This window comes from Acomys russatus, chromosome 28 (assembly GCF_903995435.1).
Source record: "Acomys russatus chromosome 28, mAcoRus1.1, whole genome shotgun sequence".
Lineage (NCBI taxonomy): Eukaryota > Metazoa > Chordata > Mammalia > Rodentia > Muridae > Acomys > Acomys russatus.
In genome coordinates, this window is record NC_067164.1 from 19,232,370 (window position 1) to 19,376,548 (window position 144,179).

Below are 144,179 nucleotides of genomic sequence, written 5' to 3' on the forward strand. Positions count from 1 at the left end.
TGTTTTTTTTTTTTTAACTATAGCTATATAGTATAATTTTATATTAGAGAGTGTGATGCCTCCAGCACTTCTTTTATTATCATTTAGTGGTGCTTTAGTTATCCTGGGATTTTGTGTTTCTATATGAAACTGAAAAATTGTCCTCTCACTTTCAAAGAATTGTTAGAATTTCTATATGTATTGCATTGGATCTGTAGGTTTCATTTTTCAATATATTAATTTTACTAACCCATGAGCATGGGCGATCTTTACATTTTCTGTAACTTTTTAAATTTATTTCTTCAATGTATTAAACATTTATTATTATTATTATTATTATTATTATTATTATTATTATTATATAAATCTTCACTTGTTTGGTTAGAGTTACTCCAAGACATTTTTTGAGGCTATTGTGAATGTTATTCTTTCCCAGTTTGTCATTTGTATATAAAAGGCTACTGAATTTTGTGTATTAATTTTATATCCTGCTACTTTGCTGAAAGTGTTTATTAGCTCAGTAAGTTTCACTATGGAATTTTTAGGGTAATTTATGTATTCAACCTTATCATCTGCAAATTAAAATGCATTGGCTTTTTCCTTTTCTATTTGCATTCCGTTGATCTCCTTCAGTCGTCATATTGCTTTAGCTAAGTACTATATTGTATGCTAATAGAGAGAGTGGATAGCCTTGTCTTGTGCCTCGGTTTTGTGAAAATGCTTCAAGTTTCTCTCCATTAGGTTGGTGTTGACTGTAATCTTACTGTAAATCATCCTTATTATGTTTAGGTCTGCCTCTTGTATCCCTTGACTCTGCAGGACTTTTATCACAAAAGCTGTGGGATTTTACCAAGGCCTTTTCTGCATCTAATGAGACAGTCATGTGGTTTTTATTTTGTCTTTAAGTTTGCTTATATGGTATATTACATTTATTGATTTATGCATGTTGAACCATCCCTGCATCTCCGGGATGAAGCAAATTTGATCATGGTGGATGAACTTTTTATGTGTTCTCAGATTTGGTTTGCCAGTATTTTATTGAAAAATTTTGCATCTATGTTCAGAAGGGAAATTGGTCTGTAATTCTCTTTCTTTGTGGGTTTTTATTAGGTTTATTTATCAAGGTAACCATGGTCTCATAGATAGAATAATCTTCTGTTTCTATTTTGCAGAATAATTTGAGGAGCATTACCATTAATTCTTCTTTGAAAGTCTGGTAGAATTCTGCACTAAAACCAGTTGGCCCTGGGCTTTTCTCTTGGTTGGGAGGCTACATTGCTACTTTAATTTCACTAGGGTTATGTTTTATGTTACAATTTGATTAAATTGCTGATTTAACTTTGGTAGGTGGTATATATCAAAAAAGGTATCCATTTGTTTTAGGTTTTCTAATTTGGTAAAGTTCAGATTTTTAAAAGTCTATCCTTATGATTCTCTGCATTTCCTCAGTGTCAGTTGTTATGTGCCCCTTCTTTCATCTCTAATTTTATTAATTTGGACTTTCTTTCTCTTTCTTTTTGTTGATTTAACTAAAGATTTATCAATCTTACTGATTTTCTCAAATAATCAATTCTTTGTAACATTGAGTTTTTGGTATGGTTTGTTTGTTTTTATATTTATGCTTATATTTTGTTTGTTTTTTATCTATTTTATTGATCTTGTCCATGAGTTATACTATTTCCTGCCATCTACCCCTTTTGGATGCTATTTCTTTTTCTCCTCCTTGGGCTTTCAGGTGTGCCATTATGTTACTAATATGAGACCTCCCCATTTTTAAAATGTAGTTACCTACATTAAACACTTAGTGTTATGAACTGGCCTTTTAGAGATGCTTTCATTATGTCCTGTAAGCTTGAATATGTTTTAATTTTCATATGTTTCAATTCTAGAAAGACTTTAATTTCTTTCTTGACCATTTTTCATTCAGTTGTGAGTCATTCAGTCTCTGTGAGTTTATAAGCTTTCTGCTGTTTCTTTTGTTAATATTCAGCTTTGGTCCATGGTGTCAGATAGGATGCAGGTTGTTATTCCAAAAATTTTTTTATACCTTTTAAGAGTTGCTTGTTCAAGTATGTGGTCCATTTTGGAGAAAGTTCCATGAGAGGTGCTGAGAAGAAGGTATATTCTGTTGTGTTTGGGAGATGCTCTGTAAATATCGGTTAGGACCATTTGGTTTATGAAGCTGTTTATCTTGAGCATTTCTTGTTTAGTTTTTGTCTGGATGACCTCTCTATTGGCAAGAGTAGGGTGTTGAAGTCACCCATTCTCACTGTGTGGGGCCAATATATGATTTTTAGCTACAATAGGATTTCTATTATGAACTTGCAAGCCATTGTGTTTGGTGCATAAATGTTTTTAATTGCAATATCCTCTTTGCGGTATGTAGTATCTGAATGAAAAAAAAATGAAATAAAAGGAAGAGTACATGACCATTCCCAAAGTATGCAGATTTTTTTTTGTAGCTATAAGGGGAGGGGAAAAGCAGGAAGAGGAACGAGTCCAGGCTGAACATGGCTGGAGACTAAACTGGATGATGAGAGGAGAGAGAGGAAGAAGAGAGAAGCCCTGGACCAAGAGTAGCGGCCTGGGCCAAGATACCTGTGTAGCCAGAATGGCTGAGTCAAACAAGGATCAGGCTAAAGGAAGGAAAGGGAAAGCCCAGGCCCTGAGAGGGAGGGGTTTAGGGCAGGGGGTGGGGCGAGGAGTTCAGGAACTGAGGGATGATGGAAGGAGCAGGGGTACCAGTGTAAGACTTGTCCCAGTTTGAGTCCTAACAGTATCTGCCCCTATCTCTTCTGATAAGTTTTGGTTTGAAGTCTATTTTGTCCCATGTGAAAATGGCTACACCCGCTTGATTCTTGGATCCATTTGCTTGGAATATCTGTTTCCATTCTTTTACCCTGAGATGGTATTTGCCCTAGTGTGTTTCTTGAATGCAACAGAATGTTCTAGTGTGTTTCTTGAATGCAGAAGGATAGATCTTGCTTTTGTATCTGGTCTGTTAGTCTGTCTTTTTTTACTGAGGAATTGAGACCACTGACGTTGAGAATCATCAATGAGCAGAGCTAGCTGTTCTTATGTGTTTTCTTTCTCCCTCTTACTATTTGTCAGTCTATTATTTAGTCCTTGTCTTTTCTTGGTTGTGGTTAACCTCTTCAGACTGAAGTTTTCCTTGTAGTGCTTTCTGTAGACCTAGATTTGTAAGTCTACCGAAGGTGCTTGAAGGTCTAATGTTTACATTTGTTCTTAGCGTAGAATATTTTTCTTTCTTCATGTATTGATTCATGTGATTGAAAATTTTGCTGGACATAGTAGTTTGGGCTGACATCTGTAGTTTCTTAGAATATATGGAACATCTGTCCAAGCCCTTCTGGTTTTTAATGTCTCCACTGAGAGGCCAGGTATAATTCTATGGGTTTGCCTTTATATGTTATTTGGTCTTTTTCCCTTGCCATTTTAAACATTCTTTCTTTGTTCTGTATATTTAGTGTTTTAGTATGTGTCGTGGGGAATTTATTTTCTGGTCCAGTCAATTTGCTATTCTTGTATGGTTCTTGTACCTTTATAGGCACCTTCATCTTTAGGTTAAGGAAAATTTCTTCTATGATTTTGTTAGGACTATTTTTCTATGTCTTTGATCTGAGTTTCTTTTATTTTCTCTAATCCTACTATTCATAGATTTGGTTTTTTAATAATGTACTAGATTTCTTGGATGTTTGGTGCCTGAAAATAAATTTTTAGATTTGACATTTTCTCTGACTGAGGTATCCATTCCTTCTATTTTGTCTCCATTGCCTGATATTTGCTCTTCCATCTCTTATATTCTGTTGGTGAGCCTTACTTCTCGGGTTTTTGTTTGACGTCTAAATTTTTTATTTCCAGTTTCATTTCAGTTTGGCTTCTTTAATGACTCAATTTTCACTTCCATGTTTTGAACTGTTTGCTTCATTCAATTCCACTGGTTGTTTGTGTTTTGTGGTATTTATTAATGGATTTATTTATATCCTCTATAAGGTCACTGAACGTTCACAATGGCTATTTTGAAGTCCTGGGCTTGTGCTTCAGCTATATTGCATTTCTCAGGGTCTATGGTAGTAGAGTTGCTGGGCTCTGGTGGAGACATACTGTCCTGCTGTTGTGTGGTTATGCTGGTGTCTAGCCATGTGGGGTTGGGATGATTGTGGTTGTAGGTGTTGGTATCTCGTTTTGTCTTTGTTGAGTGGGTGATCCATCCCTTGTTTTCTGTTGTCATCTCTGCATCTTAGGAGAGTGTGGTGCCTGTGGGTTGCCTATGGGTAATGCTTCTGAGTCCCTGCCAGGTGTGGCCACTGAGGGGCCCCAGGTAGAACAAGTTATTAGGTATTTTGGGCTGACAGGAAGGAGTGAGGTAGGCTAGGGGGAGGCAGGATAAGGGTGTCCATGGGAAGAAGGAAATAGCAGATTCTGCAGGGAGACCAGTCAGAGACAGGGAGGGGAAAGAGGGAGAGAGGGAGGGGAAGGAGGGAGAGAGGGGAAGAAGGTAGGGAGGGAGGGGGAGGAAGGGAGACAGACGGAGACAGAGAGACAGAGAGAGAGAGCAGGCCTCTAACAGGTGATCAGCTACAAGGCACAGGATGAGACTGAGGATTTGCAATGGAGGACAGGAAGGGAGTGAGGGAGTGCGGACTGCTTAAAGGATTCTCAGGCTGGCTGTTAAATAGGTTCGCAGATAGAGAGTGCCTCAGGGTATTGTTGGTTGACACAAAGGCCTAATAGTCGATTCTTAATTGCTCACTTGGCTCCTAATTACAAAGTGGATCAATTTGTAAAGAAGCTTTCAGTATGCAGAACAAAATGTTTACTACACTAAGCCATCACATCAGCTGTGCTTTCCCTCACCTTACAGACGCCATAAGTGGGCTAACACCATCTCCAATACGAAAGTGGAACCACTGTAACTTTCACCTCAGTTACTTCCTAAACTTTAGAATGGAAAACCAGGTTTTGATCAGAATGTGTTACAAACTAAATAAGATAATAGTACAACCCTGCAAATGATTGCCCTCAGAAAGAGTTTGATTATTACTAGTATTGTGTGCAATTCTTTTTTTCCCCAGTGGGATACAAAACTGTAGTAAACAAGGAAAATGCATCATTCGTGCTATGAGGTGACAGCTCTGAGCAAGCATGTACTTAGTATGTCTCCAGCCCTATGCTGAGCACAGCAGATGTGAGCTCCGCCCTCCTGGTGCAGAACATCATTGATCAAGGAAGTTTGTGTCAGATTGTGTAGCCACTTGACTGAGCAGTCTCAATGACTTGAGTATAAACACAACCGTTTTATCATTTTTTTTTTCCAGTAAGTGTTTCTGAGCCTGCTCTGTGGATCTTTCTTGTTACTGGCTTGCAGGATGCTTCATGCGATCTTAGTCCCAAGCCATAATTTGCTGTCCTTTAAAGGTATTAAAAGAAAAAATATTTTTGCTTATTACTCAGTTCCATTTATTCCATAGACGTCAATCACGTACCTCGATCAAGGTTCCCATCTCATCTCATCCCATGGAAGAAGATTTACAGTTTGGGGAAGTAGAGATGAAGTGTTGGACCTTTCACACCTCACTCACTGTCTGTAGATTTACTCCTTCCAGCTCTGGCCCAAGGCAAAGACGTCTGGTTGTGAGGCATCCCAGGAGATGCTGATATTTCTTTTCTCTTGTAAGCCACAGCAGACACCATGCTGGACATGCTGTGGGGAGCCAGTGCCCCCGCATGATTTTATTGATGGGGAATTCATCCCAAGTAGCCTCCCCGGCTTTGGTGGTCTCAAAAGAACTCAGACACACCTCCTACCCAGCGTCCTTTGCCATATCTTCTAGACATCCATGCCCCTTAGTCCCATACTAGAACAGCAAGCATGCCATCCCCAAATCCCAATATGATCCATGGTCCCAACCACGGATCTATGGGTATAAGCCATATCTATCTTCTACTCTTGTCAGGAAACAGGCATTTCCTACCAAGCCTGACACCACCCCTGATGTCTCTTCTGGCCTTTCCCCTTCAGAAGCCAGTCAACAAGCCCAGTGGCAGAGAGCACACCCTACTGGGTTAAAAGTTGGCAGACACATTCTATACCAACCATTTGTCCAGTGCGCCTTTCTTCTTGGGCTTCAGGGAGAATAAAACAAGCATATTCCAACTCTACAGAGAAAAGAGAGGTGCTTCCGGCCGCTGCCCTCAGGCGGCCATGCACTTTGTCGGATAATTAGGCCGAGGCCCCAGAGCCTGAGAGAAGCCTGAGGTGCTGGAGGGATGACTCAGCAGGTAAGAGCCTGTACCAGTCCTGCAGAGGATCTGAGTTCAGTCCCCAGGGCTGACTTTGGGCAATTGACAACTGCTCCAGGGCATCCGGTGACTTCTGGCTGCTGAGGGACACCTGTGTTCATATGTGCATTCCTTCCCACAGATACACTCTAAAACACGTAGTCTGACTTTAAAAGTAAAGTTAAAAAAAAAAAAAGAAAGAAAGAAAAGAAAGAAAGAGAATACAAGAAGAGAAAGATGACTGAAGCAGACAGTGTCTAGAAAGGAAGAAAATGACAGATAAAGTACACAAGTGTATGGGAGCAGAGTCAGAGCAATCTAGAAACAGAGTGTGCATTTTGGAATAACCATTAAAGCTGAACTCATGACTATCCCATGAGCCAACAACTCTAGGTATGTAACACACACATGCATGCATGCACACATGCACGCACTTGCAGTGAGAGTGTTCATTATGGCCCAAAGCTGGAAGGAAACAGTAGAAACACAGTAGGGTGACTGAATTAGCCATGGCATCACAAAGGAACACTTTGCTGCCAAGAGAGAAGCCCCTGCTTCATGCAGCATGGCTGACTGTCACAGTGGAAAGACACCCAAATCGAGAACGAATGCGTAATATATGATGCTATGTCTAGGAAGCTGAAGACAGGTAATGCTGAAAGATGGCGCCCTGCTGAGCAGCACAGCAGGGATGGCTGTGGGGGAGGGGTGCTGCCAATTGAGCGAATGGGCCCCAGAGTGATTCATTGAACTGTCATGTGTAACCTACACAGTTTCTATAAGGTCGATGGTTTATACTCCAATAAAATGTTTACTAAAAACCAAAAGATAAGGTGTTCCTAACGTCAAAAGGTGGGAAGCTGTTACAGAGACTCTGCTCACAAACTAGCCAGGGAAGCGTAGCTCACAGAGTAAACTGCCAAGCTTTTTCGCTGTTTTCATTCCTCACATTTAGGAAGTTTATTCATTTTATAGTTCTCAATTTTTTAAAATATATTTTATAAATTTGTTCATATTACATCTCAATGGTTATCCCATCCCTTTTATCCTCCCATTCCTCCCTCCCTCCCATTTTCCCCTTACTCCCCTCCCCTATGACTGTGACTGAGGGGGACCACCTCCCCCTGTATATGCTCATAGAGTATCAAGTCTCTTCTTGGTAGCCTGCTATCCTTCCTCTGAGTGCCACCAGGTCTCCCCATCCAGGGGACGTGGTCAAATATGGGGCACCAGAGTTCATGCGAAAGTCAGATCCCACTCTCCACTCAACTGTGGGGAATGTCCTGTCCATTGGCTAGATCTGGGTAGGGGTTCAAAGTTTACTGCATGTATTGTCCTTGGCTGGTGCCATAGTTTGAGCAGGACCCCTGGGCCCAGATCTGCCCATAATAATGCTCTTCTTGTAGGTTTCTAGGACCCTCTGGATCCTTCTATTTCCCCATTCTCCCATGCTTCTCTCACCTGGAGTCCCAATAGGATGTCCCCCTCTCTGTCCTGGTTTCCTGGTAAGTGAAGACTTTCATGGGACATGCCCCTTGGGCTAGTGTGAAGATGTAAGTGAGTATATACCATTTGACTCTTTCTGCTTCTGGGTTAACTCATTTGCTCAACCATGTTCATAGCAGCCTTATTCATAATAGCCAGATTATGGAAACAGCCTAAGTGTCCCTCAGTAGAAGAATGGATAAAGAAACCGTGGTACATTTACACTATAGAATACTACTCAGCTATTAAAAACAAGGAATTCCCAAAATTTGTGGACAAATGGATTGAACTAGAAATGATCATAATGAGTGAGTCAAATGGTATATACTCACTTATATCTGCACACTAGCCCAAAGGGCATGTCCCATGAAAGCCTTTACTTACTAGTTCTCAATTTTAATTTACAAAAATTTTAATTTCTGAGCATATATTGTAGATCAATTTTAAAGTTAGCATGTAAAGTGATGGGTTCATTATGATATTTTCATATACATGTTGTGATTTCCCCTGCCGCCCCCCGCCCCGATTTCTTTTGCAGAATGTTTCTTTTTTGTTTGTTTTTTTGTTTTTAATTTCAGTGTGGGGGTTACACATGTGTATGGTTACCCAGGGAAACCTGAAGAGGGCATTAGAGCCCCTGGATCTGTAGTTACAAGCATTTGTGAACCGTCCAAGGTGGATGCTTAGAACCAAACGCAGGTCCTCTCAAAAAGGAGCAAGTGCTGTCTTGTCAGTCCAAACAGACCTCTCTCTCTCTCTCTCTCTCTCTCTCTCTCTCTCTCTCTCTCTCTCTCTCTCTCTCTCTCTCTCTCTCTCTCTCGTGTGTGTGTGTGTGTGTGTGTGTGTGTGTGTGTGTGTGATTGTGCATGTGTGCTGCTTTCTCAGCAAGGTTATTATCGGATATGGAGAAGCTTCTGATTTTTGTGTATTGGTTTTGTATTCTGCTACTTTTCTGAACATGAGTATCAGGTTTAAAAGTTTTCTGGTAGAGTCTTTAGGGTGTTTTAAGCACAGGATCATGTTGCCTGGGTATGTGAATATTTCGACTTCTTCTCTTTACCCCCATGTTTTTCCTCTTGTCTTATGTCCTAGCTGCAATTTTAGTATCATTTCTGATTTTAGAGGAATTTCTTTCATTGCCCGCCTGCCCCCCACCACAGTTTTGCATAATGTTAGCTACAGATTTGTCATGTGTAACTTGTGCTGCTTGAGATGCATTCCCTTTTTTAGGGCTTTTATTTTGAAAAGATGCTGAACTTTGTCCAAGGCCTCTGTTGAGATGACCATCTGATTTCTATCCTTGAGTCTATTTATGTATCATATTACATTTATTGCTCAAAGCAGGAACTTTCGATGTGCCAGCTCAGTTAGCAGAAGAATGTCTCAGTGTGCTAAATGACAGCAACTGTGTACGAAGGTTTTCAGATGCTTCAAAGAGAAAGCCAGGCTAAGTCCAATAATGGCTCCTGTGCTCATCTGCAGGGAATCAGGGTTGGAAGTTCACTCTGACAAAAGCAAGACAGCTCTCATTATTATGAATCCTATTGAAATTCAGTTTAATTCCCACACTGGGGATAAATTTACTTGGCTTTTGTAGTTATACCACCTTTTGTTTCATGTATCTAATTCTACAATATTTGGTTTAAAATAGACTCTATTAAATTCGTGGTAGCATAACAAGTAACAGGTTTCCTTGGGGGTGTTTTTACTTTCATACGTATATCCTTCTATTTTGCTCTGTCTTGCCTCCTCCACTGCCATCCCCTGACACCCTTACAAATAGTTCAGGACTGCCAACAAAATAAAACAAATGCTAGTTAATAAATAAAGCCATGTATACATATATATAATTTTTTAAATGATGCCAGCTACTTTTATGCAAACAGTTTCAAGCCTTGATTAGGTGAACTAAGCTAGAAACTGCACAAGTAATAATAGTCAGTAAGCCCAACAGGGGCCCACAGGCTATATTAACTGTATTTATGACAATTTCTCTGAAAAGTGTAGGATACTGTTAGAATTTGATAAGACTGCACACACTGGGGCTTGTCACAGACGTATTATGATGAACTGGAAACATTTTGCAATAAGGAAATGTCAATCAATCCTTCACCCTCATTCACTGAAAGTGCTGTGCATGGTTGAACTACATCCTCAGCCTGAGTGATTTGAGGCAGGAGCCTCCTTGGTGCACTGGGCAGAGAGTTCTTCAGAGCAAATGCTTGTTTTGGCCTCAAACTTATTTTTTAAAGATTAAGAAAAAATTATGTGCATGCATGCATGCTTTGCCTACATGTGTATCTGTGCATCATGTGTGTGTGTGTGTGTGTGTGTGTGTGTGTGTGTGTGCTGCATCCATGAAGGCAAAAGAAGACATGGCATCTCACTAAAACTGGAGTGAACCATTGTGTGGTTGCTGGGAACTGAACCCAGGACCTCTGGAAGAGCAGCCAATGCTCTTAACCATTGAACCATCTCACTAGCCCCCTTGAACTTGTTCTTGTAATCTTGAATAGATTATTTTATTATAGGTTTCAATTCTTCCACCTGCAGAGAACCAATCAATACAGCTGAGACAACAGCCTGGATCTTAGAGACCATCTCAGAAATGGTAACAAATCTCAGACTGTGGCTGGCAGCGCACCAGAATTTCTCACAACTGTGGGTGGCAGTGCACCAGAGCTTCTGGGAAGCAAGCATTGTAATCTCAAAGGGCACACAGGACAACACAATGATTTTGTTACTATTTCTAATCTATAGATCCAGAAACGGAGGGTGAAAGAGGGCAAGTGGATCTGGGATTTGAACTCACACTTTCTGATGACTAAGCCCACATGTGGTTTTTACAAGAGCCAAGAACTTCTACTAGGCCAGGTTTTCTGTCAGCCTTTTGTTTAATCCTCTCACTCATTCATCACATACAAAAAGTCAGAAAACCTCAGTGTGTGTGTGTGTGTGTGTGTGTGTGTGTGTGTGTGTGTCTTCATCGTTTGAGAACCATTCCTAAAGAACTCCATTTATTTCTCCTCCCTCTTGGACCCTTCATTCTCTGCAAGACCTGGCTGCTAGCAGGCTGGCAGCTCAGAGATGCTCACTAAGGTCACCCTGCTTGCAGAAAGAAGGGCAGTGGATGTCTTAGCCCCACTTACTCAGCCTGCCAGTCCCCACGTTTCCTTGAAAGAGCCCAGTGGGGACCAGATCCCAGGAAGCAGAGGGAAGGCCCAGACCAGTGGCTGGTACGAACTGTGTTCAGACTGGAGAACCACAGCATGGTCCCTGAGAGGGTATCCATCCATCCCGACACGCTGAGCAAAACATATCCTGCAACTCAAGGCATTCTAAGACTGAAAAGATGCTATTAGTAGTCACTCTAAGGCCACAGGACAAACCCTGGGCGGTCTCTGGCAAGGTGAGGCTCCACACAGCAAAGGCAAGCAGCATATTTCAGAGTTGGCCTCCCAGGCCAGGGACTTTTGTTAAGATTCTCAGTGACGTTCTATGTTCTAGCAGCACCAACGGCCTCCCTGACCTCGTCAGCAAAGAAAGATTGCTAAAATGGGACATACACACACACACACACATACACACACACACACACACACACACACACACACACAGCTGTTGCCCACAGCAGGACACGACAGCTGTTCCCAGCTTCTCCCAGGGTTTGTCTCTTACTGCCCTCTTTACCTTCTGGAATGCAGAGTTCCTATTCCCTCCCTTACTCAAGTATTTCTAAAACTCCTGTCTGTAAGAAACAGGACCCATTCTAGGAAACCTTGGGTAGAACAGGGCGACGATGCCCTCTGCTGTTACCCAGAAAGCAATGAGCATCCACATAGCTGGTCAGGACAAGGGTGAAGACAGGAAAAGCAGAAAACAGCAGCGTGCAAGTCTGCTAAAGTGTCTTCCTACTTAACTCTTACAGTTTTGGAGAGCACTCTTAAATTCCTCACTCGGAGAACCCGCGTAGCTTATTACAGACTCTTAACAAGGAAGTAGGTAGAAATTTTAACCTAATTCCTTTTTTGTTTTCATTCCATTTAGTGTGTGTGTGTGTGTGTGTGTGTGTATGTGTGTGTGTGTGTGTGTGTGTGTGTGTGTGTGAGAGAGAGAGAGAGAGAGAGAGAGAGAGAGAGAGAGAGAGAGAGAGAGAGAGAGAGAGAGAACAACTTAAACCAGCCTGCAGGCAACGTTACTTGATGAACCATCTTGTCTGCTTCAAACTAAATTCTACATCTACCTAGTGTTAAAAGTCTGTGGTTTGTTTTTGTTTTTGTACTGTTCTGTAGAATTTCTGTAGGTTAAAAGTTTTCAAATATCCAAAACATAGTTATTGGACATAGATTTAAAGCAGAAATTGAACACAAAGGTAGATATAATTATTCTAGAGGCCTCAGCATTTTTATGTGGTATGTGTGCACTGGGGTGGGAGAGGCAGGCCTTGGTACATATGTTCATGTGATTTCTTTCATAGTAATGACCTCACGCACCCTTGACAACCTTTTCCTAAACCTTTTACTAAAAAATAAATCTTCTTCATTGGTCTTTGTCTCGCTGTTGATCCTCCTGACAGTTTCATTGGGACAGTTTTCTTGGTTATCTTGCCTTACAATGATGGGTTCATCTGTCTGTTTCCTGTCATTTTCCTTGCATAACATATTACCTGTGAGCTGAAGTTGTCTTGATATATATATCACCAGCTAGTTTCCTTTATGGACAGAGCTTAACCACAGAGGGCTTGCCTAGAACGCATGAGGTTCCAGGCTTGGCTGCCAGCACTGAGAAAACAACAAGCAAGAGGGAGCTAGAGGGCCATACGAACCGTAGATAAATCAGGCGTTTGGATAAGGATGGTTATTAGATGTTGTAATGTCAGGAAGTTAGTATTTTCTAACTGTATCCTTATATGGTGTAAACCATATGGTAGGATAGGAGCTCTCCAATTCATAGCCACACATGAGACTCCAAACCATGTTTCTGGGAAGCAGGAGGTACAATCCACTTCTGGGCCGGGGGAATACTTCTGTCTCTTTTACTTCCCCATCTCCCTTTCCATGTTTGGCATTCACTAGCCTAGCACCATCCAGCCTCCTTCATAGCCCCTTTCTGCGGTTTCCTTCTCCTGCATGGCTTCCACTGATCTGAACTCCGGCATGTAGTCTGTTTTTAGGGAGTTATGACTAACCTCTTCACCTCTAATTCTGTCCCAGCTCAGCTGTCTTCCCACAGGCCAGGTCTTAATCCTGTTTAGGAACTCTAAATTCCTGGCATGCTCAGTTAGCAGCAACAGCCAAGGCTACACCACCTGCAGGGAGCTGAAGCCCTGGCTTACAGGGCAGTCACGGAAGAAGCACGTTAGAAACTAACACAGACAGTTGTTATATTTTAAAATAGCCTCAGTTAACCTGGGGCAGGGCAGATACCAATCTTCTAAACTACCTCCCATAGTGGGGCAGGCATGGGATCCCTGTCTCAATCCCATGCCATCTGTTTCTAATAACTTCTATCAAGTTACCTCCCATCCATAATCCCAAATACTTGTTAATGTTTTTTTATCTGGGCTGGATTCTCCATCCACGCCACTGGCCATGCGCTTCTCCTCCATCTAACCCATGGCGGCCTTCCTTTCTTCACTTTAAGTCTCTTTCCTTTTTCCTCGTGGTGGTCTCCTTCTTTCCAGAATTTCTCTCTCCTAGCCCCACCTATCTCCTTTGCCCTGCCCAGGTGAAATGGCTTTTTATTAAGCAAAAGGTGGGTCACACAGACAGCAAGCAGTAATTAGCTTCAAAATACATCAGATCATCCCCCAACACACACACACACACACACACACACACACACAAACACACACACACACCTTTTGCTTCCCGTTCTTAGCACCTCTTTGGCCAAGACCTGATGATAACTTGTCTCTGTTCATCAAGACTTTTCCTCTAAGGAAAAGAAAAACCACAAAAGACACAGGACACTGGTGTCTGTGAGAACGTGCTTCCCCGAGAATCACAGCTGCACTGCTGTAGCTCTGAAAACTTTGCATAGGGGTTGCACAGTTCTGAAAAATGGGCAAAATCTTGTGGTTGCTTTTAAAAACCACAATTCAAGGCATTTTTGGTTCTTTGGTGCATACGCTGGAAGGATTCCTTATTTCTCTCTTTGGCATTTGTTTTCGGGATGTGGCCAAAGTCACTGAGAGCTCACATGGCACAGCATTTGTCTCTACAGACAGCTGAGTATTTCCTTGGCTAGGCCATGGCATCCACTTGGAAGAGCTTCTTTGGTGTGTGTTAGGCAGCAGGTGTTCAAAACACTCAATCCTGGCAGATGAAGAGTCATTCCTAGTCATCCCACTAGCATTTCAATTAAGAAACGCTCATAAGAACTGGAGAAAATGGGAGGGTCATCATAGGCTGTAGCTAAGCCCATCTGCTGTGACTGGGAATTTGAAAAGGAGGTATAAACTTAACTATAGATGCAAGGTAAGCATTTTGTTTTGCTTAGTGTTTGGTGTCAGGGAAGGAGTATTTGAGATGAGGGCTTGGTATGTAGACCTGGCTGGTCTGGAACTCACTGTATAAACCAAGCTGGCCTCAAATGTATGGCTGACCATTATGTTTCTCTGCCTCTTGAGCACTGAGACTACAGTCAGATACCACCATGCCCAGTTTCCTTGGTAAGTTTTCTAACTTTATGAGTTCTCACCCTTGATTATATATAACCCTCCTTAATCTATTATAACAAACACACATATGCTCCCCCTATCTTCCAAGTATGGATTAAACTCCTAAATATTCATAATATGGACAAAGTTGAATCTGAGAACCTGGTCAGAGCTTGAATCTAATACTAAACTTATAGAAGCTCCTTACAAACAATAATAGTGTAATCGGCCGACTAGCAATTGGCAACAGTGAGGAGAAAGGTTTTCAAGTCCTACTGCTCACTCATAAGTTCATATCTGAGCCTAATTTTCTGGCCATAAAGTAACAACTTCACATATTCAAAACACAAAGTCTTTCTCCCCCTGCCCCCCCCCCCCCCCCCCCGCCGCCCAAACCCAAACTTTGCAAATTTATCTTAGTTTTATATGTAAATCATTTTCACAAGTGATTACAGGAATAAGAAAAAAAACTTCAACAGGACTACATTTGGCTCAAATATGTGATACTTACATAGAGGTTCCCTTCACGTGCCCACAGAATATTTATAGATGTGGAAGTATTAAAAATTAAAAAAAACACGATTTGAACAGAAATAAGTTATTTCAAAGCAGGATTCACCAGCCTCTTTCCTCCCCATATGTTTAGCAACTCATTTCCACAATTGTCTCTAGTTTACTAAATGTGGAAAATCATCTTGAGTCTGTAGTTACACATTACTAATGAGAAGAGAGCTAATAGTAGGGAAAGTGTGCTGTGCTTTGGAACTCAGAATACAAGAGTACTTGGAGCTGATTTTATTTATAAGCTTGCTATTTTAACTTCGGGATTCATAAAAGGTTATCTATTGTGAATATGTATATACGGGTTACCAGAGACAAGCTAGCATTAGACTAGATCTAAAAATTCATATTACGGCTAATGGCCTACATGCATTTCATGAGTACAGACAGTAGATAGGATGGGCTCCCTTCTTGTGCTGGTCATCTTTCTACCTGCTGCATTTGATGCCATCGTATCCTTCCCTAGTTTGGATTCCATCTCAGCATCAACCTTCCCCAAGCTCCTTTGAGGAATGACTTGTGAGTTGATTTGGCAGATGTGAGGCCTTCCTTGGTTGCCTGGGGCCGGGGAGAGAGAAAAGGCCAGGGTCTTCTATGCTTTGGTGACATATGTGACATTCCTACTTCTTCTGCGACACCAGATCCCATAAGATCCTCCTGTGTGCTCTGCGTCTCACAAAATAATGGTCAATAAGCTTCTAGCTCCTACTAGACGACTGCGTTTTGGAACTCTGGGAACGCCACGTTCCCTTCGCCCAGCAGCTCAAACAATGGTGATTTCTTAGTTTTCCTAATTTCAGTCACCCCAGTATCTCCTTACATGGCCTCTCAGTGTTGCCTACATCATCAGCCCCCTGAACCAGAGATGTCTCCTGTCTGCTGTGGCTACAGTCACTTTTGCTTCTTGAAAGACTTCTTACTAACACAACTCTTGATACTAGGAATGATGGTCTCAACCTGAGCCCCTAAGATTGTGTTGTCACCCTTTTGAAGGTGGCAGGACCTTCTTAAGGGCAAGCGGTGTAACAGCCATGTCGTGCAGGGGTATCTTAGCTGTCGGAACTGTAAGCTGTGGTTCTCTGAGTCATGCCACATGCTCGAGAAGGGAAGGCTTTGGTGATGTCACCACTCCACTGACCATGATGACAGTAATTATGTTTGATGATCTCATAAGGTAACCACTTCCAAATGCCCAGAGTCTACACAAAGAAGAAGGTAAGGTCAAGGCCATGAGCTCTTTGAAGTGTTTTAATTAGCATACTTTAATTGTACATGTATACGACTGTATTTTTAATCATAATCAAAGACATCTTATGTATTTGTCCATGTGATCCAATGATTCTAGTTAGGTTTGCTTATGTGAACAAGGATTATTTACAGGAGGATGCCTAGCTTACCAGTGGCTATACCACTGAAGATGTTTGCCAATAGAATGTGTGGGACCTAGGAAGCCCCTCCCCTCCCCATGGTGGATGGTTCAGAGTCCTAATCTTACGGAGGTAATCACAGCTGCTTTGAGTTTAAGAAAAAATGTGATGACCATGCCATGCCCAGAGGACAACAGCGTATGGTACTTCTTTCCTCCCTCTGGTTCTCACACTCCACATACACAGCTCTTCTGTGGTGTTCCTGAGCCTCCAAGAGGATGATGCAGATGCCTTACTTAGGTCTGATCAGCATTTTGTTCTGTTATGAGTCTCGAAGGTAATCAATGACCACTGCAATGAGAAGTTTCTTGGAAATCAACAGCGGCGCTGATCTCCAGGCATAAACAGACCCCAGTCCTTTTTATGTGTTGGAAGTGTTATGTCCTTAGAGTCTTTTAAAAATACCTCAGATACTGTTTCAGCCAAATAGTTACCCTACTATAATACAGAGGGAGAAAAGCGGAACAAATTATGGTTTTGCTGTATTATACGTCCCCTTCTCACGGTTCTTCTAGCTTCTAGAAATCACTATTCCATCCCATGTTTTGTTTGTTTGTTTGTTTGTTTTTGGTTTTTTGAGACAGGGTTTCTGTGAAGCCTTGGCTGTCCTGGACTCACTTTGTAGACCAGGCTAGCCTCGAACTCACAGAGATCTGCCTGCCTTTGCTTCCCAAGTGCTGGGATTAAAGGCGTGCACCACCACGCCTGGTTCATCCCATGTTTTAAATGAAACTTATTTGCTAGTTTCCATAAATGAGTGTGAACATACACTTGTGTATTTCTGTCTTATTTTACTTAAAAGAATAACCTGTAGTTCCATTCACATTGCTGCAATGATAGGATTTCAATCATTTTTTTTATGGCTGAATAATGTTCTATTGTGAATGTATACTACAGTTTCTTTATCCACTCATCTGCCGATAGGCATCTAGGCAATTCTCTATTTTGCTATTGTGAATATGCTTTAATAAGTGTGAAAATACATCCCTGAAACGCAAGGATTGATCAACATATGCGAGTCAAAGAATGTTTAAACCACTAGAGATAAAGACAAAAAAATTACATGATCATCTCAATAGATGCAGAAAACCTTTGACAAAATCCAACATGCCTTCATAATAAAAAGTCTTAGAAAGTAAGAGTTAGAGGGAACACAACACAATAAAAAGTATATATAAGAAACCCATAGCTAACATCATCTTAAATGGAGGTAAGTTTGAAGCGACCCAACTGGTCAGATTCTAGAAAGAGTTGTCCACTATAATTTCCTTTTCAATGTTGTGCTTGAAATACTAGTTAGTGTTGGAGGTTGGTCTGATGTATTTTGATGCTAATTACTGCTTGCTGTCTTTTACTGTGCCCCAAGTATTATTAGGTAACTTTGCCTAAAATTTTATTCCTATTTCGCCAATAAAGAGCCTACATACCTGGGCAGGCAAATGAGAAAGGTGTGGCTAAAATTTGCGGGCTTTGAAGAGAGGATTTTGGGAGAAAGAGATGAGATGGAGGAAGGAGAATTGGTGTGGGATAGAGAAAGAGCCACGTAGGCCCAGAGGAGGATGAAGTTCCTCATGGAAAGAGAAGAACATTAGCAAGTATTTTGGGATTATGGATGGGAGGTAACCCAAATAGAAATTATTAGAAGCAGATGGAATGGGATGGAGACTGGGAGTTATTGGAGGAAAATTTTTGCCCTGGTTAAAGGCTTATTCTAAAAATACATCAGGCATCTGTGCTTTCATTGATTGTTAGTAGGTTAGAAAATACCGCTGTCGTAACTATAACCTAATAATAAATATTTATTAGGCCATACTTCTAAATTAACCACAACACTACAGCAATAAGGCAAGAGAAGAAAATGAAAGGATACAAATAATGAAAGAAAACTATCCATATTTATAAATTGTATAATGCTATACATTAGTGATCCTAAAAATTACCAAGAAACTTGTAGAAACGATGAACAAATTTAACAATGTGGCAGGATACAGAATCAATTTGCACAAATCAATAGCTTTACTATACACCAACATCAAACATACAGAGGGGGAGGTTATGGGCACCCATCCATTCACAATTGCCTCAAAGAAAATAAAATATCTAGGAATAAACCTAACCAAGGAAGTGACCTCTACAATAAAAACATTAAATCTCTCAAGAAAAGGAAAAAAAGACACTAGAAAATAAAAAGATATGCTCATAGATTGGTAGAATTAACATTGTGAAAAGGACAATTTGACCAAAAGTTATTTACAGATTCAATGCAATCCCAGTCAAAACTATTGTAAAATTCATATGAAAACAAAAAAGACCACAGAAATCCCGAGAAAACAAAGAAACAGAAAAGCTAAAACAATGCTAGAGGGATTACAATTCCAAATCTTAAGATATATTACAGAGCCATAATAAAAAAAAGCCATGTGATATTGGCACAACAACAGATGTAGACCAATAGAACAAGATTGAAAATCCAAATATGGGCACACATAAACTTCATCCACTTAATATTTGACAAAGATGCAAAAAGCATGCACTAGGAGGAAAAAGAAAAACCATCATCAACAAATGATGCTGAGAAAAACTAGATGCCCACATGCAGAAGACTGAAATTAGACCTGAATCTATCGCCTTGTACAAAAACTAACTCCAAATGGATCACAGACCTAACCCTGAAGCCTGAGACACTGAAACTAGTAGATGTGGACATAGGAAAGACCTTCCTGACTGGGACCCCATTTGCCCAAGAATTAAGGACAACATGAAACTGAAAAGTTTCTGTTTGGCAAAAGAAACAGTCAACTGGTGAAAAAGAAGTCTGTAAAATGGGAGAGAATCATTGCCACCTACACATTTGACAGAGGTTTAATATCCAGACTATACAAAGAACTAAAAAAATAAAAAGAAAAAAAGAATGGGGGGAGGAGGGGGGGGGAGACAGGGAGGGAGGGAGGGAGAGAGAGAGAGAGAGAAAGAGAGAGAGAGAGACAGAGAGAGAGAGAGACAGAGTGGGGGGAGGGAGGGAGGGAGAGGGAGAAACCCATTTGAAAAATGGGACTGGTGTTCTGTTCAGCAAGTTGTCTCCTGTGCTGTTGTGTTCCAGGCTCTTCCCCACTTTTTCTTCTAGCCGATTTAGTGTCTCTGGTTTTATGTTGAGATCTTTAATCCACTTGGATTTGAGTTTTGTGCATGGTGACAGATATGGGTCCAATTGAATTTTTCTACACATAGACATCCAGTTAGACGAGCACCATTTGTTGAATAAGCTATCCTTTTTCATTGAATAGATTTGGCTTCTTTGTCAAAAATCAAGTGCCTATATGTGTGTGGATTCATTTCTGGGTCTTCAATTCGATTCCATTGATCAACCAGCCTATTGCTGTTCCAGTACCATGCTGTTTTAATTACTGTTGCTCTATAGTACAGATTGAGATTCCTCCAGAGGATCTTTTATTGTATAGGATTGTTTTTGGCTATTCTGGGTTTTTTGTTTCTCCATATGAGGTTGAGAATTGATCTTTCAATGTCTTTAAAATATTTTTAAAGTATTTTGATAGGGATTTCATTGAATCTGTAGATTGCTTTTGGTAATATGGCCATTTTTACTATGTTAATTCTCCCGATCCATGAACAAAGGAGATCCCTCCATCTTCTCAAGTCACCTTCAATCTCTTTCTTCAGAGATTTAAAGTTTTTTTTTTCCAAACAAGTCCTTCACTTGCTTGGTTAGAGTTACTCCTAAGTATTTTATATTGTTTGTGGCTATCGTGAAGGGTGTAGTTTTCCTAATTTCTTCCTCTGCATGTTTGTCATTTATATATAGGAAAGCTACTGACTTTTTTGAGTTAATTTTGTATCCAGCCAATTTGTTGAAGGTGTTTATCAGCTGTAGGAGTTCTCTGGTAGAATTTTGGGGTTCACTTATATATACTATCATATCATTTGCAAATAGGGACAGTTTGACTTCCTCTTTTCTCATTTGAATCCCCTTGATCTCCTTGTGCTGTCTTATTGCTCTGGCTAGAACTTCAAGAACTATATTGAAGAGATATGGAGAAAGTGGGCAGCCTTGTCTGGTCCCCAATTTTAGAGGAATTTCTTTGAGTATCCCTCCACTTAATTTGATGTTGGCTATTGGCTTGTTGTATATAGCCTTTATTATGTTTAGGTATGTGCCTTGAATTTCCAATCTCTCTAGAACTTTAAACATGAATGGGAGTTGGATTTTGTCAAATGCTTTTTCTGCATCTAAGGAGATGATCATGTGGGTTTTTTTTTTTTTTTTTTTTTTTTTTTTTTTTTTGACCATGTCCCCTTGATGGGGAGGCCTGGTGGCACTCAGGGGAAGGATAACAGGCTACCAAGAAGGGACTTTATACCCTATGATCATATACAGGGGGAGGAGGTTCCCTTAGTCACAGTCATAGGGGAAGGGAATAGGGTGAAAGTGGGAGGGAGGGAGGAATGGGAGGATAGAAGGGATGGGATAACAATTGAGATGTAATATGAATGAATAAATAAATAAATAAAAAAGAGGCTGGAGAGATGGCTCAGAGGGTTAAGAGAACCATCTGCTCTTCTGAAGGTCCTGAGTTCAATTCCCAGCAACCACATGGTGGCTTACAATTACCTGTAATGAGATCTGGTGCCTTCTTGCCTTCTTGTGGTGGGCAGGCACATGTGTGGGCAGAATATTGTATAAATAATAAATAAATCTTAAAAAAAAAAAAAAAAGAAAGAAAAATGGGACTGGGACCTGAGTAGAGAGCTCTCAAAAGAAAAAAAAAAAAATGAGCACACAATATTTTAAAAATTAAAAAATATGTTTATCATCTCCAGCAATTAGGAAAATGCAAATCAAAACAACTTTGCAATTCCATCTTACTCTAGTCAGAATGACAAAAATCAGCAAAACAGCCAATGACAAATGCCCTTATTCACTGTTGGTGGGACTGCAAACTGGTGCAGGCACTATGGAAATCAACGGAAAGAATTATCAAAAAGCTAAAAATAAATCTACCGTATTACCCAGCTATAACCACTCCTAGCCATATGCCCTCAGGACTCATCATACTCCACAGAGATTTACTTGCTCAGCCATCTTCATTGCTAGGAAGTGGAAACAACCTAAATGTTCTTTAACTGATGAACGGATAATGAAAATGTTGTACATGCACATTATAGAATAGTGTCCAGTGGTAAAGAAAAGGAAATAATGAACGCTACAGGTGAATGGATGGTACTAGAAGAAATCATACTGAAAGATGTAACCCAGACCCAGAAAGAAATATATCACATGTTCACTCCTATTGGAGGCTCCTAGCTCCAAATCCTCACATATAAGTACATGGCCTGAGGTAACTACAGAAACCATGAAGGTAAAACAGGACCACTGTCAGGGCTGAGGGGTTGGGGAATGATAGAAAAAGGAATGGTAGGGTACAAGTAATTTGACAGAGAAATGAGAAAGGGGGACTCCTTGGGGAGAAGGATTGGAAGGTAAATATAGAAAGATTTGGATGAGAGTAAAAGGAATGACAGGACATACATAAGTGATTTGATAACTGTCAGCCCTGAAACACACAAACAAGTAACATTATATGAACTCAATAGGTTATATTTGGGAATATATATCTACATTCTAGTGTGTGTGTGTGTGTGTGTGTGTGTGTGTGTGGTGTATGCCTGCAGTTAATATATATATATATATATATATATATATATATATATATATATATATATATATATATATATATATATATATATAAAGAAAAAAGGGCCGTGAATTTGAAGGAGACCAGAGAGCTGTGGAGGACTTGGGGGAAGGAAAGGGAAGGACAAAATATTTTAATTAACAAAAAAATCTCAAAAATGAACAAAAACCATGAAAGTGCATTAATATTTCTGCCATAATTTCATCTCTTTTGGATTTATCCAGGAGTAAGATATAGTAGCTTTTAGTTTTAAAAAGGGACCTCAATACTGCTTTCCATAATTGTACTTACTTACATTACTACAGTGTACAAACTTTCTCTGCATCTCAGCCAGGCAGCATTTGTCTTTTCTTTGTGTGTGTGTACATGCCCACACATGTGCCTGTGGCAGTCAGAGGTTGATGTTGGGCATCTTTCCCAATTTCTTTCCACTTTCTATTTTAAGACAGGATCCCTTATTGGTGGACCAGAAACTCAAGTAGCTAGACTGACTGACTGTCCGTTGAGTGCCCCTCCCAATCCTGTTTCCACATCTCCAGGAATTGGGGATCTGATCTCGGGCCATGTTCATGCAAGCGTTTTACCCACTGAGCCGTCCGTCTCTCTAGCTCTATTTTCCTTTTGTTGGCAGCTACTGTGATGAAATAACTCATTGTGGTTTTGATTTGCATTTCCTTAGTACCCACATTTCCCAATGGCTTCACAATTGCTGAGACCTTGCATTTTCATGTGCTTTAAAAAAAAAAAATCAATTTGTACATCTTCTTTTGAGAACTATCTAGCTCACTAGCCCAATTTTAATTGGTTCTTGAGGGACTTTTTTGAGTTCTTATATATTCTGGATACTCACCTTGCCTGATAAATAACTTGCAAATAATTGTCTCATTTTTTAGTTGTTTAATTTTTAAAACAGTATTGTGGGTATGTATGGTGTATGTATGTGTGTACTTTATAAATTCAATTCTCTTTTTCCACTTTTATGAGGGTAGGATTCAGATTACCTTTATATTTCAAGTACCTTTACTGGTTGAGCTATCTGAGCTACCTTAACAGCCTGTTATACAGTTTTTCTGTAATTTCTTTCATTGTGAAAAGCTTCTTAGCTTGACAGAACTACACGTGTCTATTTTTACTTTTGTTGCCTGTGCCTTTGATGTACTAAAATCATCACAGCCTACATCGAAGTTTTTAAGTGTTTCCCCTGTCAGAAATTGTCAATTCAAGCACACAATTGCCATATAAGCCAGTGGAACTGTATTGGATTGCACAGCACAAAGAACTCTGGAGAATCTTAGATGTGACAGTTTACTGAGAAATCATCATCTATTTAGCTACTCCCAACTCCACCCTTACCTGAGAGGACTGGATAACACTCTTTTCAGTCAAGTAGTCATGCACTACAGAACAAGGTTTCAGCCAACTATAGGCATTCATACAATGGCCTTACAGGACAGTATTCCCTAGTGAGCTATGCTTGTGCAGCTACGCTATATAAAGCCACACAATAAGACACATTTCTCAGAAATTAACTCCATCATTAACTGACAGATGGCTCTATTAAGTGTATCAACAAAGCCATGTTCACAGAGAAGGTAGTTGTATCCTGTTACATAGCAGCATTGGATTCTGATGGAATTTACAAGGATTGGATTGTGAGGATGGATGTTAAGTAGTAAAAAGTCATATGTGCAATCATTTGCTTGCTTGCTGTCATATGCATGCCACACTCATCCTTTGTTCTCAAAGGATTAAAGTCACATTTTCAGGCTTCTTTACCAGTAAGTTCTGGTCAGCATCATCCACTGGAAAACATGGCAGAAAACAAAAAGGAGAAAACCTAGAGGGTTTTTCTTGCTCTTGTTTCCTTAGGTATCACTTCCAGTCAGCTCTGGGTCTTCACTAAGATCAAACACTACAGGCAGTTCTTTCCCTGAGCTACAGCCTACTCTGGGAATGTTTTCCCATAGTTCTAGGTAAATTCAGCTTCTCAGATCTGATAATTCTCTGCCTAATTTCAAGTTTACTGCTTTAAAAAAAAATGGTACTATCTTCTCAATGTTACTAGTCTGTTTCTCTCATCTGGAAATGTTTTCTTACCCACTTACGACTTTATGTATTATATTAATGTTGCCTCAAGGTAAACTTGTTTATTCAATGAATCTCAAATGATAACCTTTCACTGTAGACTACCTGGATGATGAGACCACAAATCCCTATAGTCTACATGGGCCTTTCAATAAGGTCAATGTTTTTACTGATGTATTTATGAACTATATATACACAGATGTAGTGGTTTTAATGAGAATGTCCCTAATAGGCTCATGTATTTGAATGCTCAGTCCATAGTTGATGGAACTATTTGGGAAGGATTAAGAGGTGTGACCTTGTCAGAGGTGAGCCTTGAGGTTTCAAAACCCATCTCCTTTCCTCTCCTCTCTTCTCTTTCTTGCTCCTCCTCTCTCCAGCATCATGCCTGCCTGCCTGCCTGCGCTATGCTTCCTGCCAGGATGGTAATAGACTCTAACCTTTTGGAACTGTGAGACCCCAAATTAAATGATTTTTAAAAATTGCCTTGATTATGCCATCTTATCACAGCACTTGACAACTAACTAAAACAGATTTTATCTTACATGCCAAGGATTAAATCTTTCTACAGAAAGATTTTTTTTTTTTTCTCATAATGCAAAGACTGAGGACCTGGTATATGAAACCTTTCTGCTTGACACAGGATGGGCTCTCCAGGAAACACACTTTTGAGATGGAGACAGATGTTCAGAAAGCTTTCGTTATAATTTTCAGAGTCAAATTTGTGGATGAAATGATACTGCCATAATAACAGCCTTAAATGTTTGCACAGGGAACTTTGGGGCATTCAAAAGTACCCAAACATTGACACAAGGGAGCTAATCCTTAACTCTTTTGCCAGTCACTGGTCTAAGGAATCACCCTACAGTACATCATGATCTTGATGAGTAAGACAAGCTCTCTTTCCTCAACTTCCTACACTCCCAGAGGGAAAAAAAAGTGTTTGAATTGTGAAAAGAATCGAGTCAGTACACTACAGAACTGTCCTGTACTACTCAAATCACTTAACTTGTGTACCTTTGGGTATCAAACACATTACAAAGCCTCCATTATATTAAAGCATTGGACCACTGTAGCTGAATCATTAATGCAAGAGCTCTGTAGATACCATGGCCCAATAACGCCTCATTGTTATAGTCTGCACTTGCCTCATAGCCCTATCATTCATTCACCTGTGCCTAAGATCAAAACTCAGTTTAGAGCCAGGTGTGGTGGTGCACGCCTTTAATCCCAGCACTCAGGGGGCAGAAGCAGGTGGACCACTGTGATTTCAAGGCCAGACTGGTCTACAAAGCAAGTTCAGGATAGCCAAAGCTACACAGAGAAACCCTATCTTGAAAACCAAAAAAGATTAGCTGCAGAAACGACACATAATAAATACTCACAAATACTGCTTTCACTTTCAAGATATTCCATGATCTCCTAAAATCTAGGATGGGGATGTCTGGTTCTGACAGGTGGAGAAGGTTGACTCTAACTATGTGTTTTGCCTTCATGTGTGCCTGAGCACCACACATGCTGGTGCTTGAGTAGGTGGTGAGTCTCCAGGAAGGTGGTGGGAATTGAACCTGGGTCCTTTGCAACACCATCAAGTGCTCTTAAACCCTCAGCCAGCTCTTCAGCCCCTTCAATGTCTTAAGAGCTTCTTAATGAGGCAGACACTTGCAAATCTGGACTTCAAGACCCCTTCACAAGAGCTTTCTTGCTGGGCGGTGGTGGCACACGCCTTTAATCCCAGCACTTGAGAGGCAGAGGCAGGTGGATCCCTGTGAGTTTGAGGCCAGCCTGGTCTACAATGTGAGTCAGAACAGCCAAGGCTACACAGAGAAACCCAGTCTTGCAAAAAAACAAAAAACCCCAAAACCAACCAACAAAACCAAAAAACTCCCCCAAAAAACAAACAACAAAAAACAGAAACAAAAACAAAAAAACCCACTACCACCAAAAAAACGGACTTCTTAGAGGCTGCCCAACATAATTGCTTCAGGGAAGAGCCTCAGGGCCAATTATAGGCTTGTAGAAAATCCTTAAATGCCAAGTAAATAAGCACTAAATTCTATAGCCTTAGGGATCTCTATAGATGCCAGCAATCTGTTCCAAGATAATCTAAAGTGTCCTTTGAGCACTAGGCTGGTTAGCCCAATTTCCTCTGAATGTGACTCATACACCTCAAAATCAATTTTCAGCTGAATTTATAAGTATTTTACTGTATGACCTCTCCTTGCCTTCTTTCCCAGATCCTAAGATTTAAAATTACCTTTATACTAACTAAAACATATTTGGGTATCTTGTGTGATATACAATATTTAAGAAATTACTTCTTGGAGGCTAAGAACCCTATCATCTTTATATCCTCAGGAGCAGCTTGTTCATCAGAGATATATAACCACTGAATGAATTTACTCTGGGCCTAGACAGGAACATCAAGCTTGTTCAGTAATATTTCACTCGGCTTATTTGTCTGATGAGAGTGTCCTGTAGGTCAGACTAATGACAGTAAGATCTTGCAGTTGCTTCGTATTCACAGTACATTTCCAAAGGTCAACAGGAGATGTCTGTTCACCAGCCACTCAGGGCTCCGGGATGAGAGGTTCCATCTCAGCATAAACTTCCGTGACTATCAAATGGCATACCATCTTACACATACTCAGAGTGACACAGGGCCTTTCGCTTGGATTTCCTTTGTTAAAGATGTCATATAACTTAAAGGTGTAGTCTTTATGAAACCTTTAAGTAATGTTCACCAAACAACAAAAAAGCAAAACAAAAATGAACTTGCAATTGTTTTATCTAAATCACCTTGTTTTCTAGTTTACTAAGAGAAGTACCAACCCCAAAGCAGGAACTTAACATTGCACAAATAATCAAAACCCAAGACAAAAGTATGCGGTTGCAAAATGGCCATTTATTGCCTACAGGGAAAGGAAAAGTAGGAGAGAAGGGGAGAGTACACAGGTGCGAGGAAACAAGCATATATTTAGCCCTATACATCGTGTGTGAGCAGTACCCAATCTCCAAAATGGAAAAAAAGTATTTTGTCATCTGACATATAATTAAGGTTCTTAAGCACCTCCCTTCTGAGCTGCCACAAGATTTCAAAGGCAGGACTGCTTTGTTTAGTCAATGTTCACATTAATGAAAAAGAATACCACCACCCAACTGTGTCCTTTTGCACGCATAGCTTCTACAGTGTCTACTATGAAAAACACCTCAGCTGAGCAGTTCGGTCAAGATCCCGACCTTATCAACTGTTTAATAAATAGAAAAATAAAGCAGCTGGTGATTTTATCAGAGAGAATAAGAGTAGAACCATCTCCAGAGATAACAAGAAAGAGTTAAATGTTTAGAGTATCACAGAACCAGTCTATCAAACATTAATTATTAGTAGCTACAATTACATGGCACTTCATTAAGTCCTCTAATGAAAAAAAAAAAAAGAAAGATTAAAAACTTAGATTGTAAATGATTAACAGAACATAAGTTAATTTAGTGCTTGGCTTTTCTTAGGGTAAAAATAAAAAAACACACAAATTAAAACAGTAGAATCTGCTTAGAATGGTATTAATAGAAATTACCAAGTATTCATGGGGAAAATTACTAAAACATCTTGCTTAGTTTTAAGATCATGTGCTTTACTTTTAGACCGTTGTAATAGTTACAAAAACACTGCATAGGCCACAGAATGACTAGTGTATGCAAAATAATAAATTAGTCAACTTAATGCCAGGAAATAATCCCTTTCCTAGTCAAATGGTAAAAAGTCCAGGGACAATTACTTGGCACTTATACAGTTGAAAATTAAATACAACTTAATCTCTGGTCAACATAATCAAACATCCTGGCCTTTCAAAGAGAAAAAGTATGTATTATTTCTCTTTAAAAAAGGGAGGAAAGGAAAAAAAAAGTGCTACTCCATTTCAGATACAACAGAGTTAATCATTTGCCTTCCTTGAAGTACTCCAAGGACTCCTATTGAACCCAACACCTCAGCTGCTTCTGGATGAGGGAACTGCTTGCATTTGGACAACTGTACGAATGCCCATGGTGCACTTTTCAGTGCTGCTGGTGTTTAAGAAATCTGCCGCTCAGGTGACACTCAACAATTCCAGATCCGATGTGCAGTAACAGCCATCCAATCCCCTCCTCTCTCAAAAGCCAGCAGAGCACCGCTCTAGACTTTCATAGGTAAGGGAATATACACTTTCAGCAAGTTGAGCACAGAGAAAGGACAGTAGTTTCTGAATAAAGAGCAACCCACACACTGCAACACTTACCGCATTATAACTGAAACAGTAGCAGGACACTTGGTCTATCTGGCAAGAAGCAAAGTCATTGTTTGGTACACCAACGCTGAGCCAATATTCGAGTTCAAGTAACTACACACAAACAAATGTGGTGCACTGAACAAGCGATAACTAAGAAAATATGTTAGTACTCTGACATAATAAGTAAGAAAGGATCGTTTTTCCAGAGGGCTGTTACCGTGACTCCTACGCTTTTTGAAGTGACAGATAGACAAGCAAAATTAAATAAATGCAGGAAACCTGCTGATGAAAATAACCAGCTAACAGGTGCCAAATTATACCTTCTAAATATTTTGAAAGGTGAATGCACCGTGCCACCATGTCAAATCATAGTTTCTGATGGCACACTTCTAATTTCAGTTGAAGGCTACTAATTTTATAGGCTGCACCATTAAAAAAAACAACATTTGATAGGCATGCCTTAATTTATATCCTTTGAAAGTCAGCTTACCTTACTAAAAAGTACTTCAGTTTCTCTTTTGGATCCAAGAATAAACCAAGTCTAGCGTAAACTAAGCTAACCAAACTTATACCAAAACTACTATGTTAATAAAAGTTCCCCTGGAATCTGTGTCTTCCTACAGGCCTTTTAACTAAGACACTTACATGAATGCATTTAGTCAAAACAAGTACACGTGCTCTTCCTTACCATGTTCCCGAACAGGTTCTGTTCCCTTCCCTTCCCCTCCCGTTTTCCTCTTTCTTTCTGTGGCTTTTGCTCAGAACACATGAGGGTTTTCTTTTATCTTTTTTAAGCATTTAGGTGACAATTATGAAAGATGCTTTTGGCATCCTTAAAGTTGTTCTTATACTTTGGTAAATAAGCAGGTTAAAGATGTACTAGCATTTATTTGTGTTTGAATTTAAATTCGGGGATTATGGTGCAATTACAGATTTAAAATCATCCAGAGCAGTCATAAACACAAATGTTCCCTTCTGTCTACAGATTCAAAACTTCAGTGAAGTTCCTGATTTAGGAAAATAACTCTAACTGCTCTACTTAATTTATCTACTTCTAATAGACAAAAGTCATACAAATATGATACAAACCAAACGGAAAGTTGGTAAACAAATCTTTAACACATTAGAAAGGTGTTACTTTGGGTTTTATGGGGGGACGGGGTAAGAAAAAAAAACCTTACAAAACATTACAGCTCACATTTCAGTCAAAAACATGTGTTACTTCGAACATGTGACAGAGTTTTTGTTTGCTACAGGACCACTACTGTAATACAATTTATGTTTTCTGTGACTGAAGCCACAAGCCAGTTAGTATACTTTGCGAAACTATTAAAATACTTCAGCAACTCAGAATATAAAGATGAAATTTTAAATCAGTATTAGGATGAAGTAAACTTTTAATACGAGGAAATCTAGCCTTGGACTGGAAATAAAGTTCTATGCTCCCGGCTCCTTCAAAGAACACACTCAGCCTGTTTTTCCTCTGTGCTTTCCCTTCCCTATGCTATTTGCTATTCGATATACAGGTGGTATTTGTGATTTTCATGAATTCTTGGAAATATAATTTGGACTTAGGATTTCACTTACTGACAAGATATACTCAGGAGTCAGAATTTTTAAATGAAGCACAATTTTGTCCACGTTCTAGCTTTAATCGCCACGCCCTCAATTTTAACATAATCTGCCACAGATTCAAGTGATATGAGTCTTGGATAGTTTTCAACTTTCTCCCTTCTCAGTGATTTATGACTTTAAGACGAAAAAAAAAAAAAAAGGGGGGGGGGATAAGTTTCATATTTCTACAAATTATAACACTAAAACATAGTGGCTTTTAAAATACATTCACACAGGATGCTTATTAATAAAATTAAATATCTGCCTATGGATACCAGAAACATAATTTGAAAAGAAAAAGATTGGAACAAGGCAAATGGGAGGGGGTGAGGAAGCTGGTCTCAGAACCCATTGTGCCATACCTGACTTTAACATGTGATATTCAAATGAATGTTCACACGCCTTACATCAAATAAATCAAACAAAAATATTCAGCTATGTTGTACAAAATTGTTTTTTACATAAAACATCATAAATCTTGAACAGATTTACTGTATCTGAATTCTAAAAAGTTGCCTATAGAATGGTGCTGGGATTCTGTTCTCTGCTTGCTTTTAGGCAGTGCTGTTGCTTAAAAGTTGACACCAGGCACAATATTGTAAAACAAAGTCAACAAGCAAGGAGCAGTAAGTGATTTGAGCCTTTTCCAGATGTCAGTCCTGAGGATGCTGCAATATTCCCCATCAAAGTGTGTAAAGCTATGAGGAGGATGCTGATGCTTGACAGTGGGTGATGTGACATGCACTTGTATGACTTACAATGGCAAACAGTGCAGTTTCCTCTTCTTCAAACAACACCATTTTAATAAACTTAACACTCCAGTTCTTAAGACAATTACTAGAAATCATATTTAACATTTAAAAAAATACATAGCACAATCTAAAATGCCCGTTTTCTTTTATCAGATAAAATATGCAGTAGCCCAGTGACATAAAGCTTATTAACTTATTCTGAGAGCTAGAACGTATATGAGCATATATATTTCACTTTCATTGAATATACCACGTCATTCACCTTGTCCTTTGGGCTTCTCACTGCCAAAGTTCCAAATGGCATGCATTTCACAAAACAATGCTGAGGAGAGCAGCATTTCTGATCATCTGAACTGGCAGCTCAAAACAAGATACCACTCCTTTTACAAAGGGAACAAAGGGGAAACAGTGTGTGAAATTTGGGCAAGAGGCTAAAGGGAAACCGTGCACATGAAATTTAAGATACCATGCCCTAGGTGTGTGCCACCCAAAACAAAACACAATCACCTACTTCAACAGAGCTACTACCAACATTTACGGAAACCACATTAAACTACACAGGACAAGGAGTGGTTTGGAAGAGTGCACTTGGAAGCAGAGAGACCCAACTGCACACCTTCCTGCAACAGAGTGCCTCGGCCATACACAAAATAAACTTAAGCTGTTTACAATGTTTCCCAATTTTTTTTATTTTCCCCTCTACATTTAACTATTAAAAAAGATTTGTATTAATAAATGGGCTCCTCTGTGGTTCATATACAATCATAAGTGAACTTTAAATTTCATTTTATACAAACATCTCAAAAAATATCGGGAGTGAAGTATGGTAGGAAATATTGCTCACATTGCTAATTAACATGCGTCTATGAAGAAGAAGAATGTTCTGTTAGTGCATATACCTCCAGAGCAGAAAACCCACCCGAAACAAAAGCTCTAAAACTAAACATACAATAGCTGATTACAGAAAAAGGTAATGTCCACAAAATTAAGTTTTTCATGCTATTCTACTTTCCAGTACTATGCTTCAGGTAATCAAATTGCATGGCTAGATGATGGATGCTTGAGGTATATAAGAAGGGATACCTGAACACTGAGGAAAATCTGTCATCAAGGGTTTCTTTTGCTTGCTTGTTTATTCAGGTAATTTAACTTTTTAAAATAATATTTTATTTACATCAAACTTTGCTGAACTACAGTGACATTCCAATTACAATAGATGACAACGCCTCTGTCACTAGGCACTTTTAAAGGGGAGTTTAAGCTTTACAGACCTCTTCTGGATGCAATCCTGTGTGGTATTACAATCATCCCACTACCCTCATCCCACTACAATTACCCTTGGGGGAAATATTATTTCATATAGCCTGATCAGTAAACTATCGAAGAAATTAGTATAAAATGACCACAGACAATGTATCATTTAAGACTAATAAAACAGCCTAAGATGTCAGGTTTGAAAGAGGAGACAATTTGTATATATTTAAAACTAATTAAATAATTTAAATTTGACTTGCACTTTTTATATATTAGTGAGACACAAATATAGGCTATTTTCTTTTAAAATTTCATCACATAATGGAAAATTTCTTGTTTATTAAAAATATCACATTTTGATACTAGAAACAGTAAAGTGCATGAAAAGTTTAAAATATAAATTTCAGAAAACTCTTATAGCAGCAAAAAGCAGAATAAAGAAAAACTTAAAAACACAGACACAACCTTTTCCAATGTTACTGTGCCATAATTATCATCAAGCAGCCAACTAATTTTTTCCCCCACAAAATGGTATTTATGCTCTCTGCCTCTTAAGTGAGACTTTTAAGTGGCCCCTCCTGGCCAACAACAATAAGGGGTGGTGGTGCTTCCAATACATCTAGAGGCATCAAACTTTGGGAATAAAACAGTAGCTTAATTCAAATCTAGACAGTATGGCAACAAAGATTAAAAGCATATGATGGCCATTTGGCAGCTAGAGTCAGAGAAAATGATTTAAGGTTTTGAACTACTTCCCCAAATCTGTCCTCTCCTCAAAATCTTCTCTACTATTACCTTAAAACAAAACAAAAAACAAACAGCCATTTTATTTTGGAAAACATGTGTAATATTATATGGCTTTCCCTTTTTTAAACTTTGACCAGGGGCTTTTCATTCAGCAATTTTCTTTAAACATTAAACTGTAGTAAAGATGATATAAATCATGTTTTTTTTTTTCCCCCAGTACAACCAGACAGAAAAGAAGAGCGAACAAGGAAAATGAAAAATACCAGACACTAAGTTTGTGGGCACCCTAAAAATACCAAATTCTAGTTTCAAGATGTATGGCAGTACTATCTGCTATTTCCTTACAAATGAACTGGAGAGACAGATTAGAGTTAATACTTCTAAAAATATTACAACTAAAAGCAGATTAAAAAAAAAAAAGTGATTCCTCAAAACAAACAAACAAACAAAAAAACCAACCAATATTTGGCCAACAAACTGTCACATATTATGCTTGATTTTTAAAGCATGTTGTGCAATTATCTTTCATTTCTCAAACTATCTTGTTATGACTAGTGGCTATATTATATTTAATGTACAAATCAAGCAAATTTAAGTGCTTTGTTAATGTGCAAATGACTTGGGAGCCAAAAATCAGCTTATTATGAAGGAAAACAGAAAACTCGAACGTTTTTCCTATAAGGCATGCCATCATTCAACTGAAAATCTTGTATTTGGAGTTTGTAAAAATCACCTTTTACAAAAATGATTGGCGTATTTGAAAACATTTAAAAGAATGTATTTGTTTTTAGAGAGCAACACTGGTGCTGGGCCTCAAATTAGTGATTTATCAGTTGTGAATGTTGGTTCCTAATATGATAGGAAAAGAAATCCAATTTTAAAGTATATTAAACTTTTGGATAGATAAGAGACAGACAGTAATACTTTGGTTCCAGCCCTAGTGCCAAATGATATCAGTATGCACAAAAATACACAAAGTCTTATAGCAAACACATAGTGAAAGGAACCTGAAGAAGCAGCTTAAGGACGGCCATACTTCACTCCTACATACTTTGATTTACAACTGTACAGGTCCATAGCGGCAGATCCCCGACTCTGCGGGGCTGTACTCCACTACCTCCGATTAGGCAAGTGAACACCATTGACAAGAGGCAGGAGTGGAGGGTGGAGTTCAAGTTGTGTTAACAGTGAGAAGTGGTCTGAAGGGATGTGAGGGTGTGGACACCCAGTGATGCTGTTCTCAACCAGCCATTGAGGATCTAAAGGCCCCAGGACACCAAGCACGTTCATATGAGTCTTGGAATAGAAAATGTAGTCAATCACACCCTGGGAAGAAATTAGGGACAACAGGGAGGGGAAAGAAAAACTATGTTTAGAAAAAGAGAAAAACTCCATAAAAAGAACAATCCTTAATTTAGAAAAGCTAAATAACGAAGAAACTTGTTATCCTGGTACCTTTTATCCTGACTGTAGATTCAACAAGGCTCTAATCTTTGATAAGTTATTACATGACTAAAGGTGGCTCAATGGAGAAACACAGCATCCTACCAAATCATAAAGCTTTACATTTGTACATAAATTATAAAGATATATATACATATATACATATATATATAAGGCTCTATCTATATCTATATAAATAAAGCTAAACACACAAGTTTATGTCTAGGCACCTATAGAACAGACTTTCTTGGTTTAGTAAAATATAAAATACAACCAAAATACTATACAGTTAACTGTCCTAATTTGCTTAGTTTAAAATACTCATTTCTACACATACATAAATATATGTGTAGAATAAGACATACAATTCATTCTGGAAATGACAGAAAGTCAAACAGAGGTAAAGAAAAGAGCTACAAATAGACAAACTGATCTTTTGCTTAATTAATATATTTGATGAAGTATGTACTATATTTGCAAGTCATTCCCTAGAAGGACTGTAATAAAAGTTACCCAAGTGTTCAGTAATTAGCTTTTATTGTTGCCTTGGTATCTGTGTAGGTTAAGAGAATTAATTAATATAGATTAACTATACTAATATATACCCAAGTGCTTTCAACAGTGCCTAACACATAGTAAAAAACTAGGAAATATTGGTTATTATCACTAACATCTGAAATGTGAACAAATAAAACTTAAAAAGAATGTAAATGACATCAATAACCACAAGCCTAACAAAATTCTTATTTAGTTTTTTGTATGTATGTGTGTGTGTATAATTTTTAAAATATTTATTTATTATTATGTATAGAGTACTCCATTTGCATGTCCACCTACATGCCAGAAGAGGACATCAGATCCCAGTATAGATGGATGTGAGCCACCATGTGGTTTCTGGAAATTGAACTCAGGACCTCAGGAAGAGCAGACAGTGCTCTTAGCCCTTAAGCCATCTTTCCAGCCCTCCTTTAGCTGTATATTTAAACCAGACATTTTGAGACTTGAATTTTTTGTTTGTTCTTTTATTTTATTTATATGTGTGTGTGTGTGTGTGTGTGTGTGTGTGTGTATTTTACTAGCATATATGTCAGTGGAACATTTGTGTGCCTAGTGCTGGCAGAGGCCAGAGCCCTGCAAACTCTTTCTTTGTTTTGAGAAGTCTCTCTGTGTAGCTTTGGCTGCCCTGGACTCTGTAGACCAGGCTAGCCTCTAACTCACAGAGATCTCTGTCTCTGCCTCCCTGAGTGCTGGGATTACAGGTGTGTGCCACCACACCTGGCTGACCTGCAAACTCCTAGTTATAAGGGTTTATTTTTGACATGCTTTTATTTGAAACAGTTCATATGCCAGTCCAAAGACTGCTACTTACTTTGAAATCAAAGGTGTAATTAGTATAAGGCATCAAGTTATTTTCATAGGCGCTCTTAAGTTGGAAGCCATGTGTGATTCTCCCTTCTGAGCTTCCATTCTTTCCACTACAGCTGAAGTTCATAAGACACTCATTGTACCTTAGTTCCTTGAAGTCTTTATGGTTGTCAGCTACTCCTCCATTGCTTAAATATTCCACAACACCTAGCACAATGAAGAAAGGAATACTACCTGTTATTATTTAGTGCAAAGCTGTATCACTAAACCTTACTGTACAGACACCCCAGGATTAGAGAGCTTTCGTTAAGTCCTAGAAAACCCTCAGCTGGGCTTGGTGGTACATGTCTTTAATCCTAGTACTCAAGAAGCAGAAATGTAAGCTCATTTCTCTGAGTTCCAAGCCAGCTTCGTCTATACAGGAAGATCCAGGCAAGCCAGGGCTGCATAATGAGGTTCTGTCTCAGAAACAAAACAAAACAAATTTTAAAAGTGTTTTTGTTGCTGGTGTTTCAGAACATAGTATCAGGATCACCTAGGAATACCGTCAATCTTAGTGGTTCTTTAGGTTCAGATGACTTAACTAGAAAGGTCTTTATTACCTTGGTAATATTACTCTAAACCACTATTTCTTTAGCAGTAGGCACAGTAGTCAATCAATAACATTAGGGTGTATATATATATAGAACACTTATAGCCAGGTGTGGTGGTACACGCCTTTAATCCTAGCACTTGGGAGGCAGAGGCAGGCCAACTGCTGTGAGTTCAAGGCCAGCCTGGTCTACAAAGCAAGTCCAGGGCAGCCAAGGCTACACAGAGAAACCCTCTGTCAATCCCTTCCCCAAAACACTTATAATAAAAAAAAATCACTTACAATAAAAACAAATTATTTTTATCAACAATTCAATGTCCAGGGTTAGCTTAGAAAAATCATTATTTTTAAAATTTTATTTATTTATTTATTCATTTTTGACAGGGTTTCTCTATGTAGCTGTGGCTGTCCTGGACTCACATGGTTGACCAGGCTGGCCTCGAACTCACAGCAATCTACCTGCCTCTGCCTCCCGGAGTGCTGGGATTAAAGATGTGTACCACCAAACCCAGCTTATTTATCATTATTATTATTTTACTATTTTACTTATATGAGTGTTTTGGTTGCAAGTCTGCATACCACACACATGCCTTGTACTTCTAGAGGTCAGAAGAGGGTGTCAGGTTCCCTGGAATTACTGCTGGTTGTAAGCCACCATGTGGGTGCTAGGCATCAAACCACAGACTTCTGGGAGAACTGACAGTGCACTGAGCTCTCTCTCTAGCCCCTCACATACTTTGAGTTAGTATGAGTCTCAGGTCTGACACCTATGAAGAACACTTTATATATAAGTAACATTATATGCCAGAGAACAAAAGTATTAGATGTGTCTAAAAAGTTGCAAAGGGTGGCAACTTAAAAAGTTTCCACTGGGGTTGGAGAGATGGCTCAGAGGTTAAGAGCACTAACTGCTCTTCCAGAGGTCCTGAGTTCAGTTCCCAGCAACCATATGGTGGCTCACAACCATCTGTAATGTGATCTGATGTTCTCTTCTGGCCTGCAGGTGTACATGCAGTTAGAGCATTCATATACATAAAAATAAACAAATAAATCTTAAAAAAAAGTTTCCATCAAATTAGCAGACACAAAAGTCTTTTTCCCGTTTATACTTAGTTACCAATTATATTAAGTTCATCTATTGGTGATTAAGAATGATACCAGAATATGATGATGTAAAATGATTGTCAGTGTTGTGACTAATTCAAATGAACTGACAATTATCTAGCATTTATGATATGCTAGGCTAACAAACAATTTTAATAAGGTCAATAAATGCTTATCTCCTTATTCATACTGAATACCATATATAGCTGCTAAGAAGCAGAATCAAGGTCCAACCCTTACAATCTGATTTGAGCCAGTGAACTATGTTATGATAACAATTATACTAATAGCTACTATAAATGATTTCAGGAAATCATATGAAATAACACAAGAAAAACTTGCACTTTTAAAGAAATTAAAATAACTATTTTTTGTAAAGGACTAAGAAACAAATGTGGGCTGGGGAGACAGCTCAGTCAGTAAAGTGCCTGCCATGCAAGCCTAGGAGAGGCTGAGTTCAAGCTTCAGAATCCATGAAAAAAAAGAGCTGAGTGTGGTAGGCAGCTCTTGTATACCAGCACTGGCAGGTCAACCTAACCTACTGGGTGATCCATTGGCCAACAGGGGCCCAGTCTCACAAACAAGGAGGATGGCACCTGAGGAACACCCAAGGTTGACTTATGGTAAGTTGTGTGAGCACACACATACACCATGTATACATGCACATACACAAGGCAGGCTGGGAGAGGCAGAGGAAGGAAAGGAGCTCAATTGGTCTAGGGGTCAAAAGCAAAGACTTGCAAATATTTCAGCATTTACTTACTATGAACAAGCTATTTTCTAAGCTTGGTGACTATTTAGAAATTCTAAGCATAAGCATTCAAGTTATTTTATATTTGCTACTGAGTGATTATTTTGACTAGTCTAAAAACTGCTAGGGACATAATTTAATGGTAGAACATGTGCCTAACATGTAATAAGCTTGGGTTTGGTCCCTAGTGGGGGTGGGGATTAAACAGCTTAATAAAAACATATAATATTCAGAATGTTTTTGCTAATAGTACAGACTCTTATTTTGCATTTGAAAATTCAGGATCTAAAATGGAGAACTAAGTTTCACAAAGATGAAATTTAGGCATAAAGTAGTCCAGTGGTGTAATACAAAGCCTGGCTGGAATTTTGATCATTCTATACCTACTAGTAAGAAAAGATCACTGAAAACTTGCCAAGATTATTAAATGAGACAGCTATCTGTGATGAATATTCAAGAAAGAACGCCCTTCTTTGCTGAATTCTGTGCCTGAGGTTGATCTTGCATCGATGAAACCTTTTCCTAGTTCTATAGGTTCTAGGCAAACTTGGTTAAAGGACAGCCCTGGCAGATCAAAAGACAAGAGCGTGGAGGGTGGGGGGAGGTGTGTCTCTTCCTCCAGCTCCTGTCTTATTATAATTTGGCAGGCTCTGGTTGTATCATTCAATTCCAAGCCATCATTTCAATTACTGGCCCTCTCCTGTAACTGTACTTCCAAGTTCTGATGACAGCTCCCATTTTCCCAGTTGAGACTAGGAGCAGTTAGAGTACAAAAGCATTCATTGCTTGCTTTACTTAAGCCTGAACACTCCTTTGGAAACAGTTTCCTTATTAAGCCTTTTCAATTAGTCATCAATTCCAACTGATATGTTTCTTGATTTAGAAGAGAAAGCTCTGCTAGGGACTAGGTGGCCTTTCAATCAAGACTAAAAGTGAAAGTGAAAGCAAGGAAAAAAATGATTCAAATACCTGAATCTGGCAATGAGTTAAGATCTGCACATAGCACCAGCGGGATGGAATTGGGATCTGCAGTTGGGCTGCCAGGCCTACTTGAGGCTTTCTCCAAAATGTTTTTAACCTCTGAGACAAACATCATGGTCTGAATAAGTTTCACATCAGAATACTCTGGGTCCCAATGCATGTGGGCATTTGCCACTATAAGCAGTTGTTTGTCTGCAGCATGAATAGGCTTCATACCTAAATTTAAACAGCATAAAAAAGATGAAGAAAGTTATGCTTATGTTTCTTAAAAAGTACCTTAAAATTTTCTGAAAAAGATCCATAGCTACTTCATTACTCTTTTCTATGTATATTTATACTGATTTTAATCTCAAACTTATCTGAGGCGCTAAAGGGTAATTCTGAAAACCACGATTTATTAGTTATTCACCTCCCATCTCCATCATACTGACAAATGGTAGCTTATGGGCAAAATTTGGTCTACTACATATTTCCATTACAGCCTTTGTGAGCTAAGGACAGTTTCACATTTTTAAACAGACTTTATGTGTCCCATAGAGCCAAAAGTATTTAGTATCTAGACCATTATAGATAGCTTTGCTGATTTTTGCTATATATGCTTAAGATAGAAATTATTTTGTGTATAATCAGTATTTGGGTTACAGTACTTTTCATGTGCTATATTCTTAGTTTAAGCAAGCAAGTTATTTATTTTCATTTTAAACAGCATGTGTGTGCATGTGCTCTCGAGACAGAAAGAGGGGTAGGGAGGAAGATGGGAGGAGGAGGGAGGGAGTGAGAGAGAGAGAGAGAGCGTGCGTGCGTGCGTGCGTGCGTGCGTGCGTGCGTGTGTGTGTGTGTATGGGGTCTGTGTATGAGTGCAGTGTCCCCAGAGGCCAAGAAGAGAGCTGAAGCTAAGTTAAAGGTGGCTGTGAGCCACCCAATGTAGGTGCTGAGAATCAATTTCTAGTCCTCTGGGAAAACAATGTATACTCTCAACTGCTAAGCCATCTCTCCAGCACCAAGCAAGTACTTTTAAGTGACTCTTATTTAATGAGCATAATAATCTAGTAAGAGATGTTTCCAGTTGAATTAACCAATTGTATGAACCTACAGAAAATAAAATACAAAACAAATTCGCTATCCAAGTAAATTCCCAAATAAAATTAATTTTAAAATGAAAACTGTGGGACTGGATAGATGGCTCAGCAGTCAAGAACACTTGCTGCTCTTGAAGAGGATCAGGAGCAGTAAGTCAACTGCCTGCAGCTCCACTCCAGGGGATCCAGCACCCTTTTGGCCTGCACGAGTACAGTCATCACACAGAGGACATATATGCAGACATTCACCTTGAAACAAAAATTAGACTGTATGCTTTCAAGAGTCTGGATATGTTACTTTTAGACCTGGTTTTATTTCTAATTACTTTTTATGGACTCAGGCTAGGTAGCCACTTAATATTTTTGATACTTAAATTAACTTGGAAAAAGATATTCATAGACTAGCTTATATTATGAGAAATAAAATAATTCCTCATAATTGAAAAATAAATTGAAATTACTTTTCCCATAAAATTCTGTTAAAAATAAAATTAACATAATATTTCCAAATGGTGGACATGGTAATGAATACAAATATAAACAAACAGGCAGTGGCAGAAAGACAACCTGCAAAAAAAATCTATTAAGTCTCACCATTTTCATTTTAAAATTAACTTTATTTGATAATTTATTTGGGTAGCAAATTTGTTTATTTCATTTTCCACAGGTTCATATAATGTTACTGATTTCTGCTACTGACCTTTCACTATTAAGCTTGCGAAATGCAAGATGGATAAGTCTTGCAAGTGGCAAGAAATGAAGTTCAAGGCATAAAATTCAATATTATGGTACAATGCCACTTTAACATAAACTTACATACATATATTCTAGATGTTTGGATTTATATAAAGAAATTTATAGAGTGTGACTGGGATAAGAATTCCTCAGTTTTTAAGTTTATGTACTTTAGAGTTTAGAGCTATTGAAGTATCAGTGAACATTCAAAGCTGTTTTCTATTGAAATTTCCATAAAAATACCTTAAAATTTTCTACTGAAATATGAACTCTAAAGAAAAAGGCCCAATTTCTAAGTCTGATATTTAAGTAAAATTACATTTCCTTCTAATCATATCAAACTGTAACTTTTCTCAGTGTTGAGAAAATAAGTTACCAAAGTAATCTGCTATAGGAAACTGAAGAAATATTTAAAAAATTTTTTGAAGCTGTCTCTTCTTCCTAGAAGTTTTAGTGTTACTTCTGGCTATAAATGAATGCTCACTATAATTAAATACTAAAAATGTGTCCTCAAAAAAGCCATTTTCTCCTACCCACTAAATTTTCCTTCTACAAGGAAAGGTACATATTTTACAAAGTAGAGATGTATACAATATAATTTAGAATTACTCTTCTGTAAATTAAAAAGGGGTAAAACTTCAAAAGAGGGTATTATTATAAAAGCAAAACAAAACACATCAGAAGAACAATGTGATGGGAAAAGACATTTAAAAAATGAAAAGGCTAAAAAAGAAGTAAACACAAAATCTCACACTGAAGATGGACTGTTTACTGATAAACTGAAGAACTGTAGAAGAAGAAATCTGACACTATGTATAGTCTAAATAATTTAAACTAGTACTCAAGGCAGCTTTTCTTCCATAGGAAGCAGAGAAAGAGAAATGCACTGATGTGGCCCTACCACCTTATTCTTGCTGGAGACATTAATAAGTAACAGAGTGCTCCAAGTCAGGCAGCAGAGAGGCCAACAAAAGACCTTGATAATGCCAAGTACACAATGAGTTTCTGACTCTCTGGGAAGCTATAAATAATCTGAAAACCCTGAAAAGTATCACATAGATAAAAGATGTCATTCTCACCCTGACAAAGACTTAAGATTTAATAAAGAAATTAAAGAAAACATGGCAACTATTTAACCATAAAAACCAAAAGGTTCACAAGAGAGGACTAAGTCACTGTAATTGCTAACTGAGCCTAACCAAAACATAGCCTACTTTGAAGAACTTTTTCAATTATAGTATGTTAAAAGGGCATATGCTACCTCTTATGTAAAAATGCTGATAGAAACCATAGGGTATATCATGAAATCACAAGAAATATATAATATATAATTAGCACTATTTTCTTGTCCATCTCCTTTAACAGCTCTCATAAAACAAGAGAATAACCTTGTAAAGAACAGTAAGATTCTCTTTTCTTAGGAAATCTGGAATGGTGTTTATTTTTAATATAATATAGATTGCACTCACCTGTTCCAAAGAGTTCCTTGTGGACCTCTAATACCACAGCAACACCAATATTATCTTTTGTCATCACTCTATTCAGCATTGCTTCGGATCCATCTGAATTCGCCATTGCTACCTGATTGAATTCCACAGTATGCTTCTGCACCAATGTAAATCTAAAAGGCACACATGTTCAAATGACTTAGGTAGATAACACTGTCATGCTAAGACATTGAAAGTGGAGGGGCAGAGTACAGACACTACTGATAATCTCTGAAATTTTCTAGGTACAGATGGTCATGTGACATTCTGGCTATGGTTATGGGGGCCCTATCTAGTAAAGATGAAATATCTATCTCCTTCATCCTTTTTATATCTTTTTCCTCTCTAGCTAGCACCTACAGGACTAATAAACAAGTGTGAACCAAGCAGATGGCTAAGAGCCAATATTCTAAAGACTGAGTAGCAGCTGAGCCAATTCTATCTATTTCTAAACTGGATGTTGGTGTGTGAAAATTCATTTACTTAAGCTACTATACAGATTTCCTGACAATTAAAATTTAAAGGTACATACAATCTTAACTGAGTGAACAACCTAAAAGAGAAAGAAAAAAGTCTATTTGCCCTATTTGCAGATTTGTTTTTATAACATATCAAGGAAATGAAGGAATGCATCCTTTTAGTAGCTAAAAATTATCACTTTTAAAAACTAGGTTTTACAGAAGGACTGTAGTTAGGTGTAAGTACCCAAAGAAATAGATTGTATTACAAGAAGAAATGGGTCTCTGTGATGATGGAAAATTATAGGATATAATAAAAATGCTAATATTTAAGAGCTGCAAACTTGGTCAAGCCATCTGTATTGGTTTTCAGCTTGAGACAAGAGTTATCTGGGAAGAGAAACCTCAATTAAAACAAACCAACAAACCACCACCACCACCACCAACAACAACAACAACCCAAGCCTCTATCAGATTGCCTGTAGGAAGCTGCTGTGAGAGAGCACAGCTCACTCTTGGACAGGTGGCACTGTGTAGTCTAATAAAGCAGACTGGGTAAGGCACATATGGCAAACAGGAAGCACTGTTCCTCCATGGCTTCCGCTTTAGTTCCTGTCTCCAGTTTACTGCCCTGATTTTCCTTGGTGACCAACTAAAGTTTTGCTCCAAGTTACTTTTGGCCATAGTCTTTATCAGAGTATTAGAAACCAAAGTAAGATACTACTTAACATCATTTACCCAATTTTATTATTAGTTTTTAAAAATATTTACAGAGAACCAAAATAGTACTTTGGGGTAAGCGGGAATCCCTGACTGGCCTTGAACTTGCAGCAAATTCTCTTTTCCTGTCTTTGATTCTTAGTAATGAGATTAGGGCACAAACCACCACACATGGTTTAACATGATATTTTTCATTAAAAGTTAAAAGACATTTTTTGTTTTCATAACAATCTCTCTACCACCTTAGATTCTTTCTAGCCATGAAAATTAAGCCACACATCCTTTCAAAAAATACTGACTAAAAAGCTTACATTGCTGCAGTATAGCATGCTAGAAGAAATGGTAGTCTTTCCACCAAATTCTTGTTCCAATTCCTCAATGCCTCAGATGCGCTTAGAATGTGTAATGTGTAAAGTGTCTGGTCATGTGACCTATTTCAAACCCAGAGTCCTTAAAGAAAGCAGATTTCACCCTGCACTGGTAAAGAGGTGGTCCTTAAGCTGAAATGACTACCTATGTGAAGAATGAAGTTAAGAGCATTTCAGTGAAAGAAGGGGAAAATACCAAGATAACAAATAGCTTGGTGGAACAAAATTAGGGAGGAGGAGGTAGAGGAGGTAGAGGAGGTGGAGGAGGAGGAAGAAGAGGAGGTAGAGGAGGAGGAGGAGAAGGAGGAGGTAGAGGAGGAGGAAGAGGAGGTAGAGGAGGTGGAGGAAGAGGAGGGAAAGGAGGTAGAAGAGGAAGAGGAGGAGGAAGAGGAGGAAGAGGAGGAGGAGGAGGAGGAAGAAGAAGAAGAAGAAGAAGAAGAAGAAGAAGAAGAAGAAGAAGAAGAAGAAGAAGAAGAAAACAGCAACGCATGGAATGGTATTGGAGATAAAACAGGGCAGCTAAGTAGATTATAGGTAAGAACACTTGCTGCTCTTCTAAAGAACAGAGATGGGGTCCTAGCATACACAGCAGGTATAACACAATCAACGGAAACTCTAGCTTCAACGAATCTGACACTCCCTCTGGCCTCCACAGGCACCCACATATACATGGCATGTATGTATATGTATGTACATATACATAGATAAAAATAAGAAGCAGGTGTAGTGGCTCACATCTTTAATCCCAGCTCTTGGGAGGAAAAAATAGGTGGGTATAAGTTCAAAGCTAGCCTGGTCTACATAGCCAGTTCCAAGTCAGCCAATGCTACATAGTGAAACTGTCTCTAAATATTCAACTTTTTAGTTTTTGAAACAAGGTTTCTCTTTGTAGCTGTGGCTGTCCTGGACTCATTTAGTTGGCCAGCCTAGCTTCAAATTCACAGAGATCTGCCTGCCTCTGCCTCCCAGAGTGCTAAGATTACTGGTTAGTCTATAAATAAACAAATAAATAAATAAATAAACACACACACAAACCGTTTTACAACCTACCAACACTAATTTAACACAGTCACTTACGTTCTTCCCTATCCACCATGTATCAAGTATGTTCCATGTGGCTTCTATTTTCTGTTGCACAGAATGCCATACAGGAAATTTTGAAATAAAGCATTCTTTCTCTATACTATTGGAATTTTTCTTTTGACTAACATGCATTGGTTTATAGTTTCCAGCTATTAATTCAAACTAACAATCTTTGGTAATGTGTAAAATCTTAAGGCTGTCATTTTATTCAGTATTTAAAATTCATCTGGCATTTATATCCTGGTTGGTGTACTCTGTTTTATAAGCATCATTCCTGATACTATTTTATCATATAAGAATTTTTCTGTATGTTTGCCTTTTTTGAAAAATTTAAGCAGCTCAAATGGGTATAAAAAAAGAACCTACATAATCAAGATTGAAATGACTAAAAAAACCAAAGCTGTAACAGCATAAAAAATCCTTATATAGCTGATGATTATGATGAATCTCATGTGTAGGAGAACATGTCCAAAACAAGCTTACAAAGAAGCAGCAATTTCTTAACAGTGTGCAGTCTAAAAGCAATTTGCTGTGTTGCCATGTGATCACACTAAAGCTAGAGAGACAACACTGAATACCAACTGTGAATAACTAAACTAAGAGGACTGAAATAGTATTCTCCCTTAAATTATTTATAAGTAAAAAGGACACAGAACACCACCGAGAAGCTAGTATGAGCCAGTGAGATGTTCTGTGTGGTAAAGGCCATGATAACCTGATAACCTGAGGTCAACCCCCGGAATCTGCAGCACAGATGAAGAAAACTGACTCTGCTAACAAGCTGCACTGTAACTTCCACACACAGGTCACTGGTGTGTGTGCTGTCATCAACCACCCCACATTCATACAAAAAAGGAAACATAAAAAGAGGAAGAGGAGGAAGTAGAGGGGGGAAAAGTACCAAAAGTTATACAGATCTTCCTTTCTCTATCATTCCTCTTAAAAACCACAGAGAATTTCTTAATTTATATTTAGCATGCAATGACCTTGAATCTCCTCAATCACTAGTATGTAAGAAAACTAACCTTGTAAAGGCAAACTTACAGACTTGAAATAAGTATGGAAGAAAAATAGGCAAACACTATTCTGTGTTTGTACAGCATTTAACTGTTTGTTATTGTTTATTTGTTGTTGTTGTTGTTTTTAAGGTATCTCTATGTAGCCTTGACTGGCCGAGAACTTACTATGTAGACCAGGATGGTCTTGAACTAACAAAGATTTGCCAGCCTCTGCCTCCAGAGTGCTGGAATTGAAGGTGTGCACCACCAAAGAACTCTTAACATGTGCCATCTCTTGAGCCCCACATTTAATTGATAGCAAATTATCATGAGAAACCACAAATCAAGACCTCATTTTAAAGAATTAAAATCACAGACTACTAAATGCAGTCAAAGAAATCAATAACACAGCTGGCCAATGAGAAAGGAGTATCACAATATACTTAAAAAAAAGGGGAGGGGGGAACAGTTTGAAATGGCACTAAAATTTCTAAAATGAGGTAACCTTGTAAGAAGTAAAAGTAATACCAGAGCTGAAACAAAAGCCTAAAAAATTGTATTTGTTATAAAAGTTGATAGTGTGAACTATAAAGGAAGATCTCAAGTATCAAGTAGCCTTGCTCATGGGACCTGTCTGCCTGTCTTGTTTTCATTATCTTAAAAAAAAAAAAAAAAAATTAGAAAATGGTTACCTACTTATTTCTGAAAGTCACTTTAAAATTTAAACAAGACAATCCATAAATAATTAGAAAGGACTTTTTAATGTAGAAAAATAAAATTTGTAAAAAACAAAACAAGGAACTGAGTATATTCCCCATTATTTATAGAGCTCTACACTATTATTTAGAGATCATGTTTATTAAAAATTCATGGAAAAGATAAAAAACTGGGTACATATAAATAAGAAGTGAGCCAAATATATTTCAAATTCATTGATTTGTTCACATAAAATAGTATGTTATGATGGAAAGATGTGTTCTCAGAAAAAAAAACCTGCCTGATTTTGTTATAATGGGGATTAAACAGGAAAATATTAGAAAAATAGGCACAAACGTGTGTATAGGATCCCGCTAATGTGTCAAGTCCAAGTATTAACCATGAAATTCAACTTCTCTCACGGTTCTATATATTTACTTCTCACTAAGTGGTGTTAATCTTTTAATTCCCTGCCTCCCTAAGTCCTATGCTCTCTATACATCTACAACTTTCTTATCTACACCGTATTATGTTTGATTGTCCTATGTTCCTATCTTTTCCTGCTATGTTTGAATTTCTAGTGAGATCTGAAATTTTTCATGCCTAGCACAGACAATAAGCATTCAGTAAATAAGTTCTTAAGTATATACATAAAATATTAGCTGAAAATAAAAAGGTTGGTCATATGAATGAAATCTCAGAACAAAATCCACATCAATTATTGCTATTAGAAGGTACTAATTCCACTTTACATGTAAACAATAGTTTACTTTATGATATTTTTAATATTGTATTTTAAAATCCATCTATAGTGAGAATTTTAGATTCTTTAAAAACTGCCATGTTATATGAATGTTTTTGTTTTAGTGCCAGGTGTGGGATATGGGGCTGCTTCAGACTGTCCACACCTACTAACTAGGACGTGTGTCATGTCTAGCAGGGGTGTGATTTTTGTGCCAGTTGGCCCCCTTTTCCCTCTACCTAGCCTTGGGGGGTTGGAAGGAACTGGGGTCGAGATGTGTGGTAGATAAAAGAATCTAATAAAGTAGCCCAAAAGCCTGGCTACATCCAGCTGAGACTAATTTGCCAGTAAGATAGAAATAATACAATAAACATCATCATTTTCAGTATGCTGCCTAAGAAAAACAATTTTAACTACAACACTTGCAATTTCTAGTTTTACCTCTTTATAGTCAAACTAAAGTCTATCTTCAATGTGTGAAACTTAAAAGTAATTAAGTATACACTCCGTGATACAGCTCTTGACTCACTTTTCTGTTTTGAAGAATATTGCACAACCATCCACATGCTTTCTTTCCTGCTCAGACATGATTTTGGCACGTGACTTTGGGGAAAAAAATCCATCGTATCCACGATCCTTCAATGCTGGCAGAAAGAGAGTAAAGTATTGCTCTGTTTCCACTTCCTAAGATGAAAGAAAAATTGTTATCTACATGACAGAGTGAAAATGACTAAGACATAGAAATATTCTGCAGTGGGTAGGGCATGACTAAGACAAAGCACTTCCTGTAGCGTATTGCCCAGCTATCTTATCATTAGCACTGTTCTTGACACGTGTAGCGTTTTAAACCTGGCTTTCTTATGATCATAGTACTGGTGAACCTACGAATAGGGGTAGCTCTCAGCTCTCTTGACTCCTAAGTTAGGGTTCACTCCAAAATATCTCCCTTCCTCCACATTGTAATTAAAGCATGGATGGGTCGTAGGTTAGGTGATAGGAAATAGTAAATCTTTCGTGTAAAGAGAAAAATTATTACATTAACTGTTCTCTTCCAATTGTGAAAGAAAGAAATGAAACCTGAAGAGTGTGAAAGATACTCTTTCAACAATAATAAAAAAACTCTACAATTTCTCAAAATTTTAGAAATAGCAATCATAAGTCTCTTAGTTTAATAGTTAAGTTAGATTTTATTCTTTAACCCATAGACTATTTTAAACAAACCTTTCTATATGAAATAATCAAATGTGGAGGTGTTGATATTTACATATGAAGGTACATATATGTATGTAGGTATGTATGTGTGTGTGTGTGTGTATGTGTGTGTGTGTGTGTGTGTGTGTGTGTGTGTTTATTTAATTTAATGGGCATTGGTGTGAGGGTGTCAGATCACCTGGAATTGGAGTTACAGATGGTTGTGAGCTGCCAAGTGGGTGCTGGGAGTTGAACCCAGGTCCTTTGGAAGAACAGACACTGCTCTTAACCACTGAGCCCCCTCCAGTCCCATGAACGTGCTCTTAACAACATGATTTTATAACAAAAATCTAAGTGATTGTCCCACTGTATAAAAATTGTATTCATGGAATTATATTCATATACTGATTTTAAGAATTTGAGGAGCATGAAAATGCATTAAGTGAACAAACAAAATATGCCAATAGTAGATTCTCTTTGTATTAAAAGAACAAAAACAAAAAAACCCAAACATAAATGAAGCGCCGGGCGGTGGTGGCGCACGCCTTTAATCCCAGCACTTGGGAGGCAGAGGCAGGCGGATCGCTGTGAGTTTGAGGCCAGCCTGGTCTACAAAGTGAGTCCAGGACAGCCAACGCTACACAGAGAAACCCTGTCTCGAAAAACAAAAACAAAACAAAACAAACAAACAAAAAAAGTAATAAATAAAATAAATTAAAAAATAAATAAGTTAATTAAATGAAAAAAACAAAAAGCATACAAAAATGCTTCAGAGGCTTCAGCACATTGGCTGCCTTTGACATACAGGAGCACATGTTTTTCTTGGCCATACTTTGTAATTTTTCAATTTTTCCAGAATACTGTGGCTTTTACAAAAGAAAAGCTTTCTTAAATCCTTATTTATCTTTCAAGCTACATTTCATATACAAAGGCACAGCATGTTACTACTATAAATACTGTTTGCTTCCTTCTCTCCAAATTCTGGCCATTCTTACTATTTGTAAGAACATTTAATCTTTAAAGATTTTTACTTACTATGTCTCAGAAGATGTAAAATAGAAAACAAACAACTACCAAGCTATTTTATTTTTTAAAAATGTTTTCCTTGTTTGGTAGGTTCTCTTTTTTGGGATAAGACCTCATTGTGTAGGAATGGCTAGACTGAGGCCTTTTAGGTAGCCAAAACCAAAATAAATAAATAAATAAATAAATAAATAAATAAATAAATAAACAAACAAACCCAAAAACAAGTTCAGGTTCCTTCCCAGGATATACTGAAAGTGTATAAAAATACTACAATAGTTTTAAAGCATCCTTAAGAAATGGCAACTATTTTAGGTGATAGATATGTGTACAAGCCTGACTTAGCCATACCATACTATACAGATATATTAAGATACTAGACTATATCTAAGAAATTTATATAATTGTCAACTTAAAAATTTCAAAACAAAAACATTTAATATGCTTTGAAATTAATAAAATTACTAAAAAAAATCCTATTCAAACATTGTGGACTAATAATTGGTAAATGCTGAAAAGAAATTTTAATGTCCAAAGAATACATATTTTTTCCTCAGTTAATTTCAGTAAATACAGTGCTATTAAATAGAAGACTCTAAAGTCCACTTCTTCAACTCAAGGCTATGTGACTTTTACAACTGGGCTCTTCTTCTGTGAGTGGTCCACCTCCTGAGCCCATAAAAAGTATTTAAAGGAACTGAAGGGAATTTTTAAAATGATTTTTGAGAAGTCAAACAGATAGAAAAAAATTACCAATATAGATCTGTATAAATGTACCAGAAAAAAGAAAAAAAAATTAGATAAGTCTAAGTTTTAGAAATAGTTTATAAAGTAAGGTATAATTTATGACTGTGCAGTTTTTAAATTGTTTAACCTTAAGAAATATTTTTAAGAAAACACTTTCTTCTGAACTCAACTCTAAGTAAAATTTAAATTCCTGAAAGACTAGTAATCTTTCTGCAATTTTCTCTTTCAATAATTCTAATAAATTGTTCTTGGGGGGAATTGTTAACATGGATAAGAGGCAAGATTAAAATCAGAAAATAGTAAATAAAAATAAGTGCACATGTTCCCAGACAGCAATATAGTCACACTGTGGAAATCTCTTTTATTAAAATTATCCCCCCTTTAAAGGAGTGAAACTATTTTTTTTTTTTTTTTTTTTTTGAGTTTTGCTCTGAACACAGGCTTCTCTCTGAGAGGTAGGATCTTCTACTATTTTTAGCTCACCTTTAAGCTAAGCACAACTTAATTTCCATAGTGTTACCTGAAGACTAATGATATCTGCGTCCCAGTTAACAATTTCTTCCATAATTCCCTTTTTCCTGTATTCCCAGTTTAATGCCCAGGACGGGCAATAGCCATATAGCTGCCGGGTAGCGTATTTATCACATAACACATTGTAACACATAACCGTGAATGATGCTAAGAAGCAGGAGAAAAAAAAACAGACAAAGGGAGGAAATTAGGCAATTTTTTGTTAATCAGTATCAAGAATATACCTGCATAAGCACACAAATACAGTTCATATATCATTCCAGGCAAAATGCCAGGAGAAGTAAATTCTGATAAGGTATTTTCTTTTGTTTTCCTTGGAATGCAGGATTTCTCAAAGAGATAGGATCTTCTTTGCTGTTTATGCTCACCTTTTAAGTAAAAGACGATTGCACTTACAGTGTTACCTGATGATTTCACTGAAGTACATTACATCAATGTTTATTTAATAGTCTAGATTTAACGATCCATATTCTAAATTTAAGAAAATTTAATAAATTCAGAATTTGAAAATCAGAATATCAATTGTTTGCATGTGATTTACTGAGAAGAGGGTTTGGCTTAACTAAAACAAAGGCAAATTCTATTTCAGTAAAAGGTTCTAATTTCATTACTTTTTACAAAAATATTGATAGTTAATATTTTAGGGACCTATTATTACTTCCACTAATCTGAGCCAGAAGAGAATGAACAAAATTTAGCCATAAGAGAATTGCTTTTGCCAATCTAGTGCTCACTTCTGAAATAAAATTATCATTCTATAAGACTCTTACTTAGTGGCGCCCGCCTTTAATCCCAGCACTCCGGAGGCAGAGGCTGGCGGACGTTGTGAAATTCGAGGCCAGCCTGATCTACAAAGTGAGTCCAGGACAGTCAAGGCTACACAGAGAAACCCTATCTCGAAAAACCAAAAACCAAACCAAAACAAAAACCAAAAATCCAACAACTGTAAGTTAGCTAACAACCCAGCTGCCCTCACTACTCCAAAATATGCTCTAAGACCAGTACCATAAATGATCACTTTGATGATTGGCAATCTACAACTTCTGGCCCCTAAATATCTGTGAAACAGGAAGTGAAGTTTAACAAAATTCTGAACTGACTCAAATTAAAATGCATGTTAAACTATAAAAAGACCTAACTACTCTCAACATTCTCCATTTTAAGTACGCATCTGCCTCACTTTGTAGACAATTAAAAAGAGCATCATCAACAACAAAAAACCTGATAACACAAATATAACTCTACACTAAGTCAGAGCATTAGGTTCATGGAATGCATACTTTCAAAAGGAACATCACTTGAGTATAATAAACCTGCCATATTTAGGAATTACCAATTTCATAAATTTGTAAGTAATTCAACACGAATTATCTTTATTGGAGTTGAGTTCACTTTCAATAATAAGAAAGGCAGTAAAGTATCTGATTCATGGCCATTTTGTATACTGAACGCTAATGTTCAGTAGAGTTATTCATATCCTCTGTGTTTACTTTGGAGATGACCCAGAACCAATCGTAAGCCACTACACTGTGAAGTGAGCACCCTGAGTTTGCCATGTTCTTCTACCTCTCCAGATTTGGAGTACCATTGTGAAGAGGAAAAGAAAAGCAAACTGTTACTGTTATTGGCTTCATTCATATCTGAGACTTTTTGAGGATTTTTCTAGAAAGGTCTAGCAGAGAAAGTTTCTCTAACAAAAACTAAAATTCTGTACCATCAGAATGTTTGCAAGCTTTAAATTGAAAATTAGGCTGCAGTAACAATTTCCTTATCTTCCATTTCTACCTGGAAGATTTTTCACTAACTGGGCTTAATTATTGTATATTTAATTATTATAATCACTTGATTATAAATTATGCTTAACTACCCTGAGTTATTATACACAGCTCTCTATTCAGCAAGAAAACGGGGCATTTTCAATGTTGACACTCAGAATCTACTCAGTTAGTACCACACTAAGAAAAACCTTTAATAGTTGTTCATCACAGTTAACCCTAAGAATACATTGCTTTAGGAATCACTGACTAGTTAATATTAAGCTCTCTGTATTGTTCCTTTTCTTAATAGAAATGTGGCTGTGTAAAAACCTTTCTTCCAAATTATGTTCATCCTTAATATATAAAACTCATTTTACACTCTTTTTAATTTTAATTAGTATATGCTCATGGTACAAAACAGTGACTTTCATTCTGACTCTTTCATACATCAGATACCTTGTTCACATTCCCCCTCCTGACTGCTCCCACCCCTGTTGCATCCTCCTCCCATAACGTTCCCTTCCTCTTCCCACATAACTTCCACCCTTTCTATCGTCAGGCCTTATGCAATTGTTTTTCTTAAATCTGGATTTCAAATATGAGAAAACATGAAGTATTTGTATTTCAGTATTTGGCTTAATTTCGCTTAACATAATATAAAAAGCTAACCAAGGAGGGAAAAGAAATTCCATTAAAAAAAGTTTTTAGGGTATAAAGGACATTAACCACACTACAGAAAACCAATTGTAAAATAAATCCATCTAATTCAAGGCACCCTAGAAAACTCAAGTGTTCCTCTTACATAGATTACTTAATATGCATCATGCTAAAACAATTGCTATTTGTGGTTTTGGAACAATGTCTACTTAATAGGCTGATGTTTTTCTACAGTGTGGTGACTTTAAAATAAGCCTATGTAAGACATAAAACTGTTTTGTGCAGAATTATTTCTCAGCATCATTAAAATACGAAGAGAACCATGAAGAAGTTATACTTCCACATAATACTGAAATATTTTTGTTCTGAATCCTCTTACCCCCCCCCCCAAAAAAAAGCCAAAAGGCCAGGTGTGGAGGTACACACTGTTAATACCAGCATGTGGGAGGCAAAAGCAAGTGGATTTTTGTGAGACCAGCCTGATCCACTCAGCAAGTTCTAGGGTAACCAGACCTACAATAATAAAGAGACCCTGACTTTAAAATTAAAACAACAACAACAAAAACAAAACCCTCCAAAAAGACAAACCAACGACAACAAAAAAACCCCTCAGAAACAGAAGAAGAAACTGTTCAAAATGTAGACAGTAACGTCTAATTGCAGTATACCCTTTTAAAATCATTAAAGAAGTAGCATTCAGTGATTGGTCTAATCCATAAAAGTTAAAATTTTCATTTAATTTTTAAATTGAAATTAAGTATCATAAAAATATTTATGGATACAATTTAAAAGGCACCTAAATAATATTCACAATTTTTAAGAAAGGTTTTATTTTATGTGTATGCATGAGTTCCTGTACCTATTATACCACAAGCAGCCTTACTTCCTGCGGAGGCCAGAAGAGAGCCAGATCCCTGGGAACTGGAATTATGCATGGCTGTGATGCCATGTGGGCACTAGAAACTGAACTCAGGTCTTCTTTAAGAGCAGCAAGTGTTCTTAACCACTGAGCCATCTCTCTAGCCCCTTCACAACTTATTATTTTTTCTTTTTTTTTTTTTCACAACTTATTTTAAGCAGAATTCCCAAACCTAAAATGTCTTCACATGTAATTAATGTCAATCCTGTTGACATTTCTACCAAACTCATATTTAAAGTATAAAACTCATTTTACACTATTTTTAATTTTAATTAGTATATGCTCTTTGTACAAAATAGTGAGTTTCATTCTGATACTTTCAGACACCAGATACTTTGTTCCTATTGCCCCTCACCTGAGTGCTCCCACTCCCTGCTGCAGCCCCTCCTCTTCCCACATTGCTCCCTCCACTTCTACCTTAAACACTAAGTACCACAGTTGTCTTCTCAAGAAAGATAAAGCATCTAAGAAATTCAACTTTCTTCAGAAGAAAAGTTATTGCTCATTAGATAATTTAAGAATCATCTACGGTTTCTTAAAGAGCTGCAACACAAGGAGTAACTTCCTTGTCCCGTGTGCCAGTGTGAAAGATATAAGATGTTTACTTGTATAATAGGTCTATCTTACTATCTTAATGTTGACGCTGTTTAATCAAGCTATCAATACTTCTGAACCCATCTACACCCATGGTGGACAAAATGTAAATCTATTAATCACAAAGCTCAAAAAATTTTTATTTTAAAAGCCAAAGATGAGAAAAGCTACCTGATGGCAGAATTTGGTCTCGTTCTTTTAATGTAATCCATGGCCTCGGAGGAAGCTGCTCTGGATGAACTGAAAGAAAAAAAAATTAAAAACATAAAGTAATCCTATATGTTTGTAAAATCAGTATCATTTAGTTTCTAATATCAAATCAACCTATTTATTATTTGGCTATAATGGTCTACAAATGGACTTAAAAATCCAATCCTAGAATTTAATTAAGACTTCAAATCTAAAAGATGTTTCAGAAAAAAATAAGTAGGAATCAGAGGTAAAAAGCTCCTGTTGTACCAGCCTGAATGAACTCCATCTCCATCCTCGGAGCCTATGCGGAAGCCTCATCCTTTTGTACATGTAATCCCTGAACTCCTCTAGGATGAAAGGAGGCTAGAGAATTGGCTAGAAGCTTAATGGCCAGGTAACATCGAGTATGCAGTACAGTGACAGCAACACAAGACAAGGTGAAAGGAATCTTTACAAAGTTGTCTTCTGACCTCTCCAAGTACACACAGTTCCCACATACAGCACATACAAATACAATAAAGAAATTCATTTAAATTTCTAAAAGAACAATGCAAATGACATAAAACTAGTATTAGAAAGGAACATTAAGAAACTCATTAATGGTATTTCCACATGTGTGATTTTATGAAAAGTGCTTTAAATTTAAAACCATAAGCAAAATCTTTAATTACATAGATAGCTTATAGTGACTTAGCTTTGTTCCCTTCTGCAAAATCAAAGCTATGTGAAATTTTAACAACCTGGTAAATCAAGTATCTTAAAAGAGAAAAAGAAAATGAATGTAAAACAAAACAAAACAAAACAAAACAAAACAAAAAACCACAAAAACAGACTTTTCTAATGAGGCTTTCACTGTCTGCTCATTCTCTTCAAAGCTGAGGACATAAAGACAGTAGCTGGAGCACATTACTGTGAATTTTCTGAATGTCCTATCCCAGAGTTCCCAAAAGGTCTGCAGACATTTAGCTCAAAGCTGCAATCACCTTGGATTCCAGGAAAATTACAGTCTTTTAGAATAGTCCTGCCCAAGATGAAGCAAGTATCTATGATGCTGTGCTACATTTGTAGTTGAATCATTTCTTGAGAAACATCGTGTGCTCTCAAGCTACTGGACTTTTTCAAACCCATCTTGTTGAACAAGAACTGAGACCACTAAAAAGACACAAGTGTACAAAAATTACAAAAGAAAAAACAAACAAAAAAAAAAACCAACAACAAAAAACCATTTACTTTTAGAATGAATGAATACAAGTTTAAGAACGAAAAAACAACAACAAACAAACAAAAACAAACCCTCAGAAAAAGACTTTGAAAATGTGAAAACACAACTGGTGGTGTTGGTGCACGCCTTTAATCCTAGCACTCGGGAGGCTGAGGCAGGCATATCTCTGTGAGTTTGAGGCCAGCCTGGTCTACAGAGCAAGTTCCAGGCTATCCAGACAAACTCTATCTTGAAAAACTAAAAAATAAAATAAAATGTGAAAATACTTATGGAACTATAAATTTAAAAAAAAAATTCCTATCTTTAGAAGTCTAGAAGAAAGAATAGAAGGCTGAAAAAGTTTTCTAAAAGATAATGGATAAAAATTTCTATTCAACTAGGAATCAAAGAAGATAAGTAAACTTAAGTCCAATAATTTTAATGAAATCTATTCCAAGACAGATTCTAACTAAACTTTAAAACTAAAGAAAAAAATTCAGAAACACCAAAGACCTAACAGATTACCTATAGGAAAACACCAGCTTAAATTACATTGAAAGCCCAAGGAAACACTACATTTTAAAATGGCTACATGAAAAGAACTGTCAGCTAAACGTTAGGTATCCAGCAGAATTATGTTTTGGAAATCAGGAGCTGGTCATGGGTGCATGCATGTAGTCCTAGAAACTCCAAACTACTGTGAGGCTGAGATTAATAGGAAATAAGGTCAGTCGGTATGCAATGGAAAACCACAAGACTGATCACTAACAGAACTGCCTTTAAAGAATGGCTAGTGCTACAGGAAGAACTCCAAAGAGAAATACAATAAAATATCCAAAAGAGAGAAGGAATGGGCAAAGCTAGGAGCATGAATGTTACCCACTTCACTATCTGCTCTTAAACTGCATTTGATGGCCAAAGAAAAGACTATTAAAAACTGTTATGTTACCAAGTATGACTACCTAGACTTTAGTTAAAATAAACTAAAAGGAAAAATATCTTAGTGGGCTGGATAAAAGGTATGACTCAACTATTCTACATATCTTCAAAATAATATTAAAAAATTAGAAAATAACTTTTCAAAAAGCAAGAATGGCTATGTAATATTTAATAAAACAGTTTCACAATAAAAAAATAGGAAAAACACAAAGGGCAATTACATAATGAAATAATTAATCCACTAAACCATAAGAATCCTAAATCAGAAGCAGGGGCTGCAGAGACAGCTCAGTAGCTACAACCATTTAGGGCACTGAACCCCAGATGGTGGCTTGCAGCCTTTGGTAACTGGTTTCAGACACCCTTTTCTGACCTCCTCAAGTATCAGACATTCTCATGATAACATGTATACATGCAGGCAAACTCTTATATACATACAAATAAATATATAAAATAAACATATAAAATAAAGCTTTAAAAAAATGAAACTTCTTGAAAGTAAACTTCAGGCCCAGATATATTCTGCAGTAGCAGCAGCTGCAGCAGCAGCAGCAATAATAAATAAACTCTCCCAAATAATACAATTCTCAACAGATTTCATGAAGTCACTACCTCAGAAATAAAAATTGACAATGACAATGAAGAAAAAAGTTGCTTGCAACTCTGACTCAAACACAGATGAAAACAATTCTAAAAGTATTAGTAAATTAAAACTAGTGATATAGAAGAAGAAGTACAATATATTGCAATCTACTTGAGTTTATTCAGAGGACACAAAAATGGCATAACATACAAAAAACAAAGTAAAATAGAAAATTAAGAGAAAAATGAATAACAATATCTCAATTATCAACATTTAACAAAACTTAATATCTAACCCAAGGAAAACCAAGCTAGAAAATATCCTCAATAAAACATATCTATATAAAAGATCTAGTGAATATATTTAATTCTAAATTATTAAAAGTAAATTATATTTGACAAGGGTAAGCTATATCACCACTTTCAATTAGCTTTGTACTGCGTAATCTTTGCAAGTGCTATAAAGAAAAAAATAAAATGTGTAAGCATTGGGAAAAAATGAAATTGTACTTGTTGGCAGACAAACATTGTACAAATTGAAATAAAAATGTATTAGGAATTTAAGAAAAGCTCATCAAACTGTGTGGTATAGTATATCAGGGCACATTTACCAAGTTTTAAGAAATATGACTAAATATCAAAAAGTATATTAAAATATCAATTCCACAAATCAGCAGTAATCATTAAGGTACCAAAGCTTTATTCTTATGACATAAAAATGTCACAAAGTCAAAATTAAAAAAATAAAATGTGCAAGACTGATTAAAAAGCCTAAAATTCAAAACTGAAATTCCAGAAGGCCGCAATTAATAAAGTAATAAAATACAATGTTGTTGACATGTCAATTCTTCTAAAGTACTGCATGGACGGATTTAATGTAATACAAAGTAACATTACTATGTTTAAAAATATGATCTTATTATTGTATGTATGAGTGCTGCACCACATGTGTGCCTGGTGCCGTGGAAGCCAAAGCGTGTTGGATCTCCTGGAACTGAAGATAAGGAAGGTTGTGGGCTTCCATATGGGTGTGGAAATTAAACCTGGGTTCTCTAGATGGACCAACCAGTGCTTTTAAAGGCTAAGTCACTTCTCCTGCACCTTTCAATGGCATTATGAAAAAAGTGATTTGAAAAGTGGCTTAAACACAAATCCACACGCAGTCAAATGTAATCCTATTAAGGAGAAAATTTTACTCTCAAGACTTTTTACACTACTATAATCATGCTGTTAGATCACCTAAAGACTATGAAAACCAAAAAGCTGAAAACCATTCTATATACTGGAACTTTAAAAAAAGTGTTTTTTTGAATCATCCACTACCTCTGGTTCTTAAAACCTTAATACCTCCTCTTCTGCATAGACCTGAGAGCTTCGGGGGGTGTGTGGGGGGGTGGTTTGAGGAGGCCTCCAAAGTCTCTCAGTCTCTGCACATGATCTATCTGTGGGTCTCCAGACACAATAGGACTGATACACACATGAACTCAGAGACTGTGACAACATGCACAGGACCTGCATGGTTTAAACCAGAAGAAGTCTGAGCATTGAAAAGTGAGGTACACAAAGTCATACTAAGGCTATTTCCAATTGATGCCTTCTAGAAAAAGGAACAGCTATTTTTCTCCCAATGGAGTGTCACTGAGTGTATCAACCACAGTCCTAGGCAGGCCCCATCCATGCCCAGGAGTAGCTTCTAACCAACACAAAATGGACATCATTTGGGGGCGAGGTAGCTTTTTATTTTTATTTTTTCTTATTGGTTTTTGCTTTTTGTTCAGTTTCTGTTTTCTGAAGGATAGAAAAAACATGTACTTGGGTGGATAGGATTTGGGAGGAGTTGGCTAAGAAGAAAGAATATAACCAAAATACATTGTATTTAAAAATTTTTAGATAAGAAAATTTGTTTTAATGTATTTCAGGCTAATTTAATTGAATGTCAAATGTAATTGAAGATGACCTTTAACTTCTGATTCTCCTTTGTCCACCTTCCAAATGCTGAGATTACAGGCATATGCCACCACCACAGCCAGGTTATATGGCACAGGGCTCTCTGAATACTGGGCAAGCTCTTTACTGAGTAACATCAGCTGCATCACACTTATTTCTGATATGGCATTAAACATCAGCAAGGAAAGACTAGATAGATTATCAATAAGCGGTTCAGAGTTTTAAAAAACACACCTATGGGGGTATCATGGAACTTCACTCCTACTGTAGAAAGACTATCTTGTGTGCTGTATTGACACATACGCTATCAATTAAAAAACCTATGGCATATATAAGAAATGTTAGAATAAAACGTGGGACATCTGGCAGACTGGGGAAGATGTGAAGAGGACAGATGCATGGTACCTGAGCAGAGGTAGCCAGCCACATGGCAGAATGCAGATTAGTATAAATGGGTTATTTTAGGTTATGAGCTAGTCAGAGAAGAACCTAGCTATATGGCCTAGGTACTTATAAAACAATAATTGAGTCTCATGAATCATTTATTCCAGAAGCTTGGGGCTGGGAGGGAAAACATGCACCCGACTACACCTACCTCACACAAACATCAATCCCAAGGCTATAGGTCTAAGTATTACAAGAAAAACAAAGGAGCTCTAGAGAACGCATTCATGATCTTATGGTACGGAAAAGTTCTTAGAGAGGACTCAGAAACTGTAACCATACCAGGCCCACTACTACCCACCCCACCCCCATACCCAGCACATTTAGTACGCTAAAAGTATGTTCTTCATCAAAAGGTAAGCCAAACACAGAAAAGGGTATTGGCAACATAGATACCAAATAACTCACATAAAGAACTCCTGAAAATATATACATGGTCAACTGCTAACACTGATAGAGACAAGAAAGATATTGACTGAAAGTTGGGAATAGCAACGCATGTATTATATACAGAGCTTAACTAAAAGTCCACATATTTTTTAAAAAGTTCACATATTACTAGTGTTTTGTTGTTTAAACAGAATTTCAAGAATTTCAGACTGACTTGGAACTTTCAGTGGTCTAAAGGTGATTCTGAACTTCTGATCTTCGTTTCTCTATCTCACAAGAGCTAGGATTATATATGTATAATCCACACTTAGTTTATTTAGTGTCAAAGACAAAACCAAATGCTCTGTGCATACTAGGCATGCAGTCTACCATCAGAATCACATCTCTAGACCAATTCTTGATTTCGTACTAAAAAATTCTGGAGATAAGTTTACTAATTTGTTTGTCTTCCACTATTCAAATTCAAGTTACTTTGAGCCAAAAGCATTTTGAGTACGATTAAGTGCTTTTCCTTTTATTATAAACATTAGATTTGATAAGGTGGAAAGAAGTAGAAGGTCTTTTATGATAAAGCTCATTTTAAGAGTATGGCTAAAAATATTAACAATGACCTCTATGAAGAAACTCACAATTTCTTTAGCTCTGTTTACAAACTATATAGGGGTAGAAGAAATGGCTGAAAGGTTAAAGACGTTTGTGGTGCAAGCCTGGCTACCTGACATTGAACCCTGAAGCCTTTTCAAAGTGGGAGAAAGCTGACTACAGGTACCCTTTGACCTCTCACCTTCACATGTGTGCCATGGCACAGATGCCCACACAAACAACAAATTAAAATTTTGTAGGGTGTGGAAGATTAGACCTTGAGCACCTGAGAGACAGAAACAAGTCTCTGTGAGTTCATAGTCAGCCTGGTCTACACAGTATATGCTCTTGGCCAGCCAAGGCTATAGTGAAACCCTGCCAAATAGATAAGAAGGCAGATTTTTTTTTTTAAGGCCAGGAAGACATCTTAGTGAGACTCTGATAAACAAACATTTGTGGGGGGCGGGGGGGTTGAAGGGACAGGAAGATGGCTCAGTGGGTAAGAGTGCATGTTCTACAAATATGAAGGCCTAAAATCAAATCCTCAACACTACACTAAAAGTAGGACATATCTACACACATTTGTGTGAGAGGGCAAAAACAGGCCCTCCCAAGAGACTGCTGGCCAGACAGTCTAGCTGAAAAAGCCAATTCTGGTTGAATGATTGACCCTGTCTCCAGGAATAAATAAGGAGGAAAGAAATAAAGACCCTCACTATTTGTGCACATACGTAGCTACTCATATCCACACAGTCATGCTCACAGACCACAAATACACATTAAACAACACACATATATAACCAAAAAAATGTGTATTTTTAGAAATGTTACTCCAAAATATGTAAATCCGAATTAAAACATGTAAATCCGAATTAATCTACACACTTATACCCAAAATTTGAGTGCTTAAGTAAGCCAATAAAAAGTTGTAATACACAGAATTGCCTTCTTATGTAAGACAATTATACATATGCACTACAATCATTTTATTGCTCTGTAACTCTGGTATTCTTAAAGACTGCTTGTACACTTTCCACAAATGTACAATGATGGAACTACGAACACCTTGAGGTATAATGTAATTGTGTTCCAATTAAACCCATAGACTAAATCAAAAGAGTATTTAAAACACTTAACCTGCATCATAGCTTAGCCTAGCCTATCTAAACATGGACATAATACTTTAGTTATCTTATAGTTAGGAAAACTATGTAACAGAAAGCCAAATGTATAATAAAATGCTTATTATCTTATTTAATTTATTGAACACTATACTAAAAGTGAAGAACAGAATTGTTGTATGGGTAAACTTTTACATAATGCTAAAAACACCTTAAGTTAAGACACCTTGTCTAAGCATTACTGATAGTAATCTTTTCAATTAAAAATATGTGCACAGATCAGGTTGCAGGTCATCTGTATGAAATTTAGGCCACTAGTAACCATAGTGATTAAGAGTAAGACCATCTTGAGTTCATAGCCTTGGAATTACTAACCATTTTTTTTTTTCATTTTTTAAAAAAATTAATTTGTTCTTGTTACATCTCAATGTTTATCTCATCCCTTGTATCCTCCCATTCCTCCCCCCCCCCATTTTCCCATTATTCCCCTCCCCTATGACTGTTCCTGAGGGGGATTACCTCCCCCTATATATTCTCTACTAACCATTTTTATGTCAAAATTTGTAGCAATAAAATGTACAGATTCTGGGGATGGAGAGGTGATTGTGCAGCTAAGAGAACTTGATGCTGTTTCAAAGGACCCAAGCTTGATTCTTAGCACTTAACATCAGCCTACAACCACTAACATCAGCCTACAACCACCTATATATAACTCCAGTTCCGGGGAATCTGACACTCTCTTCTGGCCTTCTCTGATACCTCTACATACGTGGCATTTACAACTGATCTTGTGCCTCTAATTCCAACACTCAGGAGGCAGAGGTTGCCTGGTCTAGATTATAATGTCCAGATGAGCCAGGGTTACACAGTAAGACCCCGTCTCGGTAGTGGTAGTAGTGGTGGTGGTGGTGATGGTAGTGGTGGTGGTGGTGGTTGTAGTAGTGGTGGTGGTGGTGGTGGTGGTGGTGGTTGTAGTAGTGGTGGTGATGGTGGTGGTGGTGGTGGTGGTTGTAGTAGTGGTGGTGGTGGTGGTGGTGGTGGTGGTTGTAGTAGTGGTGGTGATGGTGGTGGTGGTGTGGTGGTGGTGGTTGTAGTAGTGGTGGTGGTGGTGGTGGTGGTGGTGGTGGTGGTTGTAGTAGTGGTGGTGGTGGTGGTGGTGGTGGTGGTTGTAGTAGTGGTGGTGGTGGTGGTGGTGGTTGTAGTAGTGGTGGTGGTGGTGGTGGTGGTGGTTGTAGTAGTGGTGGTGGTGGTGGTGGTGGTGGTGGTGGTTGTAGTGGTGGTGGTGGTGGTGGTGGTGGTGGTTGTAGTAGTGGTGGTGGTGGTGGTGGTGGTGGTGATGGTGGTGGTGGTGGTGGTTGTAGTGGTGGTGGTGGTGGTGGTGATGGTGGTGGTGGTGGTGGTGGTTGGTGTGGTGGTGGTGTGGTGGTTGTAGTAGTGGTGATGGTGGTGGTGGTGGTGTGGTTGTAGTAGTGGTGTGTGGTGGTGGTGGTTTAGTAGTGGTGGTGATGGTGGTGGTGGTGGTTGTGTTGGTGGTGGTGGTGGTGGTGGTGTGGTGTAGTGGTGGTGGTGGTGGTGGTGGTGGTTGTGGTGTGTGTGTGGTGGTGGTGGTGGTGGTGGTTGAGTGGTGGTGGTGGTGGTGGTGGTGTTGTCGTAGTGGTGTGGTGTGGTGGTGTGTAGTGTGGTGGTGATGGTGGTGGTGGTGGTGGTTGTGTGGTGGTGTGGTGGTGGTGGGGTGGTTGTAGTGTGGTGGTGGTGGTGGTGGGTGGTGGTGTGGGGTGGTGGTGGTTGTGTGGTGGTGGTGGTGGTGGTGGTGGTGATGGTGGATGGTGGTGGTGGTGGTGGTGGTGGTGGTGGTGGTGGTGATGGTGATGGTGGTGGTGGTGGTGGTGGTGGTGGTGGTGGTGGTGGTGGTGGTGGTGGTGGTGGTGGTGGTGGTGGTGGTGGTGTGGTGGTGGTGGTGGTGGTGGTGGTGGTAGTTGTAATAGTAGTAACAGCAAATCATTTTAAAATGTAAACATTCCACAAGATAGTATAACTAAAACTCTCATCTTATCACTTTGTAAACAGAAAGTACCCATACATGAAAAAAAGGAATGTCCTGCCTGCATAAGGTAGAAACTCCAAACCTGTAAGTAGCTATAAATGCAATTTGTGATCTATCAGCTACTGGTAACATCAACAGAGTTCAATGCTTTGTCATTAAGAGTTACCTGCAAGATTGTCAAGCATGAAGTTCAGTAGCTTTCGAGTTCCATCTGGGTCCTGGTATAAGCTCATAATATCCTGTGATAAAGGATTGCCTTAAACAGAAAACAAAAAAACAAGACAGTTACAATTTCAGGGCATACATTATGAAACAACATACTAATATCATAAACTGAATTTTGCTGTTTTATCTAGTGTACACATCTAAAGAAAACACTTTAATATATCCATAAGTAGTAACTTCAGGAGTTATTTGCAGATTTCAGTGTATGAGCTTGAAATCTGAGCTTGACAAAAGAAATACATACATGCATATACATAAACACATACATATTATTCATTATTTGTTTTAAAATAACCTTGTAAAGTCTACATCACCTTTAAGGACAGAGTGCTATCCAACACATAACAACTCTATTTAGGAGAGAATGAGTGGTTTCATATGAAAAAGCGGTCCCAGGCCAGCGAGATGACTCAGAAAAAGTTGCTTGCTGCCGAACTTCATGACCTAAGTGTTATCCCCAGGAACTACATGGTAAAAGAAAACTCAACTACTATAGCATTGCCCTGTGACTAAAACATGTGCCTCCCTCCCACACAAATAGATAAGAGTAAAATAAAAACAAATTGTTTTAAATAAATAAGTCTCCTTAGAACATTTGTATTAACATATTACATGAGGAAAATAATGAGAACCTGTTGCCAGAATAACAGCAAAATGTGGAGGGACAAGTTTGTTATGACAGTGGTAAAAAAATATCTTGAGTATTAATTGCTAGAGACCATGTGGATGTCCAGGGGACGCACATAACAGGCCTACACCCTCACTGGAAGCAGCACCCTGGAGAGCCGGCCCATCTCTCACCAGAGGCACCACTTGGGAGAGCAGAACCTCCATCTTGACTAGGTAGCACAATGGAGCTCACCCTGGTGACAGGGGTGTGGATGAGCTGCTTGTATGGGGGAGGGATTATGGAAAAGGAAGATTAAATAAGAAAAAAGGTAAAAATTATATATATATGTATGTGTGTATATATATATGTGTGTGTGTGTGTATGTATGTATGTATATATATATATATGAAAAGGTGTAATCAAAACCCTTATTTTTTAATACTAACTTAAGAAAAAAATTAATGAGTAAGCTGATGCAGGATATACAATATACACAAATGAGTTTAGTTGTTGTTGTACAAACTAGACCATGATAATGACAGACAGAAGACCTTAAAAATAAACTAGATAAAAGGATCAAACACATCAAAAGATGAGAATGGTGACATCTTTCAAAAGCTAAAACACCCAAGACAATATATTCCCAAAAGGCCATACAAATTATATTAGTAATTTCAAACCTTATTCTCAATTATCAACAGGAAAAAAGTAGACCCAATTCTCCTCCAATATGTAAAAGAGCTTTACAACTTTACCTAATTACTTATATAGCACCAGTTAAAACTGGAAAAACAAACAAACAAAACATAACGAAACCTGGCTAGAAGTAGAACTCAGTGGAAAACTGCTTTTGAGAAATGTATAGATTTCTTAAAAGTCAGAAATAACAAGTATTCATTCAAGGATTAAAAAAAAGTAATCAAAAGTGGCAGAATAAGGACCTTCAAATAAACCTCCACACCCTAAAAGCAAAATCGATAAAAATAAAAGTAGTTTTACTATTAACTTAGATCAGTAACATAGCCACTTCTATGTCGAAGAGTCGAGAGAATGACTGACTAAAACATAATTGTGGGGACAGAATATTACAAATTGACAGCAGAATTATCCTAGGCTATCTTTAATCCCCTTTCATAGTTATTTATTACCAACCCCTGTATCAGGCCTAACATGTTTGTGACTATTAAGGAAAAGTTTTGGGATATACTATCTTTTTTAAAATTTTTACTTTATTGATTTATTCATATTACATCTCAATTGTTATCCCATCACTTATATCCTCCGGTTCCCCCCTCCCTCCCTCCCGCTTTCACCCTATTCCCCTGCCCTAGGTCTATGACCAAGGGGGACCTCCTCCCCCACTATATGGTCATAGGCTATCAAGTCTCATCCTGGTAGCCTGCTTATCCTTTCTCTGAGTGCCACCAGGCCTCCCCACCAAGGGGAGGTGGCCAAATATGGGGCACCAGAGTTCATGTCAGAGTCAGTTCCCGCTCTCCACCTAACTGTGGAGAATGTCCTGCCATTGGCTAGATCAGAGTAGGCGTTCGATGTTTACTGCGTGTATTGTCCTTGGTTAGTGCAGTAGTTTGAGCAGACCCCCTGGGCCCAGACACTATCTTAATCTTAAGTAAATGATGAGCTTCCACTAGCCCTAAAGCTAAGAATAAGGTGTCTGAAATCTATGAAGAGAATTCCCACGTAGCTGATGTTCCTCTATCAGTGTATTCAGTAATGCACTGACTTATGGCTTCCTTATGCTCTATAGCTATAGAAGTTTATATGGTCTCTTGTTCCATGGAGCATGCTCCTGGCAACTTCAACAGTCATATCTGGCCCAGAGTCTACTATCTTATTCTGTCTGGATGCAAGAACAACAAACTAGCTATATACTTAATCATCGTCATCATACTGTTATCATTATTATTACTATTATTATGATGTCAATAAGAGAGGATATGTAATGGCGGTGCCCTAAGAATACAATGAAGCCAAAAACATTTTTTTATCATGCAACACTACAGTTTTCCTAACACCACAGTATGATGCACTCATGTATTTGTGGTAATGTGGTGTTAAACAGCCAGTGCTGCCAGTTGCGTAAGATTACAGGATATACAGTTATGTAGAGTACATAATATTTTATGACAAAACTGTTAGCAGTTCATGAATTACATTATATTACAACATATTACTCCCACACATTTTAAAAAGTTTGCTGTAAATCACATGTCCTGTTCTATCATAGCAGCTCTGCCATCTCATATTTGTCATATTCTTGGACTGAACAAAGAGATGAGATAGGGTTCCTAGCTTCACCATTGAGGCTTATGTAAATACATTCTATGATATTCACACAAAGATAAAGCTATCTAAAAACATGTTTCTAAGAATATATTCCTATCTTTAAGCAATATATTACTATACTTGATATATTGAAAACTGTACCAAATGACTCCAGTACCCAGACAGGATTCATTTAAGGAAAAGAAAAGAAAAAGAGAAAGAGAAAGAAAAAGAATTTGATTAAGAAAAAAGAGTTTTGAAATTCTGGCTTCTGATCCACACTGTCAGAGCAGCCCAGCTGGAGCTCTTTTCCTTCATCTCATAAAGACTAGTCATTATCTGGTCTGCAGGGTGTTTTTCTGACTGCTGTCCATAGCACATGCTTGAGTAAGGTGTAATAGAATGCAGAAAAGTACTACTGGCAAATTTTAACTTTGTGTGGGAGTCGGGACGATGGTAAAAGGTGGAACAAACAATAAGCTGAACAAATAAAAATCTTGAGAATTTGATATCCATAGGGGCTTGACCAGCTCATTTCGTGTTCCTGGCAATTTAAAAGACCATCATGCAAAGGGCTATATACAGGAAAGACTAAAAATAGCTCAAGTTTCATCTCTGACCTTGAAACTATGTCCAGGCAGGAAAGACAGCTAAAAGAAGTTGTAAAGTTCCTGCTCAGTAATGAAAGTATGTTGCAAACAGGACCACAAAGCAAAGAGGGAATATTTATCATTCCAAGCATTTAAAGAAAATTTCAGGCAAATCATTATCTGACTACTACCCTGAGTAAAGAAAATTTCAGTGGTAACAATACAATGTTACTTCTGAAAATTCATTAAAGCAAGAAGAAAAGCTGCAAATAACACTAAATATAACTGGAGGACAAGATGAAATTTTGATTTCTGAATTGTCACTGGACTTAATTAAAAGTTCAGTTCTAACAAAACCCAAACAAATAAAAACCTATAGAAACCCACCCCCAGCACACACACAAACACTACAGAATGAGCAAAATTAAGGGAGGGAAAAGCAACAGATAATGAATTTACAAAGGAAAAAGGAAACTGTCCATTAGTTACTTAAATACCAATGGACCTTGGGTGGTTCAATTTAACAACTATTGAGCTTTAGAACAGTTCAAAAGCAGTACGCATTTAGAAGAAACCATACTTCAATTCTAATACTTTATCAGGCTAACAAAATGTAGTAAACTCTCTTGTGATGATAGGCAGCTGTAACAAGTTGCAGGTTCCAGGTAGGCACAAGATCACAAGGATCTTCAGTGTACTGTGGCTGAATTCGGTGTAGTAAATATACTTTCCAATTACAATGGATTTATTAAGATGTAATTCCATCATAACAGAGAACCAGCTGCAAGTGTAATGAGCTTCTAAAATTGTCTAAACAATTTAAAATGCCAGGTGTATAATCCCTAGATTCAGGAGGCTAAGGCAGGATGATCTCAAGCTCGGGCCATCATAAGCCAAACAATGAGAAAGTGTTTCAAAAACAAAGATCAAAGGATAGTTCGAAATTAATTTTTTGCTAAATGAAAAAATATGTTAAAAAAAAAAACTATAGAAAGAAGCCAAAGAAAAATAGAGAGAGAGATAAAAAACAAAAACAAAATCAATGAACAATAGTGAAACTCCCTAAACTGGCTCAACAACAGCTAGGAGCAAAGAACCAAAGGTAAAGACATGAGACTACACAGTCCAAAAACAGAAAGAAAAATAATGATGACAGACACCCCACATAGATACCATGAAGGATACCAACATGACAGGAGTCACAGAAGAACAGAAGGAAAAAGTTCAAGAGCCAGTGGCCAAACCATCTCAAACTGATAAAAACCATCAGTAAACATATCCATCAAGCTTACCAAAGTCTAAGTAATGCAAAATGCAAGAGGTATACAACTAAATAAATACTAGCAAAACTGAGAAATTCAATACTGAGAGAATTTTCAAAAGAACCAGGAAAAGTAAGGTATCATGGACCCATCCTCAGTTAGCTTACTAGCTGAACTGCCGGCTGGAAACTCATCCTACCATACATACATTTCAAGTGGGCTTCCCCTCTCTACTCCTGCTCACAGCACCATACAAAGACTGCTAGATCCAGAGCCATTTGAGAACTTTACCTCTCACCTCACCACAACTGAGCCAGCAACTTACTCCATAATCATTATTTTTATTTCTTATTTTCTATTATTTAATCTTCACTCTTGCATTTATGACTCATGATGGGTTTGCCTTTGATTGATCAGTTAGGCATTGGGACTTTTTTGTTTCTCTACCCAGTTTACTATAAGTCATTCTTTTTGTTGTTGTTTTCTTTTTCAAGACTAATATTTAATCCTTATCCTTACCCAGCCTACTTTGCTCCTACTCCTTATTTTATTATCTAGAATATGAGAATTCTCTATACCATCCTTGGTTGGTTATCCTCCCACAGCTACTCAAGTCAGATGGGACTATTGCTATTAACTGACTAAAACAACACCTGTAATACCAAGAAGCTGTGGCTGCTCTAGCAGTCAGTCCCCTCTCCAGGGAAGAACACAGAGCTTACACCAGGCACCCTGAGCTCCTAGACTGAGGAACGGAGGTTTTCACTACACACACATCCAACCCCCACATGAATACTGCAAATACTTCAACTGAAAGAATGAAAACTGATAATAAGTAAGTAAAACAAAGCAAAGTAACCCCAGGTGCATAAATTAAAAAAGAAAAAAAATCTCAAAATCACTGATCCTACAGTAATGGCATCTAGTGATAATAAGTGAGATGAAATCCCAGACACAGAACTAAGGACTGTAGTAAGTGTGTTCAAAAAGATCAAATAAGAACTAAGTTACTGACTGGGGACACAAACAGATGAATGAAATAAGTCAGGCAAAGCCAGACACACAAGAATTCAGCACAGATTTAAAAAGAAGAAGAAAAACCAAGAAGAAAAAAAACCTAAAATGCTGGATATTAAAAAACATACTAAGTCAAATAAAAAACTCTCAAAGGTCTCTGCCTAGATCAAGCACATCAAGGAGACAAAATATCTGGGCATGAAGAAAAGTAGAAGAACTAGAACAATCCGACAGGGACAAAGCTCTAACAGCAAGAAAGTTACTGTAGAAATAAGACATATACGACATTCTGGAATCATGGGCGGCACAGAAGAAAGAAAGAACCCAGTTCATTCGAAAGGCATAGAAACATTTTTAAAATAATCATAACAGAAAATTTTCCAGATATAGGAAAAGAGAACTTGAAGAAAAGGTTGAGGAAATGGAATAACTAAACAAAGACAATGAATGTATCAATGGGAATTCCAAGGTCTATGTAACACTCTGAAAAGATCAAATCTATGAATAATGAACATAGAAAAGAAGAATCTTAAAGGCACAGAAAACATTATTAAACAAATCATGATGGAAAATTTCCCAGAATTAGGAAACAAGGTGCTAATTCAAACACAGGAGGCATTTAGGATATCAAACGGAAAAGAAAAAAGAAAGGAAGAAAGGAACCTCCCTTGATTGTGTGATAACTAAAAGACTAAACACACAAAATGAAGTTTGAAAAAAGCAGACTATTCAACTGAAAATTTAAAAGCCAGGCAGCCTGCATAGATGTATTTCAGGTTCTGAAAGATAATTGCCAACCCAGATTAGCATAGGTATACTAATAGGCCTATCTTTCCTCATTGAAGGAAAAAGTAAAACCTTGTATGATGATGATGAGGAGGAGGAGGAAGAGCTGAAAGAATGTATACTACTAAGCCAGCTGTACGGAAAACAAAGGAATCCTTGGGACTGAAGAGAAAAACAAATTTATCCACAAGGCCACAGGACATAATAATGCTAGAATAATAAGTAAGCAAAATAGAAAGATGGGGGAAAAACCAAACACTACAAAATCAACAAAGTAGCAAGAATCAATACATACCTTTTAACTCTGATTATTAATGGTCTCTGAAACTGCTAGAAAAAAAAGTAGGAAGTACATGTCAAGATACAGGTAGGTATCAGTAAGAACTTTCTGAATAGGACTCCAATTGCTCTGGAATAATCAACAAACCGGAGCTCATAAATATAAAAAGCATTTGTACAGCAAATGAAACTGTCAATCAAGTGAAGAGCCACAGAATGAGAAAATCTTTGCCAGCTATATATCCATCACAAAATTAGCATCTAGAATATACAAAGAACTCAAGTAGCAAACATTAAAAAACAAACTAAACAGAGTTCTTAAAGGGAAAAATACAAGTGGCTAATAAACATTTTTTAAAGTGCTGACCACCAACAGACAGCAGGAAAATGTAAATTAAAACTACTTTGAGATTCCACTTCACCGCAGCCAGAATGGCTATGATTAATAAAACAAATAGCAACAAACGCTGGCAAGAGTGCGGGGATAGACTCTGGGTGGTGACGGGACTGTTAACTAGTTTAGCCACTATGGAAATCAGTGAAGTGGCTTCTCAAAAGCTGAAAAAGAGATCTAAAATATGGCCAAGATACACCACTCATGGACATATCACACCCAAAGCACTCCATATATTCCTACAGAAATACATCCACATCCATGTTCATTGCCCTATTAACAACAGCTAGTTAGTAAATACCCATCAACTAATGAATAAATAATGAAATGTGGGACACATACACAATGGGATTTCACTCAGCTGTAAACAAAACAACAACAACAATGAGATTATAGAATCTGCAGGGAAGTGGATGGAACTGGAATACATAGTGAGTGAGACAGCGCAGGCCCAGCAAGAAAAGATCACATGTTACTTCTCAGACATGGATCTTAGGTGTGTACTTTTAGAACTGTGTATCTAAAGTGGGGTGTCTGTAGTGGCCAGGAAGTTAGAAAGTGATCATGAGAGGTAAGAAGAGAAGAGACCTTAAAGGGATAGAATGCATACGATAGGGTTTAAGTGAGGATGGGGGAAGGGGGACAAGGAAGGAGTGCTGAGGGGCTAGGGTGAGCAAAATTGAGGATGGATGGAAAGCCCTTACAGAAACCCAAGATTCAATTCAAAAGAAAATGCTTGAACACAGGCACCCTGCTTGGGTGGACAATGCTTCCCCCAGAAGACACGGACTATTAAAATAAAATATCAGTGGCAGGCATGGTGTAACTCCCTACAAGTTACTGGTCAGAGGGCCCAGAGGCCCCAAAACCACACAGTCTACTGCCATTGCTCTTGGCTGCCAAACATAACCAGATGGTGAGAACGTACTGCTAAACACATAGAAAACTTTGCTTGCAGAACACAGAGAAATCAAGGTGGAACCAGCCTGAAAACACTCTCCCTGATGGATGGTGTTCAGGGGACTGAAAGATGCTAGTCAGGCCACTGGGGAAGTCATTAGTGGTATTACTCAACAGAGTACCCAGAGTGCTACAATACGTACTTGCCAGCACAGATGTGCCCAGCGGTGTTCTAGAAGCATGAAGATTATGGAGGTAGCCAACTGCTCTTTGATTGGATCTGAAGTCTCCTCTACTGGAGGAAAGTCATGCAGGTACTGTGTACCTTGGTCAAATATTACTTATGCTTTGTCAGTCAGACATTTTGTCAAACTCCTTTCTAAAATTTTTGTTTATATCTGTATATTAGTGTTGCTCGCAGCCTTGACAGAAATGTTCTTTATGTAGTGGGCGAGTTTCTTAAACAGAGACTCGTAACTGCTCAAAGGGCTGAGAATAAGTGGTTGCTGAGACCTCAACCTTAAGTGGGCCATCTACATCAACCCTCTGACCACCAAGGCTCAGAAATACAGAACTGGGGGCAGAAAGAATGCAACAGCTGGAAGACAAGAAGTAGTGCTGTGGAATGCTGTCATCTAAATATGAGCGTGAGCGCTGGTTATCGCATCATGAGCCTAATGTGACTACGGTTATCTACATGAGACTTACACACCATCAAGCCAACATCAGTCAGCATTCCAACAAGAGGCCACCAATCGGACTCAGTGGATCCCTCTCCCAAAAGAAAGGGACAGAACATGAAAGTAGGATGGGGACATGTCGGGGTGGTGTCCAGAGAAAGGAGAGGGGAGCAGGGGGCAAATACAATCAACTGTGTACACGTATAAAACTGTCAAAGAATAAACGGCATTTTTTTTATTAATTTATTCTTGTTACATCTCAATGTTTATCCCATCCCTTGTATCCTCCCATTCCTCCCCCACCCCATTTTCCCATTATTCCCCTCCCCTATGACTGTTCCTGAGGGGGATTACCTCCCCGTGTATATTCTCATAGGGTATCAAGTCTCTTCTTGGCCTCCAGCTGTCCTTCCTCTGAGTGCCACCAGGTCTCCCCCTCCAGGGGACATGGTCAAATGTGAGGCACCAGAGTACGTGAGAAAGTCATATCACACTCTCCACTCAACTGTGGAGAATATTCTGACCATTGGCTAGATCTGGGAAGGGGTTTAAAGTTTACCTCCTGTATTGTCCTTGGCTGGTGCCTTAGTTTGAGCAGGACCCCTGGGCCCAAATCTGCCTATCATATTGTTCAACTTGTAGATTTCTAGGACCCTCTGTATCCTTTTATTTTGCTATTCTCCCATGCGTCTCTCATTTAGAGTCCCAATAGGATGCCCTCCCCTCTGTCCCAGTTTCCTGGTAAGTGAAGGCTTTCATGGGATTTGTCCCTTGGGCTAGTATGCAGATATAAGTGAGTATATACCATTTGATTCTTTCTGCTTCTGGGTTAACTCACTCATTATGATCATTTCTAGCTCAATCCATTTATCCACAAATTTCGGGAATTCCTTGTTTTTAATAGCTGAGTAGTATTCCATAGTGTATATGTACCACAGTTTCTTTATCCACTCTTCCACTGAGGGACACTTAGGCTGTTTCCATGTTCTGGCTATTATGAATAAGGCTGCTATGAACATGGTTGAGCAAATTTTCTTGTTGTGTGCTGGAGCATCTTCTGGGTATATTCCAAGGAGTGGAATAGCTGGGTCTTGAGGAAGCCCTATTCCCATTTTTCTGAGATAGCACCAGATAGATTTCCAAAGTGGCTGTACTAGTTTGCATTCCCACCAGCAATGAAGGAGTGTTCCTCTCTCCCCACATCCTCGCCAGCATGTGGTGTCGCTTGAGTTTTGATCTTAGCCATTCTGATGGGTGTAAGATGGAATCTCAGAGTTGTTTTGATTTGCATTTCCCTGATGACTAAGGAGGTTGAGCATTTCTTTAAGTGTTTCTCAGCCATTTGATACTCCTCTGTTGAGAATTCTCTGTTTAGTTCCAAGCCCCATTTCTCAATTGGGTTATTCGGTTTGGTGGTGTTTAATTTCTTGAGTTCTTTATATATTTTGGATATTAGACCTTTGTCAGATGTAGGGTTGGTCAAGATTTTTTCCCAGTCTGTAGGCTGTCGCTTTGTTCTCTTGACAGTGTCTCCTGCCTTACAGAAGCTTCTCAGCCTCATGAGGTCCCATTTACTAATGGTTGACATTAAGGCCTGGGCCGTTGGTGTTCTGTTCAGGAAGTTGTCTCCTGTGCCAATATGTTCCAGGCTCTTTCCCACTTTTTCCTCTAAGTGGCTTAGTGTCTCTGGTTTTATGTTGAGGTCTTTAATCCACTTGGATTTGATTTTTGTGCAAGGTGACAAATATGGGTCCAGTTTCATTTTTTTATACATAGACATCCAGTTAGACCAGCACCATTTGTTGAAGATGCTATCCTTTTTCCATTGAATGGATTTGGCTTCTTTGTCAAAAATCAAGTGACCATATGTGTGTGGATTCATATCTGGGTCTTCGATTCGATTCCATTGATCAACCAGCCTGTTGCTGTGCCAGTACCATGCTGTTTTAAATTACTATTGCTTTATAGTACAGTTTGAGATCAGGTATGGAGATTCCTCTGGAGCACCTTTTATTGTACAAGATTGTTTTAGCTATTCTGGGTTTGTTGTTTTTCCATATGAAGTTCAGAATTGAACTTTCAATGTCTTTAAAAAATTGTGTAGGTATTTTGATAGGGATTGCATTGAATCTGTAGATTGCTTTTGGTAGGATGGCCATTTTTACTATGTTAATTCTCCCAATCCATGAGCAAGGAAGATCATTCCATCTTCTCAGGTCATCTCAATCTCTTTCTTCAGAGTTTTGAAATTTTTTTCATACAAGTCCTTCACTTGCTTAGTTAGGGTAACTCCTAGATATTTTATATTGCTTGCGGCTAATGTGAAGGGTGTGGTTTTCCTAATTTCTTCCTCTGCAAGCTTGTCATTTGTGTATAGGAAGGCTACAGACTTTTTTGAGTTAATTTTGTATCCAGCCAATTTGCTGAAGGTGTTTATCAGCTTTAGGAGTTCTCTGGTGGAATTTTGAGAGTCACTTATGTACACTATCATATCATCTGCAAATAGGGATAATTTGACTTCCTCTTTTCCCATTTGGATACTTTTGATCTCCTTTTGTTGTCTTATTGCTCTGGCTAGAACTTCGAGTACTATATTGAAGAGATATGGAGAGAGTGGGCAGCCTTGCCTTGTTCCCGATTTTAGAGGAATTTCCTTGAGTATCTCACCATTTACTTTGATTTTGGCTATTGGCTTGCTGTATATAGCCTTTATTGTGTTGAGGAAAGTGCCTTGTATCCCCGATCTCTCTAAAACTTTAAACATGAATGGGTGTTGAATTTTATCAAATGCTTTCTCTGCATCCAAGGAGATGATCATGTGGTTTTTTATTTTCAGTTTGTTTATATGGTGGATTACATTGATGGATTTCCATATATTAAACCATCCCTGCATGCCTGGAATGAAGCCTACTTGGTCAGGATGAATGATATCTTTGATGTGTTCCTGTATTCGTTTTGCAAGTATTTTATTTAGTATTTTTGCATCTATGTTCATAAGAGAAATTGGTCTGAAATTCTCTTTCTTTGTTGAGTCTTTGTGAGGTTTAGGGTATCAATGAGACTATGGCCTCATAGAATGAATTTGGTAATTTTCATCCATTTCTATCTTTTGGAGTAGCTTGAAGAGTATCGGTATTAGCTCGCCCTTGAAGGTCTGGTAGAATTCTGCACTGAAACCATCTGGCCCTGGCTTTTTTTGGTTGGGAGACCATCGATGATTGCTTCTATTTCTGTAGGGGAAATGGGACTATTTAGCGTGTTTATCTGTTCTTCATTCAACTTTGGCAAGTGAAATTGATCAAGAAAATCGTCCATTTCCCTTAGATTTTCAAATTTTGTGGCATATATGCCTTCAAAGTAGGATCTTATGATTCTTTGAATTTCTTCAGTGTCTGTTGTTATGTCTCCCTTTTCATTTCTGATTTTGTTGATTTCAATACTGTCTCTCTGCCTTTTAGTTAGTTTGGCTAAAGGTCTGTCTATCTTGTTGATTTTCTCAAAGAACCAGCTGTTGGTTTTGTTGATTCTTTGGACTGTTTTCTTAGTTTCTAATTTGTTAATTTCAGCCCTGAGTTTGATTATTTCCAGGCGTCTACTCCTCTTGGGTGTTTCTGCTTCTTTTTTTTCTAGGGCTTCCAGTTGTGTTGTTAAGATGCTTATGTGCGATGTTTCCAATTTCTTTTTAAAGGCACTTAGTGCTATGAATTTCCTCTTAGCACCGCTTTCAATGTATCCCACAAATTTGGGTATGTTGCTTCTTCATTTTCATTGAATTTCAGAAACTCCTTGATTTCTTTCTTAATTTCTTCCCTGACCCAGGTGTCATTTAGCAGAGAGTTGTTTAGTTTCCACGTATGTGTAGGCTTTTTGTTATTTCTGTTGTTGTTGAATTGCAGCCTAAGAGCATGGTGATCTGATAGGATACAAGGTATTATTTCAATCCTCTTGTATCTATTGAGGCTTGCTTTGTGACCTACGATGTGATCAATTTTGGAGAAGGTTCCATGGGGTGCAGAGAAGAAGGTATATTCTTTCTTGTTTGGGTGAAAGGTTCTATAGATATCTGTTAGATCCATTTGACCCATGGCATTGGTTAATGATGTTATTTCTCGGCTTAGTTTCTGATAAACGGCATTTTTAAAAAATGAAAGTGTTGGCGGTGAGAGCTGATACTCCATGGAATTGGAAGCCAGGAATGCATGGCTGTATTTATATCAGAATTTAAATTTAAAAATTACAAAAGAAAAAGATCTTTATATAAAGATAAGAACAAGAATATGCAACAACTGTATAATACACATGCATTGAACACCAAATTTCACTATCCCATGAGCACCAAGGGACAGAACTAGCAGAGAGAGAACAGAAACATGCGAGTTCAAGGATATTGTAGACCAAATGCGCCTAACAGACATTTATAGAATGTTTTACTCTACTGCAGAGCACAAAGAACATTCACCAGGATAGCCCATAACATGAGGCCACAAAACACTTCTCAAGAAGTTGAGAAATACAAAATTACATGTTTTCTCTGACCACATAATGTTTTAAAAGGAAGAACCACAGAAATTATATGAATATATAAAAGTTAAATAGCATGTCTTCCAAATCTTGTAGTTTAAGGACTTATAAAAAAAAAAACTTAAGCATTTCTTGAAATATAAATGGAAACACAACACTACCAAAACTAATGTGATAGAAGGAACTTACTGATGAACAAGAAAAAGCAAATGAGCTCAGACTTAATAGGCTGAAAGAAATAATACAGATGAGACTTAAATAAAAACTTAAAAATAAATATTCACAAACAAATACTTTAAAATACAAATGAATAAATAAACCTTATGTGTACTAAAGAAATAGAAGATCTCAGTAAATAAAAAGATGAACAAGGTAGTATTATAACCAATACCACAGAAATATCAGTGGATCATTAGAACTATTATGAACTACTATATGCAAAAAACAAACTGCAAAAACTTCACAGAAAAAAAAGTTCTGAATATATATAACCCATGCATAATAAACTGGTATCAAGCAACAAAACTGACTTAGAATGAGACTAGATCTCCTTTGCCAAGCAGAAAAATCAACTCAAGATAGATAAGGAACCTGACATTCAAAACTATGGTAGTATAATTACAGGAGAAAAAAAATCCTTAAATTGTATTTTTGGGAACCAACTCCTACGCTTTCCTAGTGCACCGTCCTCATTTAGAGGTTTATCTGTTTCTACTAGTAAGTTCCTGTAACTGTTTACGCAGGCAGCTAAGTAAGTCCAGGCAACCACAGTGTACCTGCCATGTACCTGTTCCCCGAGGAAAGCATAACTAGCTTCATGCAGCTTGCTATAGTAGTTGCTGCTCTCCTGAAACATGATGAACCCTAGCTAGGATTACTCAATTGCACTATGTCAGCCACTGTGCATGAAAACAGGCAAACAAAAATAGCTATTTCTTAGCATAAACTGTGCCTTGAACTCAACACACAGAGATCCGCCTCCCTCTGCCTCCTGAGTGCTGGGATTAAAAGTTTGTGCCCACTCTCTCTTCAGTTAACAGACATTATCAAATTAAATTCAGCAGTGTGTAAATCATAAGGCATATTAAAAGTTGGGCCATGACTGGAATGGAAATATTATTTAAGCTTTTATTTAAAAAAATGAGAAACACGGTATTATTTTGGTAAAGGCATTTTGATAAATTATGTGAAATATTATCAAAGTAGAAATGAAACTTTCAGAACCATAAATGTTTTGTTTTTTTTTTAAACTCATTTGGTTAAATCCCTCCCTCCCTCTCCTCATAAAATTAAATATTAATGATTAAATTAAGTTAAAAATGAAATTAATGCTTATTTTGTTTTTTAATTGTATGTACTTCTCTGTGAGTGAATGTGCGCGTGGGTACAGGTGCCTGCAGGGGCCAGAAGGAGGCCTAATAGCCTGAAGCTGGATTTTCAGGCAGCATGAGGCACCTAATATGGGTTTTGATTCTCTGGAAGAGACAGAGTGCTCTTACCTACTGAACCATCCCTCTACAGCAACAGTTGGACTTTTAAGTGATTTAAGAGAAACACTTTCAGCTTACTGTCTTGCCATAGCTCTGGTTGTAGGGAGGTGAGTAGGAGGATCTGGGAGCGCTTAAGGAGGGAGAAAGAATATGATAAAACTATACCATATGAAAAAAATTTTAAGCCAATAAAAATATTAGGCTTTCCTGAATTTTTCAAATAACTTATCCTCCAAACAGATTCCTCAGATCTCAACATATACTTCTAAAAATTAGACTGTTAGAAAAGGACAACACAAATCATTATGAAAATTTCAGTAACTATGGTTCCAAAGAAGGAAAAGCAGTGAAGATGTCAAGGCTGCAAGCATAGGCTGCTCATTCACACTATATCTCACAGCACTGTCAAATGTTTCACTCACATTTTTCATTATATGTTAACTACTACAAAATAGCTAAAAACAAACAAACAAACAAACAAAACCAACAAAAGAAAAAAACTGACTTAGAAATCATTTCAAAAGTTATGTTCCTGTGTGTAGAAAGCTGCCATTTGTTTTTACGAGACAGGGTCTCCCTGTGTTATCTTGGCTGTCCTGGACTCACTTTGTAGACCAGGCTAGCCTCAAACTCACAGTGAACCACCTGCCTCTGCCTCCCAAGTGCTGGGATTAAAGGCGTGAGCCACCATACCTGGGTAAAGCTGCCATTTGTTAAGGACATTTCATTGCTTCAAACTACTTAAGAAAAAAGTTTTGAAAGGCAGGAAAAGCTCTAGCTTTCTTTTCTAAAAATTCTCTGCCCTTTGTATATAATCACTTGAACAGAAACTGGAACCGAATGAACACTAATCAGATCCTCAAAAAAAAACCCCTTAATACAGGTTGAACATTCCTATTGAAAAATGAGAATTCAAAAATGCAGCTGGAAATGATGGCAACCTATAATCCTAGCGCTATATATATGAAAAAAGAAAAGAAAAGCAAGCAAACAGACAAAAAACAATACAAAATCATACTACCGTCAGACTATGTGTATTATGTAAAAAAACAAATAAATGAATTATATCCTTAAAACATCTTGTTACACATGTATAAATACTTAAAACTCAAAAGGAAAGAAAAACAAACACTATTTAATCAAAATATACTATAGAACTAACTGAGGTTTAGTTAGAGGAATGTTTCCATAGGCAAAAACAAACCTCTTACAGTTGGTGAAGAATAGCTAACAACTGATTAACAGAGTAGTTACCTAAGTAGATATTTTTTAACTTACTAATTCAAATTGTTATTTCCTGTAAATGGCACATAAATGAGTATCATTTTTCTTTTATCTAGTCTGACAATTTTGACTGATCAAGAAGAGATTTTAATGAACTTGTGTTAGTAGACAAAGCTGCCACTACGATAAGACAGGCCAAACAGTAGTTACTTTGGTTTTCTGTTTTGTTTTTGGTGTTGCTGAAGATCAAACAAGCACTTCACAACTGAGTTAAATACTCAGCCCTAGAAACACGAGTTTTAATACTTAACACTTTAAAACAAAGGACAGTAAAACTTAGAAATAATCAGAACAATCCATTCAGTTAGTAATACAGCATACATTTTTAGGGATGTGCAAGGTAACAGAGAATTATATGAAAGTAATAAATATTTACATTTGATATTTCAAGAATATTGTTTGGCTTAAAACGTAAGACTTCTAGGTTCAACTTTAAATTGGCAATTTATCATTAATGGGCTCTCTATCAATAAATCACAATGTAGAAAATAGCTGCTCTACAAGTATTAAACAAAGAATTATTCTCATTAGAAGCAATCCTAATTATGAAGGTTAGAACTTATTAATGTCTTAACTCATGATTCTAAGCTTAGAAAACTAATACAAACATTCTATGACTTCTCAATCAAGAGACCTGCCCCATCGTCCTCCTCTAGCTAGACAACTGTTTTAAGTCTATAAGATTTAGCATATAGAAAATAAAATTAATCTGAGAGTGGTGGTTCACATTAATCTAACATTTGGGAGGTTAACACAAAGTGAATATAAGAGTTCCGGGCTAGCCTGGGCTAGAGTATAAAACCGCATCTCCATAAAAAGAGGGAAAGAGGAGAGAGGAGTCAGAGGAAAATGGGGAGGAGAGAAGTGAGAAAACAAAATATTTCAACTATTACATTTCTAATGCCTTTCACAAATCCTCCTCATATTCTCAGTCATACTCAAATTGACTTATACTCTTAACAAAGTGACCTTTAAAAGATATCATAGTATTTCAACACTAAGTATTAATATTATTTTTTTTTTTTTATAAGTAACTCACCTGTTAAACCTAGAGTTTGTAGCTGGAAGAGCCGGCCAAGTTCATAAGGCAAAACCCGTAAATAATTGTCATTTAAAAGCAATTCCCTGTTGTAAAAAATATATTAAAAAAAGGTTTGAGTATAATATAACATGCTTTATTAATACCTACATTTGCCATTCTTAGTCTTTCTTCTAACACATGATGAGTGATATTTACATTCAAAGCATTTCTTCACACTAATCTCAAAATGCTATGCACTACTATTAAAGTGCTACAATTATTATATATTATATATTTCTGTGATTTACTCATTCTATAGCCCATGCCATCTATTAATACCAAGTTATGCCAAAATAGTATGAGGAAAAAAAACACTAAGGGAAATTCAGAACAAGGTAGTGTAAAGCAGAAGCTAATGGTGATTAAACAGAAAACATGAAAAGTGGACTGGCAAGATGGTTCAGTAGGTAAAGACATCTGATGCCAAGCCTGACTACCTAAGCTATATGGTGAAGGACTCCCATAAAGCTGTCCTCTGATCTCCACATGCAGGCTGTTGACTTATGCAAATTCACATACAGAAACAAACACATAAATTTTATATTTTAAAAAAGAAAAGAAGAAAATATGGAAAGATAAAACAGCTGGGCAGTGGTGGTGGCAAGCCTTTTAATTCCAGCACTCAGGAGGCAGAGGCACAGGCAGAGGCAGGCAAATCTTTGTTGAGTTCAAGGCCAGCCTGGTCTATAAAGCAAGTTCCTGGACAGCCAAGGCTACACAGAGAAATCCTGTCTTGAAAAAGAAAAGAAGAGAACTCTGGAGAACAATCATTAACACAGAATTTATGTACTAAAGTACAAAATAAAGAAAAGATAGGAACAAATCAGCAAAGACAAAGCCAGAAAAGAAATAACACAGATAAGATCTAAGTTTGTAACTGAAATTTTGAACAGATTATGAAAAAAAAAAAAAAACTTTTATTAGTAAAGGGAAAAAAAAAAAAAAAAAAAAAAAAAGGTAAGCATTCATATAACCAGTTAGGGGATGGCAAAGGAACAAATAAATAATAGTTAATCATTTTAAACATGTAAGCGCAACTTTAAAAAAAAAAAAAACCCTATTACTCAGTAGATGATAAGATAAAAAAGAAATTCCTGTTTTGGAAACAGTTAATAAGATTCTAAAACGTTTTCTCCTATAGCAAATGTTGCCAGCGCAGTGGCACATGCCTGCTGTTTGCAGACTTGGAAGGCCAGAGGAGAACTACTAGAAACTGAGGCCATTGGGGCGCCACGGGCAAGACCCTGCCTCAAGAAGGAAGTCTTAAAGATTCTTCAACTATAAATCCATTTTAATCAAGTTTTTAGATTTCAATAAAGAGTTGTAATAAAAATATAAACATGCATTTTATAATAGAAGTTTGTTCCTGAAAGTTTCATTTATGAGCAAATCATATTTTCTGAAGTCTTTCTGATTAGTCTTATCAGACTTGACTTTACAGTAAGACTTTTAACCTCCACCTATCTCAAGGCTGTCAAAAGAAACTCACAGCAGAACCTACAACGCGAAGGAAAAGAAATATTAAATGGAGGGCAACTCACACACTGTGCTTAAGACCATTTCCAACTTTTGATCTTCACAGACATGGAAATCCCACCATAAAATAGCCTCCCATAACTTTCTTATCTGGCAGATTTGTACTTTTATATAATGAATCGTGTCTTTCCTGTCTCCTCACCTGAGAGACACCATGTTTCCTAGTTCTGCTGGTAAACTTCTGAGTTTATTGGATGACAGATCCAGGTAAACCAGGTTCTGAAGCTTGGCGATATCAGGCGGAATGCGAGCAAGGTTGTTGTCATTTAGGTGCAGTGCTGTCAGGTGTGTCAACGACCAAAGCGATGTACTCAAGCTCCGCACTCTACCTAGAAGGCAAAACACCAAAGCATAAATTCTAGACCCAAGATAAAATATGAATTCCAAGACCTGGCAAGTGCTAGAAAAGGTGGCAAATACACACAGATATCATTGTATCTTTGACATTTTCAACTTTGTATTTGAAGTTATGTGATTTGCTAAAACATCTATCCTCCTTTAATTTCACTCTATTTTCAACAGTCACTCTTTTTCATGGGATGGATGAATGGAGGGATGGAGGGGAGAGGAGGGGGAAGGAAGGGAAGGGAGAAAGAGAGAGAGAGAGAGAGAGAGAGAAATGTCAAAGTGAACAAGAGAGAGAGAGAAAGCTGATGGAAGCTGACTGAGACCTCTTTCAGAGCCAAACTGGAGGCTGAATTGAACTTCAGTGGTAAAATAGGCTTGCCTATTTTGTAACAGAAATATTCCTCAAACACTCCATGAAAATTATGAGTGTAAGATATATCTATATCCAGGGCCTGGGTTGGTTAACAAACTTTAAATAAACAGTGAATTATTATTATTTAAAACCAGCCTTAGATTAGCCACCAGGAAAACTGCTGTGTCACTAAAGGAAATATCTTCCCTAAGTTTCTGATGTTTTAAGTTAGAGATTAGCAACCATACTTTAAGGTTTTACATTAAATGCAACATACTTAAGGAAAACAGTTTCACATTAAGGTCTGTGAGCAATGGGTTATAAAGCATGTACTAAATCATAAGACCCGTTTCAGAGTTCTAACTTTTACCACTTATTAGCAATATAGGTCTGGGCAAATCGTGTAGCCTAGGGTTTCATAAAATAGAATGTTATGTTATCTCCTAAGTTGTTACTACTGTTTTGTTTTGTGATGGAATCTAACGCAGCCCTGAATGGCCGCTGCTGCTGTGAGGCTGAGGATGGACCTTGGCTGAGGATAGACCTTGTCTTTCTGATCCCCTTGCCTCTATCTCCCAAGTGGTAAGACTGCAGGCATACATCACCATACCCAGTTTATTTGGTGCTGGAAACTAACCCCAAGATAAGGTTTTACAAATGCCAGACAAATGAGAGACATTCCAGGCCAATTATAATTATTTATTATAAAGCATAATTTATATAAAAATGATAAGAAAGCAAAGTGATCACGTTTAAGATGTATTTTAGTTCTAGACAAGTGTGTGTGTGTGTGTGTGTGTGTGTGTGTGTGTGTGTGTGTGTGTGTGTATACATATATCTGTGTTTATGGGTATGTGCCCATGAGTGCAGGTGCTTTCAGAGGCCAGAGTTATTAGCTTCCCCAAGAGCTGAAGTCACAAGTGCTTACGAGCCAGCCACCTGATGTGGGTGCTAGGAACCAAATCTGTGTCCTTTAGAAGAGCTGAGCCATCTCTCCAGACCCATAAAGTAATTGTTTAATTATATATCACTTTCCAAAAAAAAACATTTAGATGAGAGATATCAATGGAAGCTAGAGAACATAAAGTCTCAAAGGGATATGTTATGTCTTTGTATGACTAGGCTCAATGCTTATGTCTATCCAGGGTTCTTGTTTCTACACTAGACTCTTTCCTCCTATTTATAATGAAATACAAAGTGTCAGTAGGATTTGCATTTTAATAGAAAAACAAAGTAGTCAATGATGAAGCTATGGGTAAAAGAGAAACTTCCATTAATTTAGGGTTTAACATAACAATCTCAAACATACCAATCAAGAGGAATTCTGTTCCTCAAAGGACTTTGGCATTTTGGGTTGATGTAACTAACTCTGGGTATCTGCTAGGTAAAATCCAAGTAAGCTACTAACCCCCCTATACTATACACGAAAAACCTCCAGCACAAAGGATTGTATATAGGACCCAAACTGTCAGTAAGCTGAGGTTGAGAAATCTTGAACTGACCGGTGTGGACTGCTCCTATCAGAATGATGAACATTCATTCATCTAGCCAGATCCCTTTTAGTGATATGTACAAGTTAAGTCTTGCTGCTGATACTGTAATCCCAATAGGGCAGGACACTGACCACATTCTACATATAATCTGTATTGTGGCAATTCATAAAAGAAAACAGTTATCTTCTATTTTAATAGCTTAATTTTATAATAATTTTATTGCCAAGGTAATATGGGGTAATATGCTTCAATCCCCTATCATTAGAATCTTATATGACATGATATATTTATCAAAAGTAAGAATCTCACATTGATACAGTGATAGTAACAAAACTTCAGGTTTTATTCAAAATTTACCAGTTTTTATATATTTTTTCCTATAATCCAATTCAAGCTATTTTAATTATCATGTCTCTTTAACACTTCTCTGACTTAAGGCACTTTCTCTTTTTGTTTTTTCACAATCATGATAACTTTGAAGTGTATCAGTTGGATATTTTATACAATGTCCTTCAGTTTTACTTTGATTTTTTTTTTTTCATTTTCACAGAGGGTTTGTTACAAGTTTTTCAAATCATATTCTACTTTAACAAATTCTGAGCATGTTCTATTCATAGCTAGCAAATATCTTATCTTTACACAGATAGAGTAGTTAGGTTTCCTTCTTTGCCAGCACTGAGATAATAGAAGGATATCAAAGACTTTAATTTGCAAAAAATTACTCTAAAAAGCCAACACAAGATTTATGATATTATAGAACCTAATTTTACTCAGAAACTGAACTCTGAATATCTTTAAATGTAATGCAGATCACTATCCTTGCTCAAGACAATCTCAAAAGAAAGGGAAGATATTTTAAAAGATCAAAAAAACACTAGTGCCTCAGAATTCTTACATATTTCTAATTAGCTTATTCGGTTAAAACACAACAACAAAGAGTCTATAAATACAGAAATACTCTTCACAATTGTTGCTATTATATTGCAGATTAAATGCTTCAGATTCACTCACCCGAGATTTCTAATTCTGCCCAGTGAGATTTTTTCCCATTGGCTACCTCCTCTGCTGACATGATGGTATAAATTCTGCGAGGATCTGGAGGATCATATTTTTCCTTTGGCATCCCTATTAGTCTGTGGGAAAAAAAATCAATAATTATTACAGTCAAGACCAGCAAGATGGCTCAGGTAGTTAAAGTGCCTGTTGCATAATTCTAACATCCTGAGTTCAAGGCCAAGAACCCCACACACGCACAAGACCCCCTCCGGCCCCCGCCACATACACACTGCTTTTTAAAAATCATTGGTATAGTTATTTGAGGAAATCAGTCATTTGGGGAAAAGGGAGAAAATCAATGTGGATTAATATGAGAAAATAAAAGGTAAATAAAAAATATTACATAGTATAGAAAAAAAAAAGGAAAGACGATGCTGAGTTTTCTTTTTCTCTGCTTTTGCTGTAAGACTCTCACAAATACTCAAAGGCACCCTCCTAGGACAGCGTCTGTGAGTCCAGAGCAAGCAGACTTGCCACTCTCAGGGCCTATCACCTGAGAAATGAGTTTATGTCAGAGGGGTGCCATAACCTGTTCCGTTCCCCCTTTCCTGTCTCCTGCCAGGGAAGCTGAGGGCCTGGCTGCAGCTGAACCTGCTCAGTCTCAGAAGGTGTAAGAATCTCACTCCTCCACTAAGTGGACTCTGATTCTCTTCAGAGAACCCACCACACTGTTTCTGGTGCTGTGGCCTGAACTTACTCAGAGCCCCTCTCTCCATGGCATTAATAACTCTTCTGAGAAATGCTTTTCCCCCAGTAACGTGACCTGGTGTACTCTTGAACCACCGCACGAAGCTAGTTATTTTATACTATATCTTCTCATGTAAGGAAAAACACCACAATATTCTAAGCTTTTACAGAAACTCATTAACAGACACCTAAGGGAAAATGTAAATGAGCAACCATACTAGACTCTGCAGAGAACACTGTCACTCCCCAGTTCCTTCCCCTGTGCTAAGCAGCACTGCTTTGCTAGAAAAGCTGATCTTAAAACAAGTTTCCTTAATGGAACTCCAACTAATCTAAAAGAAATCATGCAATTCTGTCCTTCCATTTGAGTAATGCTCCGATATTTTATACCTATGACTAACAGCACATCCTTTTCCCTTGACACTGGCATTAGTTTAGACAATACTTGAGACTCAGCCTATGTCTGTGGAAGAAGCAGGATCCTCACTCCTGCTGATCATAAACAAAGTAGGCTATAGCCCAGATTGTTCCACACAGCCTTCCCACTACAAGGAAAGCTGCCCTCATAAGTCGGTCTTAAAGACAGAAAAAAGGCTGATTCCTCAATGAATCACAGACACAGCACTCACACACAGCAAACTGAGTTTTGTTTTCTATTACTTTCTACCAACACATCCTCATCAGGCTAAGTGCCTATCTTGATTTGCTGGAGTCAGTCTTAATTTAGACCTGTTGTTCTGAGGTAATACTTGTCACTCGTTTTTACTCTCAAAACTATTAGATAAACCACAGAGCCATGCCAACTGACACAAATTCATGTGTTGTCTCCATAACCACAGCACAAATCAATCACTGATGGTGGCAAAATCAATCATAAAACCACTTCAAATGTGCTAACTATGAAGCAGATGACAAAAAGCACTGAATATACTTTGAGGGGTCCAATGTAAAACTTACTTCTTTGCTAACAGACAGAAGAAAAAACCCACTTCAGATCAAACAACAGCTAATGGGAAAGCCACGTGAGTCTAATTAAATACCTATGTGTTATCCTTATCACAGAGTGTACACACACACACACACACACACGCGCGAGTTGATTTTTTACTTTGTCAGTAATAGACCTAACCCAGGGACCTGGCACATGCCATGTAAGAGTTCTACTACTAGGCTGCATCCTCAGGTCTACAGTTGGTTCATTGCTTATATTTCTTTGTTCTTTCTCACATGTGCCCTTAAGTCAAGTACCGTAATCTGTGGCTAGTTCTAAGTTAAATACTATTCCAAATGTGAAAGTTACTTTCAGGAGGTCTAAAATCTGTTACATATCAAAAATAAAATGAGGTAGTATTCCAGCATGCACCAAGAAGTCAAAGCTAGTTATTACACTCACAATAGAAGTTTCTCATGTCATTTTCCCTGTACTTAAAGAAGTAGAGAGCAAGTTTTTGTTATGTATTGATTTTTCCACAGTAAAGTTCCTCAGTCCCTACGTTAACTCTTCAATCTCATCATATTGTGCTATTTGGAGTTACAATGTTAGAGTACAAAAAAATCTTTCTGGTCAAGAAAACACAACCTCTGGCGTAGGTAGAGATTTAACATTCCAGTATCACCTGGCCAAGGGACCACACCTACAACGGCTCAAATTGAGCCATGCTAAATAGATAGAGAAAATAGATGGAATAAATTAAGCTATAAATTAAAAAAAAAAGAAAGAAAGAAAAACAAACCTTAATTTTCAATTCCTGCTCCCTGCCCCTTGCAGTCACTATAAGCGACCATGAAGTTTGACCGGTCTGCCTACTTTCCTGATCCCTAAGTTAGAAAGCTATAACTTTGCCATGTTCTTTTCTCTTTCTCTCTCTTTTGAATGCTGCCCAGAATGAAAATATGCTTTTTTAATACTTTGGGTTTCCTTAGTCTTTTCCTAAAGCTCCCTGTCCCTGCCATGTGGCTGCATCTGACCTCCATGGCAGCTTTAAGGACATGACTTTTTTTTCTTCCCTTCTCCGGGAAACTGCCGAGGATTTACACTTGCCTGCCCTGGGATGTTTTTCCTTTAAACTGTAATAAAATTGCCCTTGAACTTTCATTTAAGTTCATTCTTAAATTCTTTTATTCATGACACTAAGAACTCAAAAGGGCCCCCTAATTTTCTCAGTATTATATGGCAACCCAGTTGGAACCCCAAAACTCTAGTAATAATAATAATGATGCCTATTTTTCAATGAATGTTATACAATTATTTATAAAGTACAGAAATATAAGCATTTTTCACCAAGAGAAAACTTGATGTCTACCACATTGGCTTATTTTAAATAGTTCTCAAAGTTTTCAGCTACTGAAATCTTTATTTTCTATATAGTATAACAAGTGAGTTCTGTGGGTATTTTTCCATTCTAAATTTATATAAAATAAGTACTTAGCAAAGCAAAAAGACCCAGAAACAAGCACATGATACATAATCCTTATCTACAGTAAGGATGGATGAAAAGCACGTTTCATTAACATTATGTCATCATAATAAAATTTAACAGGAATATGATCAACATTATACATTGTGCAAGCTAGATTTTACCAACGTCACACAAGCCAGATGGAGCCATCTGAAAAGAGAAAGCACCTCAGTTGGGAAAATGTCTCTGTGCTGGCTGGTTTTTGTGAACTTGATACAAATCTAGACATATCTGGAAAGAGAAAATCTTAATTGAGAAAATAGTTCCTTAAGATTGTTTTGTAGGCAGCTGAGCATGATGGCACCTGTAATCCCAGCACTTGGGGAGGCAGAGGTAGGCAGATTTCTGTGAGTCCAAGACAGCCATAGCTACACAGAAAATTCCTGTCTAAAAGGAAAAAAAAGACTGTCCTATAGGCAAGTTTATAAGGCATTTTCATAGCTAATCATTGGTGTTGAAAGGTCCAGCCTACTGTTGAGTGGTGCCACCACTCCTGAGCAGGTGGTCCTGTGGTATGTAAAAACAAACAAACAAACAAACAGAGCAAGCCAAGAGAAACAAGGCAGTAAGCAGTATTATTCTATGGTCTCTGCTTCAGTTCCTGCCTCTAGATTCCTTGAGTTCTTTGCTCAGCTGTGATGTGGAAGTGCAGATGAAATAAACCCTTTCACCCGCAAGCTGCTTCTGAGTCATGGCATTTTATCCTATCAGTAGCATCCCTAAGACAGCCTCCATGAGACTGCCTGTATGCAAGTCTCTAGTTGCTATTTTCTTGATTAATGACTGATGTGGAAGGGCCCATATGCCACCTATGGGAAGGTGATGCTTGGTGGTATAAGAAAGCAGGCTGAGCAAGCAAAGAAGGCAGAGCAGAAAACAGCAATCCTCCCTGGTCTGTGCCTCCAGGTCTCTCTTTGAGCTCTAACCCTAGCTTCTTGTAATAATGTGAGGGGGAAGTATAAAATCAAATAAGCCTTTCCCTCCCAAATTGCTTTGGTCTTTAGTCAATATTCATCTTGTAAACATGCTAAATAAAAATAAATGAAAATTATTAAAATAGTAATTCAGACATAACAAATCTGTAAATGTGATGCTGATCATGTTTCCTAATAACTGCACACACAAACCAGTCTAGGGTTTAAATACTGAGTGGTGAGCAGCTTTCATCCAAAGAAAGGGAAATGGTTTATTTTAGAAAACACTAACAGCTAATTCTTCATATTTTCTTTTGAGGATGAGGAGGAAGCAGTTTTAGTGTTGGTGGAGGGGACTGTTTTACACAGCTCTCACTGTCTATCTGAGACTGGCCTCAGTCTCACAGTGTAGTACTTATGTTCCTAATCCTCCTGATCTAGCTTTCCAAATGCAGGGATTATAGACATGTGCCACCATACCCAGCTGCACAGGTTTTTGCTTTTGTTTCTGTGTGTTTACTTATTGTTGTCCTTGCTTTGTATATTTTGTTCTTACAGTGGCAGGCATCAAACCTGGCCTCATGGATGCTAACAAGGGCCTAACGTCTGTACCCTTGAGGTAAAATGTTAAATTGGTTTTGCCAAGTTTCCAATTTTTACAAGGATCCTAACATCAGGTCAACCTGGAAGCCCTGATTACATAACAAAGAAAACTAAAAGTCCCTTAACAACAATTTAACCTCAGTCTTTAGCCCTGTAAGACACTAGGGAAAACCCTGTATGCAGTTCTCCAAATATTAACTACACAGGTGCTTTGAACTTCATCTGTTTTGTTCTTTACACCACCACCTATACAGCCCGTGGACACCCCACTGTAAAAGTCGAGAGTAATTATTTGTCCTGAATAAGAAAGTTTATTACTGCTTTTTAGCTTTCCCTCAAGTGTGTGCAAACCTCTAAGTCTTCTGTATTAAGCCACAGCTACCTTCTTACCAGTTGAAATTTATTGTCTCTGTGGTTCAGCACAGTAGAGAATGCTGCACATCATCAAGAGTAATCACAATGAAAAGATTTCTAACACTCCAAAGCTAAGGAACAAGTCATTAAACACGCACAGTTTCTACAAAGATACTCAATGATTACCTCACATACAAAAGCTAGCAAAAACTGTAAGCCTGTATGATATGTCTGTTTTTAGAGAAACTGCAAAAAGGTTGTCATATAATGGCATCTATTCTCAATGATTAAAGAAGGCAAAACACCAAGGACCATGAAGTATTCTTCTAATCTCAGAACGTAATAGATACAAAAGGATCAGAAGTATAAGGTCAGCGTCTGCTACACAGGAAGACTTGTCTCAGCAAGCTGGCTGTGGTGGCGCACGCCTTTAATCCCAGCACTCGGGAGGCAGAGGCAGGTGGATCGCTGTGAGTTTGAGGCCAGCCTGGTCTACAAAGCAAGTCAAACAAAACAAACAAACAAAAAAAAAGGGGGGCGGGGGGAGCTTGTCTCCAAAACAAGGAGATTGAAGGTGAACACATGAATTATTCTTTGCCAGATTCTTGCTGAGTTTTTGTTGGTGGTGTTGGTTTGGTTTGGTTTTTTGAGACAAGGTTTTTCTGTGTAGGCTTGGCTGTCCTGGACTAATTTTGTAGACCAGCCTGGCCTCGAACTCACAGAGATCCACCTGTCTCTGCCTCCTGAGTGCTGGGATTAAAGGCATGCACCACCACCGCTCTGTTACTCTCTGGTTTTAAACACTACAGGGTTTCTTTCTGAGAAAGTAAGTCTAGGTTTACCTTATTTATGCAAACAAAATATTTGCAGTATAAATTTTTGAAGTTATTTTTTGAGGTTTTTATTTCCTAATCAATACCTGTATTTGACCACTAGTTATTTTTTTTAATACAAAATTTACATCTTACCTGAAAAAGGCACATTACCCACTATTATCTTTAAATCAGCTGATACTTTAAAAAAAAAAAAAGGTGCCTTACAAATGACACTGCATATAGTAGGATCAATTAAAGATCGACAGCAATCCAAGAACTTATAAGACATTCTGAGATAAATAACAGTTCCATTAGCAATTCCACTCCCTGTAGTACAGGTCTCTGGATGGCACTGATCACTGATGATACATTTTACAATGTCTCCACAAAACAAGCATTTAAAAGGAACTTTATTCCAAGTTTCTGATGTTTCAAAGTCTGTGATCACTTTAAACAAAGCAAAACCCGTGTAGGTTTATGATAATTCATTCATTATGAAGAAAACATACTTTCAACTTTTGGGGTACCATGTTTCTAACCCATTTAACATTTATTCAAGAGGTATTTAGTTACTGAACATGGGAGTACATATCTTTAATCCCAGAATTCAGGAGACTGAAGAGTTTGAAGTCAGTCCTGACTAAAAAGAAGACTATCTAAAAATTAATTAATTAGTTGCTTTCACGGGGTAGGGATTCATCATTCATGTCCTTAATCCCAACACTCAGGAGGCAGAGAGAGGCGGATCTCAGTCTGAGACCAGCTTAGTCAACACAGGGAGTTCCAGACCTGCCAGGGAGACCCTGTGAGGAGGAGGAAGAATTATTCAGTGTATATATCTACTGCTATCATTTATTGTACCATGTCCTAATGCTTCAATGTCTCATTACTTGAAAAACAGATACGAATATATTACTTTTAAATAATCCTATAAACAATGACATTTCTTTTTATAATTATTTCCTCCTTCAAATGGTTGCATTGTTTTATTCTGTTATTAGATTGAAATAATAAATGTTGAAAAGGAAAACATCTTTATCATAAAGAGTAAGAATGATGGCCAGGTGTGTGGCGCACGCCTTTGATCCCAGCACTCAGGAGGCAGAGGCAGGTGGGTTACTGTGAGTTCGAGGCCAGTCTGGTCTATACAGCGAGTCCAGGACAGCCAAAGCTACACAGAGAAACCCTGTCTAGGGAGAAAATGATGAATAATAGACAACAATAGTAAAGAAGTTGAAAAGAATAGAGCTCCCTAAACAGGGATAACAAATTTCAAATATCCTATGCTGAGAATGAGATTGAGAACAATCAGGTTAACACATACAGGTATATTTAACTTAAACTAATAGCAAATGGTTTTTCTTTTCTTTTTTGTTTGTTTGTAGACCAGGCTGGCCTCAAACTCACAGAGATCCACTTGCCTCTGCCTCCCTGAGTGCTGGGATTACAGGCATGTACCACCTCGCCCAGCTCCTTTAGTTTTCTTAACTCATGTGTGTTGAGTTTGTAATGGAAAGATAGTCTGTGAGTTGGAGGCCAGCCTCGTCTACAAAGCAAGTCCAGGACAGCCAAGGCTACACAGAGAAACCCCGTCTTCAAGAAAATAAAAACAAAACAAAAAACCAAACAAACAAAAAAAGAAAAGAAAAAGAAAGTTGTTTGTAGCAAGTATTTGGTCACTAAGACAAGAAAAGCAACTAGCACACCGGCTTTCTACCTTCTCTTTTCATATGTGCTTTCTATTTCATTAGACAGTCATGACAGCCCTCACTTCTTTCCACAGGTCTCAAGTGACTCTTCTTGGCTTAAGTCATCTATTCACCTGAGAGTATATCTCCTCATTTGGGGGGGGGGGGGGCTGATTCTAAAATATATGGAAAACGGGCCAAAACTATTTCTTCTCAAGCACCTCTTCTTGTTTAAAAAAAAAAAAAAAAAAATCAGATAAATTTACATGTGCACATTTTTATTTTCAAGACTTATCAGAAGCTACTCTAACAGAGTATAATTCAATGCAACAGAACCTGGAGCTTAAATGTAAAAACCAATCAGTACAAAAGGTCTAAAAGAAACTAAAGGAAGGCTGGAGAGATGGCTCAGCGGTTGGGAGCACTGACTGTTCTTCCAGAGGACCCGGGTTCAATTCCCAGCACCCACATGGCAGCTCACAACTGTCTGTAACTCCAAAATCTGACACCCGCAGACATACGATGCATTAAAAATAAATAAAAAATTAAAAAAAAAAAAAAAAAAAAAAAGAAACTAAAGGAAAAATGTCCTTAATTTAAACAAAGACCTAAAAGAAAAAAATTATCTGTTTAAGAAAACTACTAATAAAGAAATACATTCCATGAACAATTGGGCAACATTATAGAAAAAGCATTCCAAAGAACTCACAAAATATAACAATCTAATTTTTCAAAAGGCACTACACTTATATCTCAGGATAGAGCATATGCCCTGAATGTGGGTTCACTCTCCAGACACCCTGACATACAGGGGTATAGAACAACACAAGATTTTCAAAAGATTCTTCACTAAACAAGAAACATGGAAAACAAATAAGCACATATAATATAAAATATAAAGCAAATAAGTATACAAGATGTTAAACATTAAGCATCAAGGAAATATAAACAAGCTGATCGCACATCTATTAGAATGACTACATTTTAAAACCGACAACATCTACTGTGCAGGCACGCACTGCACACATACAATGACAGTGGGATAAATCTGAAAGACAAGGAATCAGTAGTTGTGTATAGGATGTGGCAGGCAAAACAAAAGCAAACAAACCCAGATAAAACACAATAGGAAGGAGGAGACAGCCAAATGCAACACTTACAAGCAGTTCAGCCTGGTGTGGTAATGCTCTCCTTTAATCCCAGCATTCTAGTGTCTGTGAGTTCAAGGCTAGCTTGATCTACATGTTGAGTTCTGGGACAGCCAGAGGTATACAGTGAGATCACTTTTTTCTTTTAGTTTCTTTTATTTTATTTTATTTTTTATTTTTTTTATTTTTTTTAGTTTCTTTTAGACCTTTTATGATGATTGGCTTTTACATTTAAGCTCATGATCCTTTAAGTTTACTTTGATGAAATGTATGGGTCAAGGTTTAGTTTTGCATGAGTTTCTCATCTAGCACCATTTGTTGAAAAGTCTATTCGTTATTGAAATCCGTTGATGATATATGGATGAGTGTTTGGAATTTCTAAGTTCTGTTGCATCAACCAACTGACAGACAGACAGACAGGCAGGCAGACAACTTACTGCAGGTTTCCTCCTAAGAAAGCTAATTAATAATAAGTTATGCACACAGAAAATCCCACTAAATCCATTAGCAGTACAATCTGGAAAATTGGCAAACAATCCTACAGCACCAAGTTTTTTTGCTTCATATAGTCCTAAAGATGAAAACACCCAAATGACAAATTACAAGAATGCCTATAAAGGGATCGTGCATCGTATAGACGAGTCCACTAAGAGATTTACATTTGAAGGAGGGACACATGAATCTCACTGTGAAGGGGAAATAAGACAGACATCACTGGTCAACAGAGGGAGGGGTCTAGGTGGGGGCAGTGGGGATGGGAACAGAAGGAATCAAGTTGGGGAGGACAAGCTAGAAACCTAAGGCGATGAGAACTCCCAGGAATTAATGAGGGTAACTAGCTATGACTCCTTGTGATGGAAGATACAGAGCCTAAACCAGCTATCTCCTGTAACCAGGCAAAACTTCCAGTGGAAGGACTGGGACACCAACCCACCCACAAAACATTCGACTTATAATCTGTCCTGCTTACAAGATGTGCTGGGTAAAGGGGGTGCAGAAAAGGGAGTGACCAAACAATGACTGGTCCAGCTTGAGGAGACTCATGCCATGAGAGGAAGCCCATCCTGGACACTGCCAGGAACCAGAGGCTGGCTAACCCAGAGACCTAGGATAGAACCAAAAAAGAAAGAAAAGGAGGGAGGGAGGTGGAAGGGGGTAGGGAAGAGAAAAAAGTTAATGAAATGATTCCTAATGATATTCTGCTAGTCTCATAGATTGGTGTCTAGCTCAACTGTCATCAGAGGCTTAACCCATCAACTTATGAGAACAGATAGAAAGACTCACAGCCAAACTCTAGGCAGAACGTGGGGAATCCCACAGGAGGAGGAGAAGGACTGTAGAAACCAGAGGGGTCAAGGATACCACAAGAAAACCCGTACAATCAACTAACCAGGGCTCACAGGGGCTCAGAGACTGCACTGCCAACCACAGAGCCTGCATGGGACCTGGGCCCTCTGCGCATATTTTACATTTTAGGAACTATTTTAAAGTTGATACCCTTCCTTTCAAACCTTGTTGGTTCAGTACAAAGCACTACTTTTGTTGGTTTTGGTTTGGTTTGTTTGTTTTTTCTCAAGACAGGGTTTCTCTGTGTAGTCCTGGCTGTTCTGGACTTGCTTTGTAGACCAGGCTGGCCTCAAACTCTGCCTGCCTCTGCCTCCCCAAGTGCTGGAATTACAGTTGTGTGCCACAACACCTGGTTTAAAGCACTATCTTTTGATAGGTGTTTATATGAGTAGAATAGATACTTTTGTGGATGGTTAAAAAAACAAAACAAAACATGAGAACTTACAAAGGCTTTGAGTTAGAACTTACAAAGGCTCTGAGTCAAGAAAGTTCCTATAATATAACCCAAAATAAATGTCAGCCACTGAAAGAGAAATCTGTATATTATCAGAAGAAAATAAATTTATTTGTTCATTTGCTACAAATGCACCAGGACCTTTTACTTCAAGTTCTGTTTTCTTGGCAGGTAGGCACTCCACAAAAGCAACAAAACACACAAAATACAATGTTCATCCAAATTTTAGTCCTAGAGTAAAAATGTTCCCATAACAAACTCATCAAAGGTCACAGGAGCAAATGTTTAGCTTTTACTTAAAATACATACTTTTGTTTCATTAGCTAGATAATACAAAATAGTAACAATATACACATATAATAGGATTAACAGGTAGCTAGAGAGTCAAAGAATCATATTCATCATCAATTTCTGAAGCTTAATCATACACAATCCTTATCCACTATTGTAACTGAGAAAATGCTACATTTTTTCCTTAAACTTTATCTTGAAGATAGTTTTGACAAAAAGGCCTAAGAATGTAACATTTTAGATACATTTAGATAAAACCCATGACAGAACTGTTTCTCTTGTTCTAAAAATAAACAAAAAAACGCAATACTAGATGTAGCTGACCTTTGCAACTTTGTGGGCTCTTTTCCCCACCCTTTATCCCATCGCCCACCCCCAGCTTCACCTCCTAGCACTAGATAAGAGAGAAACAAGGACAGAGGGGAGAGAAATTAGGAAAATCCCTGATTCTAATTTCTTTCCTTTTCTTCTTTGATCACAGCTACTAGCAAACTGCAACCAACCTCCAGAAACTACTAACAATCACACACACCACCTTTCAGGACTACAGCATTTATATAACCTCTGAAAAGCTCCCAGAATTCCAAACATCACAGAATTGCAGAAACTATCTGCAGCTGGCAAAACCACGCTTATGCTAGAGTATAAGGCTGCTCTGGACAGTCGGAAGCAGTCTCATATCCCCACACCTGGGATTAAAAGGAAACCACATTCTTATAATATTTCTGTATTTTTAAAGAAACCAAAATTCCAAAATTGTCTCTACAACCAGACCTGAGAAGCCCTCTTTTAAGTTGTTTGCCAGGGCTGTCTACGACCCACAAAACTTACAGCCTACTGCTGTTGTCCTTGTTAACCCCCACCCGCCAGAGGTAGAAGGTGAAGTACTTATTGCTGAAGACACTTCAAAAACAGGATCCAGAGAGCCAGCTGGAACTGACCTGAAGCCCACTCCCTGTGGACTAGCTTTCACGATACCAGTAGGGACCATGGAAGCTTCTACCCAGTGATGATGCCGATGAACCACATCAACGACCTAGCACTAAAAACCTAGGTAAGTACTCAGTGCTAGTGAACTCAGGGTACTGGAGGAGAATCTGAAACCAATTTACCAAACCAGCAAAATCCCTCACACCACTCTACAAACAGCTGTCCTTACATACACCCACAGATCAACACAGTCTTTGCCTCTTCAAGAAAACTAATCCTTGTAACAGAGACCACTGCAGAGAACCACAACCAATCAATATGCAGACTTGCTGTGCAGCTCAGTACAATGGGTACATCTACAAGACACTCCCACACCTAAGGCTCAGGGAACATTGCAGAAGACAGGGTGGAAAGATTCTAAGAGACAGAGAATCAAAGACTTTGCTGTAAGATTTTGTCTCCTAGTAACATCATAAGCTATGCCTGTTAAGTCAAACCAACGTAACTGCCTGAACATAAGCTGAACAAAAGATACCAACCAACATACCAAACTGGACCAGAAAAAGCCCACAAGTCCTCAGCCCTACACACAGAATTACAGGCAACTAGGTAAAGCTGAGAGCAGGAGAGAGGCTTCTCCCCAGGGATGAGCACACCAATTGGCTTTCCAGTGCCAGTCGGTCAGTACTGAAAACATACACACAAGTGATATTATGTAACTAACAGATTGTTTAGGAATATGTACATGCACAATACATATATGCATGCAATAGCAATTAGTGAAAAAAGGGTATACATTAGAAGAGAGCAGGGAATGGTACATGGGAGATGAAAGGAAAGGGAGAGATGTTGCAATTAGATTACAATCTCAAAAAAGTAAATGAATAAAATTTTAGACTCCACTGTCTTGTAACTATGACAAATAAGTATTTCTGTATTTCTCATTTACAAAATATTTTGTTACTTTCCACAAAGGAAATATAATGTAATGTAATGAATAATGCATGTAAGTATTATAAAGGAGCCAGTAAGAACTAAATCTGGATTGAGTATTTTTTAATCAGGTTGGTGATTGTCAATGCATTATAAATATTATTTATGATAATAAAAATTACCTAAATGTACATATATGCACACATTCTTTATGTGTATCACACAGCTTAATTTAGCCCTTATTTTATTAAAATGTGGCTACTGAAAAATAATTTTTAAAATGACTTATTTACTAACTGAAGATTTGCTCTCCTTTTTAATCAGTACTAATCCCAAATGACTTGCCTAGATTTGAAAACTGAGGATCACACTATCTTGAAACTTCCTCTTACTTCTGGACCAAATTTTAAGTAGGATGAAGAAAGATGGGATTGATGAGCTGGAAGAGAAAAATATGCACTAAATGCCCATTAGATGCCTAAATAACTTGATAATTTATCTGTATGTACTCTCATAGTTCATTTCACTAAAATTATGAATTATGCATTAACTGTCAATTTACGAATAAGGAAATTGAAATATAGAAACGTTGTGAAATACTGAATAGATGATGAGTATGTAGAACTTCTTTTAAGTCCCCAACAGGGTGCACAACTCCTGCAGTATCAGGTCTGTTCGTGGAATGAATGTATAGCATGTTCCTACTCTATCTCCTTACTCCCAAAATATACACACTATATTATTCTTGGAGAGAGAACACATCAGAAAGCAAAATGATTAGACAGACGCTACACTTGATCTTGGCCGAAAGCCCCAAAAGCAGCTAATGGATTAAGTGCTGGAGATAAGGCTCAGGAATATAATACTTGCCTAGCATATTATCAAAACACCAAAGCATTAAAAACAAAATAAACCCGCAACTATGAAACATAAGTTACATCCAGCTATAATATCTAACCACTTACTAAGCTATGCCAAGTTTAGTTCTGCACATTGCTAGAAAAGAAATGCAGAAAAAGAATATTAGTCTTACTGTACAAAGAACCTTTCAGCAAGGCAAAGACCACTAGAAATTACAGATGAGCCAGACTTGGTGACACGCACCATTAATTCCAGTACTCAGAAGGCAGAAGCAGACAGATCTCAGAGTTCAAGCCTAGCCTGGTCTACATAAAGGGTTTCAGGCTAGCCAAGCCTATATAGTTAAGACACTGTCATTAAGAAACAAACAAAAAAGTTTGATTTAATATTGGTAAAGCAAAGAGCAAGGTCAAAGACAACACAGAAACTATATCAAAAAGTCTCTAAAATATTTGTAAGTGGCAGTACAATAGGTTTGTGTTGTTGCTGTTAATATACATCCTCACAAGTCACTAAGAAAAACTGTATATTCCCATAGTAATATTCAGAGAGAAGGTCACAATCATGCAAGTCACAAAACAATATAGATGCATCAAAAAATCCTCATTAGCAAAAAACAAAGTATATGACTACTCTCAGAATGGCAATGATTAATAACATGAATAAGAGCTTGGAGAAACAAGCGTCTTTTACAAAACTGGTGATAAAATATTTTCAGGGGATGTTGTGAACAGAACTCAGGACTTCATGCTTGCTAAGCCAAACACTCTACCAGAGTTATGTGTTTTCAGCCCCCAAGCACAATGGTAGCACAATTTTATGCATTTCTAAAGAATAATATAATAAGACTTATCAAAATTATGTAATTATGTATTTGATTCTGCAAGTCCACTTGTAGAAATTTATCCTTTAAAAATAAGTATTCAATATGGGAGCTGCAAAGGGACTTGAGTAAAGTGCTTACTGGGAAAGCATGAGGCAGAAGTGTGACTCAGGAAGACATCCCAACATTCTGGTCTTCATACACACCACGTGAGCATTCCAGACACAAGCAACAACACATACACATACATAATAGTAAAAAACATTACACACATTTTCACTTTATTTTGATAATCATAAATTATCAACTATCAGGAAATTGAATAAATAAATAAACATTGAAGTGAAGCCATTAAAAATTATGGCTTACAGAAACATGTCAATTACTCACAAACTCAGAGAATTACCATATGACCCGGCAATTCCACTCTTAAGTATATACTCAAGGGGTCTGGAGAGATGACTTAGCAGTTAAGACTACTGACTGCTCTTCCAAAGGACCAGGGTTCAATTCCCAGCACACACATGGTAACTCACAATTGTCTGTTAACTCCCAGATCGGACACCATCACACATACATGCAGGCAAAACACCAATGCACATATAATAAAAATTTAAAAATTTAAAAAAAATTTAAGTTCTAGATAAAAGAAAGTATATACTCAAGAAAAATTAAAGCATATGTCCCAGCAAAAACTTACCAATGTTACAGCAAAAATTTTTAGACTAGCCCAAAAATATCCATATGCAAACAAAGGCATTTTATTTCACTGTACTAAAGAATGAGGACGACGCACGTAGCTCAGCCATGGAAAGATCGCCTAGTATACACAAAACCCTGGAGTTAATCCCCAGCACTGCAAAGCTGGTGTGGTGATACACAGGTCTGTAGTCATCCTTGGTATAACCTACACAACATACATGGCATGTTAGAAGTTAGCTTATGATTCAGAAGACCCTGTCGGAAGGAAGGAAAGATGGATGAACACTATTACATATTATCAATTGGCTTATTTTTGAAACATTATGCTCACTAAATCAGGCATAAAAGGGTCACATATATGATTCCACTTTCATTAAATGCTTAGAAAAGACAATTGTTTAAAATCCCAAGTATGAATCCCAGCACTTAAGAAGCAAATGCAAGCAGTTTTCTGTGAGTATGAAGCCAGCCAGAGCTACATGGTGAAACCCTGTCTCGGGGGGGAGAGGGAGGGAGAGTAAAAATGAAGAAAAAAATTAAAACAAACAAACAAACAAACTAGCCAGAAAATGGCTGATAGCTGCCACAGAAAGGAGAATTAAGGGCTGATATTTGATATCAAGTTTCTTTTGGGATTGATGGATATTCTATGAATAGGTGACATATCCACAATAATGTGAAGTTACTAAAACCATTGAGATACATTTTACAACAGAAATTTAGCATTTTGTGATGTGGCACATAAAAATTTGAGGCCACAGAGAAGAGACTTGATAGGCTGAGGTCAGATGCTGGGGAGGAGGGCTCCTTTCTGAGGACTAGGAGAGGGAGTGAGGGAGGGAAGGTGGGATCAGGAGGCAATGAGGGAGGGGGGCTACAATCAGGATGTAAAGTGAATGAATTTTAAAAATATTTTAAGTCATTAAATGAAAAATAAAAAAATAAACAAATCAATAAAAGAATTAAATAGGCCCTCAATTCAAAAAATACAAGCCATTCCAGTAGAGGAAGGTACCAACCTATTTCCTTTTGAGGTAGGATCTCACTATGTAGTCCTGGCTGGCCTCACTGGGCTCAAACTCAAGAGATCTGGAATGCTCTGCATCTCAAATGCTGAGAAAAAAGCATGTGCCCTCATTAATACAAAACTCTTAATTCTCTTCTCTGAACTGAGTCTTTATCATATTCTGTCATAGAAAATAACCAAGGTGCCTTGAAACTTTTTTTAAATCCCAACATAAATCTACTTTATTAGTAGAAAATTTCATACTTTTTAATGATATCTACCACCACTCCTTAAAACCTATTTCCTGACTTAACCATTTATATTTTAACTCTAAATTGTAAAAGAAACTCTCCTTCCCATTCTCATGTCAACTGATTCCTACTGTCTACCAGATCAATATTTTAACTTAAAATTTTCATTTTACCTAAGATCTTCATATGTAAATACTGGATTTACATCATTTCCACTCTTTCTCTCTACTCCAATTCCTCCTGTGTCCAACTCCTCCATGTGCCCCAACTCCCTTCCAAATTTAAAACTTATCACATATATGAATACGTGAATGTATACACAAACGCGCGCGCACGCACACACACACATACGCACGCCCTACAAAGTCCATCATTTAGTGTTGCTCAAATGAACATGTGATTAGGGCTGATGACTAAGGATTGGGTATCAGGGGATCTGTCAGTGGATAACTCCCCCTGCCCCCAGAAGCCACAGATCACCTAAACCTCCTGGAACAGGAGTGGGATCTTGCGAGCTTAATCATCCACATTGGCATAGGAAATGGTATCGTCATTATGCAGGTCTTGTTTAGACAGGCAACCACATTGTTGAGATGTCACTGATCAGCTTCCTGTCACGTCTCTGCAGCAGGCAATCTGGTTCTCTGGGCTCTGACCATTTTTCTGACCCCTCTTCTAACATTTTCCCTGAACCTTAGATGTAGAGGGTTGTATTACAGATATACCAATTAGGGTTGGGCATTCGCAGTCACTTGTCTTCTGTATTTTGAAGAGCTGTGAATCTATGTAGTGGCCTCCGTCTACTGCAAGAATAAGCTTCTTTGTTGAGGATGAAAGCTGTACCTCTCGGCTGGGCTGGTACTCAGGTTGTACAAACAAACCTAGGCCTTCTTCAAGTATCCAGGCTAATATTCTATTTTTTTTCTGAGTATCACAAAAGTTTATATAACAAAATGTTTCATATGAAAATGTATATGACTCAAATCTACGTCACAATCAAACAGTCCCTTTGGGGAGAGATGTGGACGCCTCTGCTAAACAGACATTGTATAGACTCTTTCCAAGGCTTCAAACATGGTGATGCTGTTTCCTCATATGACACCATTCCGATGTTATTCTGTTGGCCCCTGGCTGCCATCTCTGCACACATCAATCACAAAGTTCTTAAAGGGATCAAAGCCCCAGAGTACTCCTTGTACATGTCTGCCACCACTTAACTTCAATGATAACTTCTTGTCCATAAATTTCTTCAGCTCAGGAGGGTGGGCCTTGCTCATAGCGACTCCTTAGCCAGCTTAGCACAACAGAAAAGGGTGAGTGGCTTCCCAAACATGCCCAGGTTAATTTTCTTAAAAATAAATTCCAGAAGTCAGGCATGGTAGCGCACAGCCGTAGTCCCATTCCCAGAGGCAGGCAGATCAAGTACAGGACAGTCAAAGCTTGTCTTGAAACACAATAATAATAATAACTATTATTATCATTATTATTATAAATTACTTCAGAAATCAGGGTGTTTACCTGTACTATACAAGACCTAGGTTCAATCCCTAGCACAGCAAAAACAATGAGTAAGCTTTTAACTTTTTTATCAACCTGCTCAAAGCTACACAGGGTACTATCTATTAGTAAAAGTAAGTGCGTGGTTAATCAATGAATAGCCTCTAAAATAAAGTCACATTACAACTTACAATTTAAGTATTATTAAGAGATCTCAATTCATGTATTTAAGAAAATACTTGTTGCTCTCAGGTTGAAATCTGTGTCAATAACATAAGGACAAAATTAATATCCTTTATTAGGCACATATCCCACTTATAATCATGATTTACTTTGCCCTATTAACTTCATGTTTTTATTCAAGTCATGGAAGTTAACCAGAAATTAAACTGACTCTAAAAACTTAACATCTGCAACTACATATTTGTTAATGTAATTTCCACTGCTTACAATGGCACTTATGAATTTAATATACATATCATAAGTTCTTACTATGTGCCAAGCATTACGTGCTCCCTATTATGTTTCAAACACTCAAGCCATAAAAATGGAGTATATATCATCTGTACTCTTCAAATTGACATCCTCTGGAAGAAAAGCCAAGGCATAAACCAGGTAATTATAAGACCCTACGGCAAATTTTGTCAAAGAGGAATACACAGGATGCTAAAGGCACACAAGAAAAATCATAAAGCAAAGCCTGGAAGTGTCACATAAGATTTCCCAGAGTAAGTAACACCTGAGGTGAATTATTAAAGAAGTCAGTGGGGTCATAAAGCATAAGGTACTGTAGGCACATTTAAAGCATAGACCGAACTGTAAATCACTCACTATGGCTAAGCTAGGGAATATGTGAGAGGAGAGAGTAATAAAACTGGAAAGGTAGCAAAGACAAGCTCTTGATGGGCCCTCCTAACAATGCTATGAAATGTGCTTCCTATTCTAGGAGACTAGGCAACATCCTGGGATGTCTTTCTTAAACTTGAGTTTAAGAATTACAACAACCTAATTGTCAATCTACCACTTAAAATCTGACCTTAATGAAATCTGTTAAACTTCAGTATTCTCAAATATACAATAAGGATTAATAATATCAGTTTCACCAATACTATAATAAGAAATGTTATTTCCTAAATCTAGAATAGAGATAGCAAACCGCTTATGACCTGACTTGATGGTAGTGATTTTTATATCCTTAAGTAATAAATAAAAAAACAAACAAAAAAACAAAAAAAAAACAAAAAACAAAATTAAGCTGGATATTGTGGCTCATAGCTCTAATTCTAATACTACATAGAGTCTTGAATTATAGGCTAGCCTGGGCTAAAGTCAAATCTTGCTTCTAAAGAAAGAAATAAAATTATAACAACAACAAAAAAGAATGCAACAAAGATCTTCCATGATCCACAAAATCAAAATATTTATATCTCTTTACTGAAAATGTATTGACTCAGCCTAGCACATAATGTATAATAAGAAAGTGCTAACTATTATTATAGTTGAAGCATTTTAAGTATGAAATGAAGATGCAATGAAATTTACAAAAAATCTGTCCAGTGATAGCATGTATAACTAAAGGTACAATGAGAGAAATTGATTTAAAAAAAAAAAAGATGTTGCTGTAACCTATTTTCTTGCCTTCCTTTCCTCTCATCATAAAGAGAAAAGAAAAACAAAACAAAACAAAAAAGATGTCTACCTCTGCTTACTTGTCCCTGTAAGTTAAAACCTATTATGTACTCTGTCTGTAGCAGCACTAAATGTAACTGCCAGTTAGGAAATGCACTTGTTTGCTGTAACCACACTTAAATGCCCTATCAATGTAAAAATAAGCACTTTGGAGTCAAATTTGACCCACTGTAATCAGGAATGTTCAATATCTTTATGTGTATTACTACTAAGCAAGCTGCACTAGCTAGCAAATACTGAAGTTATAGCTTTTATTACAGATCTGCTAGGTACTGTTCTAAACACTTTGTGAGAATTATATCATTAAATCATTATTTAACTCTGAGGTAAGTGCTATTACTATCTTTCTATTACAGATGAAGATACTGAAACAGAAAAATTAAATAAATTTCTGATAGGGACAAAATGGAAAATCTAAGTCAAAGTCCTAACCTCCGAGAGAATGTGAATTATACTGTCTTATCTCAAAATATTTTCAAAAAGATTAACTTAGATTACATGTGTAAGGAGATGAATTTTCTTAGTCCTTGGTACTTAATAATCTAAAAAGTATTAGTTCCATTCCATAGTAAAGACTTGATCCAAAAGGGAAGGAAGGAGGGAGGGAAAGAAAGGCAGGCTGACTATTGTAAGTCAGCGGCAGGACACGCAGAGCATGCTCAGCATCCTAGGTTCCATCCTCAACATCACATATCCTCATCATATACAAAACGCTATGTGTGTCTGTCTTTCTCTCAGACCAGGCTGGCCTTGAACTCACAGAGATCTGCCTGCCTTTGCCCTCCCTGAGTGCTGAGATTACAAAGTGTGTAACACTGAATCAGGCTCAGAACACTATTTTAAATGTCTTTTAATTCCCTAAAGCACTAAGTTCAATAGCTTATAGCCATTAAAAAATTAATAAATATGTACTAATTGGATAGATATGGGTTTGATTTTGCACCCCCCCCCTTTTAAATTAGTTCCTTGAAAAACGGGGTTTTGCTATATAGCAGAAACTTGACTTGAACTTGTTTCTGTCTTTCAATGCTAAGATTTCAGGTAAGTCACCACCCATGCCAAATAATATATTTGAATGTTTGGTTCCCAATTGATCCACTGTGTGGGGAGGACTAGGAGGTGTGGCCTTGTTGGAGGGGGTGCGTCACACGGGGTGAGCTATGAAGTTTCAAAAGTCCACACCATTTCCAATTAGCTTTCAATAAGCTCTTAGTGACGGCTCCAACGCCATCTTCCCTGCCTGCTGTCACGCTCCCTGCCATGATGGTCATCACTCTTGTTGATATAAACATGCCCAAAATTAAATGCTTTTTTCTTTTCATTTTTCAAGACCAAGTTTTTCTGTGTAGCCCTGGCTATCCTGGAACTTACTCTGTAGATCAGACTGGCCCCAAACTCAGAGATCGGAGAGGCCTTCCTCTACCTCCTCAGTGCCTCCTTAAATCCTTGGATTAAAAGTTGTGGGCCACCACCCCAGCTAAATGTTCTGTGTTTTAAGTTGCCTAGGTCATGCTATGTCCTCTTCACAGCAATCAAAAAGGAAACTAAGACACCCAGCTAGATATTTTTCCTGATTCAAAACATTTCAAGGTTTACTATTATGATTTGGCTCTGAAATGTCTTCCTCGGCAGGCTGTGTTAAAGGCACAGTTAGCAGCTGATGGGCTCCAGGAAGAGGACTGTATCATGAGGACTTTCAACTCAGTAAGTTAATCTAACAGAATCATAATCTGAAGGCATTATGATATGTGAAGTGTTAAAATTTAGGAAAAGGGCCCGAGTGGATCATTGAGGACAAGCCTAGAAGGATATGCCTTGCCCCTGCTTCCTAAATAATAAAGAGTAAACAGCTTTTCTTTGCCTTGCCATGGTGCAAAAATTATGGAGCCTGTCAACTATGGATTGAAATCTTTAAAATCATGAATAAATCTTCCCTCCTTTGTTTCTCTTGGCTATTCTGTCCTAGTAACAAAGTGACTAGCAGTTTCCATTCTGTACAGAGTTCACTATTTTTCATAAATGTATACACAGATGTTGCATTAAGTATGAAACTATGGGTAATTTTGGAAATTTTGTTTTAAGTGTAGCGAACATTATTTTTAGAGAGTAACAGACACACATGCACAGGTCTCCATAAGCCTTCAATGTCTCCTCTACAGCTTTCATGTCTCTCTTTAGAACTGGGTATATTAATGGGTACAGACTGGGTTCTCAAATAGATTTTTAATTTCCAAGATGCAAAAGATTAAAATTATTTACCATGAAGAACTAAACCACTCAAAAATCTTCCTCAGAGGGGAGGGAGGCAGAAAGGAAGAGGAAGAGATGGCAGAAAGAGGAAAAGGAAGAGGGAAAAAAAGGAGGAAAGGAGTGGAGAGGGGAGAAAGGGTAAAAGGAGAAATGAGATTCATACCCAAGACAAGTAATACTCAGAGATACAAAGTCAAATTCTTAGGTGAAAAGTAAAATGACCCAGAGTTTCACATGGTAAGATTCCTGGGCAATGAAAGAATAAAGTACAAACCTACTAAAAATGAAGTTGCCCAGAGATAAAATCTCCTTTAGGAACTAGATATCCGGTATAGTAAACACGTAGTGTTTTCATCACAAAGCACAAAACACAGGTTAATAATTATGTTTTTGTTTTTTACTTGATGACTTTCTAAATTAAGACTCACATAATTATTTTAATGACTTTAAAATTACAAAATAGCAAAAGCAAACAGTAGAACACAGCAAGGTTCACCTAAGTAAGTAGTGCTTCTTTAGAGTGTAAAATAGTAAGAGTAAAATACATTTTTAAAAATGTTCTCTGTGAAATTGAACTCCAGAAACTGAAATTCAAAGTTCTGGCTCACAGATCCTAATTGATTTCAAAACCCAAGAAATAAATCAAACAGTCAGAACCCAGTAAACCGCAATGACCACCAATGATTGCACAATAAAGGACATGCCTACCAAATGTAACAAAAACTGTAAGTTCTCATGAAACTGCAAACCTTTAAATAGTTGCTGAAATTCGCTTGTCATTCACATGGCAGAGTGGTGTGTTCCCCATTTTCCTGTGGCTCTTCCCTCCCTTCCTCCTAATTTTCCCTCAAAATTTTACTTTGAAGATGGAAAACAATTCTAAGTATTACAATTCAACTTTCAGATACAATTTTCCAAGTATGTACTATCATCTAAGCTAACACCCTGAAGCCTTTTGTTGCAACGATAAATTGTCTTCTGTTCAGGGCTATTTCTCATACTCATTATGTTTAAATAATGCTCCATGACAAATCTTTGTCAATGAAATTTTGGGAAATGTCCCTTTCAGTTCTTAAGAAATGGTCTGTGAGCAATAGGCAGAATCCCAAGATCCTTGGAGTGAAGGAGTCACAAAATTTAAGGAGCTCTAAAGTACATTACCACATAGAAAACATCCATGCTAACAAGAAGGACATTCAAACTTCTGTGCACTATGGCACTAAAATTTTGTAGTGACTTTATTACCCTAATTGGCATTAGCAATAAATACAGAATTTCAATCACTCTTAATTAAAGGTATTTATAATGAATATTCTGGAAGGGTCATTTAAAGCTCCTTTAGGTAACATTATATTTTAAACCCTAAACAATATTCCATCTTGATTTGTTATAATTTATTTAGTTTAAACAAAAAGGATGAGTATTTCCAGCATTAAAAGTTAGCTATCCAAACGCTTGGCTTTTTGTTCACTTGGAGTAGGTGGCTGGCTTGTTTGTTTGTTTGTTTGTTTCGGGGAAGGAGTGGTGTCGTTTGGTTTGGTTTCTGTGACAGGGTCTCAATATGTAGCCTGGACTGACTTAAACTTCAGGGTTCTCCCTCAGAAAGGCTGGGATTACAGGATGTGCCGGCAGGCTGAAGAGGATGTGCGGAAAGGGGGAATCCTTACTCACTGCTTGTGAGACTAAACTATTACAGCCATTGGAAATTACCTCAAAAAATAAACAAATAAAAACAGAACTAGCCTATAAACCAGCTAAATCACTCCTGGATATATAACTCTATAAGACTCTATAGCCTTACGACAGTGCTAAACATGCACATTCATGTTTTTTGATGCTATACTCATGATAGCAAGGAAATGGACTCAGCATAGATGCCATGGTAACAAGGAAAACACAATCAGTCTAGAGGCCTACAATGAAAATGTGGTATACATACACAATGAAATTTTACTCAGCTGTAAAGAAAAGTGAAATATGCAAGAAAATAGGTAGGCCTGGAAAGCATTATATTAAGCCAAATGACCCAAGTGCAGAAAGACAATCAATGTTCTCTCTTCATATACAGATTCTAGCCTGTATATATGTATGTATGTAAGTGGGAACAAATGTGGGGAAAGCCTGAAATACTAGAACAGACAACAAGAAAGAGTCAAGAGATCCAGGGGGAGAAGGGAGGACAAAAGAACATATATGACATGACACCAGGAAGTGGGGTAAGAGACAGACAAAGAGGGTAAAAGGACAGGAGAGCTAGAAGGGAAATCAAAACAATCTTTTGTCTGAAAATGCCATTGTGAAACTTAACATTTTTATATTTTAGGTAGATAAAAGTATATTTTACCTTCTAATAAAGCTGTCCCTACAAACGTGTATGTGTGCATATATATACTTTTTCAATGGGTGTTTGTATATTTAGATTTTCACTGGATATAAACTTTAGGAAAACCTCACTGTATACTTTTTTAAAAATTAGAAAATACTAAGATCGTTGTTAAAACAAAGATAAGACCTAACTATGGAAACTGAGTGTTTTAAGATTCATTTTTGTATTCTATGTATATGTATCTATACATGGCTATACGCACATAATGTTAAGTGCTCTCTGAAGCCAGGAGCAGGTGTCAGATTCCCTAGAGCTGGCACTGGAGTCAGTTGTGAACTGCCTAACATGGGTGCTGGGAAGAGGAACAGTGTTCTCTTAATCTGTCAACCACCTTTCCAACCAAAACTGGTATTTTTAAAGAGACAAGAACTTAACTCAATGAAATTATTCCCACATTTTCTCTGCTCTGTCTTCACCCCAACCCCCACCCCCAAAAGTAAAACAAACAACAAAAATCTTCTTAAATTCAAACCAAGTGAAATGGCCACTGCCTAGAATCTCAGCAGGGAGGCTGAGGCAGAAGGACTGTAAGTCTGGGGTAAGCCTGCGCTGCAGAGTAGACTCTCAAAACACAAGCACACAATTTAAAAAGTATAGTTCTTTTAACCTTTCCTTTGGTTTTACTTTATACTTCTCACCATTTTGGTTTTCCAAAACCACAAATTAAATTTACATTAAAAAAATTAAAATTCAATGAATAACAACACATTTACTACTCTACCCAAACCAATAAAAATAGCAAATTATTGTAAGATGGTAGAAAAGCTGAAAAGATACTCCTAAAGGTTTTATTTAGCAGAATCAGTCAACCTGAACTAAAAGAATTAAGTAACACTTTTATGACACTTATTCTTTATGACTATATATAAAATCTAGTCCTTTGATGCATTTTAATGTGTTTTTTTATTTTATGTTATTCTATTTGCATTGGTATGAAGGTGTCAGGATCTCTGGAACTAGAGTTACAGACAGTCATGAGCTGCCATGTGGGTACTGGGAATTGAACCCAGGTCCTTTGCAAGGGCAGACAGTGCTCTTAACCACTGAGCCACCTCTCCAGCCCCAATTTTAATGTTTGATTGTATTCAAACATGTATAGAACTTAGAATCGCCCCCTAGGGGCTATGCTATAAAATTCATTTAGAAGTAATTAAGCTAAGAGACTGTTCAAAAATAAATATATCATCTTTTGCTTTTTTTTTTTTTAATAAACATGCAAGGCTACACTGACAATTTTATTTCTACAAAAAGGACATCTCATATGGTTACATACACTTTATGTATATCAAAGGCCTCTGAAATACTTTTCCCTCCATGGTTGGGAACCAAACCCAGGGCCTCATACACCCAAGGCAAGCTGTACACAAAGCTATATCATATCCCCAGCTATATTTCTTGATCCCTACCTCACAATTAAGCAATATTGTCCTAGGTAACTAATGAGTATTTGCACTTTAAAAAACGCTCTTCGATACTTACAATCAGAGCTGTAGCAGTCGGTACTAAAAGAAAGCATCTACTATGTGCCAAGCATGTTTTTCCCATCCTATTCTCACCACGTTACTGAAAGGTAACCTTCTCGATACAAAAAAACAAAACAAAACAAAAAAAGATTTTCAAATTCTAGACATTTTGAGACATGAGAATGCACGTGAATGACAGCCATGGTCTGAACGGGTCTGTGAAAGTTAAGTCCTTTTTTTCCCATTCAGCAGCACACTTAGGCTGTTCCTCAAGTAGTTTTAATAGAAACCAGCTTTTTAACCTCGCCTCTCCACCCTGCACCCCACCTTACTAACGAATAACAGTACTGTTTCTTTGTGAGACCAGGTTCAGAAAAAAGCAACCTCTGGCCATTACCGTGACCGTGGCCTACAAGGCTTCAAATCTGTATTGTGTGACTCCACCTACAGACAAGATCCAACTTTTGCGTGGGCTAACTAAACCCAAACGTAAAGAAAGTGAAGTAAGTCGACAAATAAAATGCTGCTTATTTATAGACCTAAAATCTGCACGCTGGCAGATTTAACCTTTATTTCTGTTTTGTTTAGACTCTTCGAAAATAGATTTCCAGGAGCACACAATTGAGATGACCATGGACGCGGCTAGATCTAGGTTTGAAGACTTGAGAAAAACATGTTTGGTTTGTCATGACTCTCTTGATGGACAGTTGAGATAACGAAAAGCTTTCAGGTAGCATCTAAGAATGCTATAATGTGCTCTCACTGTGTACAAACAGCTCACGCTAAACTCCTGAACACAATCCTCCTAGGCAGTCGAAGCGAAAAAAACTGGTTGGGTTAAGATGACAGCTCTGGTAACTTCCTCTTCCTCACTGACCTCCTCCTCAGTTCGGCGAGTCCACGCCTTTCCCTCTAGGAGGCAGGATCTAAGCAATTTCAAATTCACAAAATCGATCCAACCCCACCAACACCACAGGCCAAGAAGGCCAGTTTCCCTTTCTCCCCCCCCCCCCCCCCCGCCCAACCCAGGGTGATTTTTCTTAGTATGGAAAAAATAATAATAATCTTACCAACGATAAAGTATCTACTGCAACAACAACAATAACAAAAACAAAGAACGCATTTACTCAGTCTCTCCTCACACAGCCTTAAAGGAAGGACATCAAGAGGAGATCCGAACACCCCGTCATTCCGAGATTTACTGTTTTGATTCACTTTCCCTCGGGTCCTCCCCCAGCCAGCCTGGGGAGGCCTGCAGTTAGAACGCCAAAAGATGCCTCCGTCTCCCCTCGGGGAGACGCGGGGGGCGGCCCGGGAGACCGCCATCCGCGTGTCCCGCCCCCGCCCCTCACCTGGCCAGGCCCCGGGACAGCGCCCGGAGCCCGCGCGAGCCACGGCGTCCCGGGAGCGCCCGGGGAGACCGGCGGGCAGGCGGGCGGGCGGGCGGGCGAGCGGGCGCGAAGACGGTTAGGCCGCGCTGCAGGCCGGCGCGCTTCCTGCCGCGGCCCCGGCCTCGGGAACCGCGGCCCCCGCCGCTCGCCCGCCCGCCTGCCCGCCGTCCGCCCACCGTGGGGGCCGCGCTCCCTCCCGCGTCCACGCCGCGGCTCCCCGCCGAGCAGTTCTCACCTGCGAGGCTCCGGAGCCCGGGGGCCTCGAAGCCGGAGGACCACGCCGTCGCTCAAGGGGTTCCCGACGCGGGGGGACCCCCCCCTCCTCCCCACACGCACACGGCCGGGAACCCGCGCCCCCTGAGGCGACGCGGGCCGGCTCCCGCCGCCCGACACCACACACACACACACACACACACACACACACACACACACACACGCGTGCACACTCACACACGCACGCACACCCACTCGCCGCGGGGCCGCCTCCCGCCCGTCCGCCCGCCAAAGTCCCAACTCACACACACCCACACACGTTCGTCCCTCGCCCACCTCACTTCCCCGGGGGGTACGCGCTCCCCTTCGCTCCACTCCCGGTCCGACACCGGAGCACCGAAACACTCTACCTCATTCTCCTCCGCGGGCCCAGAAGAAGCAACAGCAGCCATTTCCCCGCGGCGGCGGAGGGGGGACGGGGGGGGGGAGAACACACACACACACACACACACACACACACACACACAAACGCGCGCGCGCACACCAGGCCCCCACGGATGCTCCCCTTCCAGACCTCAGACGCAAACACAAACACCCACGCCCCGCTCGCCCGCTCGCCCCGGGCCGCGGCGGCGGGAGGCCGGGGTCCCGGGAGGCGGGCGAGCGCGCAAGGCCCGGAGCGGTGGCCCGCGTCCCCTTCCTCACCTGCATTCAGCGCGCCAGGGTCCGGGCGGCGACGGCGACGGCGGCGGCGAGGCGGCTGCTGCTGGGGCTGCGGCGGCGGGGGAGGCGGCGGCGGCGGTGGCGGCGGGGCTGAGGGCAGTAAAGACATGCAGGCAGCCCGCCGGGGGGAGAGGCACCGGCCGGAGGGGACGCGGGGCGGGCGGGCCGGGCCGGGCCGCCTTCGGAACCACCGAGGCGGCGGAGGGCGGCCGAAAGGGGGGGGGGGGAGAGAAGACCAGACGGGGATCGGCAGGGGTGGGGGCGGCGGGGATAGAGGGGGGCGGGGAACGACCCGCGGGCCGCGCCGGACTGGGACGGCGGCGACCGGGGCGCGCAGGAGAGGGCCCTCCCGAGGTCGCCGGAGACGCGGCCGCCGCTGCTGCTGCTGCTGCTGCTGCTGCTGCTGCGAGAGCCTCGCGGAGCCCGGCCTTGGCCTTCCGGCGCTGAGGCTGCGGCGGCTGCGGGGCTTGCTGCCGAGCAGGGGTGCTGCGGAGGCCGGGGCCGAGCAGGGAGAAGGAGACGGACGCGAGCCTTCGGTGCCTTCGCTCTAATTCACACAGGCTCACACCCCCGAGGGCCGGGGGGGAAGAGGAGTCCCGGCGCTATCGCTTTAGAGATTAATAACAAGGTGCAGAGAGTGCGAGGAGGAGAGGGAGGAGGAGGAGGAGGAGGAGAGGGAGGAGGAGAGTTGATTGACGTGGAGGGGCTGGCGGGAGTCAGTCACTCCCCGGCGCGGAGGGGTGGGGTGAGGGAAAGGGGCGGGGCTCCGCGCTGCGGGAGGTGCGCGTGCGCGCCGGGCCGCCGAGCGGCTCGCTGGGTTCCTTCCTCTCGCTGGTGTTTTGGAAATAATAATAATAATAATAATCCTCCTTTATCAGATGGAGAGGAGAGCTGAGAAGACATGCACGGTTATCAAAAGCTACGTGCTCCATGGGTTTGGGGACGGACACGCATGGACTTGCGTGAACTCCCGCACTGTTCCCCTGATGCAGGCCCACAGCAGAGCTCAGGGCATTCTAGGTGGTTAAAAGGAGACGTCAGGTGAGATGAAGTGACCCAAGGAAATGTTTACTGACATCCTCAGTAGCGTTCTTTTTCCTTTTTAAACAGGTAGCATGCGTAAGTTGCGTGGCGGGAGGTGAATTTAAAAACCTATGACGCTCTGCCATAACCCCGTCCTTCCCCCCCCCCCCCCCTTTCTCCCTTCTCGCGATAAAATTGTATTTGGCAGTTTGCGGCAGTTAGAGAATGAAAACATTTAAGTGTAAACCAGAAATGTTATTGGTTACCCCGTGAAGGGAGCTTGCTATTTTCAGTTCGGAGGGATTTATTTTGCCACTTGAAGCTTTTTCCACCAACAGAGAAGCAAATTGTATACAAGGCGGAATGCTGCCATGGATTTGCACTTTCAGCCTCTCTGTGCATGGCTCAGGGTTGGGCATTTACCGATGTTGGCCCAAGAGCCACCGTTCAATATATTTTATCCTCAAATATGTGTTGTTTTTTAGCACACTAAAGGCACCGTGGTGGTTACAGTCTATCTCAGGCCCGGTTACTGAGTGTTTAAAGCCTTTATCTCTTGAGAGGGAAGGAAGAGGGTGCGATTAAAATGCAAATTATTGCTGGAGAACTGAACTCCACTTTCATCTTGTCGCCAGGAAGTGTGAATGAGTGAAAAAGCCCCTCAGGGCCAGAAAGATCTGCAAGCTACCTGTTTTTCCATTCTGGTTCAGTTTCTGTTTCCTTTGCTAGCAACACCACACACACACACACACACACACACACACACACTTCTTGTAAAAGGTGTTACAACGGTCTTAATCCTGCAAGATGCCTATTCAATCCCACCTATTTTAGTCTAGGCTAACAAGATACTAATAATAATTTGAAATCTTTGGCTTTGTAAACAGCAATGCCACACCAGTCACCTCAGGAGGCCAGGATAGTTACCAGCCTGCATGACACCTTGTTTATCATCAAATTTCTTGACACATAGCCCCCAAATAGAAATACTAGCGAGTGTTGAAAAGGGAAAATACTTCAAAATATAATACAGGCCTCACATGTCTTTGAATGCCTGTGGATAAAGTGCTAACATGCGCACAGTGAGCAAACACATGTGCCAGGTGTGTGACAGTCTCTGACAGCACTGAGGAGATAAACATGGACAGGCCTTGTGCCTGTGTACTTCACAGCCCTTGCAGGGGAAGCTGACACATAAACAGGAAGTTCTCACAGAATGAGCCAAAAATGAAAGGTGATACAAATTGAACAATGCTTACAAGGACAGATTGCCATCACTGACATTTTTACCTCAGCCATCTGATAACTACCCACCATCAGCTGCCTAATAATAGAAATGATATGAAGGGAAGAGAGAGGGCAATTGTGGGTATGAAAAGCACTAATAAACGGCAGGGTTTGCTGGTCTTGAGGCTCAGCTCTCCAGAGGGAAATGCTCATGGTTGGTGTCTAAGTTTTAAATAGTAAATGTTCCACAGTCACCGAAGGCAGGGAAGGGGAGTTGAGAATGTAAATGTCACTGTAGTAAGCTCCATGGGAGGAGGGAGCTGTAGAGATAGCATAGTAGTTAGGAGCCCTGGCTGCTGTCCCAGGGCCTTCTGATACCCAGCACCTACATGGGGGCTCACAAGCATCTGTAACTCCAGTTCTAGGGGATCCAATGCTCTTTTCTGGCTCCCTTTGGTACCAGGCACACGGGTGGTACACAGATGTACATGCAGGCGGGGCAGAGGCAGGCAGATCTCTGAGTGTGAGGCTAGTCTACAGGGAGTTCCAGGACAGCCAAGGCTACACAGAGAAAATCCTGTCTCGAAAAACCAAAAAAGAAAAAACAAAACAAAACAAAACAAAACAAAAAAAACACTCATAGACATGAAAGTCAAGAAATAATTTTTAAAAGCTCAATTGAATCCAGATTGCATTCATATAATCTCTACTCACAGAGGCATTTTCTCTTTGATTTCAAACAAAACTGAAAGACTGGTTTGCACTAATTTCCCCTCGGTATGTGGGGAACCGTACCCAGGGATTGAATTTGCAAGACCTCCAGGGTCTTTAGCAAGTGTTGCACTCCTGAGCTACATCGCCAGCTCTAGACAGTTTTTGTCTGTCTGGTTGGTTAGCTTGGTTTGGGGGGTTGGCTTTGTTTGAAACACTGTACAGCCCAGGTTGTCCTTAAACTACCCTCCTGCCACCCAAGTGCTAGGATTACAGGCTTATACCACCGCTGGTCTCCCTACACATTTTTAAATATCAGTTTTATAGAACAACATATGGTGTTGCATGCTTATAATCCCAGAACTCAGGAGGCAGAGGCAGGAGGATTGCTTCAAGTACAAAGCAAAGGCCAACCTGACCAGCCTTCTAGGCCTGCCGTGACTACAGAGAAAGATCCTGTCCCAACAAAAGCAAGCAAGCAAGCTAAACCTGTTTTTAATATCTCATTCCCGGATATTTGTCATGCTTGTCAGATTTTGCCTTTTTTAAAGTATAAATTAGAATAAAATAGAAGCTCTCTGCCTTGGCTATTGGGAGTATAGCTGTAATAAACATAAGGGCACAGAACTTTCTTTAGCATACTGAAGTTGTTGATGGTTTCTCATTTGTTTTTAGTTTGTATTTACTTGATGGCTACTCATCTTTATGGTAATAAATATACTAATTTTCCGGATTTATTCATTATATAATGTACACATTTAAAGAAATATATTCTGTAAATATGTTCAATTATAGATCAACAAATTAAAAGAAAGTTTATCCTTTTAAAGAGGAAATTTGGAGCTGGAGACATGCCTCAATCATTAAGAGCCTGCCTGCACTTGTACCCACTCCAACATCAGGCATTTCACAGTGCCTGTAACTGGCTCCAGGAGATCAGACACCCTCATCTGGCCTCCAAGGACACTTGCACACATGTGGCAAACACCCACAGAGACACACACCACACACATAAATAAATAAAAATAAATCTTAAAAAATATTAGTAAGATAATTAAATGTATTTTTTATTCAATTTTATGTTTATAAAAGAGCTTTAACTTGGTCTGGATTGTAGTTCATTGGCATATCATTCTGGAGCACACACTAAGCCCTAATTTTGATCCCCAGCACCATGAATAAATGAGCAAATAACTTTAACGCTGAAATAAGTATCGTGCTTGATGACGGTTCAGTCAGTAAAGTGCCCACCTTGCAACAAGGAGGATTTGAGTATGATCCTCCAGAGCCAACTTCCTCTATGTAGTATGTGGATTAACAGCCATGGGCAGAATCCTTTAACTACGTGTGTGTGTGTGTGTGTGTGTGTGTGTGTGTGTGTGTGTGTGTACCTATCTGTCTTACATCCTATATTATGAGCTCTGTCTTTAGCAAATAATAAAATTTATTATTCCTTATCTATGAATGTTCAGTGCATAATTGTCAAGAAATATTTGTTCAAGATAGCACTCCTCAAACAATTCCATCAATACTTTTTATTTGTTTGTACCTTAGGTTGGTTAGTTGGTTTTTCAATACAGGGTTTCTCTGTGTAGCCCTGGCTGTCCTGGAATTTTGTTTCTTTTTTTTGTTTGTTTGTTTCTTTTTTAAAAATTTATTTATTTATTTATTATTTGTACAGTATTCTGTGTGCCTTCATGCCAGAAGAGGACACCAGATCTCATTGTAGGTGGCTGTGAGCCATCATGTGGTTGTTGGGAGTTGAACTCAGGACCTTTAGAAGAAGAGATGGTGCTCTGAACCTCTGAGCCATCTCTCTAGCCCTGTTTCTTATTTTTTCAAGGCAAAGCCTACTATGTAGCTCAGCCCAGGCTAGCCTCAAACTCATGATCCTCCTGCCTCTGTCTTCCAACTGCTGATTACAAAGGTGGTACCACACCTAGCCCACTTTGTTTTCATTTACTAGGAATTATCTGCTAGTAAAACAAAACAAAACAAAGTCGGCTAGTGGTGGTCAGGGACAGTTGTGGCCAACAGGACCGTGTTATCCTTGAAGCATGACTTCCTCTCCTGTTTCATAGCGCAGTTCTTCTGTCAGGGCATGTCACATATAATTGTGCAATTTACTACAAATGCACCTGCTCAGGATGTGAGAAGGAGAGGCATAGTAGTCTAAAGGGCTGCTTGCGTTCAGAGGAGGAACTTCTAAGTTATCTACAAGGATCACAACTCAAAGTTTATCTTCACCTGTGGGCATTTTCCTAGAAGGTCTGCCAAAAATACTTGCTTAGATTTCATTAGCTATAAACAGAATGAAAGATCTTTATCTAGCTGAAAAGACAACTGAGAAATTGTTCCTGGTAAACACATTGACACGGCAAGTAAACATCTGGGCAGCATACATGGGATCTATCACACAACAACACTGAATGGCTCAAGGGTCCAGAAAATAGAGTGAAGACGGTGTATTTAATTTAATAGCCAAAAACATTTAATGCTAGCAAAGCAAGAATACTGTTGTGCTCGTTTAAATTAGAGCCAGGCATTTTCAAACAAAGCCTTCATGTTCTATTTTTAGAAACTCATAATTAATTACTCCCTTTTTTCCTTTTGTTTCTTTATCTCTCCAAAAGGTCAGTAGAGTTTGTTTTGGGCATCCTCAAGAACATCTATATTTAAATTCTGAGATGCCAAATAGACAGATTCCCTTACTCTGTAAATTTAAAAAAGAAAAACCATTTCTCCTAAAAAGTAAGGTCCGGGTTTTTTTGGTTTTGTTTGTTTGTTTTGTTTTGTTTTGTTTTTTCCCAGATACTGTCAGACTTTTAGGAGCATGTGCATTTTATGCTCCTAACTGTGTTTCTAAGGGAGTAAATAGTCCAGGGCTCCCTACTGCCCTTCAAGGATGGCTCCAACCTGGACTTCAACGTGTGCAAACTTAGCACATTTCTCTGTCATTTTCCCTAGGTTATATCCAAACTTGTTACACGTGCCCAACTTTCCCAGTCTGTTGTTGTTAGTTGTTGACCACGTTGTTCTCAGCTCCCACTATTCGACCTTGCATTTCCATACTTTCCAATGAGTTTCCCTTTCAAGCATCTGTCCCTAGTGGTTCCTACAGCCTTCCTTGACACTCTCACAACAGGGCGTATCCTCATCCTCCTTTGAAAACCTGCAGCCCATTGAGAAAAGATACTCTGACATGCAAACTTCGTGCAGTGGAACTTCAGAAAAGGGTCTGACTTTAGGAAAAGGATATATTTGAACACAGGTTTTTGGCTCTGTCGCTTATTGTACAGTCTTGGGGAAGTTGCTTCACTTTCATCTGAAGCCATGCTCACTTGCAGAGCCACAGCGTTTCCCACACTGTGAGCGCTGGACTAGCTACACCACGATGCTGAGGCCTCAGTACAGAATCCTTCCTACGAAGGTTAGCCGATCTAGCGAGCCACGGATAAGAAGTTGGGACAGCATAGGCAAAGTTTGTCAAGAGACAGCTGTGGGACAGGGAGACAATGGCAGGCTATGTGCATGATGAGCGATGCGTCCTCCAAATACAAAACCATCGCCAAGGCTTCATTTCCCAGCTCATTCTCCAATCTAGGATCCTGCTGTGCATCTTGCTAATATGGCTCTTAAGGCTGACTTTGTCTGATAGATAGATAGATAGATAGATAGATAGATAGATAGATAGATAGATAGATCCTTGACTTACTGAAGGAACTGGTCATTCCAACTGAAGCACCAAACAATGCCAAACCTCTGGTTTGTCTGATTACTTAGACAAACATATTAGCATTTGTTTTGATCCATTGTCTCTTCTGTTTTCTGGAACCTATATGTTATAGTTAAGGATTAATTGGATTTAAAGTGAACATTTTTTGCTATAATACATCATAAGTGTGTTCTCTGTGCTTCATGTTTATCTAATTCAATAACTCTAGTTTAGCACAATCAATGAATTTGAATCCCAGATTGAATGATGACACTGCACTCCCACCCCTCAGAAGTCAACCTTAGTGATGTGTGCATGTAGGGCCTTAATCCTTTGGCAAGGTATAGGATTCCATATTGGTTTGCCCTCCGGAACTTTCTGTGTTATGAAAGAAGCCTTGACCTTGACCTGGTGACAACTTGGTGGTAGACCAGATGTTTACATGGTCAAGGCCCAGGTTCAATCCCCACCACCAGCAAAGAAGGAAATGGAGATGGAACAGGGAAAAGAGAGGAGGGAGGAAGAAACCAAGTGCTAACACACCTAGGTCAGACACATTCGGGAAACTTCCAATAGCTGACCTTTAAGATGACTTTTTTTTTTAAAGATTTATTATTTATTATTATATATACAGTGCTCTGCCTGCATGTACATCTGCAGGCAGAGGAAGGTATCAGATCTCATTATAGATGGTTGTGAGCCACCATGTGGTTGCTGGGAATTGAACTCATGACCTCTAGAAGAGCAGTCAGTGCTCTTAACCACTGAGCCATCTCTCCAGCCCCTTTAAGATGATCTTAATCAAAGGGACTATGCTCTTCCTATGTAGGGATAATCGCGTTCCTGGGTTTCTTTCCACATTGTATTCCCCTTCTTTGTTTAGCTTGTCTCTTTTGCTGGCCCGTTCCCCCCAAAAGACCCAGGAAAGAACAATATTTCTAATATCACAATTTTCCTAAGTCCTTCCTGTACTTTCCATATATAATAACACATTCTTAATATATCTGCACCTGCTCTTCAGAATCTCAGTATTCGAACTGACTGACCAACCACACACTTTTCTCATGCGTATGCGATGTAGCTTATTTTCACTATAAAGAGGGAGCCCATATTTGACTTTACTTCTAAAGTGACTCATGCTCATCACACGTTCCAGTTCGTGTTCTCTGCTTGACCATCTCAGTTTCAAGTTAGGATCCCCTCATATGATGTGAGTTAGGAGAATCACTACCCACAACTCTTTCCTGCATTGCCTGCTACAGTGCCTGAAAATGCACCCTGGGAAGTGGCATTTGAGGATAAAAACTTGCGACATACCCCCACATTACTTTAATTAGTCAGCTGCCACACCTGCTCTACTAAACATCCTTTCCCAGAGATTCTCAGTGGGTAGGGAGAGGGGAGATGATGTGCAAAAATAACCCTGACCTGCTGGCTGTCCACTGCATTTTTTTTGCACTCAGAAACTGAATGCAAAATCTTCAGTTAAGTAAGAAAATTAAGAGGTCTTGGGTAGTGACAGTGCTTAGCAAAAAGGCATGAGGCCCCGCTACACACCCACCCACCACACACACACACGCACACACACATACACACACACACACACACATACACCCCACACTCACACACATGGTGTTTCAACATGTTTAGTTTTGTTTCTCCTGAGATTTTCTCAACTATGTCGTGATAGCTAATCTTCATTGTCACCTAGACTGGATTTCGGTTCGCCTACGCACCGCCCCTGTAGCAATGCCTATGAGGGAGGATTGACTGAGAACCGAAGACCCAGCCTGTATATGGTAAGCCCCACTCCATGGGGTGGGATCCTGGACCGAATAAAACAGGAAGGGGGAGAGCCAGGCAAACGCCTCCATTGCCCTGTCTCTATCAGTGGTTTCCTCAGCTGTGAGCTTCTGCCATGCCCTGCCCTCCACGCATCCCCATACTCACCTTCCTTCTGTTGCCTCTTCTGGTTAGGTATTTAACAACAGCAGCTAGAAAAGTAATTAGTGTGCATGCTGACCACAGACACCTATTGGCGCTCATATGTCCTAGCATACTGGTCTTTGTTGGCATGTATATTGGGAGACACAATGTAAACTTATACCTAGCAATGTTTTGCTGCTTTTCGTTTCTCGTTTTTGTTTGTTTGCTTGCTTAGAATGGCTATTAGTTTATTTGTGGATTTTTTTTTTTTTTTACATTGAAAATAGGTGGGTTTTGTACAACATATTCGGATTGTGGTTTCCTTTTCTCCTGTTCCTCCCACGGTCTCCCTACCTCTCCTCCAATCTTGGTAGCCCTTTCAGTAAAAAGCCACATGTTATTATAACAGTTTGAATCAGGAATGTTACCTACCAGCTCATGTTTTGAGCAATGGGTCCCCAGCTTGTAGCACGGCACAATTTTGAAGGCCCTGGAGCCATTAGGAGGCAAAACCCAGCTGATAGAAGTAGGCCACTAGGGGTGGGCCTCTTGAAGGTCACAGCTGCTCAGATCTAGGACCTCTACCTCCTGGTCTACCCTGATGTGAGCCTGAGCCTCTATCACCATGAGCAGAGCTACTCTCTCTCTCTCATCCTGTCTTCCCTACTGTAAACGGACTGGGGTCGATCTGAAACTGCAAGCCAAAGTAGACGTTTTGGCCCTTGTTTACATGGTCAAGTTAACAGTGATCCAAAGGTAACTAATATAATACAGCAGAAATCTCTGTTTTTCACGCTGAATCCCGAGGAACTACTGGCAGCTGATGATGTTTGTTAGGTGGTTGTTGGTGGAGGAGTCATTGTCTTCAGTGGTGCATCCTCTGATAAGATGATAACCACACCTACCCCTAGCTAAACTCAGTGGCGCTCTCGCTCTCTCTTCCTCTTACCAATGCCTGCATGTTCATGTGTGTGTGTGTGTGTGTGTGCGCGCGCGCGCGCGCGCGCGCGTGTGCACACACACCAAGGCATGAAAGTAGGAGTGGGGCTTAGGAAGAAGAAGCATTTTCAGTGTGAGGAGAGAGATGAGAGAGGGTAAATGGAAAGTGAAAATTATTAAAATTCATTTTATACATACACATATATGGAACTCAAATAATTAAAAAAAAAGAAAAGAAAAGAAAGAAAGAAAAATGATGGAGTCAGTCATGGTAAAAGGATTAGAACATAAATTTTGTTTCCCATCTGACTCCTGGAAATCCAAACAATATCCTGCCACAGTTCTCTGTTTGCAGTGAAGGACATGAATGAAAATATTACAGGAGTGTAACAAGAGGACTCTTCAGTGTGGTTACTGGTGTGCACTCTCTCTCTTTTAAATAGTCCGTAACATATTATCAAAGGAGTGTAGGTTCTTCTGGGGTGTGTCTGTTTCTGCATCTCTGTGTGCGCTTGTTTGAGAATAAGCCATAGCTAATACTGTGAAATGTACTTTTTCCATTCACTGTTACAGAGTTAGTGTAATGTAATGCCATTAAGTATAGTGCTCAACCCCTACAGATCCAACATTCTCATTTCATAGCAAATACTTTGTAATCTTTCTTTATTTTCCTAACCTGTTCTGACCGGGTATGCATGAACAATATGCTTTATGTACATAAATGATTTCTTTAAAAATAATATAATGCCTTACTTATACGCTATAGGATAATTAAAAGCAAAGTAATTTATCACTAAATACTATAATGTAATGCTCAGACTTGACTACAATGGATGCCAAAATAAAGACATTAGAAACTTGTATCTACATGTAGTTTTAATGTGAATCCCATGACTATAACAACAGACTGACAGATCTAGGTGTGGTAGGACATAAAAATGACATGACATGATATTTCTAAAATGGTAAATTACTCTTGGTAAAGGTCCAGGCAAAACAATTATATTGCTTTTTAATTACATAATAGTTGTATTTCTTTTTAAAAAAAAAATGTGTTAACCTTCTTCCTCAAAATCCCAAGTCATTTGTAAGTAAAATAGAGCTTATCCTAGACTCAGATCATTGTAAGCACGCTTTTCCTGTTTGTCCAGCGGGAACTGTTTCTACCAGTGCTAAGTATGGAACCCACGGCCTCACAAATACTAGGCAAGTGACCTAACACTAAGCTACAGGACCAGCCTTCATGGTGACTTTTGATGCAAGGGCTGGTGACCCAGCCGTTTAAAGGTCCTGCATGAGGTGCATCCTGCCATGTATATGACTTTCCTGAGAATTTCTGGATCTTCATTTATCTCAAATATTATTTCCTAGTGATAGGTCCCTCTCCTGGTTGTGGTATCTAAAAACATTCCTTATCAATTCTCAATGTTCCTCCTCATAAGCAGGGATATACCAGTTACAAGCTGTAATTACAGAAAATATTTTAAAGATCGCCTAATAACATTGCTATCGGTTAACATGATGTTGGGGTTACCAACGAATTAGCTGTTTACCCAACTCAACACCATTTCCTTAAACCATGGAATGAGAAAACAGACCCCATTGACTTTTTATCAATTCTCTTCTTGAAGTGGTTACTCTGGCGCTCTCTCTCTCTCTCTCTCTCTCTCTCTCTCTCTCTCTCTCTCTCTCTCTCTCTCTCTCTCTCTCAAAATAATCTGTAAGATTCTTTTGGTGTGTGTCTGTTTGTACATCTTGTTGTGTGTGTGTGTTTGTATATTTGACCTTTACAAGCACCATATAAGGTAAGGAGTACTAGTATTTCCCCTCAGAGATGTCATGGAACTTTCTTCAGGGGACACAGGGTCCAAATCAGGCCATCATCATGTTGTTGGAATTCATGTGCTTAGCCACTACAGTGTATTATTACCACATGTAGTCTTAGCGTGGCCAGGCTCCTTCCTCCAGACTCTGCTGACCTTCTGATAAGACCTCTCTCGGAACTCGCCTTTCCTTTTTGATCTCTGCAGAACAATTCTTGTCTGGAAGTACTGGAGGTTCTTCCCCACCCTTCTTCCTCCAGCCTTTCAAGTGCTCTGTGCTGTAGTTGGATTTGCTACAATTGGGTTTTATTAATGTCCCTACCCTAAGGCTATCTCCAAACGAATGACTCAATAAAACTGAGAAAATTCAATTTTTAAAGGAGCTTGAGAATTGTAATCCTGCACCAACATGCCTAGGGAGTGTACTGTTTCATATCATCATCTCTTTTTCCTCATCAGCTGTTTGCTTTTTAAGATAAGAGATGCTTGCATCTCAAAATATTTTTTTCCTTGTTATGAGTAACCTCATTATTAGAGTCAATCTCCCCCTCCCTGGGGTGTGTGTGTGTGTGTGTGTGTGTGTGTGTGTGTGTGTGTGTGTGTGTGTGTGTGTGTGTGTGTTTTACTAAAAGGGAAGCAATTTGGGGACAGGGAGTGCATACTGCTTTCTTTCTTCTGTAATGCCTTGTACGTAAGGAATTCATAGTAACTATTTGTTGACTGATTTACATGAAACTGAGTTCAATGTAATTGGCACAACAGTCTTTGCTGTAGTTTGGGTCTATGAAGGTTTCCAAAGGTTCATGTGTAGGCGCTTGGCTCCAGCTTACTCCCACTTAGGATATGTTGGGCACTTTAAGAGGTGGTGCATAGTGAGAGGTCTCCAGGCTACTGAGGTACATTCTCAAAGGGCTTGTGGGAAGGGGTGAGTTCACTGGTAGAATGCCCGCTTAGCTTGTGTGAAGTCCTGAGTCCAGCAATCTCCAGCACACAATTCCAACACAAATACAAAAACAAGTGAACAAGAACAAGCAAACAACAAAAAGAAGAGGAAGAGCAAATGAGAGGAGCACTGGGAGAAGGAAGAGGAATGAAGGGACTGTGGGACACCAGTCTCTTCCTCTTTCTCTCCTCTAAGTTTAGGCTATGAGTACACCACATTTTTCTTCTGCCACGTGTTCCTGCAGTTCTGTGCTGTCACAGGCCCAACCCAACATGGACAACCCATCATGGACTGAAGCCTTGAAACTGATGAACCCAACAATCACTTGCTTTTGACAAGCTGGTGGTCTTGGACCAGCAGTGGAAGGTGACTAGGGGGCTCACTTACATCTCTGCGTTGTCATTTCAAGCCTTTAGAAAGAACATAATCATTTCTACTCTGTGGAGCTGAGGATTCCATGAGATGGTCTTCGTAAGCATTCCTGGGATTGCACCAACACCAAGATGACAGAGGAGCTGAGTTTCTTCCTCTTTGCCCTTTCCGCATAACCCTCTTCCCTCTATGAGTGCAGCTGTGGTTTAAATATGGTTTGTCCTCCTTAGCCTCCAGATTATGCCAGGTTGATCCTCAGATGTTTACAGTAATTTATTTTTTACTTATTTATTTATTTATTTTGGTTTTTCCAGACAGGGTTTCCCTGTGTAGCCTTGGCTGTCCTGGACTCGCTTTGTAGACCAGGCTGGCCTTGAACTCACAGCAATTCACCTGCCTCTGCCTCCTGAGTGCTGGGATTAAAGGCATGCGCCACCACTGCTCAGCCAACGGTAATGTTTTTAAGATGGTAAAAACTTGATCTGACTGTAACATTTAGAAGTGGGACCTTTAGTGTCACAGACATGAGGACAAGTCGTAGAGGCTTTGCTTGACAAAGTTCCAGAGGCCTCCAGTTGTCCAGCATGATCTCTAGACATCCAGAACAACTGTTGAGGCTTTGCTTGACAAGGCTCTAAAAATCTCCAGCTGATCACCACTGCCCTTAAATATTGTGTATGGTCTACGTGTAGTTTTGTCAAAAAAAAAAAAAAAAAAAAAACTACGTTGAAATCTGCCAGTTCTCCTAAAACTGTCTTTCTCTCTATTTCTCACTTTGACTATGAGCCCTAATGAAATTCACACAGGGAAAATTTTTTCCCACAGAGAATGTGGAAAGAAGGCATCTGGCCAAAGGCTTGAGACGATGAGAGAGTTCTTGTATCTGACTGTGTGCAGTCAGGCGTGGAAGAAAGTTAGGCCCTTGACATAACAGTACCTGGCTAAATATTGTTAGCTGTAGAAAAGATTTAGAATTTGCTTTAAGAACAGTAGAAGGTGGGCTAGGAATGTCATACTTTACAGCTATTTTACAATTGATGACCCCTTGGCAGTTAGCCTAGGCTGGCATAGCACATCTGTTGGTTTGGGACTGGGAGTAAGTCAAGTTTTCTCTTTATTAGGGGACATTTAGCTCAAGCTATGTTGCTATGACAATCTTGTAAACACAATGGTTTTAGCCCAGGGAAATTTATGATTAAACGTTCCTGAGTATTGTTTAAGAAATTATAATCAGGTCATGCTGGCCATTGGTTAGATATTGGTTTTTGCTCTTTATTGTGGGTTATATAGAACTGTTTGTATTTCCTTGTTAGACTGTTCTTTTGCTTTGTTGATTTTTGAATACCCTATTGATTGTAAAAGATGAGAAAATCATGATGTGCTCTGTAATGAAAAAAAAAATTGAACTTCATTTGAATAAAGTACTGGGGTTGGCCCAAGGAATATCAGAGTAAGAGAGACAGAAAAGAGAGCAAGTAACAGCAAGCAACATGGAGAGACAGAAAAGTAAAGTTCTCTGCAGCTTTAAGGCCTTTCGGTTTGTACTGCATGTGCCTGGATCTAGTAATTTTTTTTCCTCCATTCTGCAGCCTCTCCTCACAACAGCTGGTTCCTATAGGTAGTTGTTCTCCAACAGCTGGTTCCTATAGGTAGTTGTTCTCCAACAGCTGGTTCCTATAGGTAGTTGTTCTCCAACAGCTGGTCCCTATAGGTAGTTGTTCTCCAACAGCTGGTTCCTATAGATAGTTGGTCTCCAACACCTGGTCCCTATAGGTAGTTGTTCTCCAACAGCTGGTCCCTGTAGGTAGTTGTTCTCCAACAGCTGGTCCCTATAGGTAGTTGTTCTCCAACAGCTGGTTCCTATAGATAGTTGGTCTCCAACACCTGGTCCCTATAGGTAGTTGTTCTCCAACAGCTGGTTCCTGTAGGTAGTTGTTCTCCAACAGCTGGTTCCTGTAGGTAGTTGTTCTCCAACAGCTGGTTCCTGTAGGTAGTTGTTCTCCAACAGCTGGTTCTTATAGGTAGTTGGTCTCCAACAGCTGGTTTCTATAGGTAATTGGTCTCCAACAGCTGGTCCCTATAGGTAGTTGTTCTCCAACAGCTGGTCCCTATAGGTAGTTGTTCTCCAACAGCTGGTTCCTATAGATAGTTGTTCTCCAACACCTGGTCCCTATAGGTAGTTGTTCTCCAACAGCTGGTTCCTGTAGGTAGTTGTTCTCCAACAGCTGGTTCCTGTAGGTAGTTGTTCTCCAACAGCTGGTTCCTGTAGGTAGTTGTTCTCCAACAGCTGGTTCCTGTAGGTAGTTGTTCTCCAACAGCTGGTTCCTGTAGGTAGTTGTTCTCCAACAGCTGGTTCCTATAAATAGTTGGTCTCCAACACCTGGTCCCTATAGGTAGTTGTTCTCCAACAGCTGGTTCCTGTAGGTAGTTGTTCTCCAACAGCTGGTTCCTGTAGGTAGTTGTTCTCCAACAGCTGGTTCCTGTAGGTAGTTGTTCTCCAACAGCTGGTTCCTGTAGGTAGTTGTTCTCCAACAGCTGGTTCCTGTAGGTAGTTGTTCTCCAACAGCTGGTCCCTGTAGGTAGTTGGTCTCCAACAGCTGGTCCCTGTAGGTAGTTGTTCTCCAACAGCTGGTCCCTATAGGTAGTTGTTCTCCAACAGCTGGTTCCTATAGGTAGTTGTTCTCCAACAGCTGGTTCCTATAGGTAGTTGTTCTCCAACAGCTGGTTCCTATAGGTAGTTGTTCTCCAACAGCTGGTTCCTGTAGGTAGTTGTTCTCCAACAGCTGGTTTCCCTTAGCCCGTTGTTTGCCACCTGCTCAGTTCTCCCTACTGCGGATCCACCAAGAGTTTCTCTTCCCTCCTCTTCACTGTTTCCTGGAGCTGGTCTTCGGGACTTTAGAAAGAGAGTAGATTATATTTGGGTCTTAAGGTGGAACCCCTATAACTGAACTCTGTGGTTTTACAAGGAGTAAAGAACATACATGAGCGTGCACATGCACACACACGCACGCACGCGCACACACACACACAAACTCAAATGAAAATGACAGACATCCCTGACACTTGCCAAACAGACCCTGCTCAGTGCTTTTTGGACTTCTAGTCTTCCAAACTGTAGGCTAAAACACTTCTTAATAAGGTCGCCCTACTGCAGGTATTTTGTTTTAATGACAAAGGGTTGACTATCACACACGTTTTCAACCAGAGTGTGGGGATCAATTTTGAACCTATGTATGTACATTTATTCTTATACTGTATTAATATGGAAATATAGAGGGAGCATCTGGACATAATCAACTATTTTACATTTTAAATTTATTTTTATTTTATATGTATTGCTGTTTTGCCTGCATACATGTCTGTATTAGGGTGCCAGGTCCCCAGGAAATGGATTTACAGAGAGTACTGAGCTGGGAATTGGACCTGGGTCCTCTGAATATGTCCCATCCATGTAATGAGGAATAAAAGAAGAAATTAAGGAACTATGCTTCATGGTAGAGGACCAATTTTCCCACTTATTCTATTACTGTACATGTACATGTCTTTGAAGGGATGTTCATCTCATGGTGTTATGATGTAATTATCATGAAGTATCCACAACCAGCAAGAAGAGTTTTGTCTGAAGAACTTGTGTTTTTCTTGCTAATAGTTTCCAAGGGAAAAGGGCAGTCGTCAGACAGAAAAGCTTTACTGAATGAGCCAAAACTGACAGGGCATGAGATCTGATATTCAAAGGCCAAGGAATTCAAATGCTTGGAAATATACCACCAAGTAATTGTTAAAGATGACTCCCCTTCAGTGATGTTCTGCCCCATCCCCTCTGCCCCCCTACAGTAATCCAGAGAGCTTGCCTGGAGGGCATGAAAGTGGGAGAGCTAGCCCTGCCCTCTCACTGGCTGTAGCACTCTGGAGAGCTGGCCCAGCACCTCAAGTGGACAACACAGTAAAGCTGACCCTGATGGCTAAGGCACAGGTGAAACAGCCCAGAGGGTGTGAGACCAGGAGAGCTGGCCCAGCCCCTTACAAGCTGCAGTACTTAAGAGACTGGGTCCCAGACCTTGACTGAGCAGAACAGTGGAACTGGCTCTGGAGGCATGGGTACAGATTAGGGTCACGAGAGCAGGAGAGCTGAAGCTGCTTCCTGCTGATGGCAGCTTTAGGTAACCCAGCCCGAGCATTGCTGGAGAGATCCCCCTGTTAAGTGAAAATAAGAGAGAGCCCTGACCAGCTCAGCTACCACTCAGGCACAGATCCGGGGCTCTGAGTTGGCCCACTCCAAAATCTATACCATCTAAGGACAGTTGGGACGGTTGAAAGGGCCAGTCCCACTAATCCAAAGCTTCAGGATCTCCATGACACGGGGATAACTAGGAGGAGGCCAGGTGAGGATTCAATATTAATGGTGTCACAGAAGCCAGAGACCTCAAACCAGACCAACAACTCATTGCAATGAACATTTGCAAGTGAAGATGTGTGGACAGAGGGATATACTGTGGGACACACTGTGTCCAGATGGGATGTTTTTCTATTCCTCTGTCTGTCTGTCTGTCTGTCTGTCTGTCTGTCTGTCTGTCTCTCTCTCTCTCTCTCTCTCTCTCTCTGTGTGTGTGTGTGTTTTATTTCGGGTGGGAGGTTGCAAGAGAGAAGGACAGATATGAAGAGACACGGAGATGGGTGGGAGTGGGGTACAATAAAAAAGTTGTGGGTGTTTGTTTGTTTGTTTGAGACAGGGTTTCTCTGTGTATCCATGGCTGTCCTAGACTCACTTTGTAGACCAGGCTGGCCTCGAACTCGCAGAGACCCACCTGCCTCTGCCTCCTGAGTGCTGGGATTAAAAGCGTGCGCTATCATGCCGGCCAAGTGTTTTGGTTTTTGTTCCTTTTAATCAAAAGAAAAAAAAAGATGACTCCCCTCATTTACCATATTATACCAAACAGGAAGTTAAGAAGTAAGGATACAGATAATATCTGTTTGTATTTTTCAATGGTCCCTTTACCACCCCTATATTCCCCACCTGTAATCTTATACTGGACTATTACATGAACTTTACAAAAATGTATAACTTCAACACGGATTCTTAAAATGTATATTACTTAGGCTTATTTGAGAGAGAGAGAGAGAGAGACAGACAGACAGACAGACAGACACACACACAGACACAGACACAGGCACAGACACAGACAGACATGGGTTGGGTGGTCTCACATGAAGCCCAGCCTAGCCCAGGTTGTCCTTGGACTTCTGACCCTACCGTTTCATTCAAGGCAGGATGATAAGTGTGCAACAGTGCACCACCATACTCAGAGGACCCTTTGTTTGTGTTTGTTTTCAAGTCTCATTATAGTGCTCAAAGTGGCCCCAAATTCTTGGGCTCAAGCAGTCATCCTGCGTCAGCCTTTTGAGTAGCTAGTTAGTTATTAACTGGTTGGTTGGTTAGTTGTTAGTTTACGGGCAAGGTCTCACTATGCGGCCCAGGCTGGTCTCCAGTTTCTGAGCTCTAGCGGACATCCCGCTTCAGGGACTTACCCACTGTTCCTGGGATAAAATGCTTTGAGAAAAGCAACTCAAAGGAGAAGGGGCTTGTCTACCTAGACTCACATTTGAAGAGTGCCGTTCATTACCACAGGGAAGTGAAGGCAAGAGGAGCTTCCACAATCAGGATGCAGAGAACAGTGAATGTTTGCTGCCGTTCAGCACCTCTTTTTCTTAACTAAACAGTCTGGAATCCCAGCCAGGTAGCAGAGCAGTGCTCAGTGAATGCAACACCTCCCCACAGGCATTCCCGGATGCCTGTGTCCAAGATGCTCTGGATCCTGTCATGTTGACAATAAACACTGAACCTCATACACCTCCCCGCCTACTCTTTAGTAAATTAATTTTGCTGTAACCTGGGACACTAGGAGCAAGCAATTTATCCACAGTGTTTGGTTTGGAATCTCTTTCTACCTGTATGTTTGTTTCAGTATCATTCCATTTAGAGACCTTTACGGGGAGGAAAGTGGAGGGAAATGGCATGTCTGGGTGGTACAGTTCTTTCCCAAACATCAGGAAATTCTAATGCTATACTTGGAATGTATGGGTTATAGTTTTATGAAGAAAAACAGATCTGTTGCTATGTCTTCAGAGCCTCCCTAGCTTCTGGAAGAATTTGTGGGATGAATAAAGGAGCCAGTGTATAATTATAAAGCTTTATCTCTGGCCTTTTTGGTGTATGAACTGCAGTGCAGGTCACTTTTATTCCTGTTCAACTCAACACCCACAGAGGGCTTTTATGAGTTAGGAACAAGTATGCTGCTCTGGAGGACACAAAGATGATTAAGATATGGCAGCTGTCTTGAAGGAGCCAAACACCTAGTTGACAGACACACAGATACTGACATAGACATTGGCAGATCTTCCTTACATAATCCCAGGATGTGAGTTTCTGGGCTTATTACCTTTCTCTTTGTTTGAAGCACTTTTCAGATTTTTCTCTCCTGTAAGGACACTTGTGCTTTTGGGGCCTCACATTCTTTGCCACTTCACTCCCTTGGCATCTTCCTTATATTCTTTTTTGTCAACTATTCTTACTGCAGCAATAGCTCTTTTCTCTCTCTTTTAAATAAGCTTTGAGATCATCCTTCTTGGCAGGAGAAGAGCCTTCCCTGGAGGCGTTTCTTTGATTATCTTTTTTTTTTTTTTTTTTTCATTTCTTTCAACTTTTTCTGTACTTCAAGTCAGCTATTCTTAACTTTTGGTAGAATAATCTTTTAGATTTTCCCCAGAAGCGATTTCTCTTTTTTCCCCTTCTTCTCCTCTTCTCCCTCCTACTACCCCTCTTCTTCCTTCTTTCTCTCATTCTCTTCTTCCTCCCTCCCTCTCTCCTTTCCATGTATGTTGCTGAACCCAGGGCATCTCACAGGCCAAACATGAGCTTTACCACTGAATTATGTTCCTAGTCAACTCCCATAAGATATTTATAGTAAACAGTTTATCAGTTAAAATATTAAAGATAGAGCTATGCATATATCTTATAGACAATATATACAGTATTTCCCCACTAAAACTACAGGGATAATAGTTACTTCAAATCTTAATTATATGGCAAAACTCCAATAAAATTAGTTAAAGCCAAAATGAAAATGCCGTCCTAAATCTCTCCTGTTATCATGGTATAAAAATGAATGAAATGGTACTTTGAACAGACATTTTATTACTATATTTCTGATTTTGTATGCTGCTTTACAATTTGTGAACTGCTTTTGACATTCAATCAGCTCAGTTGATATTCATAACAATATTGCATCATAATCTTATCTATCATTTTTAGCAGAAAATTTAGAGGTGGTTGGGAGAGGAGCTGAGTGGTAGAGTGTGTGATGGCAAGTGTGAGGCCCTGAGTTCAAGCACCTATGCCCCATCCCAATAAATAGACATATTAAATGAGGTCTCCTAATTCATAAAATTTGTTTGTATGTGGTAGATTTGTTTACAAATTCAAGCATTCTTACTTCTAGGACATGAGCCTTCTGTTTTTTCCTTCTTTTTTTTTCCTTTCTTTTTTTTCTTTCTTTCTTTCTTTCTTTCTTTCTTTCTTTTTTTTTTTTTTTTTTTTTTTTTGAGACAGGGTTTCTCTGTGTAGTCTTTGCTGTCCTAGTCTTCCTTTGTAGACCAGGCTAGCCTCGAACTCACAGCGATCTGCCTGCCTCTGCCTCCAGAGTGCTGTGATTAAAGGTGTGTGCCACCACCGCCTGGTCAGCCTTCTGTTTTTTCATGTGCTATGTTATTTCATCAAGTCATTTATATTTACATTTAAATATGCTTTTAATTGGGAGTGGTGGCACATGTCTAAAGTTTCAACATGGGGGGGCACAGTGAGACAAGAAGCCCTCAATGGGTTCAAGGCCAGCCTCAGCTTCACAGTGAGCTTCGGACACGTAACAGGACACTGTCTAAACCAAACAATGGAATAAATAAGATAAAATAAAAATTTACCTATTTGAAATATTTGAACCACAATTTCTACTGTAGGAATACTTTTCACTAAATCTTCGTATAGAAAATTAATAGCAACTATTTCTATTGTAGTCAAGAGGCCTAAGCTTTTCACCATATGAAACGCAAGCCTTACCAGCCATTACTGAAGACAGTGCTACACGAGACACAGGAACTTGGGAAACCAGACGGTGTCACAGAGATCTAAATGATGGCATTAGACCCCAAGAAATTAACCTCAAAGGCTACATTAATGAGTGTTCAAATTGGCTATGCCAATGGCAATACCACAATGCAAGCACTGGAAAGTTAAGGAATGTCCCAATGGCACCTGCGTGTCTCTCTCTCTCTCTCTCTCTCTCTCTCTCTCTCTCTCTCTCTCTCTCTCTCTCTCTCTCTCTCACACACACACACACACACACACACACACACACACACTCACACTTTACCCAGGCCTTGCACACGCTAGGTAAGTACTCCACCAGGACAATACTAGATCTTTATAGTTTCTAATTTTGAGTCAGGGACTCACTTAAGTATCTAGGCTGGAATCCTCCTGCCTCAACATCCTTAAGTACCTGAGATTACAAGGATTTGCCACCATTCCTGGCTGACCTAATTTTTCATTCTCATTCACAGTTTTGTGGGCTATTTGTCTCAATGGAATGGCATATGGCAGTTGACAATTTTTGCCTTTTCCTTCCTTTTTTCCTTCCTTCCTCCCTCCCTCCCTCCCTCCCTTCTTTCCTTCCTTCCTTCCTCCCTCCCTCCCTCCCTTCCTTCCTTCCTGTTTATGTATGTATTGATGGTCATTAAACACAGGACCTCACTCATGTCAGTCAAGTCCTCTCCCACGGAGCTTCTTTCCCATCCCTTACAACTTCCTTGAACTCTGAAGTGAATATGAATCATTGGTTTTCAAATTGAAGCATTAGATGGAAATTATAAGGTAAAAATGAAATAAAAGTGAGAGACTTCTGGCTATTTCAAAATGTTTTCAGTAGCTGCACACATGTCTGCATTACTGATGGCTGATGCTCAGAATGCATTTTTACTGCCTGCTGTATTGATAAACTACAAACCAGCTAAAGGCAAAGAAAAATATGACATCTTTTCTTTACTAAAACTGCCACATAAGAGCAGCCTCCAGCCCCAAATATTTTTAATGACAATTCATTGTCTGTTTGTTTTGTTTTCCTCACGATTTACCCCAGTGTGGCATTAACCCTCATAGCTCAGCCTCACAAATGCTTACATTACCGGCATGCATCATCATGCCTGTTTTAATTTGTCTTTTGCATGAGTATGTGTGTGTGTGTGTGTGTGTGTGTGTGCACACATTTGCATGTGTTGTGGTTACATGTGTATGCATGTGTACATGCACATGTCTGCAAATGGAGGCCCAAAGTTGACCACGTTTGTGCAGGCATTTGTGTATGTGTGCTCATAGAGGCCTGCAGTTGACATCAGGTGGAGGTTTTTTGGGGGGAGGTTACTCTCTATTTTATTTATAGAGGCAGGGGTCTCTTAAGTTGAACCTAGAGTTCAGCAATTGACTACTTCAGCTAGCCAGCTTGCTCCAGGGATCCCTTCTCTGCCCCGTGAGTGCTGGAGCTACAGGTAGTCATCACATCCACCCAGCTCTCTTGTGAGTCCTGGGATCTGAACTGCAGCCCTCACATTTGCAGGGCAAGAACTTTATCCATTGGGCCAGCTTCTCAGCCCTTCAAAACTGTGTTTTAAGACGATTCTATAACTTCGTTTTTATGTCTTAGGTGTTTAGGAACTGTTTGTCTCCCCAAGAGTATGACATTGTCAAAGTTATATTTAAAAAGTCAGTGAGTCTCTTCAGATGTGGATCGGGGGGCTGGAGAGATAGCTCAGTGATTCGGAGCAGACACTCATCTTCTAGAGGACCTGAGTTAGTTCCAGGGCATCTGTGTGAAGTGGCTTGCAAACGCCTGAAACTCCAGCTTCAGGGGAATTCAGTGCCTCTGGCTTCCACAGGTACCCGCACTTAAAATTCAAAATGATAAAAATAATGTCAAAGATGTGGATTAAAATATCAATGGGCTCTTATTTCTATCATAACATATTCTCCAGAATCAGCTGACAGACTAAGATGTGTCCGTTTAAACAAAGACATGTCAGTCCCCTGTTACAGAACAGGGTGTAATGTCCAAGATGTGTAATCAGTGCAGTAGGCTCTTCCTGTACTCCTGGCACTGGGGCTGTTGCTGTTTCCTTTCTGGTAGCTAGAAAGTCTTTTGAAGTAAAACCTCTTAAGAATAGTTTGCATGGAGAATTTAGAATGTTTTTCTCAGAAAAGGGAGTAATTGTTTGTCTTACCCTTGATGTTTCTTGTACAAGACTCTTATTTTTCTGCTCTCAGGGGTAATTTCTTGGAAGCCACAAAAGATTATTAAGCATCTAAGCATACTGCATTTAGTATAGGTTTTAAAATTTTTCTTTTAAAGCTTTTGTTTTATTTTCTTGGAGGGGTTATACTTGTTCCTAGAATTTTTTTTTCCTGGACATGTTCTCTGCTGGGCACAGACCCATAAGGTCTTGGTTGATTGTCTCTGCCTAAACAGCTGTCTGATTTGGAAAATAGCCTAAAATGGAAAGTTTAACTTTAGTGTCCTCTCATGGTATTTGTTTTTAGTATAAAGCAAATATTCAAAAACAGTCACCAATGCAATAACATTAGCACTTATTGACATGCATGTCAGGCCATTCTCTCTCTCTCTCTCTCTCTCTCTCTCTCTCTCTCTCTCTCTCTCTCTCTCTCTCTCTCTCATATGAGTAGCATGGCTGGGAATGGGGACATCTTGAAGGCCTTCCTACTGGAAATATTTAACATGTGATACCATGAAGTCCAAGTCTAGGAATTATTAACAGGTTGATATAAAGCACTGTCGAGAGTGTGACCAAATGTCAACTGTGACACCGTTTTGAAGTTTTCAACTCTTCTTTTATGGACATACACACGAGTATGGTACGGAAGCCCAGCAGATTGCAGACAATTCGGAAAAGGCTGACACTATTAGCTTAAGGTTCTCTGCTGTATCTTTAGACGGCTCCGGGGACTGACGTAACTACAGTAGTAAAGACGCACAGACGCACAAAGGCTGGGACCTGGCGGTGAGGGCTTTCTGATGGAGGAAGCTGCAGCACCTGCAAGCTCAGCATGTTTGTTACAAAGTTGAACAGGGAGGCAGAGTTATTGAAAGCGCCGAACAGGAGGGTTGGGTTATTGTTTATGGCTGAACGAGGAGTCAAGGACCGCTAATCTCAGTAGGAGCATGCTCTGTGTTAGGGGAGCACTCTTCGGGTCATAAACATGGGTGTGTATGGTAGGGGCATGCACGTTCTGCATACACTGTCAACATCTGCCTTCAAAGCAGGGAAACGCGTTGCCATCCACTGAGGCTCACCAGGGGGGAAGGCTTTGCCCTCTCCTGGAGCTGAGTCATTGGTCCTCGACATGGCCCTGCCCTGGCAAACAATACGTAGCAGGGCTCCACTAACTCACCACAGTTCTCTTAGGCTCTCCACAATTACTCCCGAGATGGACTGTCAGAATTAGGAGGATGTTGGAAAATTGCACGTTCCTGGATCATTTACCGTAAATTAGTGCGTGGCGAAGTCTGGACACAGAAACACAGTCACAGGGTTGCTCCTGTGCGTAAGGGAGGTTATTGTGGGAGGAAACATTCATTTTTTTCTTTGGGGTTTTTAGTATTACTTTTATTGTGCCGTATTTAAAATCCAAAACTGAAAATAGGCTTGGCATCCAGATAATTTGGGTAATGAGTATGATTCTCAGACTGAAGAAAGAAAATTGTCTTGGGGCCCAGGAGTGTGGCTCTGTGGTATAGGCCATGCTTAGCATGAGCAAGACCCTGGGTTCCGTCCCCAGTGCCACAGAAAAGGTTATTCTCTGTTTTCCAGATTAGCTCTTCCAACTTGGTTTATGTTTGTAAGCATTTGGAAGAAGATCATTTCCATTTTTTTTCTTGATTGGCACATCCAAAGGCGTATGCCTACATTTTTGAAGTGAGAATCTATGTTTGTATTCATTGTGGATGATCAGTAAACACTTGCTGGGTGAGTGAAGAAACCCGACCTCTTCTGTTTGGAAACCACAATAAAACCTAAGAGATAAGGATTTAAATTTGTGGTCCAAAGTTTCCCTGCTTAGTAAGCTAAGAGTGTATGTCTCTAAAATGTATCTTACAAAAATCCCTGACTTGTCTTAGTTAGGTTTTCTACTGCTGTGAGAAAACACCATGACCAAAATAATTTGAGCAGGAAAGGGTTTATTTGGTTTACATATTACAATCCATTGAGGGAAGCCAAGGCAGGAACTCAGAACAGGGCAGGAACTTGGAGGCAGGAGCTGATGCAGAGGCCATGGAGGGGTGCTACAGTAAGCCTTGCTCCCCATGGCTAGCTCTGCCTGCTTTTTTATAGAACCCAGGACCACTAGCTCAGGGAATGGCACCACCCACAATGGTCTTGGTCCTCCCCCATCAATCAATAATTAAGGAATTGCAGTACTGGCTTGCCTACAATCTAATCTTACAGAAGCATTTTCTCAACTGAGTCCCCCTCCTCTCTAATGACTCTAGCTTTTGTCTAGTTGACACAAAACTAACCCATACCCTTATATTCAAGGATTAAATTATATAATAAATATGACTACATAAGTAAGCTAAATATAGTATTTCAGTGTCTAAATCTGGGTGGTGGCAGTGGTGGTGCACGCCTTTAATCCCAGCACTCTGGAGGCAGGGGCAGCCAAATTGCTATAAATTCAAGGCCAGCCTGGTCTACAAAGTTAGTCCAGGACAGTCAAAGCTACACAGAGAAACCCTGTCTTGAAAAGCAAAAAAAAAAAAAAAAAAAAAAAAAAAAGATTAAACAGCAATTTATGTTGACAAATCCTGGGCCTTTTGAGTGCTAGGAAAGTACTCTACCACAGAGCTATACCCCAGCCTGATAAAGCTCTTTCACATTATTTATTAGCTATTTTTTCATAACACCTATGATGCCCGCATCTGAATTCAAAGAGAATACTCAAGTACATATATGGCTGAGTAAGTGCTTTGCTTAAGATCCCAAAGGCAAGAAAAGACATAGATATGGTTATGTCTACTGAATGCATCTCCTCAGACTTGTGTATGGTCTCCTAAGGTGTGCCCTGTTGCTTTTCAGAACAAAAAGATAGCCCTGAAATCTTTGCCTTTTCTTCAAGATTTTTCCCAGAAGCAATAAAATAAGTGGACTTTGCTTCTGGTTAAAAAAAAAAAAAAAGAAAGAAAGAAAGATGTCAAGAAAAGATGACAAGAGTAAGTCAGATAAGATATGCCTGCTTGGCAAGACTTCCAATGTGGGCATCGGGACACCAACCTAGCCACAGAACCTTAGACCCACAATTTGTCCTGGGCTGCCTTATCTAGCCTCAGGAGAAGATAGTCTTGCTGCAACTTGATCTGCAAGGCTGGTTGATATCCATGGAGGCAACCCCTATTTTGGGGAGAAGAGGAGGAAGGGCAGGTGGGGGAGGGAGGTTAGAGGGAGGGACTGGGAGAAGAGGAGGGAGGGGAGGCTTCTGTCTGGATGTAAAGTAAATAAATAATTTAATTATTAAATAGAGGAAATGCCTGCTTAGGAGCCCACTGTGGTAGTGCATAACTGTAGTCCTTGTACTCAGGATGCAGTTAGGGGGATTGCCATGGGTTCAAGGCCAGCCTTATTGCCTGGTCAACATAGTGAGTCTCTGCCCAGCAGGGGTATACAGCAAGAGACAGGGTAGGGGGTGAGGAGGAGGAGGCGGAGGAGGAGGAGGAGGAGAAGGAGGAGGAGGAGGAAGAGGAGGAGGAGGAGGAGAGAGAGAGAGAGAGAGAGAGAGAGAGAGAGAGAGAGAGAGAGAGAGAATGAATGAATGTGAATATGGCTTCATAGACCTTAAATGTAGAAATTCACACTTATTTTTTAATGCCAAGAGATAATTTCACCCTCACCCTGTTCTGTCTGGAAAGAGCAAAGGAGGAAAAAGAGAGATTGAAGAGACTGAAAAGGAGAAAATAAAGTTTAAATGGATCTGGAATACCCAGATACAATTTAAGTATTTTACTGAATTTCACATTTTAAAAATTGATGCATACTTTCAAGAAGTAATGAAAATTAAGTTTTTGGCAGTTTGCCGGCTTTTGCTATCTTTTTCTTATTACATGCTTGTTGGTTCCCCTAGGGTTTTGTTGTTGTTGTTCTTTGTTTTTTGTTTTTTGTTTTTTTTTTTTTGGGTGTGTGTGTGTGTGTGTGTGTGTGTGTGTGTGTGTGTGTGTTAGAATTAAGCTAGTTGCTATGGAGGAAACTTGTTTCTTGAGCGGGAATGAACCCTCCTCCCCACCCCCACATACCCACAGTTTATATGATGTTCCCTTGAGCTTTTATTACCCTCCTTTGGCTTTAGATATTTACTTTCTTTGTGCTTTGAAAAGCAGTTTTCCTCCACGTGAATTTGAGTACTTACATTACAAACTGTTCTCAAAATACAAATTTCTCTTGTAGTTTTGTATAATCGTTAGAACACAACCTACCTTTCGTGGTTGCCTCTTATGCCTGGCACCTCCCCTACCTATATAAGCAGCCCGTAGAGCTGTTTGGCTGACATCAGTGTTGAATTACAGCTTTAGACTAAAAGGTTGTGTGTAGTACTTGAATGTTCTTTAAATTATTTGTTTTTTCCTATTCTTAACTCTTATTCTTAGTTTTATTTAGCTCTTTATGCTGAGTATTTGCTGGCATTATGTTTTTTAAAAACCTGATAATTGTGTATTATTATTCTGACTCTAATTCCATACTAAAACATGAATATATTTGAGGCATTACAAACATCTATTTGTGCTATTCTTTTAATCTATAGAACAAATTCTTCTGGATAACATTATACAGACCTGCAAGTCAGTTTACTGAGGGTAAATCTAAGTAATGAAAATTCTTACACTTTGGATTTATACATTCTTTTAAAATGTCAAAAATCTGCTTAGAGTTAGGAAGCTAATTCAATCAGTGATGTACTTGCTATGCAAGCTTGAAGGCTAAACCCACATAAAAAAGGACCAGGCATGGTAGTGCCCTGTAACTTCAGATTTGGGGAGGGAAAGATGGGCAAATCCCCTAAGTTTCCGGGCCAGCAAACCAAGATTAATCAGGGAGTCCCAGGCAAGGAGAGACTCTGTCTCAAAAAAACAAGGTGGGAGCTGGAAAGATGACTCACCTAGCAAAGCCATAAGCTGCCAAGCCTACGAGTTTGTGCCTCAGAACCCCAATGATGGAAGGAAAAATTCTACCCCTGCAAACTGTCCTCTGATCCTCACGTGTGTGCTATGGCATATGCCGTCCTCCCCCAGTTAAAATGTAATAAAAATGAAAACAAAACAAGGGAGACAGCTCCTGAGGGATAACATTTAAGATGGACCTCTGGCTCTCTCTCTCTTCCTCTCTCTCTCTCTCTCCCTCTCTCTTCCTCCCGCTCTTTCTCTCTCCCCCCCATGTACACACCTGAACACATGCATGCATCATGCATATATGCATAAACATATATGCACATACAAAAATCTACTCAGAAATATTTAATTGTATCCCCTTCTCAGATAGTTGTAACTTGAAGGGAAACAAATAGAAATGCTTTTAATTTAAATATTATGACAGCATTAAAGATCTTTATTGAGTTTCTAATTTAAAGTGGCTAATAAAAGTCCCCCTGTAAAAAGGGTAACAGCCAATTTTGGACTTTTTTTCTGGGAAAGAATCATTATAAAAGTCTGTTGCACAATTCACTGTTTTTTTTTTTTTTGTTTTTTTTTTTTTTTTTTTTTTTTAAGGAAAGCATCAGATGTTACTAAATTTTATGGGGGTCTAAGAAACACTATGGTAAATTATTACTGTTTCTCCTTTGTCTTGAGCCAAACCTGTCAGTTCTCAAACCCTGCAGTGTGGAACTCCTTGACTTTGCAGGTAAGGGTGGTTTCCTGTCAGGATTCCCAGGATCCTTTAGTTCTCAAATCTCCTAAACTATCTGCCTTGCCCGGACTCTCTCAGACACCCCCTGCTTCGGGAAATGCTTAACCCTGCCAGCATCTCCCAGGCCTTGGCCTTCTACTACAGACTCAGCTGTCTCTCCTCCAAACTCTTTCCAGTTTGTCCTGCCTCAGGGCAGGCAGCACCAGCAGCATGGAAATACTCTGCTAACACCCCAAACCCAGAGATCTGGAAAACCTGGAGTGGGGCCTATTAATGTGTGTTTAACTAGGCCTTTGGGCAATTCTAATTCTCAGTTTATAGCACAAATAACTCCTATTGTTGTTGGGAGACAATGTGCACCCAACCCAAGCAGGTGTTGAACTCATGTGCCTCCTGCCTCAGTCTCCCAAGTGCTGGAATCACCAATAGAGAAGATTTATAGCCATCTCAGCACTCTACTTTCTAGTAGCTTCCCACTCCTTCTAAACAAGCACAACTAAAGCCATCCACCTAAAATTGGTTAATTACAGTGTAATTATTCTGATGTCATTTTGTCCAAAGCTTGCTTACTTCCTGATCCCAGAGGCCAATGACCAACTTACCCAAAACTCAGTGTTCAGTGTTTTTTTTTACACCCACACCTGTTCACACAGTTACACCCTCTTCAAGATAGTAATAAGACCTCAGCTCTCATTAGAAACATGGTATATCTACCAGAAGTAAAGTTGCTACCTACTGTTTTCATATTGGAGTCACTTAGATATTTTTTATGATATTAGTGTCTGGTAAGCAAAATACTCTTTTCTTTTCTTTTGTGTCTAATACAATGTCCACTGAGTAGATACTAGACAAATGCTTGATGATTTTGAAAGTTAGGATTCAGGGACTAGTGAGATGCCTCAGCACCCAGCTATATTTGCTGATGCACCCAACAGTCTGAGAACGTTTGCTCATAGGGAGGAAGGGGAGGTGCAAGGAGTACTGGACCAGAACAGGTCCCATCACGGTGAGAGTCTTGTCGAATAATCAGATTTTGGGGGGGAGGTTTATTTCCTCAGACAGTTCAATCAGGAGGGCTCTGGCCTAAAGGATGTTTTCAGAATTTGAACAAACTATT

At 39.1% G+C, this 144,179-nt stretch overlaps 1 protein-coding gene, 1 non-coding gene and 1 pseudogene across 6 annotated transcripts; all 3 read right to left on the bottom strand.

Moving 5' to 3' along the window:
• Window positions 1–33,279: 33,279 nt before the first annotated feature.
• Cnot6l (CCR4-NOT transcription complex subunit 6 like) lies at window positions 33,280–114,380 on the bottom strand. Of its 5 annotated transcripts, none has more exons than XM_051170778.1 (12): window positions 114,358–114,380; window positions 86,453–86,574; window positions 83,391–83,577; window positions 81,671–81,756; window positions 64,474–64,563; window positions 55,037–55,105; window positions 50,928–51,085; window positions 47,976–48,130; window positions 42,364–42,515; window positions 39,069–39,296; window positions 35,657–35,859; window positions 33,280–34,170 (listed from the first exon to the last, which is right to left on the bottom strand). In XM_051170778.1, the coding sequence occupies exons 2-12, from the start codon at window positions 86,562–86,564 to the stop codon at window positions 33,958–33,960; spliced, it is 1,653 nt and encodes a 550-aa protein (XP_051026735.1). In that variant the 5' UTR covers window positions 86,565–86,574; window positions 114,358–114,380; the 3' UTR covers window positions 33,280–33,957. The 5 variants fall into 5 exon arrangements, with proteins under 5 accessions (XP_051026735.1, XP_051026734.1, XP_051026733.1 ...); XM_051170777.1 differs by lacking the exon at window positions 114,358–114,380 and adding an exon at window positions 114,063–114,125; XM_051170776.1 differs by lacking the exon at window positions 114,358–114,380 and adding an exon at window positions 113,989–114,112.
• On the bottom strand, window positions 99,762–99,944 carry LOC127211087 (U2 spliceosomal RNA). Its single transcript, XR_007833371.1, has one exon. It is a non-coding gene; the product is annotated as a U2 spliceosomal RNA (small nuclear RNA).
• LOC127210956 (small nuclear ribonucleoprotein G-like) lies at window positions 103,798–104,221 on the bottom strand (annotated as a pseudogene).
• Window positions 114,381–144,179: the final 29,799 nt, after the last annotated feature.

Coding starts and splice junctions, on each gene's coding strand:
- Cnot6l (XM_051170776.1), bottom strand. CDS start 114,104: ATGGCTGCTGTTGCTTCTTCTGGGCCCGCGGAGGAGAATGAGGTAGAG. Junction 83,578..86,452: donor GGCAGAATTAGAAATCTCGG/GTGAGTGAATCT, acceptor TTTGCCTTCTAG/GTAGAGTGCGGAGCTTGAGT. Junction 42,516..47,975: donor ATATTCTTCAAAACAGAAAA/GTGAGTCAAGAG, acceptor TGTGCCTTTTAG/ATTTACATTGGTGCAGAAGC.